The 144,179-nt window shown below is 42.0% G+C and overlaps 3 protein-coding genes across 21 annotated transcripts in view; 2 read left to right on the top strand and 1 right to left on the bottom strand.

The window, feature by feature from the left end:
* Window positions 1-46,727, top strand: part of LOC125771103 (myosin-IIIb-like) — a 59,878-nt gene extending 13,151 nt beyond the window's left edge. Inside the window, exons 2-14 of one of the 3 annotated variants that reach the window (XM_049441365.1) lie at window positions 9,490-9,690; window positions 31,758-31,914; window positions 34,159-34,314; window positions 38,697-40,498; window positions 40,563-40,707; window positions 40,785-40,935; window positions 41,010-41,577; window positions 41,644-41,809; window positions 41,881-42,115; window positions 42,196-42,871; window positions 42,961-43,047; window positions 43,444-43,614; window positions 44,294-46,727. In XM_049441365.1, the coding sequence (XP_049297322.1) occupies window positions 31,762-31,914; window positions 34,159-34,314; window positions 38,697-40,498; window positions 40,563-40,707; window positions 40,785-40,935; window positions 41,010-41,577; window positions 41,644-41,809; window positions 41,881-42,115; window positions 42,196-42,871; window positions 42,961-43,047; window positions 43,444-43,614; window positions 44,294-45,641 (5,658 nt within the window). In that variant the 5' untranslated portion in view covers window positions 9,490-9,690; window positions 31,758-31,761 and the 3' untranslated portion in view covers window positions 45,642-46,727. Of the gene's footprint in view, window positions 1-9,489; window positions 9,691-19,816; window positions 21,268-31,757; window positions 31,915-34,158; window positions 34,315-38,696; window positions 40,499-40,562; window positions 40,708-40,784; window positions 40,936-41,009; window positions 41,578-41,643; window positions 41,810-41,880; window positions 42,116-42,195; window positions 42,872-42,960; window positions 43,048-43,443; window positions 43,615-44,293 lie in introns of those variants that run through there. The other 2 variants (XM_049441363.1, XM_049441364.1) reach the window with 2 other exon arrangements.
* A 2,610-nt stretch (window positions 46,728-49,337) lies between these two features.
* On the top strand, window positions 49,338-127,448 carry LOC125770310 (alpha-catulin). 17 transcript variants are annotated; one of them, XR_007419163.1, is made up of 16 exons: window positions 59,306-59,667; window positions 63,662-64,116; window positions 96,671-96,866; window positions 105,054-105,244; window positions 105,329-105,434; window positions 108,187-108,290; window positions 108,410-108,556; window positions 109,096-109,500; window positions 109,592-110,023; window positions 110,101-110,388; window positions 110,470-110,636; window positions 111,466-111,826; window positions 112,964-113,074; window positions 117,600-117,644; window positions 117,728-117,848; window positions 120,005-120,119. XR_007419163.1 is itself a non-coding variant. In XM_049439731.1 (15 exons), the coding sequence occupies exons 2-15, from the start codon at window positions 89,188-89,190 to the stop codon at window positions 120,128-120,130; spliced, it is 2,709 nt and encodes a 902-aa protein (XP_049295688.1). In that variant the 5' UTR covers window positions 49,338-50,727; window positions 89,002-89,187; the 3' UTR covers window positions 120,131-127,448. The 17 variants fall into 17 exon arrangements, 13 of the variants coding, with proteins under 13 accessions (XP_049295688.1, XP_049295686.1, XP_049295687.1 ...); XM_049439731.1 differs by lacking the exons at window positions 59,306-59,667; window positions 63,662-64,116; window positions 117,728-117,848 and adding exons at window positions 49,338-50,727; window positions 89,002-89,217 and having other exon boundaries at window positions 120,005-127,448; XR_007419164.1 differs by lacking the exons at window positions 117,600-117,644; window positions 117,728-117,848 and adding an exon at window positions 114,845-115,371 and having other exon boundaries at window positions 120,005-120,116.
* LOC125770312 (probable isoaspartyl peptidase/L-asparaginase GA20639) lies at window positions 90,150-92,591 on the bottom strand. Its single transcript, XM_049439733.1, has 2 exons — window positions 92,234-92,591; window positions 90,150-92,171 (listed from the first exon to the last, which is right to left on the bottom strand). Exons 1-2 carry the CDS (start codon window positions 92,285-92,287, stop codon window positions 91,179-91,181), a joined length of 1,047 nt encoding a protein of 348 aa, XP_049295690.1. The 5' UTR covers window positions 92,288-92,591; the 3' UTR covers window positions 90,150-91,178.
* Window positions 127,449-144,179: the final 16,731 nt, after the last annotated feature.

Here is a 144,179-nt window from a genome sequence, read left to right as displayed (position 1 = left end):
GAAGATAACTGTTTCTTCATTAAATTGTATACTTAGTAATAAATAATTGTCAACAGAAGTAGATGAAAATAAAAGCAAGGAGATTATCTTTAAGAGTTTAAATTCTAATACATGCTTTTAATATCCATTTTGAAAAACAAAAGTGGCCGATGAGGGGTGGCATCAAGGAACACTTCCTGATACCCTACGCAGTGGACGAGTTTCCCTGGAGGTCCTGCTAATTTGTAGAAGTCGTGGCTCATGGTAACCAGTTTTAAAGTTGATGTTTTTGGCTGTAAGAGAGGTTAAAGAAGATGATCCATATTTAGGATTCCAACGCTGAGGTAAATCACTTTTGTAGAAGAACATTTAGTGCAAAAAGATCTGACAAGAGATGGTACATCATGCGTATAAAAGGAAGATCAAGTTGTGGAGAGATTAGACGTTCTCCGAAAAAAGGGGTTTTTGGAGAACGAAAATGTTCTTGGCCTTTTTAGACATATAAATTTGTCTTTTAATTCTTGGGAATTCCTTCGAAAGAAGCAACTTTATCGAAATATATTATCCAAAAGTTTAACCTTTTAATTGTGATGAAGTCTTGCCTGGTAATTTGAAGAACACTTTGGTGGTTTGGATGAAGATTTCGAAGACACTGGTTCATAATTACTACATTTTAAAACCCGTAGCCTAAAACCTTGAGAATAAATTATCCGGCATTATCTGCAATGAAATTGAAGTTTTATAACTCTTTATCTTAAAAATATAATTCTGAAACCTTGATTCTTGTTCAGTATTCTTGACATTTATAAAAGTGTCACTAATAGTAAAGGTCATATTTATTTACTTTTCTTTCTCTCTCTTGACTTCGATTCATGCAGTGTCAGCAAAACGATTTAATTTCCAGCTGATGATACTGTTCCTGAAATTTGATGCGCGATTCAAACAAGGGTCTCGGTATCTGCATCAAATGACTGCTTGAATATTCTACCATCATATTATGCACGAAAGGAAGGATGCATCAGACGCTTTGAGTCAATAAAAAGAATCCAAGTTTTTGCTCTCGCTCGACTAAGTTTCTTCTAGTGACGTACTATTTGCATAAGGAGAGGCAGAGAAAATAGTTCTTTTGCGGCAAATAGTTTAAAGTTCCATTTCGGTTTGGCCGGGTGTGTGTGCCATTCACTGCAGCAAAAGGAAAGAATGGGGTAGAATTTCACCACCAAAATGCTGCACCAACGAAATTTTCTATTGATATTCGAACGCCCTTTAACGAGCGAACGGCAAGGAACATTGGTGTACTTGTGCACAATCAAGATATGTGCATACTGTATGACGCATGGTGATATGAATTGAAGATGTTTTCCCCCATTAAGAAGGGAACCAGTTGCATTTGCCAACGAGGCGATGAAAACGAAGAAGTTTTACATTGGCGCAAACACTATGTGTTGTGTGTACGCGAAGGTTTGATAAGATGGGTGGAACTGGAATAGCGGAGGAGGTAAGTTGGTCGAATTTCGTTCAAGTGAGACGACAAACAATCTGATATGGTAGCTTCACGTTCGGACGATGCCACACGGCACTCGGCAATCGATCATGGCCGTGGTTGAAGTGGATCGTCGTTTCGCGAGAATGATATTTGACATGCAAATAACTTAACACTGTTTCTCATTGAGGGAAGCTGTTCTACGCGGTGCTTCCGGTGTGAACATTTCGGTGTGGTTTAATATTTGCATACGGAGCATATTGAAATGTGTCCCTTCTAGAGTGCCTCTTTGCAATGTGTTACATAGTGTTACATGCATGAGTGTTTGGATTGCAGCTTGTTGAACGTATTTGGTATTTCAAATTTAATGTTTTTTAGCAAGTATTTCATACCATTTTGGGCAATGTTTTTGCAGGTGAGTTTTACTTCGAATTGCACGTCTTGGGGTCGCTTTGTTATTTTTATTGAAAAGATAATAATCTTGAAAATGAACTAGGTTAAGCTTTTTTTTGGCCAAATCAACCCAACGCGATCATTACGAAACATTAGCTTTAGCGGAGAGGGTGCTGGGTGCTGTCGATTATATCAACTTTGGCAACAAAATTTAAACTGCATCACTGGTACTTTTGGGGCAAGTGGTGGCACCATTTGCGAAAAGTAAACCCGCTTGCGGACATGTGCGATGTTTTTCAATTTCCTGGATGAGCCGAGCCGGTTGAGTAACGCCTCCCCGTGTCGCGGTCCAGCCTTCGTCGAGGGTGGCATGTTTGGGGTTTGAACCATTTTTGAGCCGGGTGCAAAAATACACGAACCCCTGCCAGAGGCTACCCGTTGGTGTAGTTTGCGTGAAAGTTGTTTGTGACTTTTCTAGCATCACAGCCTGCGTCAAATCAGTGCACCTAAATCTGTACGGTTAGCCCGCTCGTTTGCGATTGCATGGTTGCCCCGGTAAGGTGTGCGACCCACTGTTTGCAAAGTAAACTAGGTCTCCGGGTGCCCGAAAAAACCGGTACATTTTAGCTGACCATAGTTGAGGGTATGTTGTTTTTTTGTTGTTGTTGTTGAAAGCCCACAAACGAAAGAAATGGTACCGAAAAGATCTTTGCGAAGGAAATGCCATTACACGCAGGCATTACATTTTCGGGCAGGTTGCCTTAGTTTTTGGTCATTTTGTGGATGGGTGTAATGTATATGCTCCAATGCTTAGCTAATGGGATTCAATTTTCACACATTTATGCCCGGTACGCTTGCCGGTAAGAAAGCCGGGCCCGTGACAAAAATGGCAGGTGTTCCGTCCTCCATTAGTATCGTTTAGATTAATGATAACAAATAGGAACCATGTACGGTGCGTAGATGAAAAATGCTTGTTTTCCAATGGGCATTACGGTTTTTGTGAAAATTTTTGGTGCTCCGTGCGGTATGCTAAGGTTTCTAAGTGAATATTCATGCGAAGTGCGTCATTGCATGAAAGCAGTAAATGAAATTGATAACCATGTACAGCTAGTTTAGTTTTCTAAAAGTGATAAAAGCAAACATATTAATTTTTAGCACAGACTTTGTATGTTGCATACATGAAAATGATATTTTTTTAAATGCAAAAACTGTTTTTTTGTGTACTATAGATGTGTTTCGATGAGTTTTAAATTGATTCTAACTTTAAAAGAATATAATCTGATTTAATGGAATATTGGTGGAATTGATGGAAGAGATTCCAATACCTAGATTATGATTAAAATTACTTTATTCAATGAGTTCTGCATATATTAAGCGGAAAAGGACAGGCCAGAAGAATAGCATATGCGGTCAATGACACGCACAGTGCGAATTCAAATCTCGGCTTGATTTTCGGACTTCCTTCAAACAAAGGAAGACTACGACAATTCATCTCGTCCTTGAGTTAAGCGTCGTTTGAGGTTCCTCAAACCTTACGCATTTTTAATGAAAGAACTACAGTTATAACCAATAATATTAAATTAATTCCAGAAATTGCTTTAAAAGACATCATTAACTGATAATTATGTACAATTTTGCAGATATTGAGGATGTTGCATTAGACGACAAAGCCACACACAAGTAATCTGCAAAACATAAAACTTGTACTAAATTGGTCTTTTTAGCAATGAGACACATTGCTCCTTTCTCATTTTTATTTGGTCGATTAATTATTCGGTAAGCTCAGACATATACAAATTATTGGTTTTTTGTAATACTTCTGAGCGGAATGTTACGAGAGTGTCTTGACAATTGTTGTAATCATTGTTATACAATCTGCAATATAGAGACCTACGAAAGATAAAAATATGAATAAATATTCGGTTTCAATAATTGTGAGCTCGCTAATTTCCCTGGGGCTTTTTTCTAAACGCTTAGTTTAAGCAGTTTTTGTTCCGACTTCGGGCTATGGTTAATTCAAATTGCACATAACCAGTTATTAGGTAAGGCTAACCAAACCCGGTGACAGTTTGTAGAGTTGTATAGAAAGATAAAAAATAATCATAATTTACAGTAAACTAAACATTTTATTGAGCATGCCATTCGTTCGAAACCAAAAAAAAACTTTGTTCAATCCTTTTGATCTTAATATTTGCTGACGTGATAATTAATTAGCGCACAAAATGGAAGTGCGAGCAAATTGAAACCATTGGTCGGCAACATTGGAATTGTCCAATTACTGGACGATTCCGTTAGCGAACGCAGTCGACCTTGACGCCAAACTTTTGTCCATTTAGGAACTGAACCGGGACACACCGTAAGTGATAACCAAAAAACAATATTTCCTATCCATTTTTTGCTGTTATTTTCTATAGAAAATATATCTTTTTCATCCTCATCCGTGAAGTTACACGGATCTATCGGGTCAACGTCACCGCGCGTTGCAGTAACGGAAGCGGCAGCTCCGTTATCGGATAGCCATCTTTCCCGAAATATGCGTAGAAAGTGACCGTACGCGGTCGTGCGCGCCTCATTTACTGCGATGGCGATGATGATGTCGCGCGCGGTTTTGTGATGGGTATGTTTTTTTCTCGTTTTAAATTTATTCAACCTCCCTTTGGATGACGTGCCGTTTTGTTGTTGCGGCTTGGTGGTCGTTGCCGGAGCTAAGTGTCACTTTCACGACGCTCGATGCTACGAAGAAGCGGAGAAAATTTAAATAAGACAATCAGATTCGACAAATGATCCATCCGGGTGCATGCTACGATCATCCCCACCGGTTGATTATGCACTGATGGGGTGTTTTTGCGTTTGCATATTCCCGCTCCCGAGTGCGAATGGAAAGCCCAAAATTCAATTCCAAGATCGATCGGTGTCGCTTGAGGGCAGAATCTAATGGCACATCTCGGTTTAGGGGGTAGGAGGGGGTGGGGTGGAGGTTTTTTTTGCACCAACGGGGAAATGATTTCATTTCAAATCACACTCGTCGATTAGTTATGGAAGGATGCACCGGTGAAATTTGTTCGACTTCGAGGAAGTTGGGCACCGGAACCAGGGTGTGCCCCGCCAGGTTGGCCATTGCAAGGAGCAGTGCATGCATGTAGCGTCACAATTGAATGCGTCGCGACACACAGGTGAATATCGACACATCAGCACTGTCCCCTGCGCGTAGTTCCTGGAATCGGTGAGATGGAAAGTTTTTCCTCGGTACCGTTTTCTCCATACCAATAGCCCACAGCCCGCCCTAGAGGCGGTTGGTGTGATTGATTTTGCATACCATTTCACTCGGTAAACATTCTTCCGATACATTCCCTTCTTCACCGAAAACGGGTGTTTCCTACCCCAGCCAGCGGTAGAGAATTGTGCCCGGCTTGACAACTCAACCGGCGCGGCATGCAATCGATTGGATGACTTTCGGTTTAAATGCAATTTTGCAACGATTGCAGTCTGGCGGGCTGGTGGAAGCCTTTTTTTCCTCCCCGCCATTCTCACACTCATCCAAGTCCTTCATCGGTGTAGTGAGCTTCCTCGAGTGGTGTGAAGAATTTCCGCCCATCGCCCAGGAAATTGGGAAACATTTTCTGCAGTGCAGTAAATTTCGTCGCATTTTCGGTCGCTTAAATCACTCTGGTGGAAGCCGTTCCGGGCTGGGATGATGTGCGGGCGGGTGCCAAATTTATGTGTTTATTGAAATGCGTTTATCGAAACGGGCGAGGTGTGAAATGGGTTATAGATTTCATGGAGCGGGTCTTTATTTATTGTCGTATAGTTTATGTGCTCCAAAATTGAAGACCGTATTGTAGAATGAAGCCACTACAATTATGAGGAATGAACATGGTCACCAATGCATCGGTAATAAATAATTTCTACCTTCGTTTTTTATGACAAGTGGGGATGTTTCTTTTAGAAATGTGGTATTACGGTTCACTACAATTAACAAAATATCTTAATACAGAAATTTACATATGCGTTAAAATCACAAAAAATAGTATTTGTTATTCATCATCTTAATTGCCTGGCTTAATATCCACACTTTTTTTTTGTCGACATCAGTAGAATTGGATCGCTAGTACAATACAAACGTGACCGATCGTCACTGGTTAGGATTCGTTGTTCAAAAGTTTGGGTGTTAAAGTTTGCTTATAATCTTTACTGGTCCAATACCTAACACCTATAGTCTGAATTCTCTACGAGTCTTCTTCTTTTTGGCTTGCTCAGGATCGAGCACGTCGCGAAATCATGGCCAGATCTCCAATTAGTTTCAAGAAAACTCCAGGAAACCTGCATCCAAGGTTGCATCCGATCTTCGAGAGGTTCGACTCCATCTGATCCAGTCAACGAGCTCGCTGTGCTCCTCCACGTATCGTGGGGCATGAGTCCAGCATCCTCATCACATGCCCCAGCCATCGTATTCTTGCTGCTTTGACGGCGGTCAGGATATCTGCACCGCCAAACAGCTTAGCTAGCTCGTAGTTTATACTCCTTCTCCATACCCGCAGAGGACTCCCGGACGTATCGGTGTTGTTGAAGTCTTCTGGATACGAGTCCACGAGTCGGAATTCTTCCTAATATATACCTTCGAGCACCTTGAATGAGAGTCCAAATTACTGACGTATATTCAATAATTGAACATAAACAAATGTATAATGATGATAAACCCAGAAGATCTTGAAATATTCAGCTGGATCTTAAATGAAGCTGAGATCTTGGAAACTTTGGTAATAGTAGTAGTGTCTTTGTGATAGATTTGCATCAAATAGAATTTTATGATTTTGCACTCCTTGAGAACGAGACAGAATGGCGTCAAACTCAAACTATTCGAAACAAAGAAAACGTTTATCATTTTTCGAATAGATTGCATAAACGCCCAGTTTATGGTTTATTTATGCGTAAAGAAAATCTAGATTTAACTAGCATTTACATTTCCCAAAAATAGGTTAGCCATGTGAAACCACATTTCTACACAATAAATTGTACCGCCCAACCACACGGTATGTAAAGCAAGGTAGTGAAGTAAGTCAGTAGCAAATATCATTCGTTTCGTGCATTCGGTCAATTCGGTAGAAATTAATTGAAGGATGAACACGAATGCAGTTCGCATATGGACGAACGGAGCTTCACTAGAGCCCAGGGTAGGTCTCTCACAACCAAAATACCCCCGCGAACGGCTTCATCACACTTCCTATCCCACGGTAACGAGACCCGGCCACGCGTACCTTGCCGGGTTGCAATTTGCAAATTTGCATAATTCATTTATGTAAATCATCGGCCCGCATGGGAGTCCGCCGGCAGCGAAAGCGCAGTCAAATCTCGGCGAGTTTTTGCTCATCGATTTCACTACGAGTGGTCGCGCGGCCGGGAGAAGTTGTAGGTAAAAGTGGAAGGAACGGGAGGATTACTTCTCGTGTTTCCCTGGTGGGTTCGACCCGCGACTACCGGTGCGAGCGGCCTAGTAAGTGCCGAAGTTTGGCCAGTTTCAAGCTGAAAGCTTAATGCAGATTCGCGAAGCAAAAAATAATAATCAAACCGCGTCCCACGTAGTTTGTCTGCGGAAAGATGCAACGCTGGGATGTTGTTTTTGCGGGCGATGGATGCACAATGGCACAGAAACTGATAAATATTGGTTCGCAGAGAAAGGTAGCGAAATTTTGGTTTCCCGTGCAGCTTAACTTTTCATTTCACGCTGGGTATTTGTTTTAGCGGATATACATTTCACCTTCACCTTCTTGATGCTTTTGTTTGCAATTAAAGTTTTTTGTTTTTTTTTCGGGGTGAGAGATCTGTTGGGATATTGTTTTGGATGGAGATTAAATATGGTATGAAATTTAAGAGGAACGATTTGTTTGATGGATAGGAGTTGAATTTCCTAGGGAAAACATGCGTTTTTATCATAACTTAATGAGGATTATAAATATGTATCAATGCCTAAAAGAAAACAAGTTTTTACAAGGTAAAGATTATATCAACGTTGGTAAAGTTTCTTTTTCAAAATAAAACAAAATTCCAACAGTACAAAACTGTCAGTTTGTTCATCTTGTTGCACAAACAGTGCTACCGTCCATCGATCAATCAAGTGTGATGCGTGCCTGGGAATTCCCTCACGTCTTCCCAAGTGGACAAGCTATCACTGTCACTGGACGTTCCGATGCCGTGCCCACCATCAATTGGTTCCAGTCAATTCTTCCGGACATCCGAATGGTGCGCAAAGAGCTACAGATCATTTTCGGACGTCCGGACAGTGATTGATGTTTTCTAGGAGGTGATAGAGCCGCCTGTGATCTTCTTTCCCTAAGGCTTTGCTACATTGTTTTTACTTCTATCTCTCCTAAACTCTGGTGGAATGTCGGCAAGAGGTGATGGCATTCGTCAACATTTAAGACGGTAAATAATGATTGGAAGATGAAGGGTCACGTTTTACGACCATCGCTACCGTCACCGTTGATTGGATTGTTGTGGTTCCAGCGTGCAACAATTTTTATTATTGTTACTGCAAATGGAATGGAATTTGGAGTCTGTTGATGTGTTGGCGTTTTGGTACTTAAATGCATGAGAATTGGATATAAACGTTGAAGAATTGGTCGAGTGTCGGAAGTCCGACCAGTAGAATTATTGACTTCTATTCAATGCTGCATTTATAATTGTCGCCGTTTTTCTTCTACCCGAGATGGTCCCATTTCTCACGGATCTGATCGTTCAGGGTTTCTCTCATCAACAATAACTCAACACTTGCAAGCGGAACGATTGTCAAAAATTATCCTCAATGACAGGCGTATTCACTTGTCCATAAAAAGCAGGAATCCAATCGGCCATTATGGCAGGGCGTGGCACTTCCGCAACAGTGACGAAATCGGATAAAATTAAGCCTAATGTCGAAGTTTTCTTTTAATGTCCGGAGAATGACGGAACGGTTGTGTGCTTAAGTGAAAGAAAGTTTCAACCAAATCCAAGGCCAACAGACGCGGACAGCCGACATTACCGACCGGCGGCCGTGACATTGATGAGGGGGAAAAAGTGAGTCAAATTCGCTACCAAAAATTGGGGAAACATATTTTATTCATTGAGCGGTTCAGCGGCCATAGTAAAATTTCCCAGCGGCGTACCGTTTCCATTTGTCTCGCTAAATGTTCAAACGTTTTGTTCGTTTCGCATTGTTCGAGCGTTGTTTCGAACTGCCCCTCGGGGGGGGAGCGGTCATTTATTTTTTGGCCCGTTGGTCACGAAGACGAAGTTTAGGGTTTACTGCTGAGTTTTGATAATTTGACGTTCACCGGTATGGGCGTTTAAGTCACAGTTGGCAAGTTCATGCGGTCCAGTTTGTTTTGTTGCCGTGGAGCCTGATGCATTTTATCTCAACCGAGTTTGTCGTGAGGCCCGAAAAACATTCGTACAGTTCGGTGGCCAGCCAGCAGTTTTCAGTTCAGCTGGGAAAGCGCTGACATTGATTCCGCTCGCCGGTCTCGGTCTATGTTTGTTTCGTTTTGTGTTAAATTAGCTCATTACGGTCAGAGATTCGTTACCGTGTGGTGCGGTTTCGGTTGCGAGTTATTCAAGCGCATTCACTAACTGTCATTGTTGCTTGTTTTCCTGTTTTCCAGCACGTCCGTGCTGTCGCAGAGCTCCGGTAGTATGAGTCGCTCGTGTGTAGCATCGGGAATTGACACCGAAGTGACCTTGTACTGCGGACGAGAGAACGACAACGCTGGTAGTAGGTGGCGATAAAGAGGAGTCAACATTGGAGGAGAAGTAGCAGCATAAACAAAAACCTTTTGACGTTTTCAACGACGTCATTTTGGAAGGTAAGTGAGTTCTTTTCTATTTGATCATTTAAATTCTTTTGTAATCTCGATCGTTCCATGGGTGGTCTATGGTTTTGTGCCTCAGTTTTTGGTCTAATGCACCGAAGTTAGTGGTTTGAATCTCATCTGGAAGGATCCACTTAGACGAGATAGTTTAAGTATATAGCTGTGGACGTTTAGAGTGTTTTCTGGAGGCATAAGACGTATGCAAAGCGAATGTAGCTCCAGAATTCGGAACACAATTCTTGATGTGGAGAGATGTGCAAGGGCAATAACCTCAGACGAACGTGCGCGCTCCACACAGCATGTGCCTTTCCGTTGCGAAAGTCTCCCCAATACAATTGATCAAACAGATTTCTCTTCGGTTTTACCTTGCACCGCATGAAAATTGCTTTACCCAGTCAATGTTTACTGTTTTGAAACATTACTTTTATATAGAGTTAAACATATGATCGTGCCTAATGATGTGCATTGGATTGGCGGGTTTCCGTATCGACGTGTATAGCAAGCATTAATCAACTCAAAAATTGGGGAAAAAGAAGACTAAGCCTTTCGAAGCGTCGGGAAGTATATACACGAAGATCTAGTAGAAGAGAAACACAAACTAACAACTCGGTTGTGTAGCCGAACTGCCGGTATCATTACCGAACGACAGCTTGTTTTGGCCCTGGTGGGAAAGCGTGTTCTAGCGGCTAGAAATCATGCAAATGATTGCGATTCTGAAACTGTACATTACCGGCGCAACGCTATGCAGATGCGATCTTGGTAACTACTTGGGTTTCGCTGGTATGCCGGTGGAAAGTCATAAGCGGTAGAACTCCAGCACTCGAAAGCAGTGTTATGGCAATTAGGCAGATGAGGTGCTAACTTCCCACCTAGACACATGGGCGGGAGCACACTTACATGTTGCGGTGCCGTAGGCCGCACTGTATAACGGACCCCGTACACGGTAACATGGTTCTTCGGTGGTTCTGTAGATAGCGTTCGTTACTGCGCTAACTCGATTAAAATCTCGTGCGCTTTTACACGCAAGATTTACCCGACCTGCCAGACGGTATGTTCTTTATACCGTGCTACGGTAATGGCTTACTTCTTCCATTTCGCTCAGAGTTCAGTGACATTAACTGGAGTGCAAATTTTGAGAACGATTTCGTAGCTTGGCCAGAATCTCTAGCCAGAGTGGAGTAACGATAAGGAAGCAATTAAAAATTGGGAAGGATAACTTAACGGCTCTCAAACTTCCGAAGAAAAATGGTAGTGAGTTGTGACTTTTGGACTTGGACGATCTCACCAGAGGGCCATGGTGCCGGCTCTTGCCACCGGTACTTCTTTGCGGTGCGATGTAAAACCTGACCGTTAGTGATGGCTTACTCGCTGCCCGCCAACCGTAACGTTGAAGAAATAACAAAACAAAACAACAAAAAAGCACCGCATCACTGTATCGCTGAGTTGGCTTTCTAGGTTATGGTTAGCTTCGGCTTCCGAATACCTTGGTTGCGGACATGTAAAAAAAAACAAAGGGCTACCCGATGATGGATGCTTAGAAAACCCGACAACGACGGGACGGGATTGCGTTAGTGCGTGCGTCAGCAAAACACAGAACGCTTTACTGGAACAATTATCACTTACCGCCGTTGAAGATCGGAGAACTGGCTGCATCTTCAGCTGCATTACGTGTGAGATGCGGGCTTGTCTGTACGCTCAGTACGGGCTTGTTACTCGAAACGTTTTTGCGTTTTTAATAGTCATTTGCAAACTTCTTTTTTTGCCTCTGCACCGTCCCACGTTGGAAGGAAGCCAACGTACGCCTAACGCATGCACGGTGTGGGCACGGAAGCGTACGAAACCGATGCGTACGAAATTGGCCCAATTATTTGCGTCCGATTGCGTACGGGTAAGATATTCATCTTATTAACACCGATACTCTGTAGCGTCTACCGTTTTGCTGAGTTGCTGAAGATCTTCAAGATCTTCAAAATCTTATAGCTGACCTTCTTCTACGATCATTTCAATGGGCGTGTGTGTGTGTCTGTGAGCAAACGCTTTGAGTGTGGAGCTGGTTAAAGAGCGTAGAAATTCATCACAACACTGCATCTTTCATCGCACACCCCAAAAAAAACCCACACGGGGCTTTGACCACGAAGGGCTTGACCATGGGAGAGAAAGTTCCCTACCCTGAGCTGAGTCAGTACGGGCGGTGATGAGTGTGGTTCGTCGCTGCTTTCGTAGTGAGATTTCCCTGTCGGAGGTTTCGCTTCCTAGCGGCTTTCTAGCACCTCCGTACCCTTGTCGACAGCTGGAGCCCCTGTCTGTCAACTGTACAGTTTTAGCGTCTCCGTGACCCTTCGATGGAATAATTAATCCAAAGTCTATTAACTGGGTTTGTTATTGTGGCTGGTACCTTTTGCGAGACCCGTAGGTTGGCTTTCACCCAACCTGGCTTTCGTGCTGTGTAGTACGTGCACGGGTAAGGGTGTTCGTTGCAATATAATAGTTTTTGCAATGATCTACCTTGATGTTGCACCTGTTCTAAGAAGGTGCTAGAGGGTAGGCACACATCAGTAGATATGAATTATTTTAATTCAACATGTTTTCACTCTAATACGTTAGGTAAATCAAGTGAATGAGCTTGATAGCTTGTTTAATTATGCAATATTGTTTAACAGACCCCAAACTTCTCCTTTTGTATATGAAGAAGCTCCTCTGCACATGCCGCTTTGAAATGTTGTCACGTAATTGATGTAAACGTAAAATATATTACTTTCGGCACTGTAAGGTTGGTAATTCATTCTGTACGTGACTTATGACCGAACGTGCCCCAATATTAAGTTTTATGACAAAATGAAACTGCTTTGTAATGCGTTAGAACAGAAATAAATACACTTTTCGTGCCCATTCCTCGAGAAGCAAAAACAAAGAAAGAAGAAAATAATCTCGCCTGGCGTCACAGTCAGCTGATAACGTTTCATGTTTCTTGCAATGCACAGAAAAAGGTGTGAATCGGCTGACGCGATGAGAAACTTATCTTACACCGCACATTTTCTCCAGAGCAATATATTTTAGTCCACGAATGGGTTCACACTTTCGTTTTTTGAAATTAAATTTGAAAATGATAAACTATCGCACGGACGTAGATGTAGATTAATGATTTAAATTTCCTATCACAAACGACGGAAGGTTTAAATTTCACCCAAAAAACCCCGTGTGATGGGGTCGGAAAAAGTTGCCTATAGCGGGGGTTTCGTGACGGAGGTACCGAATGGATGGGAAATGGAATCATTTTCATAACGAAACGGTTGCGTAAAGATCAATCGACGGTCATCAAATTAAACAAATAATTTCGGCAAAACCGTCGTGCCATCGTTTGATGCTTACGGCGGGGGTTTTGCTCTCGTTTTTTTTCCACGGCCCATAGTGAATGTGATGGATGTGAGGAAAAACGCCTAGACAGAATTAATAAATGTAACGCTCGCTTCTCACCGTTTTGTGCCGGATATTTCATGGCAAATCGTTCGATTTCGACACCTTAATGATGATGAAAAATGGCAAACGAAATGAAGATGAGCAAACCCGGGGTGCGGTGGAGAGAAGGAAGATAATTAGTTATTTTTTGGTTATAAAATCTTTTCTATGTATTTTGCTTCAAATGTTGTTGTTTTTGTCAACAGTAAAAAAATATCATTAAGCATTTTTTGTATACTTCCACATTTAGCTAAAAACTTTAATCAATCAAAGTCATTGTCCGCTATGAAAAGAAAATGCAATACTTGTTTTAATTACTATATCAATCAAGCAAAATCAGTTCAATATGTATGCACTACGGAGTACACGATCGAATAGAAGCATTTAAGTATTATTTGAACTATTTACAATCGCCAGCGACGATGCCTTCGGTTGTTCGACTCATCACAGTCCATTATCGTTTGGGCCGTGTCCTGACCAACCGTTGAAATGGGCTACCTTCAACGCACTTAATCGATCAATCAATTACAAAGTACCGGTAAAAATGTTGCACCCCACCCCCGTACATCGTTGCACCGGTGTGGAAAAATCGAGTCAGCAGTGCGGTTGGCAGTGAGCTCATGCCGTGTTTGATTGCAGCTGAGTTGCATCGATTCACCCGCGAGGAACAATTAATTAACGAAATATAATTTCTCTTTTTCCTACTGACCAGTTTTGTTGTTGCTGTGCGTATATTGCATTTTAATTAAAAGTTTTTTTTTGTCGAGTGGTCGTTAGTATGCACCAATATAAAAAAGCCCAAAAACCAACACCAATTGACGTCAATGTCGTATCGCAACTTTTGCATACGATAAACTCTCCATCCAATCAATTTGTGCCGGCGTGTGGAAAGATTTCGGCACGGAAAAGTGTTTGCACTTTTGTACCGGCAACGATTTCGTGGAGGTATGTGGGAAGTGCCACCGAGACCGAATGCTTACATCAACGAGGTCACTGATAGGGAAATTGAAAGCAAAGCATTGGAGAATTGACCAGATAGTGGAATAGTAGCAAAAAACCAAAAAAAACCTTCAACAATGTTCCGTGCCGTGGATGAATGCAGTGTAAATATGCGAATGTTTTGTTTCCTTTTTTTCCTTGTTTCTTGTTGCAATTGTAAAAACGGCAAACATGATAAATCGTTGGCGTACTCGTGAAACAATTTCAGGCATCTTTTAGCTGTGTAATCAATTGGGCACCGAGTGGCATCGATCGGCCACCGGGAAAGCGGGAACAATTTTGAACGAAAGTTTAAAAGCTCTCAGTAGGAAGCAAAAGTGACCCCATCGAACGGGTGGTATGCGAAAATTGATTGATTAACCTTAATTGCTCATGGTTAGAGGTATGGAGCACTCACTTTGGAAGTGTAACAAGTGGGCGGACAAGTGAAGAAGAACATTGTGGAAATAGGAAATAATTAATAAGCAGGCTAACAAGCTTGGATGTACTTTTGTTTTCCATCGTAAGGCTCGAATTGTCTTTCATATGTAGGCAATCTAAGATTGAAAATATCATTCCATTTCTGGAGAAGGATCAGAGAGTCGAGAAGTCACACAAAAGTGTTACTTTGGACGAAAGTGGCTTACAGCAGACATGGCTTCAAGAGGTCAGTAGAATTGAAAGATGATCATCAAGGGGAAACTGATCTCATTGCTCTCTAGGAGTTCTGAACCAATCAATACCATCCAGAAGTTTTAGCTTAAATTTGTTGGTGAACAAAATCATTTCGACGTAGCATGACGTCTTGATCATCATGGATGATGAGATCTAATATACAGTGAATATCAATGACAGTTCTGACGTCCGTCAATATTATATCTTGCTTTAAAGAACCAATTGTTAACGACTCCCATATCAAGTTTCTAAAGAACCAAAGATCCAAAGATGTCTTCCAGATATTTCCGCCCTCATTAGGGTGTATCATGTACAGAACTATGTGATCTTTTGCTCTTCCTGTTGTAGTCTAAGATTACTAGAGAACAAGAATTGATTTCCATTATTACTTTCCCATGATCTTCACCAATTTTTTGAGGAAAAGCTCAAACGGAAGATCTTCTCCAATGATTTCGAGACCTCTTCAAAGGCACAGACGATCGCAAAGGGCACGAACAATTACTAATTTTACTAATTTTCGGGCTAGTTTACATTAGAACTGCCAAGCGTTTTAGGGGTTTTTTGTTGGAGGTTACTTATTTCGACAATTTCTACGATTTTGAAGAGCTGGATTATATTTAAATGTTTCTTGGAGATCGTACTATAGAATAGATATGTAAAATCATACACCAACTATATTCTACTGTGTTTAATCCAAAATAATAATGTGATGAAAATGAGTCAAAATGTCTTGCCGGTACTTTTAGTATTGAAATAAGACTAAAACACTGGAGGGCTAAACAAACGTAGAATTCAAGGGAGATTAATTTTATTCTTTAATTTATATCTTATCTGTAACAATACCTTTGTGTTACAAACACGAGCAGCTGTATTTAATTAAAGAAAAAATGAAAAAGTACTGTTCTTTAAGATTAGAAAAACAATCTTGTAAAAAACAATGGAGCCGCTTCGTCTGGCGGCTTCATCGTGGACCACAAATGATGAACAGTGATTCATTTGAATGGGAGATTGACGTACAAATCCTTTCCTTCCATTATAATAAACCAAGAAAGAATGATAAGAAAATGGAAGAGGCAAAGAAAATAATCCAAATAAAATATGATACCCATTTTCTCACCAGCATAATCAGCAATGCTTTCCCTTGGTTAATTTTGTCAAAATTTCAATCATATCATTCCCTCGTTCCGGCTACACCGATAGGTTTTTTTTTTGTTTGGTGAAGCGAACCTACGAATCCCATACGAGTGTAGCTGCTAAAAACCTGATTTGTATTATTTTCCACCCAGAAAAACGTAGACATATCCTAAGCTTAAAAGCCAACCATATCGTTTGCATTTGAGTCGATGTTTATATACATTTTTTTTGGTTGCTTCGTTTGGGAAATCCAAAGCGAAAGCGAAATAAAACGATTTCGGGACAGAGACATAATTATAATACCATTAGGTGGGCTAATTTTCACAAATTACTCCATCAATCTCGCCGCGGCAGGTTTACACCGGCTGAACCGAAGATGAGGGCTTTGTGCTGTGATAGCCGTTTTGCAGATCAGTGTAAAATAATAAATGGACGGCCATTGGCCATGCCAAAATATGCTACTTTCGGTGCCGGGTTTTATTACTGTGTGTGATTCCATTCTTTTGAGATTGGATTGTTGAGGAAAGTTTAAGGTGTTCTTTTTTTTTTTGGGGGGGTTTGCACGTTATTGCACGCTAACGATTGTATGGAGATAATGGTGGAAAGAATGTTAGACATGAATTTGGCTTGTGGTTCGAAATAAAAGATGATTCATTAATTAGAAGAGCAACATCAAAAGATGATATCCAGACGTAAAAAAATAACTGTATGCAGTTTTAATATATGTATGAGCCTACGAAAAAGGCGGTACTGATGGAACACTGCTTACTGTGGCCCCAATATACGTGAACAATGATTCAAAATTTGCGCACTGCTAATCAATCATCTTAGGGGCCCTAAGAAAAATGAACCAAATACATCCTTCTGATTGATTATAAACAACGGTAATCGACATGTATGCATAGCGATTAGAAACTGATTACGACACTCTGGCAGATTTGAGCCGAACACCACCGTGCAGATAACGAACGTTCGCCGATCGATGAATCGATGGTGTGATAAAGTCTTCAATAGGCTCAATTGGCAATTCGATAAGGGTTTTCGGACGCGTTGTGGAAGCAAGCCAATAAACAATAGTAATTTAGTAACGGTTGCAGTGGTCTGTGTGAATGTCTTAAAAGGTGCCGCAGCTGATGACGTACGGTACGCGGTTTAGATTGAGTTAATACATCTAATGGCGGGCTTTCTTCCCACCTGTGGGATGAGCCACAATCGAAGGCAATAGCAATAGTCGGTCTCCGTTACCTTCCGCTTAGGGCGAGCTAAAAGGGTACGGTCCAATTCACGTACGCGTTGATGATGGGCACGTTATAAATCCAACTGACGGTCCATCATTCGGAAGGGCCGAAAGGTGTTGATGCTACAGGGCAGTTTTTGGTGGTACGTATTTTCCTACTCACCCTCCGGACACCGTTACCAGGGGTGCGAAGGGGTTGCATTTGACGTGTACTGACCGCAATGCGCATCGCCATTTGTGATCGCATTGGAAGCTGATAACGAGCGAAAGAGGCAGGAAGAAAAAAGCCTGCACAAATGTACAGTTTCAAAGTTGAAGTTATTTTTATTTTATTCCTGCTTTACGAGCCACAGCTACCGTTGTAGAAGCTGAGAAAAGGAAGCAAAAAAACACAACCAACGCATGATCTGTAACAAGTTTGCTTTACCGTAAGACGGCCAATTCTTTTACGGAGGGTTTTTTGTGTGTGTTTTTTTTTCTCTCTCTCTCTGTTATTTTATCCTCTGTCAGGTTAAATAATAATAATAATAATAATCTCATCAGCACCTCCGATTCAGGGCGATCAACGCTAATCAGTGCGTGGTTTTGGGTTTTCATTGGATTTTTTTTATTGATTTTTTTTTATTTCTGCTACACAAATGCATGTGAGTATTCACGGATGGAGAGAATCAAATCATGGTTAAGGTTACAATGTTGGGTGGAATTTCAAGCATGAGAAGAAGGTGTCGAATAGTCAGTGAATATGTTGAGGTGTGTATTGGTTAAGAACTTAATAAGTGTGTTTCAATTGTTATTATTATACTTTTTTTAAATTATAGCAATTTTATAGCAGCATTTTGATACATAGTTTTGTTGTAGAAAATAATTGCAACCATTCTAATTATAATTTTTTGCTTTTAAAATAATAATAATGGTTGCTATAATTTTTACTATAATAGCTTCTTCCTTGAAATTTTAATTTTCAAAATGGTGTTGCTATAAAAAGTATATTTTCATAGAATGGAAACCCTTCTGTTGGGGTTGTTATCTTTAATCACCCGGGCAATATACTACCACATACAAACTAGAGAATTACTATTGTTTTAATATGTGTCATCATTGTAGAGCAATTAAATTTCCAACATTATCGTACGTATCGACGTACAACGTACGCGGTATACCCCGTATCTGGTCGAATGACAAGAAAATCAACCTTCGCACATGATAGCGAACAGTTGCGTTCAATAGGCAATCGAGAGGATAGGAAATTCGATAGCATTCGGCGTCCCGGGCACGGTCGGTTCCGGGTTTTGTTTTTGCAGGGGAGGTTTTTGGGCAGAAGTGTACGGTGTGTGTGTGTGGATGCCCCATGCTCCAGTGACGATGTACGAGGCACCGAGCTCGAATGCTATCGGCTGTTAGCTTAAAGTCACAACGAGGTCACTCCGATGAGTCAGTTCAAGTGCGTTGAAGTGCATGCACGAGGTCCGGTTCCGTCGTTTGCGGTGCGAAGTAGTAGCGAAGATTCGGAAGGGCCTAATGTGAAATACATACGGGAGGATTCGTTCCGGCCGCTAGTGCATGAACAGTTGATGTGATTTTTATGAAAATTAAGCGTGTGCGTTAAGCTTTTCCAGTTTGCCGTTTTGTGCATGGGACGCGTTGAAGTGGGATAGGCTGTACGGAGACCCTCCCCCATTAGGGACATGGCAGTTGGGTGTTGGAATTGTATTGTGTACCACTGGTGTGAAAGTTAAATGTGATGATTTTGGAATAAATTTAACCTCCGTCTAATCCGGCAAACAATTTCTATTTAACCCTTATTGTGAGCCTTTTCTTTTCGGTGTGCCGGAATGCAGTTGAAATCATCGATATAAGCCGTAGGCTGTTAGTTTACTCCCTTGAAAATGACGGTTGAGCTATCATTCTGCTTATCACGCCATAGCAAATCGAAAGGAGGAGAGAAAGAAAAAAAGAGAAATAATTCCCGCTTGTGATAAGCGCCTGAATTGCCATTCACCAGTTAGCAAAAAATAATAACACACTTTTTTGCCAATAGATGTAGTGCGTGTGTGTATGTGTGTGTGTGGAGATGTATAAACGCAAAGATAGTACGTGATCGACAAGAGGCATATTTTATTAGCCATTTTCAACACCCTCAATGTGCCGGCAGGCTAGTAATTGTTTATTTTTCGCGACGTGAAGCTAGCCATCAAACGTGTGAAATTAAACCGAGCAAAAAAAAAAAGGAAAAATAGTACCATATTGTATCAGGTCTCTTCACCTCTGGGCCGTCTCTGAAGTGGTCCGATTTTCTAATGCTTCACGTGTAAGCAGGCGTTAATATGCAAACACAACAAACCCCGGTTCCTCCAACTCTTTGCGCTAGTGTTCATGCTAAACCGTGTACGTGATGGAACGTTTAAAAATGAGTTTGATTAATTGCTGATTAGTGCTTAAAATTAAATTAGCTTCACCGGAGGTGGTTTTTCGGATTGAATGTTTATACTTTAGCTCCCACCGAGGTAGCTTCGAATGCATAAAATGCACCGTGTTGGTGCGAGAAAAAAAAGATCGCTAACATAAAATGTTTAACACGTTGCAGTGTGTATCACATACTGTGCATGTTTGTCTGCTTTTTCAGCAGCCGACATTGTTTTTTCTCTTCTAAGTTATTTGTTAAATTACTCAATCTTTTTGCAAACCTTAAGCATACCGAGCAGGTGTGTAAGTTTACGCGACACGCCATCTCGCATTATGCATTTATTTAATTTACGAAAAAAATAACGCCATCAACATACGCGTGACCATATGAATGAAGGGAAAACACACGCACGCGTTACGCGTGTCTACGTAAGTTCACCAAAGTTTCGTTCGACCTGTTCCCCCCACAGAACGCTAACGCGCGGGGTTGTGCACTTAACCGGCTGACGAGCTGTCCAGCTTTTAACTTTCCGTTCTAATAATCACGAAACGCCGCATGACGACACGCGGCGAAAGGAAGCGAGCAAGAGAACGGGGTTTACTTTAAATGCAGTTTTTATGTAGAAATAACACACGCCAGCTGTTTAACAGGCCCGTACGCAACACATTGGCAGGTTGATTAGCATATTTTCACTTTTGATCACATAGAATTATGCTCACTTGTCAGGGACATAACGGTGGTGCAATCAATGCATTTGTGGTGGAGGTTTTGGTTTTTGTTTTTGCCTCTCGCCTGCAGTCCATAAACGGTCAGGTGTGAAGGTGAATATTAAAGAGCGTGTGGTGTATTTGCTAAATGTTGCGTTGAATTCTAAATGCTTGACACTTAAAAAAAATTGCACAATAGGGTTCATGGGAGGTTAGTAAGCTCGGATAGGGCTAGTACCTTCTTTGGTTTAAATGCTTGAGAAAGAAGAATGAATTTGATTTAAAGCATTACGATATTTGTGATGCATTAGATAACTTTCCTTTCACTTCATCAATCAAATTAATCATTTCCGTAGAAATACGATTTTTCAAATATTGACATTTGATATTCGGACCGGTTAATCTAACATGCCAATCAAAGATATTCGGTTTCCAGCTGTCAAGCGAGAAAAAACCCCAACTTAAGCCCTTTTTATTGATTAGAAGGTTCACGTTTATCTTTCCATAATCGACCCTTTCTACATGGGAATGCAACGAAACTTCCAATTAATAATGCATAATGAATGAAATCCCGAAATTCAAACAAAAAAAACCCAATCCCTGGATCTATTTAGTGAAAGCATTAGCAGTGAAATGAAAGTTTAACACTGGACCGTTAGCCTAAGACTGGAACATTGAAAAGTGATTGCGTAGAGAAAACGTCCCTTTTTTGACAGGAAACCAGTAAAGTGTGCAAGATTTTGTTTTAGTGGTTTGAATTTTTGTTTTTCGTGTTTGGTTTCTGGTGAAGATTGCATATCGAACGTTGCGTTGGCTTTTAACCGCAATAAGGGTGCATAAACCTTGCCTGGGCATTCCATGAGTGGCAATGGGACGAACGTTCGTGGAAGGCGTGATCGTTCCAACAACGTGCACAAATCAACCGGCGGAGACCCGCTGCGGATAATTCAAAACAAGCTGGAAATGTCACCCCGCAATTGGTAAGTGGTCTAGAAGGGTTGTTTTTGCTTTTCCAGAAAAAAATATTGAACAGGTCGATGGAACCTACTTTTACCTTTTCCTAAGCAGGATTTCAATAAGAGTTCCATTACGTGTACGCTGTCAACCATCGGGACCATGGTTTATCTTGTCGAAAAATAAGTGGAAAAACGAGATGTTTGCTGGGTGGATTATAAAGATATTCCGTACGCCGTGTCAATATCTTCGATGTACGCATATTAGAGACAAACGATCGTCAAACGTGCATGCTTGTTGAAGGAAATGTTTCACTCCAAGAGTGATTCAAGAAATATGATATGAACTTTCATTCTTCATCTCTGATGCACATTTTAGCTTCAAGGAAATTCATCCACTTGTAGACAAAACAGCATACAAACAGCGTAAGTCACATGGTTCACAAATGTGTTTTGTCTGCCTTCCTTTCGCAGAAGAAACACTTCCTATAAATCATCGTCCGTGTCATCGCCCGTTTGTATTTGCATATCTAACGAATATAAGCTTCCGTACCGATCGCCAAGTGCTGCGGAACGCGATTTTAAACCGTCTGCCGTACAAAGTTCGACCCCCACGGGAGCGCAGCAACATGAAAGATTACTTTTTATCGCGTGATTGCGAGTCATTCTTTCTGCGCCCGGTTTTCTCCCTGTAGTCGGCCCTGCCCCCTTATACGGAGCACGAGTGAGTGTGACAATTGGGCTGTACCGCTGTACGCCATCGCACGCCATCTTAACCTTCCGGATCTTCGCACAGTTTCGAAAGTGTTGTTTAGATCCACATAAGGAAGCTTCCGGTTGAGAACGAAGCGCCTCCTCGCCCCGCTGTATTGAGCAGACTGGGCGACAATTGTGCTGGCACACAAACGGCTCCGACTCTACGTATGGTGGCGGTGGCGTTGAATGAATTCAATAGAATAATCGGATCTTGGAGTTTTCGTCGAGTTAACTGGAAGTTGAAGTGCCGGGTGACCCTTTTCGAGTTCTTGGCGGTTTTTGATTAATGTTCCCGCACGGAGCGGTTGATTAGCGGTGTTGGTGAGTCTTATGGCTGTAGTAGGTTGTGAACTGGATATATTTATTTCATGTTCTGAATGTAGCGGAAGTACCTTTCTTGTAGGTAGATCAAAATCATCCAATTTGTATTCTTCCGTCGGGTGAGTGGCGAAACATTGTATTATTAGTTTTCTTCAACATATTAGACGAGTTGCGTGTCATGTACTTTTTACGGTAACCGTTTTAAAAGCATGTCCCGCACAAGTTGCTTACAAATGCTTGCGTAGTGAGGTGTCTGTTAAATTGTATTTTTAATCTAATGTGCTCACAATAACATCCATTTTGGAAATATAATATTTCTGATTTCCATTCTATTTTTATTCATCGAATACGAGTGACGAAGCATCGAAGTTCAGTCAATTGAAGTCTATTCATTTCTTTCAAACTTCCCTCCGGAAGAGGGCTAACATTAAAGAAGGTATGATTTGCTCCCATCAAAGCGTACCAACCTTCCGCTTCAGTTGCAGCCAATTATTGGAATGTGTTAATGATACGTGACGGTCACAATAATTATGGTAATGTTTATCTTTTCTCCCCCCCCCGCCCCTCCCCCTCTCTAGCCCTCAGGAATTCCACCCATGTCTGTTAACCCGACTGGAGCAATGTTGGAAAGATACGCATCGTATTTATTCAGCCTGATGGTACCTCGACGATGTACGCTCATCACATCTCTTGCAAGAGCTGCAACCATGAGTACGGCGAGGACCGCCGCACTCGTAAAGACAGCTTGCCTTTCAATCCGGCCAGCCAGAGAGAACTTCGTCAACATGAAGTAATGGCATTGTATTCTGATGCTGACTCGAGCTAATTTACACCTCGTTTAGCGTTGTGGATGTAAAGTTGGCCACCCATTCAAGGGTGTTGTAGGGCGTTAAGTAGCTGCAATCAAGCTTCAGGGTTTTCTTCGCACCCTCGCCACACTGATAACCATCTTGTTCTGGCCCTATCTTCATCATTAGCTTAGCAAATGCTGCGTGGCAATGTTTCTTTTCGGGTGACGCACAGGCGAAACCGAGAGGGCTTGGGGTTCGGATGGTTTGGTCTACAGTTTTGCAGATTGTAGGCAAATTTGTTGTACCCTTATTGCACCATCGCGATATTGTGTGTTTGCGTAACTGCGTATGAAGCGACACGCATGACTTTAAGCATCTGCCTGGATAGTGTTGATTTATGGGTCATTCGTAATGTAGTTATCATAATTGGACACTTGTTCTTGGCGAAGTGGGAATTGTGTGGAATAGACGAATAGACGGTTGGTAGATGTGATGAAGACGCTTTAAAATCTTACAACCATCAGTCGAGAAAATAATCATGAAAATCTTGGAAGTCATTTGAAAGTCATCATCATTCTCCACACCGCCAGCACATTCTGTTTGTTGCTGAATCGAGTGAAAAGATTTCATTTCAGTAATATGCATGAATTATAATAATTTCACACGTTCCTGTTTTGCAAATATTATGCTCACAAAATTACAGGGCGCTACTGTGTGGCCCGGATTTGCAATAAAAGCAAAACCACGCGGCAAGAGGTTAAGAAATACGGTACATAAATGTACAATACAACGAGTGAATTTTCACTCCCAATCGCCCGTTTGTATTCTATGCATTGGAAGCTGTAATTTTGCACGTTTGCACTGTGATTATCCCAGTTTTTGAGGATGCTCCATTTGAGCTTCATTCTTGAGATTGAGTTCTAAAACCTAACTCTTTGGCAAACGCCAACTTGCCGCTCTCGTGCGTTTAGCCCCGAGTGAACCTGTGGGGGAAATGATGTTTCGGTTTGCTGATTGCAATGTTTGGAATAATAGCAGTGATTACGAAATCAGTGAAATGAAGCTGACCCGGCGGGTGGATGATGAAGAAGGCACCGGGTCATACGGACGTACGCAGCAAAGCCTACGGGCTTATGAAATGATGGCGGTCGCAAAACAAATGAAACCCGGTGCACGATTTCGAGAACAGTCTGGCGGCAGAAGAGTTGTCCGCCTGACAGTATCGAATTCTCATTAGATAGAGATCAGGTTTTCTGATGAGGTTTGTTGGGTAAGTTTTGTTTGTGTGTGCGCTCTTGCTATCGTCTCAAAGACTCTTGGAAGTAGAGGTCACTGATCCACGAGGAAGTCTACGGCTTTTTACTGTAGAAGCCGTAAATCTTGACTTTAATGGTACGGTGTGCTTATCAGCACGCGCAGTCATCGAATTGCTGGAGGGGGAAAACTATCTCGTTCGGCTTCGTTATGTAAGCCTTAAATTGGGTAGAATTTCTCGTTACGAACATTCATACAGACTGTGCTCCATTTTGGGAAGAGAAACAGCGATATTGGAAATTATGGAATGGAATTATGGAAATTGATACGATTTGGAATCGCGGTTTGCAGCTGATATCTAACAGCTGGCCAACGTTACCACGCAATAATCCGAAGGTAAGTTCTTGGAAGAGATTTTTAATTTTGCAAATATTGGAAAATTCTTGCAGCATTCTCGGAGTGGAAACTGCAATCTTCAATTTACTGAGCTGAAACTTTTTAATTGCCCTATTAAGCGAATAGCGAATGTGTTCGTACAATTTCTCCTCAATTTAGACGATCAAGCTGTGAAGTAGTTGATAATGAACCTCTCCAAGTACTGTGATGATGAGCGCTGGTGAAAGGTGGTGTTGCTAAATAAACAGTTTTCGGATATTTAGTTTGATCCATTCAAAACAACACAACACGCTTCTAATTAAGCTCCAGAAGCACATGGGTAGTAATCGGTTTCCTATACACACTGTTCACATCCGGCCAGGGAGAGGTACCTCGCCAAAAAATACCCACCACGGTATGGATGCGGTTGCGGATGCCTATTTCGTTCAATTAATTAATCGTTTGTTTTACGAAAAATACACTCATCCTAAGCCGAAAAGGCGTGCCGAGTCCCGAGGCGCTAATACGTATTTTCTTTACCGTTTCGCTTGCTGTTTTTGGGCAGATTTGGGCTCATTAGCGTAACGGGGCCGTATTGCTTACGGGCCCGAGGGCCAGAGTTGCCAGGTGAACCGGGTGGATCGCTATCGACAGCAGGCAGGCTGCTGAACTGTTGTGTAATAGCTTCCCCGCTATAGAGATGTATCTCGCCGAAGCATTAATAATCACACCTCATGCGCGTAACGCACGCAAATGCAAACTGCAAGGTGTGTGTTTTTTTGGAAGTTGGAGTTTTGAGGGAGGGATATATTACGCTATCGGTGTGATGTTAATCCCGTCTCCAGCGTAGGTTCCTCCGGACATTGATGGTGCAAGCAGCGATGAGGAAGTTGTCCTTTTTTCTACATTGTTTTGTCTTTTTTTATGGACGTCTTCGTTTAGCTGGTGAGCCAAAGAAAAAAAAAGACCGGACATCTTATGCTCTCGGGACCATAAACCACCTCCACTGCGTGTTTTTTTGTTAATGCGGGGTGTATGGCGTCATCTATTAATGATGTTAAGAGTCGGGAGTTGTGTGCGGATTGGCGCGAAGATTTGAGGGAAGCTGTTAAACTTTTTTGACTGCCAACGATTATCTAACCTTTTGCCGTTTGGGGGCAGAAGCCCTACAGTACGATGTTTTGGGGGCATTAGTGTATTTTTTTGTTTTTATTTTATGAAAAAGTTGCTGAACTTGCGACCGGTAATGCAGGTAATGGTAATAGGATGTGCCGTGGGAAATACTTTATAACTTTTGTTTTACGGGTGCTTTCGTTTTCACCGCTGGGACGTTAAATTCATTGGCAGTGATGTTACGGTAGAGGAAGTTTTTGGAACACATTTAGAATGAACATAACCACCTGTGGAGCGGTACGGTGTCGTCTGAAGCAGACTCCAATAAATACCACACCACACCGGTGTCACAAACGCATTCCCATGAATTCGCACTTCGCATGTAATAAGTCGTGAGTTTAACATTCCAGCGCTTAATGTATTCATGGAACGTGGATTGGAACTCACGGCAAAGCGAGGCGTTGCGCGGTACGGCTGAAGAGTCAAAGTTGAATAAGCGTACAATCAGCAGCTCTTCACGACCAGTTTTGACGCAATTGAGTTTTGCATCGTTCGTGTTTAGTGTTGCTGTTCCACGGGATTAATGGGTCTCGATGACAGCTTAAATTGTGCTGGACTCACTTTTCCGTGCACACATTTTGCCATTAGGCCATTGTGCCGGGTTTGAAGTTTTAGCGCAAAAGGGGAATTTGTTCCACGCTGTGATTCTATTGTGAGAAAATTGTATTTTTTTCTTCTTTTTTTTTGGTGCGCTATAAAAGCGTAACTATAATGACAACAATGTTACATCCCAAACGAATTGTTCCATTGAGCATCGATTTAGTCATCGTGCGGAAAAGGGTACAAACAAGCCCGTAAGAATCGATTACGTGTTGTGTAGGCTCTTTTGTGATGAATAAAAAAAAACATTCCAATTTATGAAGTAGTTGGTCATTCGCAGTACAAAATGCTGACCAATTATTGATTCCAGTCAGCACCAGATATCGGATGTACGATGTGCGTTTTATCGCATATTTATCGGTAGGGCAAAAAACATGACATGAAAAAATCAATTCATTGATTTAATTGTCCAACGAAGGGAAAACAGTGGAGGTTACCAGTTGGCAGTGAAAATGGGTTGAAACCCACCCCACGGGGTGGAGAAAAGCTTTACGGGGGTGCATGTTTTAAGACGGGATAACCTTTTGCCTGTTGGACGTCCGATACTGGTCCGGTACTAATTCCACGTGACAGCGATAGGGATATTTAAATTTGTCCCTGGCTTTTTGTTTGCAGGCGTATTTCCACCACAAAGGTAAACGGGTGGACGGTAAATCGTTGTCCGGAAATTGTGGCTCGTGTACGCCTAGAGGGTAATAAATTTTACGTACTAATTACGACGATGGTGTCGATAGCATCGATGCTTTACCATTGCTGATAGGGAAAACGGTGCCACGTGAGCGTTTGCTCAATCCTACACATCCTGCATTGATAGTGTATTTGGGTGATTAAATATTAGAATTATTGATAGCACACAACGAAGGGTGGCGACAGGCAATGGGTGGAAAAAGTACATCAAAATTGAATTTCCTTGATTGTAATGTTGGATTAGATGCGGAAATCAATGGCACCGTGTGTATTGGTGAGGGCGTATCGATGAGATCCTTGCCACAGATAATGCTGTTTTTAATTACCGGATTCAATACCAGAAACAGAACTCGTATTTGATACGGGTTAATCTGGCATTTGCGTGGGTTATACATCGGCGCACGTAGACTGTACATATCTGCATTATCGTGGAATGTGGAGACAATAAATGGGACGCCTAGAGCAATTAATGATAATCAATTGCTGTGAAGTTCGCGAGATTATAACACGCTCAGATGAAGATACAAACAAAGACATCAGGTACAATAAAGAGACACAAACCCATTATGTCATTAGATTTAGGTTGAAGTTGCTTAGCTTTAATAATTTCTCAGATGAGTAGCATTGTGTTTGCTTTACACTCAATCAATTTCAACCTCACAGGTAGACTGCAGAAAAGGCAATAAGAAACAATAATAAACTTTTCGAGAAAAAAATGCAATTTCAAGTAAGATCTTATATCGTAAAAACACTTCAAAGAAATTTCTCTACCTTCGAAGCAGCGCCTGGGCGCGACTAATGCACTCCACAAAACGATTCATTGTTGGTCCGATAACATTTCCAAAACAATTATCATTTGTGTGCAATGCTTGAGTTTCGTCTGCATATGCAAGTGCGTTGTCTTTATTAAGTTGTTTCGCGTAGTATCGATGAACGCATTGCCGCCGGTCCGATCAGTTGTCCGATATCACTGACGATGGGTATGTGCGCGAATGCTCATTTAACTGCTCTGCTGAACCGAATAAGTGGTACGAGCTTTCTTTACAGAATGCAGTCGTCAGTTCAGACAGGTCGTCATGTGGGGTATGTAAGAAAACAATTTCATATACATATTTCAATAAACATCTCAGCCGAGACTAATACATTTTTTTTGCATACACGTGTTCAAAGTAATGAAGTTGGGTTAAGCTTTTTATTTTATTTCAACTCACTAGCACGTAGCATAATTTCTATACAAAGGCCAACCGTGTGTGCCCTCTGTGCCGATGAACTAGAAACCTATTTATTTCCAACCATCCAGCGTGCCACCCAGTCTGGAATAAGGGGAAAGTGAATGTTGGGAACCTGCTGGTTTGCTAAAAAAAACGTATTTTTTTGTGTTGGTATTGCGTTTCCAGCATTTCCTCGCATAATTACTGAATGGAGGTTAAAAACCATCCAACATACAATGGATTCCACTTCACCAGTTGGTTTCGTCGACAAAAAACAGTGTAAGGTTTCGTGCGTCAAGAGCGAGCAAAATTAACAGGCAAACTGATGCCGGTTCAGTACATCAGCGTGTCGAGCTCGGTTTAGTAGAGTGACTGGGCATTCAAGTGGAACGTTCTACCCTGTCCCCCAGGGGTACCGCCACTGAGTCTCTCCATTCTTTCTGGATGGCCAAATGTGAAGTTACGGTTTCGCTTTTCGTTGGTATGGAAAACAAAAGTGTACCTTTTTTTTCACGAGGCGAGGTATTTAGTTAGATTTCCACGCACTTTTTGTTCTGGGCAGGTGGAACAGTGTCGCTAGTAGGGCTATGGATATACTGGTTGAACCATTTAGAGTATGATGTAGTAGAGGAACGTTGAGAAATTCAATTGTTTTGTAATTGTAAGTTGTAATTTTTTATTGTTTATCATTAATGTTATTAAATTACTATAATGTTACTTTAATTTAAAAATATTTTTGAGGACTATTGACGACGAAGACTTTTTATAGTTTACTATGGTCGAGTCCTGCCTCATACTTTTCTTACTGAACTAATTGTTAAGTTTTTCAGAATTGAATAATGAAAGCACCAATCACTCTTTGGTGCAGAGTGTATATTCCTTCATAGGACTATAACCAAGGTTTTATCTATATATCTTAGAACAAGAATCTTAGAGAAATAATTTTAGAAAGCGTTTTGGACGATTCTTCCATGGTCCTATTTATTTTATTGTTCAATTTATTGATTTTTATTGTTAACTGATTAACTCATTCATCAAGGACTAGGTCTCTCAATTTATGTAGCAATTTGAATTCTTAGATTTTATGTAGGCAATACTAGCCGGATGACTTCAACTTTGCGATAAGTAAATTATAAATTTTGCCGGAGTCTGATCGGTCTGAATGTCGGAATGACTCCGACCGAAGTGACTCCTGTTGAATCTGGTCAAGTCCGATTAACTCCGAACGAGCCCATCGGATTCATCTGAACCCATTCGTACTCATCCGGAATCGATCGTACCCATTTGGACTCATCCGGACTCGATCGAACTAGGAGTCGACCGGACTCGACCGGACTCGCCGGAGTCAATTTTGATTTGTAGTTGGAGTCGGAACCGATTTTTCATACGCGTGAATCCACGATTCCACTACGGATTACACATCACTACTTCAATTGATTAAATATATGAAAAAATAGTATAAAATTGTCTTATGACTTATGTTTTTTCACCATTCCCGTATGTAGTTGTAGATGTTTTGCAATCTGTATCTAAATTACGTTTGCTGTCTTTTGCGTCTGTTGTGCCTCTTTTGCACTCGCACAGCAGCATTTCCAATAAAAATATGTTGGGTATGTTTGCCACAGACGTACATATCTAATTCACTAAATATGTTCATTTAGTGGGTGGAATTGTGAGATGAGGAAAAACGGCTCCACCTTACATTTGCCAGCCTGTCGGTGGTGAGTGTGGTGAGAGAAATCAAGTCAAATAAATTGTTTCTATTATCTCGTTATGTAGATTTTATGCGCCGTCACTTACGCTACCGTATGATGCGTTTTCTGGTGCTCGCTGCATTGACGTAGCGTTCGTGAACGTTTAGCGCGGAATACGGCGGGGTCTTTTGTAAATGGTGGCTGCAGGAGGAGAGCCTTCTTTCTCACGCCCACAACCTCCAAACGGTTTTTTGATGCGGGATGCGAAAGCAGATATGTTTTGTAGATATAGACTGCCAGCTGCCAGCACACTGCGTATGGAAAAAAAAACCTTAACCACTTATGCGCGCGATACCTATTATGCTCACTCATTTTGAGCTCATTTTCGCTTGCTCCATGTGGTATCGCTCGTGTTGTGCGTTATTTTGCTTTGATAATATGATTTTTTTTGTCTGCGCGTGTGGCCGTGTGTGTGTGTGTGCAACAAGTGCCTGGTAGAAAGTGGAACCACTCGGTGGAAGTATTTGCATAATGCAGCAACAGTATGATGCTTACCGGAGACACACTTTGAAAACCTCATTTCCCCGATATGTCCCCGAAGGGAGTAAAATCTAATAGAATTCGTTGCCGCGGGATAGAAGGTTTCCAGGGTTCGAGCTCGTTCCGTTGGAGAGGAAATTTTTAAGTTAGTAGAATTATAGCGTTCGAAGCTGATAGAAATATGCAATCAACCGGTCTGGTGTGGCAAGTGTGTTCCACCGAGTGCTCCACATAAAAGTTGATCCGCTTGATGTTAGTCGACCGTTTTCGGTGAAAACCGATTCATCCGGATGCTAGCGAGCTTTTGCAACAGCTTAACTCGGCGGCGCTGCAGATTAATTAATGTTAACTAGTTTTGATGCTGAAAGTGGTCGAACGTGCCGTTAAATGATGCAATTTTTGGATATGTTTTGGTTGTCTTTTTTCCGTCAAAGGAAATGATTTATGTGGTAATGAATTTTAATTAAAAAATTAAAACTATATTGATTGTTATACAAAATTCTTGTTAAATAATTGAAAAGGATTTATTTATTATTTTTTACTGATTAAATTAAAAAGTTTTCATGTGATTTAAATTTGTATTTTCGATGATTCAAAATTATTTTGTTAGGACTATAAAGTTATATTTGGCTTGTTGGAGCATTTTTAAATAAAAAGACTAGTTTGAATTTCGGAACAAGTATTGGTAGTATGGACCTATCGCCGAACGATACACACTGCAATGAGGTAAAAGAACATGTGCTATGTTAACATGGACTTAAAGGTACACACACAGATAGGGAATCGCGGTTGATCCTATTAGATTACACCCTGTCTAGAAGCGGCATGGTATGCAAACGCAAGTCACAAAAAGAAGCAGCTAACCATAGCATCGTGCACGGTCTCGTGCAGCCCGAGTCGACACTTGCCCCAGCGCATATGTGTCCCTCGACAGCTTAAGCCGTTTATCCTTCCGACCCATGCAGGCCGGCAGGGACCGTTTCCTACGGCAGCACCTTGCTACGATTCTCGTCGTATCGTCAAAACAATTGTCAGAACTAGTGCGAAGTCGGACGTGAACAGTTGAACAGCTTTGCTAACGCGTACATTCGCTTCTTGGCTTTCTTCAAAAACAGGAATATGGCATACAATGGACTGTCACAGCATGTGGAATTCAGCAGATTGCCGAGCCCGAACGAGCGGTTCGAGCTGCTGGACCTGATCGGCGAAGGTACCTACGGTGAGGTCTACAGTGCGAAGGACAAACACACCGGACGCAAGTATGCGGTCAAGGTAAGTTATCAATGCAGCAAAAGTGGCAGTGATTACCAAAGTTTTCCATAAAAGCAATGTGTGAGACAGATGAACAACAAGAAAAATCTTTCGTTAATACATACTGGTGTCATCAAACCGTTAAATTGTAAATTGCGAAAGTTTAGTTAAAAAAGTTTAATGGTGTGTCACGACAAACCTTAACCGGTGTCGACTGTAATTACGACCTCCATTAATATACGGTGCTCAGTAATGCTCAGCTAATGACCAAACGGACGTAACACTTGCGATTACGCGATTGGTTGTGGATGGGTTTTTCTGTATTAAATCCGCTCGACCCTTTGCTTTGAACTAACAAAAAAACCTACTAAAGTTATTGTTTTTTTTTCTGCTATCCACCCTGCACAAGATTATCTTGGCCTTGCAAAGCGCTGTGTTAAAGTGTTTGTCCGTGTTATTGATCTGCACGTCTTCTCATAGGATCGCTTTGACGTAATTATACACATCCGACACTAGTCTAGTGTTTTTCCACGTACAATTCCACCAAACTTCCGCAGATCCAGTGTTTCACCCGCGTGGAAGGTCTTAGGCCCTTTTTTTCCTCCCCTCCTTTGTTGTGTTGCATGTTGCAGACCTACCTCGGAAGAGAGGTAGTCGCACTGGGAACATTGCCATTACATGATGTTAAGACCATACGGGTGAGACTTTTGCATACAGGGTTCCGATTGCTGCCGGTGTAAAATTGTTGTGTGAACGAGAAACGGAAAGCAATCAACAGTCGTCGATCATTCCCAGGTTTTGCTGCAAATGGGGGAGTTCGGAAGAGTTCCGGCCACCCTTCGCCTAACAATGGCCACTTGGGGATGGAGCACATCTTACGCTGTTTTTCTTTCCATTTTTCGTTTGTACAACTTTAAACATACGCACCATGCGTACGTTTAAACAGTTGTACCATGGCATGTTACATTCTGCGTGCTTTCAGTACAGCCTTTTATCTGTTTTTGGTTGCTTTGCTTTTTCCACACCGTTACATGTTTGCCAACAGCCACTAATCGGCACATCGGAAGTGTTTGATGGACGAGCGGGATTAGACGTGAAATCGAGATTTTATGTCGATTATGTGAGACGGTTCATCGTCTTTCGTGCATGGGATCGGATATTGTTGTTTAGTTTGGGCAAATAAAAATCAGTTTTTTTTTTATGCTATGTATTCTTGGGGCCGTGTTGGGGCCTTCGAACGACAGGGGAGCACGTTTTGGGAAGCCTTAGAAGCGCGTTCGTTGCGAATTGGTTCGGTGTAGAAATTGATTTTTCACCTGTGACGAGTTCAACATGTGACCGTCGTTGATGCGTTTAAGCTTTGAACACATGTGAAGCACGTTGTCAATATGACACACTTGCAAAATGTTATACACTATGTAACTAATATTTGGTGAATCTGCTTCACATATGATAAAAAAGAATTAGGCTCTACAATTTCTGAATATTCACAAATCTCTGAAGATCAATGAAAGTTTGAGAATTATGAATCTCCAAAGAATCATGAATCTCTAAATGATGAAGATCTGCAGATTCGGCTCATCTTCAAAGATTCATAAATCTTTTGGGAGTCAATTCTTCTTCTCCTGATCTCATCTCGATTCTTCGCAAAAAATATATTGGGTAGATATGACTATTATGAGCACGTTTGAAACATTTTCTCTTAATTTAAATTAACTGAGCTATCATATTTTTTTCAGAAATTGTGAAAGTTCTCTCTACCTTCCACATATCATATGCTCAAAACTGTTGCTCCATTTCTTACATTGTTAGAAGCTAGTTCCGATGAAGCATAGTTTCTATAAGGCAACTTCCCACTAGCAAGTTGTGCGGACCTTGGCAAGGCCAGCCAGCCAAATTTTCGGAAAGGTTCAATTAGATCCAATCTTCTCATCATCACCATCAGTATTACTATGATTATACTCTCTCGCCGGCGCCGAAGTGCTGGCGGAAGGACGGGCGCCCATGATCAATGCTTTTTTGCGTTAGGCTGTGTTGAAAGAAAAAAAAAGCTGTAAAAGGGTGATTTTACCGTTGTATTTTCTCAGCTACACCCGGTCGGTTAGCTTAATTTTCATTTCTACCATGCGTAAAACCGGTTTCACTAAATTATTTACACGGTTTCGAGTTTTGGAGGCACGATTGTTGGATGAGAGATTTGATCGTTGAGCTGGTTTTTTCATTATTATTAATCTTTAATCTGTTCCATTCTTTCTCGCTACACAGATCTTGGAAAGCATCGCCGATAATATCGAAGAGATCGAGGAGGAGTATCTGGTGCTGCGCGATCTCTCGAAGCATCCCAACATTCCCGACTTTGCCGGGCTGTTCCTGAAGCGTGGCACTACGGTCGAAGATGACCAGCTGTGGTTCGTGCTGGAGGTAAGCGGATAAACACGATTTCCCATAAAGTCACCCAACAGTCGCGTGAACGTGCCACAAGTGTTGTAGCGAGCTTTGGTTTCGGCTGTGTGCTTAGCAAAGCGCAACAGGGTGTCCGTATTGGGATCAGTAGAGTGTTGTCACTGTACTACTGGGGGCCGTGACCGAGAAATTGTTGCCCCGCCACCCTCCTCGGGTGGAGGGCCAAAATGAGAGAAAATTATGATGTTTGGATGCTAATGTGGGGTCTGCGGGGTGGGTAAAAGTACGTCTACGGGTGGATGAAAGTCGTCATCCAAAGGCACGAACGTGGGGGAAAGGAAAAAGAAGATGATCGGAAAAAGAAAGGGTGGGGTTGAAAAGAGAAGGGTAAGTGGTGGTTTGAAGAGTGCCAGCCTGAGTGTGGAGGTCCAAACGGTTGTTGGGTGCCGCATGCGAAGAACCAACTCGCTCGGTGACCATGAACTTCCGCTGGCGGTTGTTTTGGGTGTACGGTGCGTAGATCGGAAGTGTCGGATATTATTCATCAGGTGGTTAAAGATTTCATTACAACCGTCAAGAAGATGTCGGACATAAGAGATCGGGCTCGGTGGTGAAGTTGTGAGGATGCCCAGGGAAAGCGATGTATTTTCGGCCCAAAAGTAAACATTTACACCAAAAGGAAGAAAAAAAACCCCACGAAAGACTTGGGCTTGTACTGTGAAGGAAAAGCGAAAATGGAAACATGAAGCACATAGGGTGTAGAGAGGGAGAGAGCGAAGACGCTAGTAAGCGTTTTGGGCCTTTGATAGTGTGGTCGAGATAAGGCGGGGCTAGGAAAATTATTATGCATCTCGGCCGAATGGGTGAACATGTTTTTGTGCGGTGTTCCGTTTTGCTTGTTCCGTGCGACGGTTCGAGAAATAATAATAACAAATGGAAGATAAAAAATAAAAACACAAGGCACGGATATTCGGCAGACGAGCATGGTTCAGTCAGGTTCAGCCGGTCAGTCGACGGTGGGCGATTCTGCGTGGTGGATGGGACTTAACCGTATGGGAGTGTGTGTGTGTGTGTAGAGGACCGTGTCCGTTGGTGACTTGTCGCAGCAACGTGCAGCACGGTAGTGCACAGTAGTGAATAGCTAGTGACACATTCCCGATTAAGTTTTGCCATTATTTACGACCATCGAAAAAGGGGTGTGCAACGGAATTGCCACCCGCACGAGAGGGAACAATTTGGTTTTGTGACACAGACTACACGGACGATGATTGTGATTGTGATAATAATACGGAAGGTACAGGATGACACTATGGGACGTGAGAAAAAGACTTGCGAACGGTTTGATTCGATGGCGAAGGAAGGACGGACTGATACAACGGTGGGTGTCATTTAGCAGTGAATTTGTTTCGAATATTTTTGATCAATTGGAGGTTGAGCAGTATCTAAATTAGACACTTATTTTAGGACAACCTTCAATTGAAGTAAGAAAAGCGCGAGTTTTAACTTTGAGGGCACTGATGAGGCGTAGACGTTAGTATCGTAAACAGACATTGCCATAAATAGCGCCATAATATTGTCCAGTTGTAAAAGATGAACGTTGACTTTCTTCACGGCAAAAGTGAAGACATCGGATAAGATTTATAGCTAACCTGATGGTACAAAAGCAGCAAAAGACAAAGCAACAGTAGTGATGTTCCCTTACAGTACAAAACAAGGTCAAGTTCCGCTAAGGGAAAATCAGTGTAAAACAAACTCACAGTTATCGTTTATAGCATCCAGTCTTTTAGCAAGTTTTATTTTTTCGGGAACTCGTAAACGTTTCACTTTCCTTACTTTTGTGGTAAAGATAATCATCGTGCCAACTACCAAACTGCCGGCCCGTGAGTGTGGCTGACGCACTTTTTTTTGTGCAACCTTGAAAAAATTTCAATTCCCGACCCGAAACATACCGCTGGAGCATAGACACCAACATTCACACTATGTTTTGGGCAAAACTTTTTGTCCAAAAAGGTGGCTGCCTAGGGCAAATCGAAAACTAAGATCGAAAGCTCGTTCGGCTCGAGTACTTTCGTTTTTTGTTTTCGGGCATTTGACGTCGCCATTGATGTTGGGCACTTTTTGGCTTGAAGTTATCTTGCGCACCTCATCTGCCCGGCGTTTTCACCGTCTTTCGTTCGGCACGGCGTGGAAAGAAAGTTCAAATTAAAGCAACACTTTGGTCGGTTCGCTTTTGGTTGATCGGGGGATATTGCAGCTACCTTGACGTTTCGTGCATTGAGGTTCACCGTTTTTACCCTTCATCTTGAAGATTTTACTGTGTTGGACCGGGACCGAGTGTGCCTCGGGCATTGATGATACGTGCGAAATCTAGAGACGCTTATTTATTTTTGCATTATGCCGTATTTAGCCAACATGGTTCCTCGTACCTTCGTTGAGGTTTCCTAATTCTTCCAGTTTCGAACGCTATTACGCTATCAGGGCTCATGCTGAAGACGTAGACGAGTGATTTGTTTCGATCGATTATAAATCCCATAAAGACAGCCTTTTTTTTTTTGGACATCGGCACAAGCCTAAAGGATGGTGCGTATGAAACAGTTGGACAACATGGTGGAATACGGAATGGTAAGAGATAAATCGAAGATGGCGTATAAAAATGAAACTGATATCCGCCTGCGAGAAAGGAGGTTGCCAATAAAAGATTGAAGCAAGAAAAAAAAACGCAACAACTACCCACCCCGTAGGCCGGTCGTGTTTGAAAGTGGAAGTGACAAGGCATTTTTTGGAACTGGTCTTTCTATTTAAAGTCGGTGTGTTCTTTTAATTGGCTGGTTGGAAAAAAAAATGGGACAAACGCTGTGACACGAAAAGTTCAATGCACTCACCTGCTGGGAGTACATCTGTCCACCACATGAATGGTCTTATTTTTGGTCGAAATGTTATTTTTAAGCTTGATCGCTTTCACCCAATGCACCCATTAAGCTGGTTTTGATGGCTTTAAATATGGGGTCCAAAAACATTGAACGATTGAAAGAGATAAACACACAAAAGGTGTTTTTGGGATGACTCTCCGCTCCGAATCCTAACGAATCGTTTGTAGTTTTAAGCAATTCATTTTCATATTAACGGTATCTTGCTTTCTCGCGTTGTCCCAAGATATGTTTTTGGGGTGAAATTTCTTTACATATTAATATGTACTACTATCTACTGGGGTAGTTTCACTGCACGCGTGGTACTGATAACGACTTTAAATCGGTTAAATTGTTGCTACCAAACATGTGTAAACATACTTTCCCAGTTTTCCGTTAAAGTGTTTAAATAAGTCACATTAATTTGCACACAAGTTCCAAATTTTCTACATCGTCTCTCGATTAAATGCCGGTATTTTTGGTGAGCAACCCCATTCGGAAAGGATGTGCCAAAGGAAAGGTGGGCAAATTTTACGGGTTTCAATTACGGCGAATTGGAGCGATACAAGGCTTGATGTCAGGGAAGCAACGAACCGATCATGCCACCGCCCCCGGTAGCGTTTATTTGCTTGTTGACATAACTTATTGCATACCTACCGCCGCGATGATTGTTGAGGTACAGTCCGATCTGATTGTAGATCCGAATCGCGTCGAGCCGTATGACGTGCCGCGGACAAGATAGTATGCAATAAATTTCCTACCCTTTCTCACGCATTGTCACGAACTCTTGGGTATTGTGCCGGTTTTTGGTGAGGATTTGGTCGCTAGAGGACAACTGCACACTTGCTGAAGGTGCGGTTGGGACGGTAGTCACTAAACAAACACCTCTGCTGCAAAAAGGCACAAAGTGGATATGATGAACGTTCGCATAACAGTCTTATATGGTCCATTATCTTCCTTTGCTTGCTCCCTTTTTCCTACACCGATCTCGATTGCATCAGTAAAACGTACAGCGATGGAAGCTTTCTGGATCTCCATGCCCGGACGGCCCGGGGGCTCGGTTGACTTCAAATCGATGACCTGCAATAGTTCACTGTTTCGGTTTTGTTCGTGGGATTTCCTATCGCAAACAACCAGAACCACTATTGTATGAAAATTAAAATGACCGGATCGAAGTAATAATGACATTATTATACCATTTCGTTTGGAACTGCTTGGCGAAGAAATGCACCGTACATTTTCCCCAATTTCGCATGAATGACCGTTGCGCAACTTGTGGCGGTTTTTGGGAAGTTTTGGGAAGGGAAGCGGTCTGAAAATGTAGCACCCGGTAGCGTGACGTGCATCGTATTAAATCTTGTCCAGTAGAGCGATGTCGAACAATGGAAGGGATTGCAAAACTAATTTTCCGCTTGGGCTCCTTCCTCATAAGCATTGGAGTACTATTTATCTGACAGTTTTCCGTTTTCCTTTGGTTTGTTCGAATTCTTTCAGCTATGCACAGGAGGTTCCGTGACGGATCTGGTTCAAGGTCTGCGCAGTCGTGGATCACGCCTCTCCAACAACCAGATCGCGTATATACTGCGGGAAACGGTGCAGGCGCTAGTGTTTCTGCACGAAAACCACTGCATGCATCGGGACATTAAGGGCCACAACATACTGCTGACGGAGACGGGCCACGTGAAGTTGGTAGACTTTGGTGTGAGTTCACATCTTGCTGCTACCATGGCCCGGCGTAACACGAGCGTCGGCACACCGTACTGGATGGCACCGGAGGTGATCGCTTGCGAACAGCAGCTAGACCAATCGTACGATTCCCGGTGTGATGTGTGGTCGGTTGGAATTACAGCGATAGAGCTGGCGGAAGGTGATCCACCACTTTGCGAGCTTCATCCCATGCGGGCTCTGTTCCAGATCCCTCGTAACCCACCACCGAAGCTATCCCATCCGGAACAGTACTCGTCGATGCTGTCCGACTTTATCTCGGAGTGTCTCGTGAAGGATCTTGAGCAGCGTCCATTCTCGAAGGAATTGGTTACGCATCCGTTCCTGAAGAGCGTCGGTCCGTATGTGGATCAAATACGGCAAGATCTTCGATCGGAGATCGCTCGCCAACGGGAGGATGGTCGAGCACCGAGTCAAGCGATAGCTACCACAAAGTACGGTAAACTGAAGTCGGACCGCAAATCCAAGCCACAGAAGATGTATATGGACGATCTGGCGGCGTTGGACGTACTGACGGAGGATGCAATTGTAGAGCAGCTGCAAAAGCGCTACGAAACGAATCAGATCTACACCTATATAGGAGATATACTGATCGCCGTTAATCCATTCAGTCAGGTTGGCCTATATACGACACAGCATCAGCGCAAGTATACTGGACAAGCGCGATCGGACAATCCACCTCACATCTTCGCTATAGCGGATGCCGCACATCAAGCGTTAGTGCATCAGCGCCAAAACCAAGCGATCGTGATATCGGGCGAGAGTGGTTCCGGTAAGACGGAGAGCGCTAACTTGCTGCTCAAGCAACTGGTTTACCTTGGCAAGGCGGTCACGAAGAACTTGGAGGAACGTATCCTGCAGGTTAACCCAATTATGGAAGCATTCGGCAATGCACGGACTGGCATCAATGCGAACAGTTCCCGTTTCGGCAAATATCTGGAACTGACAATGGCCCGAAGTGGCAAGGTGAACGGTGCGCGCATCTTCGTCTATCTGCTGGAGCAAAGCCGTGTCGTTAAGCAGGCCGAAGGAGAGGGTAACTTTCATGTGTTTTACTACATGTACGATGGTTTGCAGGCGGAGGGAAGGTTGGAGGAGTATTATCTGCATCCCTCGTACCGGAAGACACATCGATATCTGCAGGAGACGGCAACACTGCCGAAAACGAACGTAGATCGATGGAAGCAACTGTTGGCTAGTTTCCGTGTGTTGGGCTTTAAGGACGATGAGGTGGATATGGTGAACCGTGTGTTGGCCGCTATATTGAACCTTGGTGATATCGAGTTTGGTGAGATGGATTCCAACGATAATACGGACAGCCGAGCCCGTGTTATCGATGTGGCTCCGATGCACCGTGTGTCGAAGTTGCTTGGCGTTGATTCGGCCGACCTGCTGGAAGCACTCTCCTCCAACTCGGTCGTCACTCGGGGTGAAACGATCACACGACACAACAACGTGGCGGAAGCTTGTACCGCCCGTGACGCTATGGCGAAGGGACTGTACGGCCGATTGTTTGATTGGATGGTCAATCAGATTAATCTGCTGCTAGTGCACAACAGAAATAGCAACAGGTAGGTAGAAAACCCTTTTGACTATCTGTAAAGTATCTGTAATAATGTTGATTTGTTTCCACAGCCCGGAACAGTTAGCAATTGGATTGTTGGATATTTTTGGGTTCGAAAACTTCAGCAAGAATTCCTTCGAGCAACTGTGCATTAATATTGCCAACGAACAGATACAGTACTACTTCAATCAACACATTTTTACCTGGGAGCAACAGGTAAGTTTCATAGTTAACTCGTTATCAATCAAACGCTTGGAGCTTTTACTGTAATGGATAAATATTTGGAACTTCAGGAATATATGGCAGAGGGTATACCGGTGGATTTGGTGGAGTTTGCCGATAATCGTCCCGTGCTGGATATGCTGTTGAGTCGACCTTTGGGGTTGCTGGCACTACTTGACGAGGAGTCACGTTTTCCGCGCTCAACGGATCGATCATTGATTGGTAAGTTGATCATCGCTTAACACTATTCCTCTCAAAACTTGCCAATGCTCTAAGTATGTGTATTTTTCCGATAGAAAAATTCCACAACAACGTGAAGTCAAAGTTCTACCAGCGTCCCAAATCCGATGCAGTCTGCTTTGCCATTCACCACTTTGCCGGCCGAGTGGTGTATCAAGCGGACGGCTTCCTGGAGAAGAATCGCAACTTCCTTCCGGCCGAGATCATTCAGCTGATACGGCAAAGCCAGTACGACATGATACGCTTCCTGTTTCAGTGTCCCATCACGAAGACGGGCAACTTGTACTCGGCCATTCAAGATACCGGTTCGCGCCAGAACGTGCCGAGCTTCATCAAGGTGGACACGAAGGAGAAATTCAACTCACGCGGACTAGCATCACAGTCGCGGGCCCAGCAAACGGTAGCCACCTATTTCCGGTACTCGTTGATGGATCTGTTGCAGAAGATGGTTACCGGTACGCCACAGTTTATACGCTGTATCAAACCGAACGAACAGAAAGCTGCCAAGTCGTTCGATGCGGCAAAGGTGTTAAAGCAGCTCCGATATACGGGCGTGCTGGAGACGATTCGCATTCGACAGCATGGATTCAGTCATCGGTTTACATTTGCTGACTTCTTGCGAAAGTAAGAGATTAGTAGGGAATGGTTAGCTTAGGAAGGTGATAATCGTTTTGTATATCTTTTTTGCAGGTACTGCTTCCTGGCGTACAGTTTCGAGGAACGTGTCGTATCGAACCGGGAGTCCTGTCGCTTGCTGTTAGTGCGCCTAAAGATGGACGGATGGGCGCTTGGCAAGTCGAAGGTGTTCCTCAAGTACTATCACGTGGAATATCTATCAAAGCTGTACGAGGAACATGTACGTTTAGGGGTGTTTGACATGATTCGTTTTGGGGAAACGTTTAATTGGACCATTCTTCTCGATCGTAGGTACGAAAGATAATTTTGGTGCAAGCATGCGTAAGACGTTGGCTAGCCAAGGCACAGTACAAGCGAGAGAAACAGCGCGTTGCCTTGAGTGCAGTCACGTTGCAGAAGCACGTCCGTGGATGGTTAACGCGACGACGTATGCGAATACTGAAGGAGAAACAGGAACGAGAGCGCGAACGTTTGGAACAGGAACGGCTCGAAAAGGAACGTTTGGCCAAGGAGAAAAAGAACAATGGTATTTATTCGTGATATTTGCTAAACCTTAGGTGAGCATCCGTATTGTACTAATCGGTTCTACTTTTTCCCCCATCGCAGAACAAAACAAGGCCAAACAGGCACTGGCGAAGGCGAAACTAATACATCAGCTATCGAACCACCAGCTGGAGGCGAAACACATCCACGACAAGCGCAGCGTGGACATGAACAACAAGGAAAACGAGCGGGCCGCCATCGTCATTCAGAGCTATTATCGCGGGTACACCATCCGGAAGATGCGCATGACGCCGGAAATCGAAGCGAAAACCAAATACATACTCGGTATCGCGAAGAACCGCGTGGAGGCGCAGCGGATGATGCAGAAGGAGGGCTTCACGAAGGAGGATGCAGCGCGCATCATTCAGCGCTACTACCGTACCCAGAAGAGCAAACACAGCAGCAACAATCGGGATGCGATGGCGGCGGCATCCCGGAAGGGACCGGCACCGCAACCACAGCCGAAACCGCTCACGACCAAGGACCAGCAGATGGATCTGATCGCGTTCTCGCAGAACGTGCACATGCTCAACCAGGAGGTGCACAAGAATCTGCGCGTGAACAAGGCGGGCGTACCGCTGGAGGCGATCGAGAAGCTGCCGAACGATTACCGACGGCCACCTGGGTTCGTGCTAGTGCCGGGACTGCTTGGTACCGTACCGGGCGGTGACTGCGCGAAGTACAGCTCGCTCCGAAGCATGGACTGTGACCACGAGATGACAAAGGAACTAATACAAAGGTAATGTCCGTCATCGGTACCGGCCGCATGATAGAACTCAACACTCTCTTTCATGTACTCTTCTTGTGCAATGCTGCCAAAAAACACAGAAGTCCACCGCCCGCAGCAGACTTTGACGACATCTCCCCGTGGGATATGCCGTTCTACGAGGTGGAACGCAACCTGCGCTCGCAAAGGTTGTTGCATATGTTTCTAATGCTTCTGCTAGCGTTTTCGTTGTGCAGTTGGTTTATGATCTGGATGTACGGCTGATGGGAAGAATGCAAGGGAATTGAGAGAAAGAGTGAAAGAGTGAAAGGGAATCTCTGTGAGTGTGCCGAAAGTTGTTGTTTTTGTTTTGAGTTTGTTGCTCACTAAATGGCGTAGCTTGGGCGTAGCTGTGTGATGTCGCATAAGTAGAAAGCCAACGTTCTGCCTGTTTTTTTTGTTGGTTACCCTTTTTAGCACATTAGTTCCGAATCGAATGCGAGTTAAACCCCGTTGTAGTGTTCTCCAAGTTACTCATCCGTTATTGTCCCAATTGTTGTTGGATCTTATTTCTAATGGAAATCTTTGAAAACTTCCAATTTTAGGCAGCGAAATATGCAGCAAACGCCACAGCGCATTGACATCAATCGGAACGACATCCTTGGTGACCGCAAGATGGAGCTAGGCGATCGTAAACAGCAGCTCTCCAGCAACTGGCACCAGGCATTCCAGGTGACGGAAGGCACGCCGCAGGATAAGTTCAAGGGTCTTGCAAGGTAAATATTCTTTCGAAGTTTTTGGGCGCAAGATTCCAATGGTATGGTACTAATGAGTTGGTTAACGAGTATTGAATTAACCTCGGTCTCTATTTCCTCTACAACCATGCTGCATCAAACATGCTCCAGGGCCCAACTGGGATTGATGAGCAAGATTGCCCAGTTCGATAGAAACAATAACAACTAGTGATAAGAACACATACCTACCTGAAGTTTCTGCACGATTACTAATCTTTTCTAACCGTTTGTTTCCTATGACTAACCTTCTAATGCCGTTTTCCCGCCAAAGTCCTCTAAAGAACAAGCGCGCACTAGCGATTAATGGTGATGTGCACGAGTCTGCCTTCGTCCCGAAGAATCGATCTTTCCTTTATAGTAAATAGATGCTGATGGAAAGGGTTCTTACAGGTAATACAGGTGTAAGGAAGCTTTTTTAGCTATAAAAGTTTATATTTGTTTTATCTCATTAAAACATTCATTAATTGATGGCTTAAATCGATGTTGTCTGTAAATTGAGTTGAGCTTTTAATCGTTTCCTAACTAACCATTTCATCACTAATATATTGCTTTTGTTTTACCTACACGTGTGACGTTAATATAAATTCCCCATGTGGAATTCAATTAAATTGTTTAATTAAACTAAATATTTCCGTGTCTTCGTTCTTCAATTTCAAACCAGATCTCCACAAAATCAAAACGAACCGGCCCATATTCGTAGCATTCCAGCGTTCAGCTATCTCAATCCGAACAATCAACAGATTCTACGCTATTCACCAAACCAGCAGCGCGACTCATCGGGCGAACCGACCAATCCACCCCATCCGAGCCCGGTTCGCCAGTCGCCTGTCGAGCCGGCACGTGAAGCATCCACGCCACCCTCCCGACTCGGGCTGCTCGGTCTCGGTGGTGGTGGTGCCGGTAAGAAAGCGGCCAAAGCTGAGATGAAGGCACGCGAGAAGGAAAACAAGGAGCGTAAAAAGCGCGAAAAGAAGGCCAAGAAAGAGAAGGAAAAGGCCGCCGCTAATGGGGTTACATCGTCATCCACCTCGTCGTCCGCCGGATCCGCCCTGTCGAGCGGTATTTCTTCGGGCGAGAAACAGCGTAAGGAACCGGCCGGAAGGAAGAAGCGTTCCGATCAATTGGCGAAAGATGCCCAACCGGTAGTAAGTCGGTTTGCTGGTGTGGATGACCAATCGCTGCACGAGTATCACCAGCAACAGCAGCAACAACACCAGCAACAACACCAGCAACAAGTACCTCAAAAACGTTTGATTGAGCATCACGAGTATCAGAACATTTCGGAAGAAACGAAAATCGATAGTAAGAGTCCGGTGATGCGAATGTTCGGTGACACGAACTTTCTCGTGAATCATCGGCGGAAGGCGGCAGAGCAGAAGCAGCAACAACTGGCACAGCTGCAGCAGGTCCAGCAATATCAAAAGCAGCAGCTACAGCAGCAACAGAAAGCTCGTCAGCAACAGCAACAACAACAACAACAACATCATCAACATTTGCCACAAAACGGCGAACGAACCGGTTGGCGTCAGTCGGAACTGAACTGTGGTCAGGGTGTTTGCGAGCTGCTGAACGGTGTGTACCGGTTCAGCCCGCACGTTACCTCGTTCGCCCAGATGGATTCCAAGAGTGCAAGCAGCCTGTCGGACGACCGGTCCACGCTGGATAAGGATTACCAAAACTTCAATGTTTCCAAGTACCTGAACATCGACGTCAAAGGGCCGCTCCATCATCAGCGCGAGCGGGCACGGGACGGTGGTGTCCACGAGCGGGACGTTAGCTCCAACAGTTCCAGCCTGAGCACGGGCAGCAGCGGTATGAATTCGCTCAATTCGTTCGATTCCGTCGAGCAGGCTATCATCTTCCAGAAGGATCGTAACGCCGACTCGTACCTCGGTCCGTTCAACTTCCGCCAGCTGCTGCGACCGACGCAGGGCCCGACGGAATCACTCCGCAAGCGAAAGGGCATCAATCCACCGTCACCACCGCCACCGCAGCGGGGCAAAAGTTAAGCAAAGCTGGGCAGCGTGCCCAGCCTCTGTCCCGTTTCCGTCCGATCACGTAGTTGACCGCCGTGTCGTAGCGGATTGCCTACATGTTAGCTGCCTTCGTTTATGGGAAGCGTAAGTGAAATGCAAACGTACCAAAGAAACACGAGCCAGCCCCATCGGAGGATTGAGCCTTTTTTGCCCGGGTGCCGGTAAGATTCCGGACTTCCGGCTTGCCTCGTTACTTTATACGGTAGTTAAGCAAAAGCCCTAGAAGGAGTTAGAAGCTTGGTGCGCTTGGAAGCGAACAGTTTCACTATCGATTTGTGGTTACACCGACATGGAAAGCAATTTCTCGGCGGTCTAGCTGATGCGTACACTTTTACCATAGTTTAAAGACGTAAATTCTTCTACGAATATTGTGGAACAATTCCGTGAAGGGAAAGCGAAGCAAAGGAATTCCACGTTCCACGAAAAGCAACAGTTTCTTCACGCGAGTTTCCCTTGTAGTAAAGGTAATTTATTTATCGCACGTTACCCACACCTTATCTGTTCCCGTTAGCCCACTTTGTTCGTGTGTAAAATAATCCACCAAACGGGAGAAAAAAGGCAAACGTAAAATTACATTTACGAATAAGCAATTTCGATGAAGTTGGAGCAAATGCAGTGACAAAATGGCGCGAACTGGAACCTTGCATCGAAGGAACGAGCGACAAAGAAAAGACAAATAAAAAGAAAACATGGAAATCGTTTCACTCAATTGAGTAATGTGGCGTGGCCCGACACGTGGTTGAACTTGGTTAAGTTAGCAGATAGCCGATAACAGTACAATTCAATGAGGTAGAAAGAAGATAAATTTTCGGACGATGAAGAAAACAAAACGGACGAAGAAAGTGACGTTGAAAACTAGTAAAAAGTTTAATGGTTCGATAAAATTTATAATGATATCTGCACGAATCGTTTGCCTTTTTTTTGGTGGTAATAAGCATGAATTCAGTTTGATGAATTTCGTTACGGGGTTTAAACGGTTTGAACTGTTTAGCGTTTAAGATATATTAGGCGATTAGGTTTGGTTTTGAAAATAAAGGCAATATTACCAATTGTTGTAAAGATTTGTTGTGTTGTGTTGTGGCTAATCTACTTATTGGGACTTAAGCTATAACTTAAATTATTAAAATTAAATTAAATTTAAATTATTTTTTTTTGTACAATATTGAGAGTACACTAAAATCATCATCATTTTGGAAAGAAATATCGGAACACGAAATAAAACCTTTTAATTTCGTTTTGGATGAAACCTAGACAAAAGCAGAAAAATCAAACCAAGTTGAAGAAGAGTTTCTTATATATCTTATATTATAATAATAAAACAATGGATTTTTCAGGAAAAAATGGTAGAAGGAAACATGTTTATCTTTGTATGATAAAGGAAAACTCGGAAAATATTTTTTTATATTGTAAAACTTTACATTTTTAAGCATTATATAAAAATATTAACAAACATTTTTCGGAACAGATTTATACTGACCGCACATGGATCAAAACAATTGTTGTGTCCGTTCAATAAATTGTGACAATGCTGATTGCAGAGTTCCATATAAACGGGATAATGGAAAAAACGGATGCAGTTCCACATTAGCCTTCCCATCATGCGTGTTTGAAGGTTTCAAACTTTCTCGCCTCACTAACGCAACAACATGTTTTCTAATGCGCATGGAAAGAAAATAAGGGGGTTTGGGATGCATTTGATGCTTTTACAGTGTCTGCGTCCTGAGAAATGGGTAAAGTCTGCCCATCCACCACATCGCAGTGTTGGCCCGGCACGGGGATAATTTATTGTACACGAATGTAAAATTTATGACTGTTGCTATTGTGCATAATTAATGGTCCGTCCGTCATACTTTTGCTAGCCGCGCACTGAGCTTGTTCGATGGTCGTTACCATGAAACGTGCGATCCGACCGGAGTTGTGGTGTTTGAGAAAGGCCTGGTAGGAAATGAGAAAAGCGCACGTACCATCATGCTCCTGGCAAAACGGGGGGCGCGATAGTGTATCGGGTAAAAGTTTCCATCCATCCACGGGTATCGACGTTGCGCAGCGATGCATCGGAGAGTGTGAATCCTTATAATCCCTAGCTGGTCGCGTTCAACCAAGCGAATGCTTTCACGAACATCACGCGAACGGACAACACCGCACGGACGCCGATGGTGGTAAGGTTCGGAGTGTTTCGAAAATCCCTGCTTTGCATGCGATAACTTTTTCCATCCGCTTGATGGGCACTTCCGCGTTACGCTTGAGTCAACTAATTAGCTTGCGTTCCATTAACCGATTCTTGGGGCACACTCGGGCAAACGGATTGCTCGCCGCAGCTGATTGTATGGCGCTGAGAAGGCGATTTTGATATAGTGCTGTATGTAGTTTAATGGGAGATTAGCGTATTGCTGGTGTTGACTTAATTTTTCCAAGCTATTAAACAGAAATCTGCAAAGCAATTAAGCTATCAGAAACAAATTCCGGTCTGCAATGTATCTAACTTACTCGAATGTTAAAATATTAAAACCAAATTGTTAAGCTTTTAACAACTTTGTGTAGAATCAGTTTTTATTAGGTATTTTCACCCTAAATTTGTTTTGTCTTTTTCCAAATTATTACGAAAACATTTTTTCATTTCATCAAAAGTTCAAAGGAATATGTTTCATATGTTTCATGTTGGTTGGGTACAATTCCCTTTTTCCGAACCGTGGAAGGGCATAGGATCAATCACAATGTAAACTACCAATCAAACAATTGTTTTGAACTGTTTTGAACCAGGCTGCTCCATGATGATGAAAATTTTTTTTTTAAATTTTTATGTTTCTGTGTCATGAATCATTGCATCTTCGCGAAAATATTAGGCGTTTTACTTCTGATTTGCAGCAGAAATTTATTACGACTGTAGTTCAATATACTACTTAACATATTGTAATGGTTTAAACATGAACAGTTACGGTCTTACGGTGTAACCATTCATTTGATTTGTAAAGTACCAGGCTGCTCCATTATGTTTTAGAAGTTGAGATAAGAATAAAATTCTTTAATACAATTAAGGCAAACATGGAATGCTTCAATGAAACGAAAATAAGAAGAATGATGAAGCAAACTGGATCAAAGAGTGGAAAGAATCAAGAAAAATCAAAGATACTCCTTGACGGTATAATAATAAATTTAATTTGTAAAGTACCAGGCTGCTCCATTATGTTTTAAAAATTGAGACAAGAAAAAAATCTTTTCGTATCATTAATACAAAAATCGAATGCTTCAATGAAATGAAAATAAGAAGAGTTAGAAACCAAACTGGATAAAAGAGTGGAAAGAATCAAGGAAAATGAATGATACTCCTGGACGGTATAATGATTAAATTGATTTGTAAAGTACCAGGCTGCTCCATTATGTTTTAAAAATTGAGATAAGAAAAAATCTTTTCATATTACTAATGAAAAAACGAATGCTTTAATGAAATGAAAATAAGAAGAAACAGAAAGCAAAATATCATGCATCGTTTTCCATTCTTTCAGTCAATGAGCGTTCGAGTAAACTTCACTACTCTCTTTGCATGGTTTTCTCTCCACTGTTCGTTATGTTTGCATGTTGGAGCGTTGATACTCTCGTGCGATCACGATGTTTTGTTGAGTGAAAGAGCGAATTTAACAGGCATGTGAGAGAATTTTCCGAACCGATCGTCAACCGTTTCAGTCACGATCGGGCCGATCTAGACGCCAGTTTGAGTGCGTTGCGTGTAGCGAGCAGAAGTAGTGAACGTCCTTGCCGGTCAGTGCACGGTAAAGATCACTCGCTGACGGATCGTACTGTCATTCAAATATGCGTCGGTGTGCGTGTGCTAGTGACTGAGCCGGAAAACGTTCCCGTTCGCGCAGAAGAATAGTGAGTTACGTTTTGACAGATTACCGCGACGAGTGTCTGCACAAATGTGTTAAATTATCAATAGTTTTCGTGTTGAGTTTATGGAAAAAATACGATTCAGTTTAGTCCCGCATCCTTAAAGAGTATTATCTAATAATGAAGAGGGATTTCCCAATATAGTTATGGCATTATGAGTCACGGCGCTTAGTTGATGTGCATCGAATACTTCAGATAAACTTCAAAACGAGAAGCAAATCGAGTGTGAAACACCGTCAGACATCATTTGGTCATTGATTTGTCTCGATGCAAAACAGTGTGCGTGATCGAGCGTTCCGTTCCGCTAGTGCGTGCGTGTATGTGTTAAGCCGTCCTTTTGACAGGCCTGAGAAAACAACGGGAGCGTTCTAACGAAGCGGATTTATGGCAACCAATCTGTTCGCCGACGAGACGATCCGTTTCTTCGACGGTAGTTGTTGTGGGAAAAGTGGTGCCGGTTGGTGCGGGGTAAGTTTTCAGATTCGTTTCGTAAGCAGCGAATTATTTCCGACAGCAGTGCGGCAAAAATGAGATATTTCTGATGGTGATAAAACCGCGCGTGTTGAAAATCTTTAAATCTGAAGATCACATCCCTTATGTGCGTGTGTGTTTGTGAGTGATTGTGCATTGCTTGGAAGAAAGAAGAATAGTGATGTTGGCAGTGATGGCAGCGTGTCAGTGGTTGGTGAATATACTCGAAAAATTGAATCTGTTTGAGTGACAGCGGTAAAGAGGCAGCCGAAGAAAAGTATCATTGTGTGTTGTTTGCTTCGATGAGCGACCGGTTTAATGCAGCAAAAGAATTAATTTTATCCTGCCACAAAAGTAACCTTTAAGTGATCAAGTAATGTTTTGGTCGAGCGTTGATGGAGTGTTAATTGTTTGAAAAAAAAGTCATCAGAAAGAGCAAATAAATATGTTTTGTTTGAAAGTGAAAAGTGATCAAACATATTGCTAAAAGTCACAGTTGCCAATAATCCGTGAAGCGATAAGTCATATGGTACAAGTGTTTGTTCGGAAAAAAGGAAGCAAAGAAATGGCATTATCTCGCACCATGTTAGATGCCAGTGGGTATAATGCGGTCAGTGGTGGTGGCAGTACATCAACTAATGAGTTTATGCTTGATATAAAAATTAAATCAGTCGAAAAAACGCTCGTGCCGTTAATGAAGCAGGTAAGAGATAGAAGTAAATAAATTTTTTGGGGGAAAAATAAGAAAAAAATTAAGAGTTGCAAAATGGTGGAATTTTTATCACAGGGGATTTTTTTGAAATCAAGAATACGTTCGATACACAGCCAAATAATAAAATAACGGACCATTCAGTCAGTGGCTTACTATCGGGGAATGGATTGTCGTGCTTAACTGCCTATAGAGTAGCGTTCTGGTTCCTGTCCCTTAAAACCGAGCCTGCCAACCATTTTCATTTAGGTCGGTCAAACAGAAACACATAAACACCATCACCGATGCTCGCTGAAAAATCAACAAGAACCGTTTGGCGACGACGGAGAGCATCCGGCGCAGTTGGAGAAGGGCATCAGGCCGACCAGCTTCGCTAGGAGGAAAGTTTTATAAATAAATAACAATCAAGATAGCAATGAATTCTGTTACACTCCGCAACACTCTCCAACATGGCACATGTGGTTGGCTTTTTTTTTGTTTTTGGCACGGTACAACACGATGCTGCACCAATGTGATCGTGAAGCAAAAAAAACCTTCCTTTAATTTACACGAATAGAAATTATTACTACAGGGAAAAAATATGGAAGAATCATTCCAACATTTGTAAAAAAAAACAGCAACAACAACACCGGTAGGAAATAAAACATGATGTACAGGCGCATCTGGTGTAAAATACAATCAGACACTAGAAAAATGCGTGCGTGAGTCGCGCAACAACAAACAACACAAAAAAAGGTATTTGAAGAAGTTCATATACTGGCGCCAATTCAGAACCTCTTAGAACCGTACCGTCCCCGGGTACGGGTGTAACAAAACCGGTGGTGCAAAAGCCGTGCGTCTCGGCGTGCGAGTGTAGCATGCTCAAATCGAGACGCGACATGCGATCGTGACACAGACACAGACACAACAGCACAAAGTCGCATTAGAACGACGGGCGGGCCTGAGCAAACAGCTCCGTGCGACGAGAGCACGCGCGCATCGTTTTGCGACACGTTGGGAGTGTGTGTCTGACTAAAGTTAGACTCGCCAGTCGGGCGTCCCGCGGCGGGCAGACAATAATTATTAAAAGCGAAAAGTTTATTTATAGTAAAAAGTCCACAGCCCCCGTACACCAAGACGTGCGGCCGGATTGCGCAAAAAAAAGAAGGAAAGGAATGGAACGGGTGTTGTGAGCGACACGGTTATGCGACCTGGGAGGGAGAATTTCTGCAAAAGCCGATAAGGTGAAGAGAAGGGGATGTAAAGGTAAGGGAATGGACGGTAGGGAGGAGTGGCAACACAAAAAAAATGGTGTGAAGTTTCCGCTTTGTGTGGCGATAAACAATCGTCGAACTGTCAGGCTGATGATAAAACGATCGTTTGCAGCTGATTGCAGTCCATCGCTACCGGTGTGGTGGCATCTGGCCAAGGAAACGGTTATTATTTTCCACGTTCCGGCAGCAACTTTTCCGGTACAAGAATGTGTACATATTGGAATGGAGTTTTTTTTTATTTTTTTTCTTTGGGTGTCCTATTTTCATCCGATAAACTATTTGTGCCACGTAATGTGAGGTTTGTGAACTTTGGCTTTTAAGGTTATTAACATGGTGTAGTTTTTCTGTTGGTTTTTCTCAGCCCGATACTGCATGGATCAGTAGAAATCAATATGGGAAAGTGAATAAGAAATAATTGACACTAATTGAATTGTTTTTGCTACCCGAACCAGAAAGGTTAAATAAATGAGTTTTAAGAACAAAGAAGAAAAATAAACGAATCAGGAGAAAGTGTAATGACTTTCCCACCGCTTTCATACCAGAAGCAAATAATTGTACTATCAATAAACACTTCCAATTTCGGAGAGTTTCGGCAAAGTGCACGGGAGCGTATAAGAATAGAATTTTTGATCTGGCATATGTTTTATTTTATGCCGGCCGTTGTGCGACGTGGTGCGCCACGTTTCGTGGCCCAAAAGCTAAAAGCCGTCGTCCGTCAACGCAACTAGCCGATGGGCGATGAATAATGGCATCGGCGAGTGTCGCCAATCCGTCACGTTTTGGGACAATATTCCGTTTCGGAGGTACGCACCCTTGCACTCTTTGCCGAGATTTATGACGCTACTGTCCAATTAGCGCGAGACACACAGCCTCGCTCGGAGCACGCTGATTTACTTGCGATGCATGATGGATGTAATCAATCTGTACCAACACGATCAAAATGCTTTGTTTTAAGGTACATCAAACAAATAGGCTGTTAACGGTAGGGTTTTTGCTTCGTGGTTGCACAATACCTTTGACAGGGTTTTTTGGGGAGTTTTTCAAACCTGCAAATGAAAAGCAACTCAACATTTGTCCCTCTCGACAAGAAACACCCAGATACCGAACCGAAGATTTTTTAATCCATGCCGCGTCTGGGTATGTTGTTTGTTGCTGTTAAAGATTTTCACCGTTTCCCGGTCGCTGCGTTGAAACAACACTGTCAGTGACTTTTCACCATTCGCAGCGTAGATGCTGGGCTGGGTAAGCAAATTTGGCAGTCAAAATATTTGTCTTCCATCAGTATGTTGTCAATACGATTGATTGGATTTTGTTGGCATGCGACAGTGCGCGAAGCCGTCTGGGAATGTATGATGCTTTCCATGAAATTGAAATGCGAACAGCCAGAAGGACTTTGGAACAGTATTTATAGTCGGTAGTCGACATTATGTTATAACGTTGAAAGGAAATTAATTTTTGATTTTTTTTACTTCTGCTTAAGAAAACTCACTGAAGAACCTTTTTTTAAAGTAAGACTTCTTTAAGTGTATATAACGAAATGAGGACAAAGACATAAAAATATCTCGCGTAGGGAAAGCTCCATGAACGTAAGCTTTCCATTGATAAGAGCAATTTATGTATTACCACACCACTACAGATGTATAGACGGGCAGACATATGCCATCCAGTCTATGCCATCCTTCCGAGAAACTGTCAAATGGAGATGAATACAAGTTTAGTATGATACATGGAAACACCTGCAGAGAGACAACCCCAAAAAGTTGTCTCCACCGACAAAGAGAGTGAGTGAGAATTAATGATGGGAACATTAAGGAGGACTTTTGGTCAAAAAAGAGAACAACTCGCGAAAAGAGCACTTTGTAGGCGCTGTAAGACAGTTTCCATTTTCTCGCAAACTGTTGCACCCGGACTAGGCCTGCCAATGCCCACGGATGATTCAACCGGACCGGACGGATTGGGATGTGTTCGTGATGACATCGTTGACATCTTGTAACAAACACGTTTACAAGATTCTTGCGCTTCTGGGAGTATATGAAAGCTTTCACTGTACCAGTAGAAGGAAAAGGCCGGAAAATTGAGTATATTTTTAAGAAATCTGGAGCTAGAAATAAGCTAATGATGTAAAAAAAACCGACTGTCAAAATAGAATACACGGTGCGTTCCTGTAGTGGTGATCGAATTGGGATCGTGTCTTTAAGTTTGCTCGGTTGAGATTAATAGCCGAAGGTACTTTTCCAACAGAAAACGTCTCGCTTAGTGAAAGAGGGTATTTGAGATTTCATCTCCAGACTTACCACGTCGCGCGCTTAATTTTCGAGCAAAAGTCTAATCAGACTTTTTGGCAAAGGGAAAACGTTAAGCTCGCTTTTGGCAGCCAAAAACTCTAACTCGATTACCGTGCGTCATGTGTCTCCTGCCATCCAGCTACCAGCAAGTTAGTTTTTGGGTGAAGAATTGGAATTGCATGACACGGACCAGTGAATGATACGATTGCGATAATGATGATGAACCGTGAGCGAAGGCAATCGAAATTGTGGTGTGAAGAAGTAAAGCAAAAGGGAAACGGGGGGAGCGAAAAAGGGATTTTATGGCATTCTGCCATGCTAAGCTGATGAGATTGTAAGATTTGTGTTGGGAAAGTTTTGGAGCGTAAGGTTTGCTGGTAATAGCAACTCCTCCGCTGTTGCTTTGCCGGTCGAAAACCGGTCCAATACGGTTTGTGGTTTCGCTCCGTAAATGAGCTTACCTGTTAATGCTGAAAAGTTTGTTTTTAATGAAATCGGTAAGGAATTTAATTGGGGGAAAGGTTTAAAGGCAATGTGGAAGCTTTGCTTTTGTAGCAAATGTTGTGTCAAGGAACAAAAAAACACGCGCACACATGCTTGACGGTTGGGATGGCAATTAGGAATTAAGATTATATTTAGGGAATGCGATTCAATTACGGAACGATCCTTTCGAATGGGTCCTAGGAATATTATAATGATTTTCTTTCCAATTGTTGACGTTTGTTTGGATGAAGCCGTAAAGAAATGTTGTTATATTTAATATCATATACTTAAGATATTTGTATTATTTAGCTTTAAATGTTGCTCATTTATATCTCTGAGGTTCCTTGGTCTTTTTAATGTCTATTTTGAGGGAATATATTTCTAATAAATACCTTTTCTTTATTTCCATTTCCATTACTGTTGCTGTTCTTCTATATCCTCATCACAAGAACGTCTATTCAAGAATATAGTTATACCCAATTTTAATTATTGAACCGGTTTTGCTAAATAGGCTTGAAAAGGGTGGCTTAGCCGACACAAATGGCATCGCAATTGCAAAACTAGAATTTCTAATTACAAATCCACTCCAGATGGTTCGTATCGTCAGCCTGAATAAACTCATAAAACGCAAACCCATCGAACGGTGCCGGTACCATTCAACGACCAATCGCAACGTGGTGTTCGTTTAAACAACCCCAAAAACTTTGTGCGCATTTCCGTGGTACAATTGGCCACCGTGGGTGGAGTAGAATCGTCGACAGCAGGGCAGTGATTTTCGAGATGCACGCACGATTCGTGACGGGAGTAATATTATGACTCCGCTGCGACTTTCCATCCTAAGGGGAGGTCTATCGCGTTTCGACCCGATTCACAATCGTGCCGATCCCGGGTTCCATTTTTATGATTCAGCATAATGGCAAACATGCAAATGGCAGCGTTGGCCGAATGGCGAAAGCAGGAAGTACCATCGGTCGCATTATCCTGTGGTCTCAAGTGGGCAATAAAAATCGCGAATTTGTTTAAGCGATGGTTCTGGCCGCCCAAGAAGCGTACGGCATTTACTACCATCGTTTTGGTGAGCGATGGCGTTTTTTTTTGCTGGTGATGAAAGGGAGTTATTCTATGTAAGGTGGGGAACATTTCGTTTGATTGATTTACCGGTACGAGTTGAGCTTCCATGTGCATCAACAATGAAGTTTGATGCCATTTTTTGTGTTGGTAAAGGTAACCGATTGGGAAAAAGGGACTTTTTTTTCTCGTATACCACTTTAACGGTCCCCGGGTTTGTGGTAATGTTAAGCGGTATGTTAAGAGGGTGTGTCGTGAGAAGGACAGGGCAACGTGTTGCATCGCATGCTACATGCTACCAGACTTCGGGTCTTGGAGGTTTTTGGTGAAGGAAAATTTGCCTTCCGGCTACCGTGGGACGTCAAATCAACACACTGGGTATACACGGTAGATCGCGTATCACGTATCGCGTTACTTAGACGAGGGACTAGGGTTGTTTTTATTTCTACCACCCTTCTCTCAAACCTTCCCTACCTCACCTTCTCTTCTTTGTACACAATTTTTTTTTCTGGTACCACTATTTGACTTGCGGGAGTTGTCGGGTTAAGGTAAGGTTCTAGAGCTACCAGGACTCGAGGAACATTGGATATCGACGAATGAACTTCGAAGTTCTTTGCTTGCTCAGTTAAAGGTGAGAACGAGCGTTCTGCGGTGTGTTTTCGTTGCTTTCATTCCACTGATCGATTGCGCCGCCCTGTACTAATGGGGAACCCGCTCTTTACCACTATTTCCGAGGCACTCACCTCAGTTACCTCACCAGTCTTCACCAGGTCCAGGTTTGGTAAAGGTAATGAACTGTGGGTTAATGGACTGGAAGAATGTACGAGTGGTGCAAGGAATGGTTGGAAATGAAACAATATTTGCGTTTTGCGGACGAAACCCACACTGGACAGGAATGTGTTTGGACGGTACGCCGTGGCTGTGGGGAGGACTGTGTGTGAAACTTGTTGCGAGTACATGTTAGAATGCTAGCGTTTTACTGGGGAGTTAGTAGCGTGTTTAATTGTGTGTGTAGAATTGAAAATATGTCTATATTTGTTGTGTTTATAGTGTTCATTTGTATATAAATGTAGCTCTGGTAAATTATAGCTAGTTTATAGTACAAAGTACAAGCGAATCAGAAATAAAGGTTATAATGCAATCATATTGGAATGAAAAAATAGTTTTATTTTTGATAAAAATATTTTTTCAAAATGGCGCATAAAAAGCATTACATTCGAATAAGAAGGTCGACTCCATAACATTAAAGTATAAACGATAAAAGACCTGGATTAGATGTTTGAGGATATTCGAGATCTTCGAGTTCTTCGTCCGATGTAGTACATCTGTATACTTTAAACGTTTTTTAATACTATAAAAAATAGTAATTTAGCACGTTTAGCCGTTAAGTACTGAACTTCAATTTTTCCTGATAATAGCTCAACTTCTTCTCAAGTGAAAAAAAATCCTAAAAGAAATAAAAGAAAAGCTGCAACCAGTCAATTTCTATTTGTCACGCTGTGCTAGATTTTCGATTTCCCCACTCTCTCCAAATTCCCCAAAGTTGTTGGGTTGTCCCCCAAAAAGAAGGAGCACAAATGGTACACTATTTAGCAGCATGCGCTAGATTGAAGCTTTCGTTTTAACCTTGCACCGTAGTGGTGGTGCTTTGCTGCTGTTGATGTTTTGTCTTTTCCTTTTACTTGCTCCCGTCTCGGAAAGCATCGCTCAAACAGCGTAACGATGAAATTGACCGTGAGACGGAACTCTCGCAAACCGAAGATGCATTGTCTGCTTGTCAGCAAACAAAACCCCGTAATAGGAACAACGAAAAAATACCCCATCGTACATATATCTTGTCCAACGGACACACGAAATAAAAATGGAAAGGGTTTTTGCTGAAAGTCGTAAAATGTTCGTCCGGTTTTGCAATTGTGGTTACAATTGCAAGTTTTCGGGTAGATGAATTTCCAAGTTTTTGTCCCTCGATTTTTTTTCATCGTCCTGCTGCAATAACATTCCCGGCTGATGACGTGGGCAAGGGACCGTCTACGTCACCGATGCATTGGCGCACTGTGCAGTGTTGATAGTGGTTTATTTTTATGCTCCATTCAGAATGCTTGTGCATTTCGCATATGGAGCTTCTCAGGTCTGCAACTGTGTGTAGGTGTGCGTGAGTCTCGGAAGGTGTGCTGAGCGAAAGCATGTTGCGAAAGGTTTTTGTCGGATAGGATGAGTCTCGCTTTTTTATTGTTGTATGTGCTACCGATGAAACGAACCGAAACACGAGCAGGGGATGAGCAAAAAGGGGGGAAAACAGGCATCGAAAAACGGAAACGGAAATCCTTGTTGTGCGTGTGAAAGGATGAAATTCCTGGGGAAACGATTGAAGCGACATGCGCACGGATTGTTGTGTTATCCTGTACACATCACAACAAATCATTGAATCGGTCGGATTCCACTCACGGAACATCACCCACACTAGCGTCGGTCGCTCACGGAATGGGGTGGCCTTACCTCGCTGGTGAAGAGAAAAAGGTTCACGATCAAGGTTTGCTTGGTCCTTTCGCAGGGTTTCGGCTGAATGCTCTTGCTCTCCCGCGCGCATACCAGACGGCGAGAGAAGCTAATGGACAAGGTTTGAAGCTCAGGATACGCTCAGGATTTCCCAACACTAGCAGCACTCTAGCTGTGTGGATGTGCTAGGGCGCACATTCACTACCACAGCTTTCGCTGCAGTCTAAAATTAGTTTCCGACCTCGTGGGATGATTGTTCTATACCTTTTACAAAAAAAAAAAAACTAGCATCCTTATCACTTCGAAACCCATGGACCTGATGGGTTGGTGTGCGTGCGATGTCTACTGTTGGTGGTGCGTTCAAGTAGAATTAGACGTCTGTCCGTGTGAGAGATTTGTAGGCACGGTTCGTTTTGATGATAAGTCGATTTGCTGGAAATGTCCTTAGTGTGGACGAGTTTAATTTTAGAACACTCACCATCCTGGGCCCATGCACCGGTGGGTGATTCTTAATTTTATTCCTATTTGAAAAAGGAATTTAGGATGCGAATTTTATCGAAAGATTTTAATTTATATTTAAGGAAGATAAATGTAAAATAAATGAAATGGTATAAAATTATGATAATTTCAAATATCTTCCTTAATAATTATTTTATTTAGATTGAAGTGTTTTTAGCCATATTAATTTTAATTTGAAGATCAGGTTTTTCTCAACCTCAATATTTTTGTTTAAAATTCGAATTAAATTTTTTTAACAAATACAAATGTTGACAAAATTTTGACCACTTTGCGGCAACGATTTTTCCATTGCCTTAGAATACAGCCACAAGCAACCGATGAGTTCCACATTGCCCACGCGGCTGTTCGCGGGAAACTTTGACAATGCACGCAATCGTACACAGTCCACATGAATGTGGGTGCGATGTAGAGATTTTCCCTCGCAACGGGTTTTCCCGTTTTCCCAGAAGCGCTTGCCTCGGTGTGCGTGCGGTGTGTGCTTTTTCGTGAGTGGCTGTGTTGCTGCTGGTATTTGCTGCGGGATATTGGTGGGTCGCATCGCCGTGCTCAGCCTTAGTTGCATATCGTCTTCCGTTCGCATCGCTTGCAAAACAAAAAAACTAGAAACTAACTCGTGTCATGATAACCGCGTACATTCGCTATCAGCAAACCTCACTAGGCACTTGGTAGAGGTTGGAGCACTTGGTGCGTGTGTGTGGGGGGTGTTAGTGCGCTTGGAAGTTGCAGAAAAGTGCAGTGTGAAGATTTGGTGCAACCCCAGAAAACGAGCTACATCGATACGGCCGTATCGGTACAGCTAGTGCTTGGTCTGCAGCATTAACTCCAAGCCAGTAAGTGTTGTGGTGTTCTGGTTTTAAGCAATCGCGCTGTCGTCGCTGTTCCTCACAGCGACCTGTGATGACAGGAAAATTGCCGTCCAGCAGGGCTTTTGTGGGTGGAAAAGCCTTGTACTCGTGGTCGCGCTTTGCAGAACGTACGTCACGTCTGTTGTGTGTTGTCAGATCACGTGAAGTTGAACACTCGAGCACATTCTCACCGTGTTCACGCTCACAGCGGACTTTGCTCTCAGCCTTCGCCTTGAGTCCATGGCATGGTTTATGGACGAGGCCTCTCGGCGTAATCAAAAATGGTGCGGAAAGGGCAGGACGAGAAGGCAAGCACCCATATACATATATATGTGTAAAAAAAGCAACACCAAACCAGGCCAAAGAAACACCGCCCCGATACAAGTGGTTATTGTGAGCCGTGCGTGCTGTTGCGCGTGGTGGATTCGGGCGCGAATCGTAATGGTGTTGTGCGTCTTTGCGTGATATTAAACGTAAAAAGGAAGCCGTACACTGGATGCAAGAAATCGTATTGATACTGGTGATAAGGCCTAATGGAATATGTCTTCTGTTTTGGAATAATATACTTGGTCGAAAAGTCCCCCAAAAATCCGTTTCTCCATATGTTTTGTGCGTTCGTGAAGGGTGTACTTGTGCAAAAAGCCGGTGTTTTTGGGTAGTAAAAAAGGGTGATTATGTTTAAGTGATTCTAAGCGTACGATAAAGAGTAACAATCCCGTGAAAAAATCATTACAAATTATTGGAAGAAAGTCGCATTTGATAGAATTCAACAAAGTGTTAAAATAATTAAAAGAATAATATTGAAAGGATAATGCTATTACTAAACCCAGGGTATGGAGTAGAAAGAAAGTAATAAAATAAGTGAATGAAATTACATTCCATAAAAACGTAAATAATTGAATTAATAAATTTCTAAAACATAAATTCACCATAAGGCACTACCAGCTTTCCGTGCTGACATGCTGCCACTTGTACACGGCACCTTTTTTGTATGTGACACTTTCCCCGTGTTCCCAAAGGGGAGATTTTCCTTTTTCGTTACAACCGTCGTTTTTTTTACTCCGGTTGATTAATCAGTAGAAGAAAGCCTCTTGTTTCTGTGGCTTTTCTTTTGTGGTGAATTTTCACCAATACAGGCACAGGTTTTGGGAATGTCCCGATCCATCATCATCATCATCATCAACCATCGTGCAGGTGTATTGGTTGAACGTGTTTGGTAGTATAATTTTATCCATTCTTCTTATTTTGGGGGCACTGTGGAGGATTGTTTTTTTTTGTTGTGGGTGGGATGTTTAGTGAAGTGTTGTTTTTTATATATTTTCTGTGGTGGTGTGTGTTTGTTATTTTCAATGTTTTATTGCTGGATTTGCTCGCAGTGGACAGTGTGGTTATTGGCAGTGATTCAAAAACAGTTCAGGTAGGCCCTGAAAAGCTTCAGGGAATCGTGACGAAAGAATAGAAGAAGAAATACACTGATAGGTGATGTATTTGAGAAAAAAATGAGAAGAATGGAAAACACCGATTGATGATAGGATAACTTACAGAGAACATTACTTCCTACAAAACGTTTTTTGTTTGCTGTACATAAAGGTGTTTGGAAACATAGCTTTAACGGGGTTTAGGTAGTGTACGTTTTGTAAAGTCGCGAATGTATTGCGGTTGGGCATGTTTGTGTATTGCCGGTTCTTAAATGTACTTGAAAAGGAACGGGGCAACATAAGCAGGTCGATACATAAATAATCGATGGAAGCTGATCGGAGTTGTACGGTAGCAGTAGCATGGCCGATAACGAGCCGAAGATTAATGCCCTTTAAATTGACGAAACGAAGGCGATAGAATGGGTCAAAGTTGTTGGCCAAAGAAGGGAACCAAGAATAGGAGTAATAATAGTAAATAAGAAAGCGAGAAAGGCAATCCCCCGAAAAAATAGGCGAACGTAAACCATAAATCCGATACAATTTCACAAGGCCTAAGGTTCGTCCGCTGAGCAATGGAGGAAGGAAAAAAAGTAGTAGCACACACAGGAGTACCGCTTGGGCATGGCAGTTGGCTGGGAGTTTTAGCGCAAGTGATGTAAAATAAATTGCCCTAATGATGAATGCCGAATCGGAAGCAGTCGACGGGAGGGTTTTCCTTCGCTGGGTTCGGCAAATTGTGATCCACCATGTCGGATGTCATTGCGGGAATAGAGGCACAATTTGATCAATCGGATACCATCTCGGGAGATGGCGGTTAATGTGTCGTAGCGGGACCGTTTTATTTTTTCTGTCACAAGCTGTGGAAACTGGTTTCGATTAGGATGTGATTCATAAAATTGTCCCACCGCTTACGCTAAACGATGAATCTATGAATGAAAATGGAATTGGTTACATTTAAACACAATTGCTGTATGGAGAGAGCAATTCGTTTCAATTGTTTTTGTATGCTTTCTGCAAAGTTTTATGTTTTATGCCAAGGTTTTTGGAAGAAATTGTGTAAGAGATGAGTATATCTTATGTGGAAAATTTTCGATAATATGACATTAGTGTCTTATTTAGATTAAATTAACACGGGCAAATATTTTTTATCGTTTTAATCATAACTTCCACTAGTTTTTAAAATTGCCTTTTTGCTGCTAGTTACCATACAAATAGACAAGTCAAATAAGATTGAGGTTTTCAGAAGTTTTTCCTAATAAAAGCTTCGGTTAGCAGGTTAGCATCCCAGTGAGACAAATTTTTTATCCTTAAAACTCTTTTAATTTACTGGCTAAATGAAAATTAAACTATTTCACTGGACGTACAGCAGGGCAAGAATAAATATTGAAAAAACTATCTTGAAGCCATTTTCCAATCATTAAAATCATAATAAACACTTATTGCCCGGATGCAATTTCGGGTGCCATGGAGCTCAGTAGCAAATGAAACAGCTTGACGAAGAAAACTACTCGAATGTCTGAATTATGTTTCCTAAATTTTTTGGGGTGATGGTATCAAAGTTTTGATAAAAGTTTGCTTCCAAATTTGGTGTGTAATTTTCATGACTTTTTTCAAGGAATTACTACGATGCGATCATTGTACAGAACAGCAGATCAATGACACAACCTGGTATCAATTTGTTCGATTGTTCGACAAATACAATCTTAAGATTTCTAACTTCAAGTATTATATATCCCAACATAATGAACTTTTCCTTTCTAACATGTGTTAGGCAGAGGGATTGTTTGCAATCTTATTCTCACCGAAACGTTTTGAATCATGATTGTAGATGTTTGAACAAAAAAAGCTTCAACGATCTCAACAAAGCAAAAGTGTTTATCTCGTATTTCAAACATAAACTTTCCACCTCCGTAGTTTGAGCCGTTGCGAAAGTTTTCCATTGGACAACGTTGGAACCCTCCGGGAAACCAATGTCGAGGGTTTCGGTCCCGCACTTGTCGCGTCAGTCAAGTAGTGAAGAATAGGAAAAGTGCATTGATCGTGAAGAGCGAGCAAAAGCAGAGAAAGTTTACCCTTTTAAGACGATAAAGCAGGTGACAGGACGGAAGTTATGTTGAATAGTAGGAGAGACAAAAAAAAACACACAAGCGAAACTCTTAAAAACTCGCCCGGACGGAGTTGTACAGCAAACGCCAATGTATGCAATCTCTGGGGAAGTTCGTTTTTCGTGCCGTCGCAAAGTTCAGCACAGCAGTGACGGTTTGTAGCGTTTGCCACATTGATTTCATTGTGAGATTGCTGGTTTCTGGGTGGTAAATGTGTTTCAGGTGTTTCGTTGAGGTTTTTTTTTTGTTTTGTGTGCGTATGTATGCAGGTGAAGTTGCCACATTATCCTGTATCCCGCTGTACGGCGTTACGATGGTTGATTTCTACTGGGGAATAAACTCCTTCCAAGACAGGGCGTTAGTGCGTTAGTAAAGGTATTTTTCTAGTGTGTTTTTATCTCCGTGCATGCGTGTATCCTTAAGTGTACCTTAACGTTTCGTTATTCCTTCCATCAGCGGGTGGAAATCGAATTTCGGAAGCGCGTCTGAAGAAAAAATAGAAAAGTAAGCAAGAAAAAAAAGAAAGGTGATCCAACGAAAAGCGAGTGAAAATGAACGATAAGAGCTACTTCGAGCGTAGTGCAAGCGTGAGTGCCAGTGATGATATCGGTCGACGGATTGCTGCTGCTGCGGGTGGTGGTAGTTCTGGTACCACCTTGGATAGGGCCAAAGCAAGTGCGAGCAGTGGTGGGCTGGGTGTGGCGTCGAAAATTGGAGAAAGCCGCCGCAAAAGTGCTTCCTTTGATGTGGACCGTAACCGAGGACCGGAACCGATGGCCTCGGCGACCACTTCCGGTGCCGCTGGTGGTGGGTCGAGCAGGGGCGGCGGTACCGGCGCAAGTGGAAGTGACACAGGCATCCGAAGGCGAAGCAGCAGCAACAGTTCCGTACACAGGAGATCGCAATCAAAAGTGTGTATTGGCCGTGGCGAAGATGGGGTCTAGCCTTTAATCTAGCTAGCGTGCACACCGTACACGCGCGTGTGTGTTTGTGTTGGTGTCAATGTGTATGTGTGCTTGTGCGTGTTTGTGTGCGTGTGTGTATGCTTGTCGGCTTATTCTACACGCGCATTGCCTTACTATTGAATCTATTGGGAGAATTATCGGGTTGTACACCACCAAAAGAGAGGGGGAAAAAAGAAAAGCTTCCACATGTAATATTCACCTGCACCTGCAGCTCGAATTGTTCCAATGCTTCCAAGAGTAGGAAAACCAGGAATGGTGCGAGCAAGTAAAATGCCTGTACAGCTCCTTTTCGCTTTCGTGTATCGCTTCATTTCCAGCTCGGCGCACTCTAAAGACACGGTGAAAATCACAGAACCGCACTGCAGGACCCTTCTCTTCTAACCAGACACTTAAAATCCGCATCGCTCACTTAAAGCTCCACCTGCCAAGCTTCTCGGCAAGCCGCCCGGGGGGGCGACTGTTTTCGCATAGCGCATATCTTATTTTGTATCGTTTCAAAACTGTACCACCTGACACACTGATTGCACATGAAAGCAGGAACTCGGAATCCAACTGTGACTCGACTTCGTTGTGACTATTTTTTCGTTTGTTCTACCGCGACGGACGGAAGGAGCAACTCTTTCACTAGCATTTCTACCTTTCCAGCAACGCGTGAAGTGTATTCCTACTAGAAGCGCTACACCGTTGTTTAGGGTGTACCAGTTGGTAATCTGGTTTCAGCCGTGACTTCACTGGAAGCGAATGAAAGCTAAATGAAACACTCACGCCCAGTCCTTGGGGCTATTTACACTGCCAAGTGTTTCTTCTTATTGCGCGTTTGAACAATGTACGAATGAAAAATGTTCCTCCTTACCGGGAGGCACGCAGGCAAAGAAAAACATAACTGACGGTGTAGCATTACTGTACACGGTTGCAGATAAAAGGGAAAATAGATTTTATTTGCAAAACAGCAAGTTATTCTTAGAGAATGTTTTGTAAATAACATTTTTTGTGAAGTCATCAGATTGTTCTTATAATTGTATGTTGAAGTTGTTTCTCTCTTTAGTTGATCCTCTTTAGTTGCTTAAACCTATGCGTTAAAAGATTTAAAAGAAATCCTTCTTTATATAGTTGACAATTTCTGGAAGATATTTTGAGACTCTAATTCCAAATTCTCAAGGAACATTGGCTTTTTGGTAGTCGTCAAACGTAATGTGATTACAAGGAAGTTCATTTCCTTGGAGCAGGACATAAAGAATCTATCTACGTCAGCAATTTTCATATGAGTCTCGTAATCCATTCAAAACCGGGACTCCATTCTTCTTTGGAAGACACTTTTTCATCAGCAACTTCAACCGTAATTTCTGGGCGCCAACTACTGATCGGTTGAAGTTTACATTTAATTGCCGCAATAATATCTAATCTAAATACTTCAAAGTAACTTTCAGCTCCCGGAAGTCAATTTTAAGCTCGAAAGGCCAGGATGTTCACCTTAAGCTCTTTATGAACTTTGAGGTTATGTCTGTAGTCGGAAATAAGGATCTAGGATTTTCTTCAATACTTCAATACTTATGAAGGTCCAGATCGACTACATCCTGAGAAGACATAGTGCATGAAGATTTAAAATTACAACATTCTGGAGTGGAGTTGAGTGAGTTGAGGAGCTTGAATGTTTCCGTTGTGACTTTTCAACTGAAAATGGCAAGAAATTCATAAGAAAAAATCGCTAAAATTAATTCATTCGGTTTTAAAGGTAACATTACTTTTTGTAACAGTTTTATTAAATGCTATTTTGTATTCTGTCCTTCATATATGCATACTTAATTAAATCAAAATGTGAAAATGGTAATAAAAGAAAGCTCTCTTTCACCATTTCCGACACGGCTATGGAACAAACTTTTCTACTGTGGCCAATGGTTCCCACAGGAGTGTGTACTCACAGTTGCAAGATTAAGGATAATTATACAGAATATGCTCACATAGTTGTAATTACCGACGTTTGGCTGAAGATGATCACCACCACTGTCGGAACCGGTGGAAACCATGAAGCCACACTTCCACATCATCATCCGTTGATGTTCACCGACAGTGTGGTCGGTTCTGGCCGTGCTACGTCCTCAGCGTCAGCCGTCAGCATCAGCATGAGGAGTAATTAAGAACATGCCAATAATGTGCAACGACGTAACGAGCAAACGTGGCGAAGTCGTACGAATTTCACTTGCGCCCACTAAACCCGAAACAGCCAGAAACGTGTTTGGTTCCTCACACATCCACACTTTTCCGTTGCCATTTTCTTCGCACTCGTTTCCTGCCCCGTTGCCGACGGAAGGTAACGGTCGTTCTGGGAGTCTTCCGCTTCCGCTCGGCGGTTTCACGGCCATTGCGAATTGTGGCGCGTTTCACGTATGGCGCGTACGGTTCTTTAGCGCTGAATGGTGAAGATTTTAGCGCGCGCAAAAGGCACCTTTTAATGGTGGTTAGTTTTGGCCTTCTTAGCCACAACCGACGTATCGGTCGTCGCCGTTTGCCAGGTAGCGCGCTTTAATTGAATTTATGCTTCAAACGTGTACGGTTTATTAAGCGCAACGTGATATTCATTACCGTGAGCATAATAGTGGCCATCGATCGATATTATTACGCACACACGGAGGGGGGGGAGATGTGGCAGAAATCGCGATGTTTAGCTTGGGTTTGTGTGAATAAGAATTGGGGAAAACAGAACACTGCCACGTGCAAGGTGCTAAAGAGCTTAATGATAGTTACGACATTTATTTCTGTCGGTGCTCAATGGACGCAAATGAATCGCCGTGTGGGTATTATTGTTATTGCACGATTCTAAGAACCCTTCTGCAAGTCACATTAGCCACACTAATAACCGAGAAAGAGAGGGAGAGAAAGAGAAACAATGTGTAGAAGATTCTCATTTCAAAAACAAATCAAAACAGAGTGACTTGTTGAAAGATGATAAAATAAGAAAGAAAAAAAAAAATTACCAAAAAGTAAAAATGCTCTTTTTTGTGCATCTCATTGATTTGAAATGTTCCGGTGCTTAAGCGAAGCTGTGTTGATTCTTTCGATTCTGCTCGGCCTCTGTGACGAAGCGATAGGGCAGAACGCTTTTGGCTCAAGGAATTTAATTCATCATTCACGGTAGAATAATTCGATGATTGATGATGGAAAGTCGGATGGGCGGGCGTTTGAACAATTTCACATCGAAGGCGTGCCTTTTGCATCGTTTTTGCGATTGATAACAAAAAAAAACAGATTGAATACTTAAAGCTATTGCATTGTGTAAATCATTGACAATGTTCTACTGACAGAGATTTATTTAAGCTATTTGTAAAATAACTCGATTCTTATTTATGAATAAATTTTCTTATTGCGTAGTGTGATGTGATTAGCTTAAAGAAGAAAAAAAATCCATTTTGAAAATTTTAAAAATACAAAAAAAATTATCCAACTCAACCTAAGTCGTGGAATAAATAGCGTTCCATAAAGGTCTTGGATAATGTCAATAACGTGTTCCCATTGATATTTCTGTACCGTACATCCTTGTACAGCACTAGCAAAAGAAAAGAACATACCACTCGATGCCACTGCAGGCATGAACAATTAACGAGCATAATGTTGCGGTCTCGTGTCACCGGCTTGTACCTCTTAATGTCAAACAAACGCTTGCTCTTGTTGCTGCCACGCGTTTCGCGGCGTACTTGTCCGGCGTACGTTATAAAGACAAGCCGAACAAGCTTGGTTGTGGCTGGTGTAGGCTGGCGTAAGAAGAAAATTTATTTAAAAAAAAGAATACAGCGGAACCTACTACCAGTGGAGCGGTTCAGTGCCGCTGGCAGAATAATGCGTGCGTGCATGTTCGTGATAGGAAGCGCTTCCGTCCGTGTCGCATCAACAAAACTTCGGCACGGTGACCTTCGGGGTTTCCGTAAGGTCCGCTGAGCCGTTTGCTTAACTGCTATTCCCGGGCTCCGGTCAGGAGTCAATATTGACTGTAGTGATATAACGATTGCAGGGCACCGGTTTATGTGAGCATATTTTTCATCCTGCCAGGCGCAGCCCAAAAACCGCATTGAAGCCGATCGCACACATGGCGTTGCAGTGAGACGGGGAACTAAACAATACCCGACAGCAGCAGGGAATGGGACTATCACTGGCATAGGGAACTTCTTCCAAGAAAAGCAGCAAAATGGGAAGCTTTCGTGCTGTATGGGCAAAGCTAACGGTGCACTGAAGGGGAGTGGACGACGGTATTCTTTTGTTCACTTTTCACATCGAACAAAACGCTGGTGTCTTTAGCTTTGCTTGCAGCTACTCTGCTGCTGTCGTCGCAGCCATCATCGAGACCACCACCATCATTATTATTTGCTTTTGCCGTTTCACCAGATTCCCCACCGGGTGATGCTTTCTCCCCCAAAGGGAGGGAAAATGAAGCCGCATGGCGTCACGGCACAGGCACGGTCGGTGGCGATTTCGGGGAAATCCCACAACATCATACTACCCCGCAGGTCTATTTATGATTAAGAAATAATATCAAATGAATAAGATATAATCTACGAGCCATCGTGGATATGGGGAGGCAGCAGCTAGTATGAACGAGCACCGAAAGGGAAAGAGAGACACAGAGAGAGAGTCTTATGAATAGTTGATAAATTTTTCCGAAAATCGCACCACCTCCCGCGATGATGCGATGCCGGCCGAGGGACGATTCTCCAATTCTTTCTTTCAACCGCCCCAAAACAATTCCCCAACAAAACAGTTGAGGCATAAAGCAGTGGGAATGCTTTGGACTCATGATTTTTTTTCCTATCTACCATCTTGTTAGTACAGGTTTGAGTTCGTTGATTTGGATAATGATGGTGAGTAAATCAAAACCCCCCAACTGATACTGAGTACCATTTTGCTTGGGATGGCCGCGGAAGGGCCGTGCGAGGCGTCCGGAATGTTGCGTGTCGATTTCACCTGATACAAGCCAAGAACGAGATTCGTGCTGTGAAGTGTGAGGTAAATGTTGTGCTTGAACTGGCAATCGACGCATTCGGGTATTTGTTTGTTGGGTGTACACTTTCGGAAAGTGTTTTAGCGATGAGTAAACATGACGTGTCTTTATGATAAACAAATCGAATGGAATATTTGGGAGGCGACACATGACAGACGCCACTTAGCAACATTTTGGTAATATTAATAGTATGAAAAAGTTTCATCTTAAGGATTTAAAAAGGGATGTTTTGATTTGTAATAAACGTGCTGAGAGAAGATTGTTTTTTTTTTTGGACTTAATTTTTAGTAATGTCATTGAATAATCACTGCATAAAGGAAGGGCATTTTGCCTTTGTTAAAGCATTGTGACCTTGTTATACAATGCTGTTGATTTCAAGCTTACAACATTGCTTGATTCGATAACATCACACCTTAGCTTCGCATTGGCCTTGAAACGGCGATGGTGATAAACAAGAAGAACGAAGAACGAACCTTTTCCCGTGTCGACAGACAAAATGGCATCCGTGGCTAACGATGAAACCGCAACAGATGGAATGGATATCTCGATTTATCGTATCGTCGTGGGTGTGTAGCGATGAAAGCAACATAAAAGGACACCAGATGAAGGTTGGTGTGGATTCTTTTCTTCCATCGCCTAGGTACCTTTCGCTGGGTGCAGATTTGCTATGGGGCTGTTGCGTTACACCATTGTGCCGGTTGTGATCGCGAACGGACCATGCTTTCATTACCGTTGTTAGCAATGGCACAGAGCATAGCCGGTAAGACGAATTTCGCATTCCATGATCGGCTCGGAATCGTTCCGGAATGCGGCTAAGGTTACGTGGAACCAGCTGTTGTTGGTTGTAACGCTTATGCCGGGGTCGGTTATCTTTGCAATAATCATCACCGTCTCGAAGCTCCTTTGAATACTAATCGTAGCCGGGCGACCGTTTGCCCGGTTTGGTGTAATCCTAATCCTCAATGCGAAATTCTCCATCCAATTTTACGTGAAACACCTGGCGTCTCCATTTATGCGTGAAACACCTGGCGCCTCCATCGGTGTCTCTGATGTACCAGGCGGCTCCATTGCATTTTGACGCAAAGCAGTTTACCCAGTCGCAGTTACCTTTTTACGTAATATTTACAAATAGAATCCAATTAGTTTGGCTTAAGAATCGAAATAGTGGTAAATGTGGTTTGTGCCAGTTGTGTGACAATGAAAGGCTTGGTTTGGTTTAGTGGTTTTAAGTAATCCCGTTTGGTACTTGATTTTGCTTTCACCACGTAAGAATAATGAGCTAGGGGAAATGAATTGTTACACAATTTTGTTAGAAATCGAAGCTCATTAGCGGGCTAACAATTTTTAAGGTAAGAGAGGCCTTTCAAACTCACTATTAAAGTTTTCTCATACTCTTTCAGAATAGTCGATGGCGTATCATCGCTAGTAAAGATATCATATTAATGTATCCTGACATAAGCTGATTAGCAAAGGGCACACGTGTATGCCGCATTGAATGAACCAATAAACTACTGTCTTAAAGGAAATAAATTAACGACGTAGTATAAGATTTGCATAACTACGACATTTATGGTCGTTAAGCTGGTGGGTTGGTGATCAGTCATGGCACCGTTTTGCAGCAGAAAGATTAATTTAATAATGACCAGAAAATACGAACAGGAAAGAAGAAAAGAAAAATGAATCACAATTGAATTAATGGAAATAATATAACAAAAATTGTATGCTTTGCTTAGATCTTTGGGATTTTTCTGACTGTTTTGGTTAGAGTATCTTGAAGAAAGACAACTTTATAATACACTCTGAACAGTGACAACGGAAACCGTATCAATTTCTGCAATTTGAATATAAACTGCGATTGTGGGTATGAACGATATAAGCATTATTCTGTTCAAGCAAAAAAAAACTCTTGCACCATCATTAGGACGAAGATAATTTGGATTTAATGGCGTAAAAAAAAGCTATCGCGCACTCATAATCGATTAGTCACGCTTTTCATCAATGATCATTTCATGTTTCCTTGTTCTTTTTTGTTGCCTTCATTTGTAAACAGAAGAAAAGCAAACAACAAAAAACACAACGGCCTGCATGGTATCTTTTTCGATAATCAAAATCAACTTAGTTTTCTTCCAATTTTTTCGTACGTTTTAAATAATGCTTTTTTTTTTTTTTTTTTTAACAACGATGGGGGTTTATTGAGCTTCAAATTACAGTAATGATGTTATTACTAATTGTAACCCAGCCCTCATCTCGCTCCCATTCCTTCACCCGCGAGGGTGGACGTTGGAATGGGTTTTCAATGGCCCTAGACCCTATCGTCCGTACCGAAAGGAACCTATCTTTTTATTATTTTTTTTTTTGCATTTAAACGCAATCCCATTTTTTTTATAAACAAAACAAAAATACGGAAACGCAAATTTCCACTAATGGGATTCAACTGCCCCGTGGGCCGACGGTGGTTTACAGCCTTTACTTTAGCGAGAGGAAGTTTCTGTCTCCATTGCGGCTGCTGCTTCAGCCGCAGAGAGACCTCCATTGAGCACCACAGCACCACCGTCTTCGTCACCGTTTCCGGCCTCTGGTGTTGTGCGTCCGCTCACGTGACCCGATGATCCCTCCAGATCGTTGGACAGGTGCGGGGGATTGGCACCGTTGCGTCGTCTCTCCCTCCAGCGCGCGGAACGCTCGCGGCTTGCTGCCCGACGTGCAGCAGTCGTAGGTGATGGGGGTGGTGAAGGTGGCCGCCCACTTCGCTGTTGTGCTCTCGCTCGCTGGAGACGCCTTGCTCCATTCCATCGGTCGTTCCGGGCCCGTTGGACTGCGTCTGGATCGGACCGGTCAGCAGCATGCGAGGAATTGCCTTGCGAGGCCAGCATATTTCTCTCAGCGTTCCAGCAACTTTGAAGCTCATTCGTTATACGGGCAGCAGCCTCGCATATCCGGCTCCACCGTTCAGGGCTCTGGAGCAGACAGGACTGAATGTTGTCAGGCGTGACTGCGTCAGGCATTCCGTCACCCAGCAGTTCACCACGGACAGCAGCAAACCGTGGACAGTCGAACATAACATGCTCCGCTGTCTCGTCAATGCCAGGACACCATGAGCATTCCGGGGACGACCTGAAGCCCATGTCACACAGGTAGGCACGGAAAAATCCGTGACCAGACAATACCTGCGACAATTGGAACGTCACGTCTCCATGCTTCCTAGAATGCCAAGCCCTCACATCCGGTAAGACTCGGTGCGTCCAGCGAGTGTTCCGGCTGGCCTCGTCGCTAGCAGCGTCCACGTCCCACTTCTGTTGCCAGAGCTGGTATGTCTGATCACGCTCCGATCGTCGCACCTCATTGCTTGTTTCGGTGCGGTTCTCCTGGTGCAGTCGATGATAGACTCGACTATCCTCCTCTATCAACAAGCAGATGGGAAGGAGACCGGCCAACAACACTGCCGTCTCCCCTCTTGTTGTTCTGAAGGCCCTGCTAACACGAATCGCCGTTTTCCGCTGTACTCGACAAACAAGCCTGCGGCATTGTTGTCTTTCCAAGCCTTCCGACCATACTGGAGCCCCATAGCGAAGGATAGAGTCCGCTACGGCCGCCAGCAGCCGGGCTCGCGACGATCTCGGTCCGCTATGGTTGGGCAAGAGACGCGTTACAGCCTCTGCGACCTTCATGGCCTTCTCCGCAACCTGCTGGACATGCGGCAGCCAAGAGAGACGCTCATGCAACCGCACTCCAAGATAGCGAATGGAGCTCGAGGATCGCACAACCACCCCGCCGACACTGATGCTAATTGTTGGTGGACGCTTGAGGCTGGAGATCAGCATCATCTCCGTCTTCTCCGGTGCCAATGAAAGACGGTGCCGGGACAGCCAGTCATTGACGGATCCAACTGCAACCTCTGCCGCAGCTGCTGCCGCCTGTGGTGTCAACTCTGGCACCAGAACAATTAGGTCGTCGGCATACGCGATCACCTCGGCCGCAATCGGCAGCGGTACACTGAGAACCCCATCGTAGAGCACATTCCACAGAGTGGGACCCAAAATAGATCCCTGTGGAACTCCCGCGCTAATGTGCTTCTCGACAGGGCCCTCGCTGGTCTCGATGACCAACCGCCTATCCTCGAAGTAACTACGCAAAATCCTACGCAGCGCTGGCGGCACACCCTTATTACGCAATGCATCGGCGATGGACTGCCAAGGCGCGGAGTTAAATGCATTGCGTATATCCAAGGCCACCACCACCAGGCAGCGGTTGTCATGCAGGTTGGTGCGATGGAAAGACATGGCCTTCTTGCCAGCCTCGACCACCCGTTGTATCGCGTTAATGGTGGATCTCCCGCGTCGAAAGCCGTACTGCTCCCCCGAAAGCTGCGGTGCATGCGGCTCTTCTAGGTACGCGTTCAGCCGGTTGAGGATCAGGCGTTCCAAAACCTTGCCGAGTGCATCCAGCATACACAACGGCCGGTATGAGGAACTTTCCCCAGGAGGTTTGCCAGGCTTTGGCAGCAGTACCAGGCGCTGCCTCTTCCATTGCGACGGGAACACGCCGCGGTCGAGGCAGTCCTGGTATAAGCGGCAGAAAATCTCCGGGTACTCACTGATCGCCGTTTTCACCGCTGCGTTCGGAATCCCGTCTAATCCCGGGGCCTTCCGATTGGCCATGTTTCCAGCGACATCCAGCAGCTCGGTGATGGTGACGGGTGTAATTGTCAGCTGTCCCTCGCCGCTGACCTCCGAGTCATCCGGCCAGTCAGCAGGCTGATGAGTCGGAAATAAATCACTGACAATGCGCTCCAACTCCACCCGGTCGGTCTCTGGCGGTGTGTAGCCACCGCGAAGCCGAGACATGACGACGCGGTAGCCCGTCCCAAACTCATTCTCCTCCGCAAGTCGAACTAGCTGCTCGAACTGTGCCCGCTTACTGGTCCGAATGGCCTTCTCCATAGTCCGCTTCGCAATACGGTGCTGTTCTGCTGCAAGGCTGCGCTCCTGCAGATCCACCGTTTCTCGCATCCGGACAAGTGCGACCGCGCACTCCTCCCGCATACGTGTCAGCTCTGGAGTCCACCAAAATAGGTCACGATGGGGGTCACGGTGCGACGTAGTGACCCGCGCCATCGTTTCATCGCATGCCTCCAACATAGCATCGACCATTCCCTCATGGCAGACCGCACGCTGCGAGAATCCTGCCGCCGTAAGAGCGACCCGGAATGCCTCAGCTGTAAACTGGGTGGTCTTCCACCTCCGACCAGCATGATGTGAAGACGACCCTTGCTGCTGACGACCACGCTTCTGCTGTTGCCGATGATCTCTCTGCTGCTGCGGGGTTGGCGGGCCGACGGTGAAGAGAATGTATCTGTGATCGGATGCCGAGTAGAACCGCATCGATGTGTCGCAAGCCACAGCCCACGTGTCCGGACGCGCAATGGATGTGGAAGCAAACGACACATCCACGATACTGGGAAGGGCGACACTGTTCCCGACAAACGTTGGAGTGGAGCCCTGGTTTAGCACTCGGAGCCCCAGCTGCTGGATGGTGCTAAACAGCTTTTCCCCGCGCCTGTTGTTTCTCGCACTTCCCCATTCCTCGTGCGCAGCGTTGAAATCGCCTGCAACTACTACTTGAGGGTGGGAGTAGGCTTCCAATTCCACAGCCTCTAAGAATCTGTTGAATTCGTCCGAAGATAGGCGTGGGGGAGCGTAACAGCTCACAAATACTATTCCCCCGATCCGAGCAGCCACCATCCCTGGCGTTGGACTGTTCCACACCCGCTGGATGGGATTGATCCCGGTGGCTACTACCGCAACTATTCCCGATGAGTCTGTCACCCAATTCCCGTTGTTGTCTGGTGGACGGTATATCTCCGACAACAGCAACACGTCCACTTTCTCCGTGCGAGCCGTTTGCAATGCAAAGTCTTGAGCGACACGTCCACCGCCCAGGTTGGCCTGCAAGACCCGCAGAGGCTGCATTACACATGGCACTGCACCGACGACTGAACACTACAGCTGGGATGACCGATGATGTGGGGTCCCTTGCAAATAATGCAGCTAATATCTGCTTTGCAGGTCTTAGCTTGGTGCCCCGCAACTCCCCAACGCAAACAAAGCCCTTGACGGTCCACCAGACTTCGACAGTCTCGAGCAAAGTGCCCCATCTCGAGGCAACGAAGACAACGTTGTTGCCCGATTGGACGCTTTGGCAGTTCACGAACACTGCTAACACAATGGCAGAGCATCAACTTCTGTCCATAGAGCGTCTGCGCCTTGGCCAACGGGAGACGAACACGAGCACGTTTTGTGCCATCATTCAGCTCCCACATATCGACGAGAGTAATTCCGGAGTCCTGTCCGAGCTTGGCCTCAATCGCCTTCTTGATATCCTCTTCGGTAGCAAGAACATCCACGTGTGTAATCAAAATCTCTCCCATCTCAGTCACTACTCGGGTCACTCCTTCCTCTCCAAGTACTTCTTGGATGCGATGAGCCAACTCCGCACTATTTGCCGACCGTTTGATGGGCACACGGAGATGGCCAAGTCCAGTGCGGCGACCCATCCCGATGTCCGCGCGAGCATCCTCCAGCTCCGAAGAAGTTCGAAGCTTTAGGTAGACCTGCGTCCAGGTTACCCCATCTGCCGGAGCAATGTCTATGCGGTCGACACGAACCACTCGCCGTTTCGACCGGTGTTGCTGCTGTTGTTGCTCACGTTGCCGTTGCTGTGCCATGGGTGGCTGACGCTTTTGTTGCTGCTGAAGCTGCTGTCGCTCTTGCGGTTGGGACCGGTGACGCTGCTGCTGAAGCTGCTGATGGTACTGCTGCTGCTGCTGCTGCTGCTGCTGCTGCTGTCCCTGCTGTCGTGACTGCTGCTGATGTGCCCCACGATGTCTACCGTCTTGAACCGCCATGTTTCCCGCCCGGTTGCGAGACTTACGGCTCACCACTTCCGCATAGGTTGTTCTACCCTCGTCCTCTGCCAGCACGGCATAATAACCCGTGTCGGGCCGATATTGCTGCTGTGGAAACGACGAATCCAATTGCTGACAATTGGTGTCTGCATTTCCCCCCAGCATCCGGGCCAGCAACTCATTCATGGCATCCCGATCCCTGCGGCTCTCGTCGCGCAGGCGGTTTGCCTCATCCCGTGCAGCTGCCTCACGCAGTGCACTCTGCTCCTGTTGGCTACGCAGCAATTCGCGTAGCTGAGTCAACTCCGCCGTGAGCTGTTCGTTCTGCTTGCGTGATTCCTCCAAGAGCGCCTTCATATCGTTCATCGAAACACGTAGTTCCGCCATCGACGATCCGGGACTACTAACAACCGTTCGTGATTTCGCCAAGGAACACTTTTCTACCGTCGGCTTTGGGACGGTAGATGGGCGAGTCGAGCGGGTGCTTCTCTGATCCATCATAAAATCACCGGAATTTTGTTACACGTGTTCCACACAGGTGGCGCTGACGTCTACTTCGCGGTGCGTGTCTCGGCTACAAGAACTGCAATAAGGGTTACGAACGCGCACACATTCACGCACCGATCCACCCTTGGTCTTATTTTCGCACGTTCTTTTCTGGTGTAAAACACGACCTAAAACACAATCTCTTGCACTGATTCGAAGGAGCACCGTCCACTGAACAATTGTACTAACTTTCAGCCTCTTTAGTGCGGAATTAGTCCTTTTTTCCGTCGCTTTTATCTCCCCATACAAAATGTATGGGAGAGTTTCCTTCACTAATAAAAGCACTTAAAGTGTTCGTTTTTACGCGGTTTTCACCAGTATTGTCAAGAATACGCCCAAAACTTGAGATTATAACTGTATTCAATACGTTTTCCAGAATTCTACACACAGTTTTTAGCTTAAATCGGAGCGCGCACCAAGAAGTGCGTGCTGACGCTTATCCTGGACACAAACCTCTCGTTTTAAATAATGCTTGTAATGTGCTATGGTCGGTTACTTTTCGGTGGAGTTATAAAAAGATTTCCATGGATAAAGGAAGCCACCACAAGCAGTAAGGATGATTGTGATGAAATTCAAATTTGACTGTAATTTGTAATGTAACGGCTTGCTTATGGTGGAAGATTTGCTCGATGTGATCTGTGAAATGGCGAATCTATTCGCAGAAAGTTTACGAGTGGAATTTATGGTGAAACAAGAAACAATTTTTGAAGTACTTTGTTGATGACTTGCGCTTTTTCTTGGGAAGGTTTATTTTGCTTAGGTATGCAGGGTACAATTTACAGTTAAAGTGAATAGCTGATGAATTGTTTTAACCAACCAATCCAAAAAATATGCAAAATTGCTAATTTGAAAATTCTTGTTAAATAAAAAATAATTGAAATTGGAAAATGAATGATTTTTATTAATTCATTCCCCATTAGTGATGTGAACTACAATCTTTATAACAATATCTTTATATTGTAGATAATATCATTAACACGTCTTAGGCATGCATGAGCTACTTATGAAACTTAACACAAATTAGATGTTTTAACATGAAGCTAGATTTTTTAATTAACATTGCGTTTTTACGCTTTAAAACGTTCAGAGTGATTAAAATGTACTCTCTTTTTACAACTTTTTTTATTTAAGTTAGCTTTCTTTCTTCCTCTTTCCTTCTTTAGCGTAATGTTTAACTTCGCTAAAATAAAAATGGCCGGTAGCAAGTCTTCGTCCTTCCTACGATAAGAATATCGATGTGCTCTCATCTGGTGCAAACATAGAAATGTGAAAATCGAAACAAAAAAAACTATAGTCAAATACAAAATGAAAGAAAAGTCCCGATGAATAGCAACCAGTTCACAGGAACATCGTACTGGTGTTCGGTGCAAAGACGGATGCTTTTGACAAGAAGCACTTTCGCTCTACAGTACAAAGGCAGCCTTAGTTTTGCCTTGGCAATGTTTCCGGCCAGCACGAACAGAATCAGAAAGACAGACAAAGAAGCTTTTTTTAAGGAGGGGAGGGATTATGTTTTCCACTGCGAAACAAATACGATGAAGTACTGGGTGTGTGCGATAGAGGGAAAGATACTGAAATTGGCATTGTTATGCAGCAGTCTGCTGTATATGTTGTACCAAAGGACCTAATTTGGGTTCAAGGAGGCAAAAAAACGGGAATGAGTGAACGGAGATAATGTGTGTTTCATTAATTGAATTTCGGAGTTTCCACGATGTAAAGTGTGTCAGTGAGTGGGGAAAAAAAGAATTAATGACAGAAAAGGGAATTTGTTCCGAAACACATAGCATCTTTTGAAGTTAAGAAAGACATCGAAAGTGTGTGAATTATATAGAATGTAAGAATCTAATACTTTTTCTAGACGAGCTTATCAAATATTTCAAAATTCACCGCCATCAATGTACTGTTTGAAATGTAAATTAATTTTCCGAACGCTAGTGAATAAATTTACACCACTTTACTGTCAAAGACTGACAGATTTTATCTTAATCATCTCATCTTGCTGTCATTGGTTTATTTTTATTAAAAGTATAAAGGGGAAGCTAGCAGAAACAGGATAAGTGTCAGAGGATCTTAATTAGTATTGAATGTAGCTTCTGGTGGAATTTTGTGATGGAATTTGTAGGTAGATTCAATAGAAGCAAGCTTCCGGGTGGATCAGAATGTATAGCGATGTTTAAAATATTTCTCCATTCGTACAAACTGGATTGTTTGCAAGGGAAGCATGAAGACAATCATTATGTTTTGCACACAACGACCAAAACAGCCGCAGATAATGAGATGTGCTTTTTATTTGTATATAATCAATAAATACCGTTCCATTATGGTACTTGTTTTAAAATGCAGTCGATAGAAATTGAATTAAAGTCGTATAGCTTAGATCTTCGGTGGCATTTGCAGTTCCGAATTGGTACAGGCGCCAAATTTGCCAATGCTTGAATCAAGTTTTGCTAAATCTGGGATTTATTGAATGCATTACGGATTGGTGGAAATAAATAGAGAATCAAATCGAATAAATGTCAGATCATCGTTTGGATATGGAATTGAATTATCTAAATGAATTCAAACCTTGTAAAAATGTGTATCGGGTGGCATTGATAGGAACGTGTTTTTTGAAAATGGTTTCCAAGAAATTCCTAGCGCTTCAGGCATAAAACTATGTCCCACAGCTAGCACTGAGTTTTCGTTTGTCTTTCACCACTAACCTTCCGGTGAAAGGTGACTTGGTGCGCTTGGTTTTGTGAAGGTCTTTTCATATTCCATGCTCATAGCAAAAAGTTTGCTTCTGACAGCACTCGCATGCAAAACGAAAGTCGGACAAGATAAATCCATTCAACTCCATGCGAGCTTATGCTAGTTTCGATGGCTTTGAACTTGAAACATAAGGACAAGGTTAGGTGAACCTTGCCCGAGTATAGTTTAAAACGAGATGCAAATTTGAAAAGGAAATTAAAATGGTCGATGTTTGTTCGAATTGATTGACACGCAATATGATTTGCGTGAAATAACTAACGAAGAATAAAGCTTTTTATATCGTGTGAAATTAAAATAGAATTCGGTTTTTGACAGAAGAATATTGAAAATAAATTAGTTTCACAAAATTATAAGGCTGATTTATTATTTTAAAAATATTTTTAAAAAATATTTCAAAACAGATATTCGTTCTTCAAGCCACTACAAGTTCACCATTGTCTTCAAAATGGCGACTTACCTTGGTTGATTTTTTTTAAATAAAACAAGTTAATGTTCACCACTTAAAGAGAGCTGAAGAAATCCATCAAAAGTTGCTCGCTCAACCTTTCGCCCATCCGCAGCAAGACAAAACCTGTTGAGCTGTAAAGTTTAGTCGATAAAAAGTTCGTCACAGTCGTCGTCGTCTTCGTCGTCTTCGTTTGATAATCCATTGCTTCCGTTTCCATTAAAGTCCAAAATTACAACGCGCGCTGAGTCGAGTGTCTCTTTTTCGCAAACATGATGGTAGCAAACATGAAAGTATTAACCATTTATCCGTTTAGCAAATTGGCAAATCTTTGCGTTTGCTCTTGGGAAAACTAGCACGCTCACCGGCACGATCCTGTGTCGTTCGCCAACTAGATAACGAACAGAAATATGGAACGCAACAGGCTGAAACGGGGGGAGGTCAATAGTGACAAGTGAGGCATCCGTACCATGGGTTTGGTGGAGCTAGAAATACGAAAGTGACACGTATCTTCCAGAGATTTAACCCATTGCTTGACACGTACGGTGTTTGTTCAGTGGTTGGCAACAGTCCGGATGCAGCAAGTGCGGAAGATCGGAGCGTTTGCTTTTCTTTTTGCTAAATATTTGTTCAATATCTGGATTGGAAGGAGCAACAGTTTGAGTTGCTTATTTCTTTACATAGTTTACGTATAATGCACTGTTTTTATTAAACCTTAATGTACCTAAACAAAAAGTATCTCTTTTAAATTCTTTACCATTTAAACTCAAACTAAATCGAGAAGGATAAAAAATATTTTGCGAGTGTTATCGCTCGTGTATTCATGATGCAAAATTTTCAGAAAAAAATACTCTGGTTATGTTATTTTTATGACATGTATAAGCAACGCTATACGCCTCGTTGATTGATCTCAAATATTGAACCAGAGCGTGTATGCTGATTGCTACCGAATAGACGAGCTGACTCAGCAACGGTTAATCCAATCATGTCCGTCCCCGGGCAAAGCATTACATTGACAGGCGTGCATGCTGGATGGTCACGCAGCCGGCACAATATATGGACTCCATCAAAGTCCACTCCAACCGAATGTTTATTACGTCTGTCGCCAAGTGTTTTTCGGTATCGAAATCTTACACCGTAGCGTGCCATCCATACGGTAGTGTGGAAAGCAAAATTTGGTTGAATGTTTTGTGATCAAAAGAAAAATGGACGTGTCGTAAAAAACTGCTGGTTATAGCGCTCGTCCCAAAAAAATAAAAACACATGCGACTAGACACCCGTACGCTTTAACCGTACTTTAGTTTCGTTCATCCATTCTACCGATCACGTTTCGATGGTGATGCTGAATGCATAATGTTCGACAAATGTGATGTATCGTGCGTCATGTGATGGAACTTCGTAATCTTTTTTTTTTTTTGGAGCTGAAGATTAGGCTGACACGTACGTGGTGCAGCTCGGGAATAACACACCACGCCGACTGTCTCAAACGCTCGCGTGGTAAATTGTCGGATTGATGGTGACATTGTAAACGAGATGAAGATCGTACGTGATCAGGTTTTGTGCTCACGAAAGGCCTATGGTTAATAATTAAGCTTTAGGTAAAATGTTTGAACATTTGATGGAGTGTAGCGTCGAAAGGCACGTAAAGATATTGGCCATTAATTTGATAATCTAAGGAATCCCAAGCTATAAAGGCTATAAAATTCAGGTTTCAAAATTGTTTATGGAAAGGAATCTTTTGCTTAATTTTGTGGGTTTGGCGTTTTGTAGAAGATTTGATTAATTACTACTCAATCTGTTGTTGAGATTAAAAAACAATTTCGCATCTTGTGGAAACTGAGCTTCATGAAACTTGTAGTGATTTATCAATATTCGTTTATGAGAAAAAATATGTACTTTTCATCATTTGCCAAGCTGATATAACATTATTTATTTATTAGTTTGGTACATATCTGTGATTCTAAACAGTTCCTCAAATCTAGGTCAAAAATATTTGTTTTCTTTGTTGAGCATAGAGTCGGGTGTTGAGCCATTATTATTTTTTTCAGATAAGAGAGATCATACATTTTATTGAAAGTCTTTGAAACTGGTGTTTTTGAGGTCCTTAACTCTAAAGTTAAGACGACTTTGAGATATTCCCATCTTGTGGGCGATGTTGTGGAGATATTCAACTTACCTTTTTATTTCCATGTCTAACAGTTATGTAATTATTCTAAATATTGGAATAACAAACACAGACAAACGATGTGTGTGTGTTGAGGAATGTTTGTCAATACACATCCTACACAAAAGAAAAATTCTGAACAAGACATTACGTCATTCGATGTTTGTTGTCTGTACGGGAAATTAAACAGGAAACAGGTTATGCACATGTTTGTACTAACGAGCAAACCATCATGATAGATGTGATAGTTTATGTTGAACATTGAATTCTCATTTTTCCTACCATCTGGTAGCATACGTAGAATACGAACGAGGGCAGGAATGGTTTTGTAAGGTATTTTCAGTTCAACATTTTGGTGCAACCTCTTCGTCGTACCAGGCAGCTGTAAAACATTTAAATCATGTATTCTTGTAACATGTTTGCGTGTGGTTTATCTTTGCGCCTTAACTTCCAGCATGCACAAAACGGGGGCAGTATGATTTTGTTGCCAGTCTATTTGCTGCTTCATCACCTCATCAGAGAACATCCCATCAGCCTACACATTACATTGCACGCCCTGAATACACAATTTTGGAGGGGCCAAAAATCAACAATTAAATCGTCTCTGCAGGGTGTTTTCTGCAGCTGGGTGAGGTGCGGGAAAATGCAGTAAATCCTTTGGCACCAGCTGTCTAGCTGTTCTCGGTAGTCTGGTGTAACTGCAAAGGAAGCTAGCCAAAAGCATTTTACTGCAAAACACCCTGTTAGAGCGAACATAAAAACTTAGTTTTAGGGTTATAAACCAAGCGGGTCGTATTTTCTAGCTGCAAGGAAGTATGAAAGGAAGTTGCAATTTCTTGACGTTTGCAGCAGTATTCTCGGGTGTCTGCACCAGCGGAAACGCAGTAACGTGGGAAACTATTGGCTAGCATCACCTCCTAATGTAAAAGGGTCTCACGTACGGCATGTGGCAATGAACATGGTAGCAAATTTTCAAAAAGGGTATTCTGTGCTATTTCATTAAATTTACGTCAAGAATGTAGACGGCGATAAAAATGGTCGGTTCAGCGATACCTTGTACGCTCAGGCATTCAAAGAACGTTTGGAAAAGGGATACAAAGAATTTTAAATTAAACCTAATGAGCTAAACATTAGCATGGTGTCCAGATCTTTAGCAAAAGATCTGTCTCTGTTTTTTTAGTTAAACAAATAACTGTTGAGTCTGATGGTAATCATACGTCCAGCTAAGGAACAAGTAAAGATTATATAAGAATATTGCGGTTTTTAAGACACATCTTGAGTACATATTTCTCATCATACTTCTTATCGATTAAGTGAATCTCGAGCTAGTATTAGAGAGTCTTTCTATTGGATTTGTGCTTTCTATCCAAGGAATTTCCCTGCCTATCGTGCCAACTCAGCACTCAGGCAAATAAAATTGCACCCATCAGAAGGCAATGCTGTGTATCTGTAACTTATTTCCTTAAGACTTTTACCACTGTTTGTTGTTCTGAGAGAGAGAGAGAAATTGCGTAACGAACTCGCCAGCACGTTCCAGTTATAGTTTTTTTGCCAAGCTTCCCGTTGATACAAAACGTTGACAGTTTATCTTATTCCGGAGATGGAGGTATCTAATTCGTATGTCATCTAATTTTTCCTTCATTTTCTGCTCTCTTGAAGACGCGTTTGCAGTGTCCGTACCGTAACCGTGACACTGAGAAGGAAGTTCCGGGCGAATGAATAAAACAAAAAAAAAAAAGAAAGAGGAAGGCAAATAAAACCATCGCCTCCCGGGTGGATTCTGGTCGGAAAAACTGGACGCAAAGAATATAAAATCCAGCTGGACCCACATCATTGAGACGGCCCAAAAAAAAAACAATAAAAAAAAGTCGAATGGAGGGAAAAGTGAAAGGGCTCTCTGGTACAGCCTCCGCCGACACGTGGTGTAACACGTGATGCTGTGGACCCTCGAGGACCTTGAATTATTAAAGCTCACGTCTGGTCCCGGGCGGTGTCTTGTGCCGCAGCCCGATGCTGTCATGCTCAGTTATGCTTTTGCCGTGACCGGGGCTGGGTTTCTGGGAGTTTTTTTTTGTTTGCTGTTGCATTGTTACATGCGCTCCGACTGTGTCCCGACAGCTGTAAGCTGCTTTGCATTCCATTCCCGTTTCGTAACGCACTGTCAACGGTGCGAAAACGGAATCATCCTTCTGGCAGGGAAGCTGGGACAGGGACAAAAGCGAATAGCAAACGAATCGAGGAAACAATTCTATCTCCTGAGTAAGCGTGAGAACTTAACAGCGACTGGAAGGGGACGAAAAAATCTTGCTAATATATCTGGAGCGCAACAGGAAAGGGCGCCCACGTCCGGGTCCGGGTTTGAATTCCCGTCACCGGCCAGGACAGGCGGGGGTATGTGCAATGTTCCGGGGGCGGGATAAATTCTGCCCCCAGACACTGGCGCCACAGTCGCGCCATTCGTCCTTGCTGTCGTCATTCCAACCTGCTGGTGTAACGTTTTGTTTGTTTCCTTACTACCGGGGTTTGGACGGTATACGTTTTTTGTTTCGCTTGTGCTAGTAAAGGCGGTACCCATCTGTGCACCAACAAGGCTATGTATGCACAGAGGAAATGTATTCTTGAGAAGAAAAAAAACGAAACATGACAATGTGAATGTTGCGCGCCCTAAGCAAAGAAAAAATGTACGAAAGGAAATCAAATTCTTTTTTTTCGCAAATGTTTTACGTTGAAGTTGCGTTGCGGCAGGCTTTTTGTTATGTGTTCTCCAACAATCACCCAACTGTATCTAACGAACAAGGAATTGCGGGCCGGCAAATGGGCGGGTCACTGTTTATTCACTTACAGAATTTACGCACGCAGAAAAGTTCTAACGACACCGACATCGTTCAAACTGTGCCGCTGTGTGTGAAAGTTTCGCTAGTGTCCGAAAGCATAAGCATGGCGCAAGCGAGCATAAATCGCACCCCCGTCCAGTAAAAAAAAACAGCGGCAGCAGCCCGGAAAGTGTCCGGTAACGGGTGGCCGAATGTGCGATGAAATTGCTGATGTGCTGCTGTGTTGGTGTGTAACGAGATCGAAAGCCCTCCCTCGATGTGTTTTTGTGGGGGGGATATGTACGATGAAGGAAGGATTAGTGCCTTAAGATTGTTTTTTATTGATCTGACCTTACTACACTTATGCTGTCGTATGAACATAGTGTTTTTTTCCAGTGAGCTATATCCAAAGAGAGAGAAAAAACTCGTTGATTTTGTTAAGCGTTAAAAGATACAGTGTCTACAGTGAGTGAAAAGATTTAGTTTTTATAGCAAAACTTGTCTCAAAAGATGAATCAACGTTGTTGAAAATAAAGATGTCACTGATGTTCTCATGATAGTATGATGATGAAGCTGTATACACTAAGCAAGATGAAGAAATTTCGTCATTGAATTATTATTTATTATTTGTCACTGTCATACAAATTAATAAGAAGGTTATGATATTCTTCATACAAGAAAAATTCGCTGTAAGATTAATTTAAAAGGAAAATTAAAACATATATCATGCAACCCTCGGATTTTTTTAACTAAAAACAAGCTAACACGTTTTATACCGTTTTTGAATTGTAATGGAGAAGGTTGCTACCAAGGTTGTTAGATTCTTTTCAAGTTGAAGTGAAATATTTCGATATTAAAGTAGATACATAACTTGACTAAAAAAATTCATAGGTTGGAAATAACTTTATGCAAAAACTCATTAAAAACTATTTAAAAAAACTTATACTAGTTTGTGAATGTAAAGATTGGAGATAATCGTATTGGTTTGTCCCTGGAGTAGAGTGTGGCGGCCCGTAACGGTTGTGCTGCTAATTACATCGAGATCATGTTCGATCACATCATCATTGAACACTCATCAGGCGATCGTTAAAATTTACGACTCCTTTGGTTGGATGTGCCGTTTTTGCGAAATTAGCCCTTGGGTAATTTCTGCTTCAGTAGCGATAGCTAGCTATTTCTTGCTTCACCATCTGGGGGAATGAAACTTCATTTAACAAGCGCTTCAACCTCATTGACAGCGCTTTGATTGTACGCATCGGATGTCGGAGCGTAGAGGATTGAAATGGCAACACACACACACACACAAAGTAAAAGGGAAAATCGAATGCCTTGGGCATTTGTTAATCCTCCAGCTTTGCGTGTGATCTTGTGTGACAGTACGGAAAGACGTATTGGACTCGTCGCACTAGCCGAGTTTTACTTGGGTAAACTTTTATCTTGAACACCACAGGATTCAGCTTGTTGCAAAGCATCCAAGTGGTTAATCAAACGAGATAATAAAACTGCTGGGCGTCTGAAGTTGCGCGTAAAGAAGCCGCACCAGCAATTGCTGGGCCTTGGAAAGCAGTGAACGAGAAGAGTGAGTTGAAGTCGTTATCACAAAACCTTCACTGAGCCGTTGGTTGATATACACGCAAAAACGGACGACACGATGAGAGAAGTAAAGTAACTGAAATCAAACGTCTCCCATGGAAATGGTGTCCGTACGCAACCCGATAACGGCCAACGTAACGGGGCGAAGGAAATTGATCGAAAAATAACACTTTGCATTCGGCGCAAGGCGAAATAATGAATGGGGGACAGTAGGGTGAGGTTGAAGCAAAAGCTGGCTTACTGGTGGAATTTACTTACTGCTCGGTGGAATTTAACCAGCCAAAAAAAAAGGAAACTAATTTATCACAAGTCTACCATCTTGGGACACACTTCACAAGCAAACAGTCGTGTCGAGAAGGATGCGAACTGGATACCACGGTTCGACGGCAAAGTGTACAACAGTGAAGAGAAAATTATTTTAAAGAAAAGTTGTCCTATTATCTCGTTGGGGGGGAATCTTTCCCTACCAGCTCGGCGTCCTTTTTAACAGGTACAGGATTTGTTTTCTTTTGGTGTGTCTCTTTTCTTTTAAAATGTTTACCAAACTATCAACAGGACCTACGGGTCTAGCCCACCTGCAGTGACGCTTGGCCGTAGCTTACCCTGCCAGTGTGTCTGCAAACTGTTATTGTTCTCTTTACCATCTTCCAGCAAAAATCTCCAGCACCATTAACGGTAATCGCTTTGGTGGGAGTTGTGAAAATGTATTTTTAATGAATTCGAAAAGCTCAGGAAATGCTCGGGAGAATGATAGAAAGGAAAGAATACTGTTACCGGTATTGAGTTCTTTGCACCGAACACTCCGAAGCCGTATTGTGTGACGTGTGCCTGTGACTAGCGTGCGGAATAAGATGAGAAATTGCAAGACCGGCGACAGAGATTGGAGTTTGTTTGAGTTCTTTTGAGAAGTGTTTTTTTTGTTGGGGTTCTGCCTCTTAGAAATTCCCGGTAGAAATTGACAGCACTCGGCAAAGGTAATCTTTTGCTGGAGTCGCCGTATTGATGGAGTCACCGAAGGCTGAATTGCTCGGTCTTGCCAAAGCAGGATTACGATGTAACGATGCGTGACTGGTTTCGTTGTGCGACTGGTGGATGGGCGATATAGCGACTATTACCAAATGGAAGAATTTGTGATGAACTTTTCCATTAACTAGCAACAACGGGGAAGTACGTTTGAGTGAGCCCTGGCGAGGTAACGAATTGAAATCAGCACAGAATCAATTCATCATCAACTGCGTTGAGAAACGAGCAGCCAGCGGGGAATAATTTCGATGAAGCGTGTATTAGCATTTGGTGTAACGGGGAAGAATAAAAAAGAATATGAATAGACCGTGAAACTGTATCGTTTGATCGTGTTTGGTAGAATTTTATGAATGCCAGAAATATTTATTCTTGAAATTTCGTGCAAAGAATAAGGAGCGGTATTGAATTGCGAGCACTGATTCGTATAAGCTGGTATCATTTACAGTTGAGAAGGTAAAAAATGTACTTAAAATTAAAACTGATAAAGCTTACATTTGATTCTTATATTACATCAACCAAATAAATAAATGAAAAATTAAGATTTATTTTTGTCAAGATTTATATTTTCCCCTGTAACCACATCATCGCACCCGGTGAAACAAAGCACCAGGAGCATAATTATACGTAAAGAATTAGAGTGCGAGTTGGATCGCCCAATACTCCACACCTTTTCTGCAGTAGACAAGTACGCGAAAGAAACAAAGCAAAATCCTTAATGGAAACTAGGCATATTGCAACCTTGCCTCTACCGCCTTACCTTCTGATCTTCTGGCACCTTTTACTGGCACAATAGCATTGAGATTAAGGAAATGCATAAAGCCACCCGTTTTGCAAAAGCCAAATGGATGTTGGTGTAAAGGCTTTTAGTCGTTTTCTATTTCGAAACGCTTTAATCCTATGCTTTGCTGGAAGGAAGAAAAAACAGCAACACAGAGGAGACGGAAACGATTGTAAGTACAAAGTTAATGTGCAGCAAACTGGAGCCAACGAGTGTAAGTTCATTTTGCCGATTCGTGGTCTTGAAAGGTGTATTGTGTTGTATGTTTTTTTGTTGTTGCTTCCTCTGCGAAATGGAAGAATAATTTCTAAAGCTGGCTGGAGCGTTTTTGGGAACATCAGCCGAATACAAAATATTGGCCTTTCTTTAAGTGTGCTGCTACACAATGAGGGCAATTGTGCTTGTTTTGTGTGTGTGAGTGGATTGCGAAAGATTTATTTTAATAGCTTTTATTTAAGACTTTTCAAAGCGATGGCTTCCATTAAAAATGTTCACATAAGTAAGAAGAATATAATAATGGTGTTGAAATAAATTAACTTGAATCCTGAAAATAAACAAAAAAACTTTGCAATATTGTGAAGTAAATATCAAGTGTAACACACTGAAAACTAAGAAACAATCTGAAGTGTAACGCTTGTAAAAATAACATTTAGAAGAAAAATCTTTTTAAAATTATAAAACAACATCACATGTAAAAACAGTGAATTGGTCTTCATATCAAGTGCTTTTATAATGAAGTGTTTCTATCCTCCGTTAAAATTTTCTCTATTCTGATACCATCTTGGGCATCTAAAAAAAGTTTGTGTTTTTTTTGTTGCCTCGACCAGGATAATTGTGCAAATGAATGAAAAAGAAAAGTGAACCATAGAGGAGAACACATACGTACACGCGGTCCGAACAGTATACAGCTTGCTTTACGTTCCTCTAACATTGGCACAGGAAACGGAGACGCGGTACTGCCCAATGTCTCCGGCATCCTAGCTTTCGCACTACCAACGCTTCGATAGCATACCATGGCAGCTACTTACGGTTGTCCAGGGCAGGTAATATAAAACAAACAACAAGAAACAGGCATGAATTGGTTTAAATAAGTTGCATGTGTTTATGTGTATTTCCTTTTGTAATTATTGCATGAAATTCTCGTACTTATTTTGCTTCTAATGTTTGAAATAAGTTTTAGTTCAATAATAATCTTCTGAAGACATTATAAGATTTATTAATCCAATGAGTATACTATTAGTATCTAGATTTAGTTGAGTTTCAAGATCATCTTGATTGCTGGTAGCATGCCTTTACTCCTTATCCTTTGAAAAAAAGCCATCAACAGGCAAACAGCAAGGACATCGGAAGAACATAAGCTGAACGCTAGTCCACCATTAGATGGACACGGATAGCGACTCTTCACCACTTGATATGTGAAGCATACAGTGATGTATCTGTGGAAAATTTATCGACTTTTAGCGGCTCACCTGGGAAGGAGGCGATTTCGAAAGTGGTCGTGCATTTTGCCACCTCGGTAAAGCTTTTCAGGGGACGTCCCATAGGACGGAAATCTACCTTCTGCTGCTGCTGGACCACATCCCTTACCTTAGGAGTGTCGGTTTCTGTAGCACAGCTTTATGCGAGATTTATGGACGCCATTTTAGTCTCGAGCCAAGCGCCGTTCCGATGTTTGACGCCCACCCGTAGCGGACTGGTGAAAACGCACACGGGTTGATGTTTGCGGTCTGCGGGACAGGTTGATAAATGCTGTTACCAAAAAGCAGCTTACATTCCACCTACCTGGTGACGAGCAAGCGGTGACGAGGTGTTCCGTCTAATCGGTACACACCTCCGTATGTTTAGTTTTTTGGTAAGCAACTATCACGGCACTCGTCAGGATCGGTCCGTCCAGCGGATTCTATGTACCTAATTGGAATTTTTCCGGTTCCATTTGTTACAGAAACGCACAAGAAGTTGTGTTTTTGTTTCGTGCGTGTTTTGCTATTAGTTTTCTGATTGTGATCGTTTTGCCCAAGAGAATAATAATTCCTCGGCAATAAAATAATGAATCGCTGTATCTGTATGTAACGCAATATATCTTTCTCACTGGCCGCGGGGAAACAAAAACCAGAAGAAGACGTTGTTGTATTTGCTTTTCGGATAATATTGATGATCGTATCATCAGTGTGAAAGGTTAGAACGATTTATGATGATTCATTTCCTCCTGGGATCAGTTATTATCCTACGCGATAAGAGTGATTTGATATAACTTCGATATGAGAAACGAATTTAATTTTAATCCTTCTCATACCTTTCATTCCTTCAAAGATGCCATAAGAAAGTAATATCTATTTTTTATAATTCTTTCCTTACTTTAATGCGCTTTAGAGCAGAATTTAATTTAATAAAATCCCCACTTTAAATCAGCGTGCAAATAAAAGCCGCATTGTGTGTTGTGAAAGATTTGCTTTACGGTCGTTTCCTTGGTGCTGTGAGGAAAGATTTTTTGTTTTCGCTCCCTTCTCAGTCAGTTGTTGTAATGCGAACGGGAAAGATAAATGGCGCTTAATCTTGATAAAATTAACGGTCATCTTATTTCAGCATTAGCTTTTCGCCTCATTATTTTGAGTTTAAGAAGGTTCTGGATGGGCAGGGGAAAGACACAGAAAAAAAACGAAGCGAGAAACCAAAGACGCTAAATCCGCTTTTTTATCTGTTCCGTTGCGATCAGCGGGGACTGTTTGCGAATGCTAATGTTATGATGGATAATTGAAATGCATATTTCCGAGCAAAGAGGAAGGGGGGAACTTGAGATAGATTAATAAAGGCATGAAAGAAGAATGGAATGATGTAGGAAGTGATTAAAAGATAGCGTCTTTTACATAAGCTTTGTGTTTTATTCTTTTTTTAAAGTATCATTTCTTTATTAAACTTTTTGCGAACAATGTAATGTAGGAAGAAACTTTGTCACAATAGCACATTTTTATCATGTTTTTTGTTTTGTTTTGGGGGATATTTTTTATCAGTGTCCACCTTCCATCTCGAAATCGTGATCTTCCACAAAAGAAATGAATTGGCTGTCAGTTGCAGGCAGTATGTTAAAATCTTCCTTACTAATACCGTAGGCAATTGTATCGCCCCTTTGATAAGCCCACGACATATGCTGCGAGCTGTGTGCTACCACCACATTGCCCTCACTATCGACACCCACCAACCCGGCCGTACCGCCCAACGATGCACTCATCGCATCGAGCAGCTCATCAGCGACCGGTTGTATCGCGCGCCCAGTTAGCTCAGCGGTTCGCAGCACATCGTACGCAATGCATACCTTCATGATGATATCTCCATCGCCCGTCAGTGACACACCGCCCAATCTGTTATCGGCGTACGTCCCGGAGCCAATGATAGGTGTGTCTCCGACGCGTCCGACTCGCTTACCCGTTACACCGCCCGTTGATGTCGCTGCCGCAATGTTACCGTTAGCGTCGATTGCCACTGCACCAACCGTGCCACCCTCACCCGATCGGTAACTCTGATCGGAAGCTTTCCAATCATCAAGCACATCCTTAGCGTACTGGGTGACCAGCTGACCCGGAGGGTCCAAAAATGCAAAGCCTCGATCGAGCGCGAATGAGCGCAGTCCTTCGCCGATGAGAAAATTGTGCCCCGAATGTTCCATGACGGCACGAGCTAATGTGATTGGATGTAGCAGATCGCGTACACCACTTAAGCTTCCTATCGCTTTGCTTGCACCGTCCATAATGCTGGCATCCATCTCGACGTCACCCTCGACGTTGAGTACCGAACCGTAGCCGGCGTTAAAGAAGCGATCCGCCTCCATAATACGGACCGCTTGCTCAACCGCTTCCAGCACCGATCCATTGCGAGCGAGCACTTGGTATCCAACTTTAGCCGCTAGTTGGACACCACGCAGCTTGCCGGGTACGCGATCGTCGGAAACAGTTCCCGCACCACCGTGTACGATGAGAACTGGTTCTACGGCGCACAAAGAGTGCTGAAATGAAATGAAGAGTAGTTCAATTTCTCGATTTTGTTGACGAGTTTGTGTACACTTACCTGAATGTTTATCAACAATCCAGCTAGAAACAACAGTTTCCAAGAGGAATTCATTTCGATTGAACGAAGCACGAGTGGTTCGGAAGCAGTAAGAGACAATCCCTTCGATTGTACGTCCTATCAGTGGAAGACACTGTACCAGAATAAAGCCATGATTACAAACAGCAAGAGTAGCTCAGCGAGAGAAAATCTTGTTTACAGCGATGGTCTGATAACCAGTACAAGTCACTCACACCTATCTAGCGCATTGTTTCCGATCTCGCTATGGCTTTTGTTGTCACGCGCTTTACTATGCGTGTGTTGTACGACAATTGAGAGCGTTGCAACAGTGTTTGATGTAAAGCAGGGGTTTTCGGTTGTAAGTATGTATTTATGTACATTGAAGAAAATAATTTTTGGAACAAAAATGAAAATTGAATGAGAAGCTATCAATAGTCAGTAGTTTAAAATTTTGAAAGATTTTGATAGAAAGTGCTTTATCAGTGGGTTTATTTTATATAACGAATGCCAAAGCAAAACAGATCCGTGGGATAAAAGTCTCATAACAAAAAATTACTTGACGCTAAAGATGGATTTGTTTGCATCGTTCCCATTCACCACGTTCGTCTAAAGCTCCGAATGTGTTGTACATTCTTAGGGAAAGGAATAATAAAAAGCTTTATTCTCTTGATCCCTCATTTGAATATTCGCTCTGCTTGCTACGTGTAGGACGAAATACAGTGTAGTGAAAAAAAAAATAACCTTTTTGAAAAAAGCAAAAATGAATACTCTTATGTTTTTTTTTTGCTTTGTACATTCATTCTTCATAATAAATAAAAAAAATATATACTTGCTGAAAACCGTAACAAAAAAAAAACGGTGCGAAAAGTTTCGTACAAATTGACGTCAGAAGAAAGCTCATTTAAAGATATTTTTATTTGCATTAAAAGTTGACCATCGCAAAAAGGTGCCAGCACATGCCGGAACTGATGGTGAGGAAATAGAAATTTGTGAAACTAAAAAAAGGGTTTTCTAACTTCCTTTTCTCTTTTTCTATAAATTGCGTTGGTGTTGAAATGTACGGTAGAAAACGTTTTTTGGGAATTGAAAATTTAAGCTCAAGAAAAAATTCAAAGCAAGGGTATTCGCACAGAGAGAAGATAAAATTAAATCTACAAGCATGCAAATGAAACACGTCTTAGGTGGTTGTTGCAATGGAAACATAATAAATGTTACTTGTTTCCTATCCAGTATATGAGCCACTGTTACAGAGCACACGCGTAACACGATGCGACGTAAACTGTAGCAATAATTTTCCCTTGTTCTGCGTGAAGTTTCGTGATTAATATTCACCGACAGTAGACGGCTGGATAAGAAATTGAAGACGTCAAAGTTTAAATCAACCGCAACACACGCAGCCCTAGCAAAGTTCAATTTGAAACTTTCGCTCATCATCAAAGGCCGGGAAGGAACAAAAAAAATCTTCCATGTCTAACGTAAGAAAAGTCTCGTTTTGGCGCTCAACTCACTCTGTCCCTTTGAGCGTTTGGGTTCGAAAACAGTTTGGAAAAGTGAGCAAGTTCCCATTTGCAGCAACAGACGTTAAGGCATCAGACTAACGCAACATGATTCGATTTGAGCGAATTCGCCGAAAAGATGAACGGATCACAAATTTGTATGGAAATTTGTTACCGGATAACGTCGAGGAATGCCGCTTCAATCACTTATGGGAGGATCCACTTTACGGGTGGGATGTTTAAATTTTCCAACGCTTCAAAATGGCGTTTTTTTGGGGCGATGTAAGAAAGGAAAGTGATTTATAGAACATGAAGCTGGCGCCTTTTGCTGTCTCTCTCTCTCACTCTCCTACGAGTGAAATCCTTATTTAGCAATAATGTTGAATTACTCTCCATTATGCTTAGGGTATTTGGCAGCTTAGCTCAAACGCAAAAAGTGCTGACACGGGTGAATCATACCGGTGAATCATTGCTGACGCGTGAATGTTACACAATGTTTCATCCCTTCACCCGAACCACCATAAACGGGGTTTTGCAGCACAAAAGTTTCAGATTGAACGATTTTCATGCTGTCCATCCAGTTTTGGTGGAAGTTTCAAAAACAGCGGTCCACGGAATTTTTATGGATGTTTAGCTCATAAAAATCTGCTGTCAATTTTCCAGCAGCCAGTTTAGTGTGCTTTGTTCGAAATTGATTTACTGTCGACTTCTTGGATGAATTCTTTTACCCGATGCTAGGGTGCTAGGGTGGAAAAAGAAGCGATTGACTATCATTAACAACATAGTAAAACTTCGCATTAAAAACCTGCGGCGCTGAGATGGGTTTGCTTTACGATTGAATCGATCGGTGCCGTGTGTTTTTGGGGTGAGGCAAGAATCGTTTCATAAGATGGCAATGGGGCGCGTATGCACAAAGGTCGTGTATCTGCAAATATTTTAAGACACAAATCGTAGTCGTTGCCCAGGAACACGAGCATTTATTTGCGGTTGATTCAAATCTGATTTCGAATATTGTAAGTCCTTCGAAAAATATTTCCTTTCCTGCTTGGAATACTCTTCCAGAATTCGATGAAACAGTGTAAAGGTACGAATCCTCTCTTCCCAACGAATTGACGCAATCGCAATCCAATACCATTGCTTTTCTTGTGTCGTAACGATTGGTTGTATTGACTGAAGGTATCGTGGAAGGTACATAAGAAAGAATAATAATTCCCAGTCTACGAGCGGGACTCCCGGCAAAACTCGAGTCCATAAATAATGCACTCGTAAAGAAGGTTTCTTGCGCGTTCGATCCCGCCTTGTACAAATGAATCGGGAAACCATTCGGTCGCAAGCCGCACACCATGTGTCTCACATCAAAGAAGGTGGTATTTGGAAAACTTATTCCCATGATTATTTTGCCCCCGATTTCATTTTTCCATTACGTAAATGTTGGTTTGCTGTAAAATGTAAATAAAAATCATAGCACCTTATAATAATTTATTTAACGTACGTTACGTGAGGTCGTTATTATGTTCCACATTGTACAGTAGCTTCTCACATTGTTCACATATTTTAGTACTGGCTTTCACACATATTTCACTATAAAAAGAATTCTTGAAAATATATCAAATAACATGCATCCCTCGAATAAATAAAACCAATCCATTCAGAACTGGGTCATCAATTGTATTACAAAAGAGTTTTATGGAACATTTTGATCTGGCTCACTATCGGCAAACCGTACCATCTAATTTGCAAATGCAATTAAATCTGCACACGTAGGTCTAGTTCACGGTGGAAATTTAAACTCACGCTTGAAGAAAATGTCAATTTCTGCTAGTTGCTGCCGGTTTCAGCTTCATGGCCATTTGAGCTTGAAATTGCATATGCCCTAGTTTATGGATGGTGGAATAGTTTTGTGCTCCAGAAAACGTTTAATCTTGTTATTTCATGTTTGTCATGATTTGAAATTGATCTTTTGATAAAGTTTTTTTGTGTTTATTAAAGTTTTAAATTTTATTGTTTTTAATGGATAATCAAATAGGTATAAATACAAATCTTTTCACCAAAGATATAAAAGAATTTCATTCTTATATTTATAGTTTTTATTAATAATCAATTTCGTAACATAATTTTATGTATATTTTCCGACTTTAATTATATTAAGATTTACCAATTTATCATCAACAAGAGGAATGTTTATCGCAAGACCTTGATTGTTATTCAACTTTTTCTCTATGATCCACTTACTGCTGTTGTTTTGCAGTGTCTCATGTGTTATTCTATCAGTTTTATTCCATACATTAGAGCTCACACAAATCTAAAAAATTTCTTCTCACAAATCGATTTTTTCCCAAGAAGATGCAGGATATTGAGTCTATTACCACCGCAGTAACGTTTATGGCAATATGCCAGGAACAGTATCGTCATATTGGGAATTTTTCCAACCGTTTTAGCCATAGTCAATACAAAGCTTTTTTTTGGGTTCGGCTGATATCAGTCTTCTGGAGTATATGTAGAAATACACATTCTCTAGATTACGATATATTATACTACTATTTTTAATAGAGATTTATTGTAGCTATAATTGAACCATTAGATTGAATTATACATTACCTAAATTAGTTAGTACATTACCACTTAGTTACAACAATTTATAGATTACTTAAGTTACAGACTTTTCTGTAAGTTTTATTTAAATTTAATGCTCTGAATATTGAGAGGATTTTGCTCTACTAAAGTACTCAGCGGTGTTTCATTACATATTATTGTGTACGGTAGCGATTAGTAGTAGCAAATTGATCAACACATTATCGTAAAATGCAGTAAATGTAAGCTTGTTGTACTATTCATATTTACGTATGAACCGAGTGCACGTATTGGGGAGGAGGATGTTTAATATTACACAGCCCAATCTACAGCTGCATTAAATACGTTCGTTCGGTTTTCTTTCCACCAGATCTCAACCCTAGTGCAGCATCGTTCGGAGCAGCAGCATCACACATCGGAGCAGAAAATGCGCGCCATTGGACGTGTCGGCCAGGCTGTGAACCTGGCCGTGGAGCGTTTCGTAACGGTTGGCGAGACAATCGCAGATGACAATCCCGAGATTAAGCAGGACATGTACGACGCCTGCAAGGAGGCACGAGCAGCCGGTAAGTTTAAGGACGTTTCCGTGCCGGTGGAATGTTGAAGAAACATCGTGCATTTCGTACAGGGACGGTCATTCATGTGAACCTCCCGGTAACCTTTATCGTCGTATTGGTATGTGCGTAAAATAGCTTTGGTTAGTGCACACTCGAGCGAGTGTTGTCTTCATTTACCGACCATGGAATATGTTAGCCCCTGGTGCTGGGATGGAACTTTTCCCACCAGATCGACAAGCTACATACCAATTTGAGGAATATTGCCGTTTTAATGACATTGTTACACTTTAGTGGTACCCAAATTATCCTACTCATATATTTGGAAGACATGGAAATGGACCTTGTGTAGGAATGTAGTTATGGAGTACACCCACCGAAACCCGAGGCAGTGGTTTGATTACAGGTGGTTTTGACCACCACGAAGGTTGAGCACAGGCTGGACGTAGTACATGCTGCTGCTTGTTTAGTGAGCGTAGCCTCGATTGTGTTGATTAGGTGATTTTGAGGTTATGCGGTTCTATAACCTGCTGCTGAACACCCAGTACCATGCAACCATGGGGGCCGTTCACCATTGATCAGGTCCTAAATTATGAAACCGAACACACCGGCTGGTTGCGGGTGTAAATGCGACAATCACTGACATCGGATGACGTTGCAGTAGAGTGCATCGCGTGCAAAGGCAAAATTATGTGGTTCAACTTCGTTCGAGCTCCAAAACGATGGTAAAATCAATACCAATTTGCCACCGCGTCGTTTACAGTTTAACGAAATTGTGAAACGATTTTCGTGAATGTTTTGAAAGTCATGCAATGTCTAATTTTTTGATTGCGTGTTATTCGTTCGTATTCTTTAGGATAAAAAAAATAAATTTGTGATTTATATTAACTAGATTAGTAATTTTGATCTAGAAACGAGCTGTAACAAAGGAGGACAAAACGAATTGAACCAATTCTTAAGTAGAGAGAGTTGTAGTGCTTGTTTGATAAACAATAAACGAGTTTGTCTAGTACTTCAGAGTGTGCCTGCTCTTGTTCTTGTGAGTTGTTCGGGACCACCATTATACCACCTGCATCTCAATGGGGTATCCGGCATCATTATCACAAAAAAGTTCCAACCTATCGCAGACACGTACCGAAGGGGTAAGAGGTTTCATCCGTTTGGATCTCGTTGGACAAAATCAATACGACATTTATCTCAAGTCATACGGCGATGGTCTCGGCACACCAGGCGGCGTGATTGATAGTGTCGGTGAGCTGGTGGCGTATTATTTATGAGTTTACCCTTGATGCGCCGCCCGTTGGTAAGCGTGAACCTAGCAACAGCCCGATGTCACCAGCAGGGGTGGGCAGCTGGGGCAGAAGAGGCAGGGTTGCGATATTGTTGATGGTTTTTATATCATGGGGCTGAGGTCAAGCGGATGCCAGCGTAAAGGCATCAATCTATGTCAGGTCAAACTAGCTGGCTGGGTGTTGGATAAGTTTCCTTACCGTGACAACTTTCCACTTTGAACGTTTTCGAAGTGAACGTTTTTTTTGAAGCCATGATTGAGAGTATGAAGTTTACTTTTATCAAAGTGAAGCTGTAGCACACTTTATGCTTTTGCTGCTGCTTTGATGGAGTTAATATGTGCACTGCATTATAATGACTAGCGACGTTCAAAGTGCGCACGTAGGCAAACATTGTTATAGTTTGTTAGTTGAAATTGAGTTGAGAAGTTAAAGTGAGTAAAGTTACTTTACACAATTATTCGAATGTCATATTTCCTAGTGGCGTAAATAACCATGCGCCTCCATTGATTAAAACAAAATTCATTTTGTTTGATGATATATTAAAAAAGCATAATATTTCCGAGTTCATTGAGTCTAATACTTCATTTTCAGTTAAAAAATTGCGTTAAATGCTGTTTGAGATCATTTTTTTTCTGCTTGTATAAATAACCATGCGCCTCCATTGATTACATCAAACATCATTTTTCTCATGCTATATTGAAAATGAACTTTATTTCCGCTGTTATTATATGTTATATGTTATCTAGATACTTTATTTTAAGTTAAAAAATTATGTTAAATAGTTTTCAAGATATTTACATCCGATAACATAAATAACCATGCGTCTCCATCACCTTTAACAATAAGAAAATATTCGATTTAAAAGGTATTTTATTTTCTTTCTAACTAGAAAAACTTAAGAAGTAGAAAACTAATCCAATTGATTATTCTTCGAACGGTAATAAAGAATTAATATTATTAGCAATAATATGCTGGCAGCATCTGCGAGACAATGATTGTTGGTGGTTAAAGGCTAAAATGCAGCAGGAACATGGTTTGAATTTAAAGTAGTTCTATTTGTTCAGCTCGAACGTTTTTCACCATCCGTTTGATATGGAATCCTTGCCGCAGCCCGTACCTGCAGCGACAGTGCGAACAAAAGCGCATCCGATCGAAACTATGTGCAACGGTGGTGGTGGCGGCAGCAAGAACAGAAAAAAAACCATCTATCTCATCCGGTACGGAGCTGAACGACGTGATGGAATAAGTGCGAGAAACTTTTAATTGACGGAAGAAAAAGCCCAAGCAAACGAACATCCTGTGCTGTGCCTGGTGCAACCGTCTGGCCATGGTTGTGCTGCGTGCTGCCATACGACAGCCAAGGAAACGGATCTAGGCCGGTGGTTGACCGAGAGTGTTCGGCTTGCAAAACGGGCTAGAAAGAAAGTGTCATGAAAGCCCGGAGGAACATTAAAAGCCTTTTCAAAGCACTACGGAAACTGAACGGTTTCCCCGTTGTCCCGCGCTGTGTGGCGTGAGGAGCGTTGGTTTTCCCCTGGCAGGGTGTTCTTCCTGTCTGCAAAAAACCGCGACGAGAATAGACAAACTGAGACCTTTAATTTTAATTGCCATCCTATCCAATTTTATCGCACAACAATCGGGGCCCCGGTTCGGATGGAAGATCTCGCTGGTACGGCTCGACAATGGAGAGTTTTGTTTCATCAGGTCCGCAAATCCTTCGGCGTGTGTCAGCGTTACGGCACTTGAGCTTTCGAGAGATTGGTTCGTTATGTTACGGCACACGGTTGGCTGACCCAGTTCCCGTGCCCGGGCGTGTATGTTTCCTTCTTTAATTTCCATTCGATCAGCATTCGTTTGCAAAATATCTGCCATCGAACGGACGGCAAGCTTCAGTTTCACAACATGTTTTCGGTTCTCATTTCCGATCGTTTCATTTGAAGAGGGGGCTTTTCGAATGAAGGGAATGGGATATAATTGCCGACATTGTTTAGTTTCTATTGAAGTGCACAGAATTCAAAACAAGAGCGTGGGTATTTGAAATGTGGTCCCTTTTTCGAATGATCCTATCTCGTCATAATACAGTGGATTGTCGTTAGTGTCACGACCGAGTGATTTGAGGCAAAATTTAATGAAACACTTTGTTTGTGAGTTAATTAATGAACTATAAAGCAAGAATTCAAAATGGTGATTGTGTTAAGACCGTAAGTTGCCAATTAAATTAAAAACAATAAAAAAGGTGACAAACAAAGGTTATTTAAAAAATTTAAATAGGAATTTTGTAAAAGAAAAATATTTTCAAAATTACTATCAAACTCACCATTAATCATTTAATAAACTTATTAATAATTAATTTTACCCACCTTTAACCCTCAGTAGTTTAAATAAACTACAAGTGACGGTTTGTGTTCCCTTCAAAATTGTACTTTTGTTGGAAGCAATCATCACACTACCCGCGCAGGATAAATAATGAATGGTATTTGATGAGAAATATCTCGTGCACACGGTACCGAACGGAAACGGACTCATATTTATCAAAGCCACTGAAACGAAATTGGAAACGAACGTAGAACAAATGATGGAACCATTGCACCATGGTGGTATCATCTGGCGATTATGGCCTTGACGTGGACATATGTATGTATGTGAACGAACGGAACTTTTCATCTCCCCCTTTCCCCTTGCATATGGAGCTGGTGTGAGAAGCATACAGCAACACAGAAAAAAATGGAATTCTGCTCCAAAAAGGGCTAGCCAACAATGGCCATTTTGTTGCCCAATCGGTAGAGTCACATGCTTCATTGTTGTGGGAAGCTCAATTACTCCCGTGCTGTGTGTGGGCGCGAAATGGAACGAAGAAAGAAAACACCGGTGGAAAACTCCAGCTGACGTAAAATCCCATACTAATTGAAGCCTTAAATCACTTCACCGGCCAAAGCCTGACGAGCGCCACCAGCCGTGTGTATGTGTTTCACTTCTTTCGTGTAAAATTCCATTTCTTCCCAGCGCTTTCCCGCTGGTCGCCGTCATACGTATGATACGCAATAACGCGCATTCCTTGATCGTATGATCGGAAAGTAGCAACGCGATTGGGCAGGCGAACACCGGAGAAGGAAAAACACCGGTTGGCATTCTCTCGACAGCTAGCAAAAGCAAAGCGGTAGCCAGAATTTTATAGGTTTCGCATTATCATGTTATCGTGTTTATGGGCGGGATCGTAAAATTGGCTTGTTTAACGCCATGCTGAAGCAAAAACCCAGCCATGTTTTGCCGCTTGTCGACAAACGGGACATGCGGCACCATCGCGGGAAACGGTGTTCCGTGCTGCGAAGTGTTGATTTTCTTTCCGTTTTGCGCTATCCTGTGTAGTGTTTCGAGCGAGAGGAAACATTTTACTACATTTCACAGTCTTATCAGTAGCGCCAGTGCTCAGGGAATCGTTAAAGTGAAACTAAGGTATGCAATACGCAAAATAGCGGTAATAGAGGATGGAAACATGGATATAAAGTAAACTTTCTCACCTTTCGCTGCAATTGAAATCTTTGTAAGGGTCTAGGGGTTTTCGTTCAATGGATTGGAGTGTGCAAAAGTGTGATGGGAAAATTGTTTTACTTTCTCTGAAGCAACAGTAACGGTTGGGGACTGCACAAGCGACAGGTTGATTGAGGATTGATATCGGAAATTCGACTCCACATTGTACTACACCTAGGTTGATATATCAGACCAAAATTATTTATATTCTACCCTAAAAACGAAGACAGAAAATGGTCACTTAGTGTTTATAAATAAGATATGAAGTAAAATTTGTTTAACAAATTTAATTTTAAACTGATTTCGAAACGTAAAAGAAATACAGATGAATCGACATCCCATCAAGCGGCCTTGTGCTCTCTGATGTATTATATAGATTAAATTTACGTCTTTGATGGATTGGCCATAGAATGACCATTTTAGCCTCAAAATTTTTGGAAAATATACTTTACCTCTTAGACCATCTTTTGGCTATAGAAGAGTGCCAAGGGAAAGATAGTCTTCGGCAATTTCTAATTAGCTCATATTCTCCAATGATTTCTTGGTATGCTAAAGCAAAGCTAAGTCAGTTCAAAAGGTCACTTACAGGCATTCCAACTTCGAATATAAATTCTAGTCATCTAGTTTCGGTCAACTAGTGAGTGAGTGAGTAGTGAGTCTTACCATCATATTCTCCAAGGTGGCAATCACTGCTCAGATGTGGCAGACCTTGACTAACACTTTTCAATAAGAATAAATATTATATTTAGGAGTACCTACAACAATTGGGTGTTTCCTCGGAATTGTCAGGGCATCGAGCAAATCTTCTTGATTGTGAACTTTAACCGTCTCATCATTCTTGAGAAGAATGAGGACATTTAAATGTCAGCACGGTGGTCACGAACTGTATCTTGACGGAAAACTTCTTTGCTTCAGGCTGAAGTGCGCATTGCGAATACATTTTCAAACCGCATTTTCTGATTGTTTTCTTTGTGGCCATTTCAAATTACCAGAAATATATTATCCAATTTAGAAAGCGACTAAGCAGAAACATAGCTTGATTTATTTTCGCAACGAAAAAAAATCATGTTTTGTTGAATACGTAAGATCCTTTTGTCGAGTTTGTTTGTTTCTCCTTGTCAGACTGTATTCCATAATAGTTGAGTGCTTTGACTGAAACTGTTTTAAATCACCAAAAACCTGGAAAACCTCAGAAAACATTGACCTGACAGAGCTGCATCGCTACAGCACTGTAGCACCGGTCACAAACACTGCAGTGGATAACTGCACCGACACCGTACCGGCAACCCCCGGGTATACAATCCACAGCAAGTCGTGACAGTGAAAGTAGAAACGCAAAATCGCCCATGTTTGTTCCGGTGGTTAGTCCGCAAACCGGAAACCGCAGCAATGAATTCAAACACTCGCGTCAACCACCCACTGTGTCCGAATGCTCATACTTCCCAGCGATCATGATCACGAGCAGTGCGGCGGCACGATGAAATATGCAAACTTTTCAAATAGTCCAATCAAAAAACTTTTCTTTGCTGTTTACTTTGCCTGGGTGGCGTACCAGTGTGCAGTGTGCTGGAGCGTTTTCAATGATGTTTGAAATTAGATTTTACGCTGTATAATGCCGGGTGGATGGGGCGTTTTTTTTTTTGGTTGGTGCACAAGGTGCAATCGGATACTGTGCTGGTCGGCAAATACTGTGCTGTGGTGTGCTGTGTAAAGCTTGAAGTGATAGTCGGTAGTGCAATTTAATTGAATGCCCTTTTCTCGAGCTCTTGGTTGCTTTTTGAGCAATTTGAATGTCCAATATTTGTGTATGCTGTTAAGAATAATGTTTAAGGATACTCATTACGTCAATTTTAAGGGTAAATTTTCTTACTTTAAACACAATTTTTTTGATTATTTTTCTTTTCTAATGATTACGAAGAAATGCAAGAAGTTTCTCAACCATGATGACGCTGCAAGCACTCGATCATCTCGAGAAATTACTTGCAGACAAAACAATCATTGCGTTTCGTTATTCGTTTGGCCAGAACTGGTTACAAACGTGTAGAATCTCGTTTGTTCGGACGTCGCAAATTTTATGCTCCGTTTAACATCAGCTGAGCTGTGAAAATCGGCACGCACTGCGCCGTGAAAAGTACACTCAACTAATGGCGTACAGTGTCGCTAACGGGTGTCGCCCCTCGATACCCTGGGCCGGACCATCATCAACGGCAAGTCGAGAGCTGAAGTAGATGACTTGTAAGGGTTTGTTTTACGCTCACTTTGACCCCCGGTACAGTTGGCCACACAGTGTGCCCGAGCGTCGAGAGTTATATTTTGGTGTAAAGTTTACGACATGGCCCGTAACGCTACGAGCCGTTCGTTACAGTGCCGCTATCAACAGTGTCATTTCCAAGTGGTGCTGCAGCGCTGAAGGGGACACTGTTGCGGTGAAAGGAGCCCAGCAGCTAGACGAGTTTCTCCGACCGGCAGGCACGGTGACTCCACTTTACGACAGCGCACAGGCATGCAAGAATGACAATTGAATTATGGATAACTGAATCGGATGGGTCATTGTAGTGACGAGGTTATGATTATGGTTATTTTCGTCGGTACCTTCGCCGGCATGTTGGGTAGGGTCACTGCCGTCACGAGTACTCATACGGTTGGTGCATAAAACCACGATTAGTGAGTAGAACAAATCTAGGCACTTACACATTTTTACATCTTTTTTAAAGCACCATCATGAAAAAGGAAATGGCTGCACCATAAAGTGTGAAGGAAAGAATGGAAAACATGTAAAGAGTGGGCCTGAAGTGGGCCTGAAATGAACATTTTAATTCGGATTGGAATGCTTCTATGACAGCAAATAATAATGAACTTCAGCTTCATATATTTTCGCCATGAAAGAACTACAAGAGCGTAAACAACCACAACCGAATCAGATTAACTCAAACATTCGGAGAGCAAAAAAAAAAAATAAATCAAGAAACAAAGAGAAATAAATTGACTGTGTGTTATTGGTTCGAGACAGTAATGAAATGCATTTTATCATGAATTTAAATAAGAAAATCAGCAACCTCACAGTCCCGAGTAGAAGTAGGAGCGAAATAAAATCTTTCCGACAAGCAATAACTGGAAAGTACTTTGGAATTTATGAATCTGTTGTCTCGGCGAAGCTTGCCATAAAGACAAGCCTTGTTTTATTTATTTACGATGAAAGCATTTTCATTGGTCGAAAGCGAACGGAGGGAGTCAGAAATTGCAAATAAATTGTGCATAGCGAATACTTGAATTTATCTCCTGAAAGCCATCTTCCAATACAGTTGTAATGTATTGAAGTTGTAAATAATTTTACTAACGAACTGATTGCTTCTTTTCCCCATTTTTTTTTCATTTGCAGGCTCATCGATAGAGCGCTTATGTGATATAGCGGCAACAGATCCGACGGTCGGATACTCGCCGAGGCCAAATCCGATCGACGATAGAGGACCGATGATACGCGCCGCCCGGACGCTGCTCAGTTCGGTGACGCGTGTCCTGCTGTTGGCGGACATTGTGGTCGTGAAGCAGTTATTATTAGCCAAAGACAGGGTAACGCACATCCGCCAAATAGGTTTTGTGATGCAAAATCTGCGTTTTGTTTACTATCTTTTGTTTCTCTCCTCCCCCTAACAGGTAGCTAGAACTTTAGGTAGATTAGAATCAGTGGCCAATTTTACAGAATTCGTGAAGGCGTTCTCGGTGTTCGGTGCAGAGATGGTCGAGTTGGCGCATGTTACAGGTGAGTTTATTGGGAAGAGATACGTTCAAAACAACAGGCTTTTTTTAATAATGTTCCAAAATGTTCTAAAACAAACGCCCAAAAAAACCGAAAAAACACATACCATTAAGAGGCATGGAATTGTTACACTCTGTTCCGATTCCTCTGTTCCATACATTCCTACCAAGAATGCGCACCTCGAATGGGCTTCTCGTGTTAGGCTCAAATATTTCTTCACTTATTTTTAAGGAAGTATTTTTCCTTTTTTTGCTTCCATTTTCTACTGCTAACATCCAACGCTCAGTTGGAACGGAAGTAGAGGAAGAAATTGACCGATGGGCTATTTATAAGAAAATTGTTTTAATTTTACGGCTCACTAGACTCGTCAGCTGGCACGATGAACCGACTGCAACGGTTGGAGGGAGTTGGAAAACCTTCTAATGCGAGCAACCGAATCGAAATGCACCGGAAACGTCTGTTTCCGGCTTTTCAGCTGTAGCCCCGGGGTCACGGTAAATGGTGAAGAATGTAAATCGTTGTTTGATTCGGACGTGCTTTCTTCCATTTCGTGCCATTCCGCTTTTTGTTCCGGGTTCATCTAACCGAACACTTTGGCTCGACACATTTTGTTCGTTTTTCTTTTTTTGGTTGCTTTTTATTCGGTCCTTAATCCGGAAGTTTGGTCCGTAGAGTAATGGTTTCTGATGGCGTTCGTAGGGAAATTGCACCAATAACTCTTTGCCTCGTTAGTCAAGCGGAGAAAAGAATAGTGGAGTTATAAATGAGCTTTTCTTTCCTTTAATGCGCAAACAATCAACTGTATTTTTTGCGTGTGTGTATAAAGTTTATGTTTTAGTCGTAAAAAGAGACTAATTTTAGATTGCTTTTAGTTGAGTGTGAAGCAATTCAACTTACCTAATTCAAATCGTAAGAACACTAAGAATGATTTACTTTACAAGTCATCCAATATATTTCCCTTACTGTCGTATGTTTAACGATGTTTTATGAGCTTCTTGGGACCGAGTGATTCTAAAATACACGAATTTCATGAACATGTGTTCTTCGCTGTGTCGTGCTTCACCGGAAAGGGTTGGTGGTTTCTTACGTCACCTGATATATCTGTCCTTGGAGACCTTTGGACAGAAATGACTTCATTTGTCTATGTTCGTGGCTGCTGCTACGTCTTTTACGATGGCCTTCCGGGCAAGACGTTCAGCGTTTTCTTACACACACACACGCTTGCCAAGGGCAGCACGATAAAGCCACACCACACCACATTGAGCCAGAATTATAATAAAGAAATGCTTCGGCATTAAGGGATGACTAACTGCGTGGCATAAAAACACGAACCCATCAAAACCCGTTTTGTTAGCAGCAGCCTTATCCGTCCAATTTACGTACGAGATACCAGGAACCGGAGAAAGCATCATATGGGAATGCTAGCATAAAGTTCGGATTCATGCTGATAAATGGTTTCGTTGTGGGAATGGGGTGAGATCTTCCCTTGTGGAAGAGCGATACGTTTGTGAGATCGTTTTTAAATGATTGGATTCAATAGCGGAAACAGTGCGGAGAGGGGTTTTTTATTATATCTAATTGGAAGCAGATGTGACTTTGGGCAAGGAGTCAGCAATATATCAAGGATGACCATTAATATGAGCGATTTAATTTTACAGCTGGTTTTTATCTCATAAAACAGCTAGGATACTTAATACAGAGATAACTTTGTACAACCGCAACACAATTACGCACCAAACCCGGGAACATACAAAGAGCTTTTAAAACCTCATAAATTTGCATTTAAATTACATAATTCAAAATGTAAAACTTTTAAATGCATTGATAAAAGGGGAAAAAAGAAAGTAGCAACAATTTTCCTGGTAATAAAAGCGCTGACATCCTTTCGTGTGCTTTCCTTCCAATAAATTGCTGCGAGGTGATAGACATAGAGAGCGAGGGAGCGTGAGAGAAAGCTCCCTTTGAAAAGATGAAGGAAGAAGTTTAATCGGCTTATCCCTTCGAGCTCTAATCTCGTCGTTGGTTCTCATAACTGTCACTCAACCTTTACCCTGTCTGGCAATGGGTCCGGTGCTGGAAAATGTGTCCCCTTTTTGTGGGGCTAGAAGAGCTTTTAGATTAAAATAAATCCTCGCGCTGTATAAGGTGTGTGTGCTGGTCAAGGAGATGGGAGGAGTGGCAAAGAGTTTAGGACCGAACCGTAACCACACGAACCCCTCGGCATAGAAACGTGTGAGAATTTATGATTCCTGGTGTAATAACTTGACACGGTATGCGGTCAACGACATTATGTGTCGTGCCGATGGTTGTGGAAAAAGTGAAGGGTTGGCTGTCGGGATTGAAGATTGGTTAGGTTATGAAGGATGTGGTATTTGCACTTGCCGTTCCACCCTTTTCCAACCCCAAGTGAGCATCCCGCCACCGAGTGGTTATATCGCTCTTAACCTGTTCATAATTGCAAACCATAAATTGAATGTGGGAAAGATTTAATGGGATTAATTAAATTAATCGCTGTTGTGTTTGTCAGGTAGGGAAAAAACCACCCCCCGGTGAGGGAAACTTTGACTGAAGGACGTTCTTCTTGCGCATAGAAATTGTGCTCCAGTGCAACCAACAATGTGATAAGCTTTTTTTTTTATTTTGTCCCGATAAACTTACGTTTCGGAAGCCTCAAAGAAGCGTCATTCCTGTTGGTTGATTTTTCGTACCAATGCAACACGGTTGATAGATTTTCATTCATTGTTTCCCACGCCAGGAAATCGACAGAATGACTTGAAGGACGAACGAAGACGAGCCCAGATGTCGTCCGCCCGGCAAGTTCTCGAACGCTCGACAATGATGTTGCTCACATCATCGAAGGTAAGCTCAGCTGGCAGAAACTAACCTGCCCGCTTCTATACCCGGCCCCAGACTGGAGGCTGTGGTCTACTAATGGTAGTGACATCGTACTGATATCGACCGGTCCGTAACGTTTGCAGACATGTCTACGACATCCAGAATGTGCCCACTCGAAGGAAAACCGTGATACGGTGTTTTGCCAGATGCGACGAGCGATGGACTTGATACACTACGTTGTGAAGGACGGCATCCTGGAATCCGCATCGGACCGGAACGCATTAAGGCAGGTTAGTGTGTGGCCCTCGGGAAAAACGGTGGTGCGAACGGTCTGTTCAAGTGTGTACGGAGATGCTTCTTTGATGCCGGATGATAACAGGCATGATAGGAAATTGTCAACGCATCAAGTGCCTTTTTGTGAGACATTTTATACCTACTTTTGTTGATGTGTTATTTACCGTACTGAAGATTAAGAGAGATTTAGATTTTGTCAAAATTAAATACAGATTCAAAAACTGTAGAGCTACTGTAATAAATTGAGCAACAGATAAAGGTTTTTTTGGGGGAACATCTGAGGTGACTTTTGTTAATTCTTGAATATAATTCCCGCATTCAAATTTGCTTTTCTTTATGGAAGAATATACATCAAAATAAATCATTTTGTTTGGGATGTTTTTTTTGTCGTATCACGATAGTCCACAAAAGCCCAAAAGCTTGTGGCTGAACATAGAAAATGGAAGTTTATCGCATTAGGAAGCAAATGTAATGTAATCCAAACGTTAAAGGAAAATAAATTGCATTTCCCTTTCTGCCGTTCATCATTTGCCAGGTACCGGAGTGGGATTCCGAGCGTGCGACGGCATTTACTTGCCTGCGGCACTTTTCCCGCCTGATAGAGATATCCCGTCCGAGCTATGATCGCAATGCCGGTCCCGGTGTGCCCGGTGGTGTTGCTAGCAATGTAGCTCCACCGAGCGTCAAGGACCGTACGCCGACGATGGGACCACCGTTACTATCGAAGGAGTGCATCTCACCGACGCAGGTGCGCGACAAGGAGACGGGCATTGCCGAGCATCGGCGCGAGCGGGACCTAATGCGGCGGAACAGCGAGCGGGACCGGGAGCGGGAACGGGAGCGTGAGCGGGACCGTGACCGTGATAGAAATTCCATTGGCCATTCCAGAGAGTATAGTACTAGGGAGCGCGAATTTCCCAAATATGACAATAAGGCGGATGTAAGTATGCGGCACACAAGATGGTCGTGCGAAGATAGTGATAGATTACAATCTTCCCTGCCACAATTTGCCATTTGTTTGTCATCCGCAGCTAGGAATTTCGATATTCTCGACGGATACGCGTGAGCAGCTGCTCGCCGCCCTGGACAAGGTGTGTGAGAAGACGCAAGACTTTACCGATTCGGCCTACACGAGCCACGAACATCGCGAGAACATACTGCTGCTGTGCGACCGGGCAAAGCTGGAGCTGAACCAGCTGATGCGAATCGCGGTCAGTATGGAGCAGTACCCGAACTCGTCCTTCGACATCGATGGTGCCATCGAGAGTGTGCTGGCGGCGGCCCAGGACCTTACGACCCAGCTCACACTGACGGCGCAGGACCAATCGGCGGAGCTGTCGCACATCATCAAATCCGGCATCGACATTGCCAACTCGCTCAGGAACATTGCCTTAAACCAGGAACTCGACCGGCTGCAGGAGTGCGCCGACCGGTTCCATGAGCATATCGATCACGTGCTGGAGGTAGGGTGCGATGGCAAAAGGAACTCCTAGTTTGGTGATGCTAATCGAACTTCTTTTTGTCCTCTCGATATACGCAGGTGTGCAAACTGCTGCGCCAGATAGCTTTAACCGAAACACTTCAAGTACAAGCCAAGTTTACCGAAATTAATGTTAGAATCTACGGACCACAGGTGATAACGGCCGCCCGGGCCCTGACCTCGCACCCACAGAGCAAGATCGCCAAGGAGAACTTGGAAGTGTTCGTCGACATGTGGCAGTGGCTGTCGACGGACGTCACCACGATCACCAAGGAGGTGATCGATTTGGCGCAAACGTCAACGAAGGCGGACAAAACCACCGAATACCTAAGTCTTCCGCGGCCGGGTGTAAGCGAACCGCATTCCACCGTTGCTCGTGTAGCTCGCGTATTCTTCCTCTAATGAAATTCCAAACCGTTCTAATTACAGAAACACGGTACGACGTCGAAACCGTTAAAACCGACACGGCTGGATTCGGAAGAGCAGGAGAAAATTGCCAAAACCGGACTGGAGATGAAGATGGTTACGAACGAGATGGACGCCGAGACTGACAAGTGGAATGGCGCATCCGAGGAAAATAATGACATCGTGAAAAGGTAGGAACGGTTCAACGAACCGTATGCATTAATAATAATGGACTGATGTCGAATGGCGATGAGGTTTAAAAAGTTTACTTAATTGAGCAAATATTCCTTAAATCGTTGAAATTACTGGAGTAAATGGTACGCGCTACGGTTGTGCAAAAAGGATCTGTTGATAGCATCTTTGGGACATTGAATGATTTGAAAGTTTTATGGTAAAACCTTTATCTTGACACAGCCAGATTTTTTTTTGTACCAATTTTCTTAAGTTGCTCAATAACTGCTTCAAAGTGGCCTTTCGTCTAAGTCCATCTTTTTTTAGTATTTTTGGTTTGGTTCACTGATTGCTTCGAACTCCTGAAGGGATGAGAATGAGATCTCTTTCAAGATATCACTAATGATAGATCCATTATATCCGACGAATACAACGTGCCTCAATATTTAAAACGATTTGGCTACAGTTTGGAGCTGCCAGTACGAACAATACTTTGATTGAAATTACTGTTTTCGTAGTGGCTTTAACAAATTAACTGATAACGCTATCAAATTGTGTCTGTAGGATAGGATAGCTACAGTAGACGATAGATGCTAGTTGTACCTTTAGGTGAGAGGGATATTACAAGATGATAAACAGCTTAAATCAGTCCATTTATTAATGTACACGATGTTCGTTTACTTTGGAAGATTTGATTGTCTGTGGTTCAATTTGTTAAGTTAAAGTTAAAAAAAGTACATCCAATATTCGACCTAACACACGTTCCAAGATCTTATTAACCCTTTGTACCTAATCCACCCTCTATCATTGATATCGTTCTCATTCGTTTACTATTTCACCCATCACCAGGGCAAAGAACATGTCCGCGATGGCGTTCTCCATGTACCAGTTCACCAAGGGCGAAGGTACGCTCCGTACGACGCAAGATCTGTTCACGCAGGCAGAATACTTTGCCGAGGAGGCGAACCGTCTGTACAAGGTGGTGCGCCAGTTCTCCTACCAGGTACCGGCCGGACCGCCGAAGAAGGAACTGCTCGAGCATCTCGATAAGGTGCCGACGTACGTGCAGACGCTACAGTTCACGGTAAAGGACCCGACCGTCGGTAAGGCGGCCACCTTCGTCAAAGTCGACCACGTCATACAGGAGACGAAGAATCTCATGAATGTGATATCAAAGGTTGTTTCCACCTGCTTCGTGTGCGCGGATCGGGTAAGTGACACCAAAGTGATTGGGGGGAGGAAGGGTGGGAGTGGGAATTGTGGGAGTGTGGGAAGAAAAAGGGGGAGGGGAGGGACAGTTTTTCCTTCATCCCTTTTCTCGTTTGTCTGTTTTGCTTTTATCTTGTCGCGTAAACGGAAGGGTGGTCGGGAAAGTAATTTTCCGATGAAAATTTTTCCAACCTCCTTTCGCGAAAAAAGAGACACACACATAAAGAGCATTAAGGGTAAAAAAACCTGCTCATCGGGGTAAAAATCAAAGGATGCTATCCAGCTGCTGATCAAACCACAGCAAAGAAAAAAAATAAGGACGTGAAATAGAACCAAAGAACGACGACGGGAAAAAGCTGTGCAGCTCTGTGTGTGTGTGCGTTGAACAGCGCAACCAGCTCGAACGAACCATGTGGTTTCATTTGCATAATTTAATTACTATTCATTATTTAATCATCCGCCGTTCCGTTCCGTTCACGTTCGATGTGTAACTATTTTTCGTTGCTTTCCTTTTCTTTTTTCCACCCCTTGTGTATCTGATATGGTTATCGAACTACCTTTATTGGGGGTGGTTCGCATTTAGTTTTGTGGTATTTATTTTTCATTTTCGTCCTCTTAGTGTATGTGCTTTTTTGTTTGTTTGGTTCCAATTTTTCCCGTTTTGCGTTGTAATTGCGTTCTGACCCTTTCTACAGGGACGGTTAATTAATTAACTAGAAGTGCAAAGAGGACGTTGGATGCATATTTTAATAAATGCAAACGGAAAGCGCTCGATGTCGTTTTAATTCAATCACTACCCATTGCTGCTATTGAGCTCGGTGTTTCCGTGTGAAGGAGCACCGTACTGTTGGATAGCAAAGCGGATCAAATGCAGTGCCCGCAGGGGGTGGCACATAAAGTGTGGAACTTTACGATTAACCGATATTTCCCGGGAAGTGGGAGATTGTAACATGTTTTATCGCTGGGCTCTCTAATTAGCTAATCAACCGCTCTGGCACACTGGCCTGTTGTAATCACTGTCGTTGGCATTGTTCTGTTTCTTTTTTCTCTTCTTCTTCCATTTCATTGTTTTTTTTCTTTTGTTTTGTTCATCGCGACACACAAACACGCACACCCATCATGGTGCACCACGGTTTAGATCTTCGAGCTGACGGGCGTCCCGTTCGACAATCGGCTCATAAATGTACCGACCGTGTCGAGCGTCTCGATCGAACCGTCCACCACTAGCACGAAGTCCGCCAAAGACAAGGTAACGCACCTGCCGCAGCAAACGTCGATTCCGCTCATCCGCTTTCCGCGGAACAGGGGACGACTGATGCTGTCCAAGTATCGCTAGCCGCGTCTCTAGCATACCATTGTGAGCGCTCTCAAACAAAAAAACTAAACCTCCAACCTATCGAAACCTGTACGGTCGAAGCCTATTTAAAGCAAAAAAAAACCAGCACACTGCCAAGATATAACCTGCCAAAAAACCAGTGCAGAGGGAGACCCTTTGACTCCTCTGCAAAAGCCCGAGGACGCTCTGCCGCCCCATCTCTCCTAGCCGTATGATTACATCCCGCCACAGGTTCACGTCTTGCCTTTTTTGCTCATTCTATTACTATCTGCTGCGCGCGTTTGTATGTGTGCGTGTCGTTGCTGTCTGTCCGTAATGTTGCCAATCGTTCATCGTCGTTCATCTTTGCTGGAGTGTCCATGCTGTGGATTGGATATCAGCTCACATTCTAATCAACATTGTACTTGACATGGCACCCGGTTCTTCGGGTGCAACTTCTTCAATAGCAAGCTAGACATCCCCCCAAATGCATCCCTGTTCATCTCGTCACATTACAGAAGGGTGTATACGGTGTGGGAAAAATCGAAGGCACTCCTCAGTACCGTTTGGTGTTATCGTAGTATTTTCTCTAATGAAAACTATCGTGTGCAGTTTATGCAGTCGTTCTTGACTCGTTGCAGTCGATACCGTGTTGGATTGGTTACCACGAACACAGACGTACACCAGACACTGAATCTTACTCCTTCGTCTATTTCCCAAAGTCACTTTCCTTGTAGAAACCATCCCGTTTTCGTTGACCCTGTTGTATTGGAACTGGATTTTATGCACCTTTCGTATGTTCGCTTGTGTCGCTAAGAAACCAACCGATTCTACTAATACGAGACTCTCCCATCCACGGGTGAAGCAAAGGAAAACTATTTATCACAAACGTCGTGGAAATGGATATCAACCCCCCCGAACTAAATGCTACTTAGTGACGCAGAACTAATTCTGGAACTGTTTTGCTAGATTTGGCACCGCAAACAGCTGGGCTGTGGTTTTGTTGTAGAAAGTGAAATAGAACGTTCGTGTTTGTTTTCCTATGAGTTAGAAGTTTGTAACAACTGAAACATTCACAAGCATTGATAATACTGCGATCCGTGGGAAGGGGAATGTGTTGTTGCGCGTTGTGTGTGATTATTATTTTCGACTTTTCAGCACTCCAAACTTTGCCCTCACACGCTTGAGTGCACCGTTTTGCTGCAAGTAGTTAAACAAGTATTTAATTTTAATTATATGCCTTTCTTCTTTTCCTCTCTTCTTCAACCTTTGGCTCCCTTCACAAATGTTCCCCCGCTCCTTGGCACCGTTAAAAATGGGCTTTACGATTTGTTCCTGCTCGTGGTTTGGCGCTTCTGCACTTTCCAAACTTCAACTCTGAAACTGCGCTCGAAATGCACTCCAAAAAAAACCCCTCTGGCACTGGATTCTGCTGTTGTCTACAAATACTTACATACGCACACCCACACACACACACAAACACACAAAAACACTGGTGCACGAAAAACAAAACACCAACTGCAACTGCACTGATGGTTTTGATAATGCAACTTTTATCAAACTTGGACGAAAAATGTGTCACGAACGGATGTGCACCGATACGGTTATCCCTGTTTCGTTGGTTGGCTTTTATTGGGCCAACCATTTCTACTGGCAACCATCGCGATGGAAAACGGCGATAAAACACCCAAAACTGATGCACAGTACGCGTTGCGATTACCTCAGCAAGTGCCCTTTAAGACGAAGTAATGCGTGTCAGCGGTACGCATAACACGCTTCCAACATTCCCAGGCAACAGCAAATTCGGCAAAAAACGAATGCTGAATAATCCGTCCGCAGCTGGAAGAATAGCTGGTTGAATTGTATATAAAAAAGCAACACAAATATTACAGTGGCGTATGACAAACGAAGAGACTCTTCAGGAACGCATCTGACGCAATGACGCACGAATGATTGGAAAGTGCAATGAAAGCACACAGGTCCTTCAATTACGGTCCATTTACGAAACTCTGCTCACTGAGCATTACTGAGCGAATGGAAAAAGCAATGAAGTTTTCCCGCCGGAAAACGTATCACAGTGGTTGCACCTGCGAGGCAAAGGAATAGAAATTTCGTCGAAACGCTAATCACTACCAAGTACCCGCACGAAACTCTGGCAGACGGCAAATCTACAGGTGGAAAACCCCAACCCAACGTGTAACGGAAATGGAAATGCTAGGAAGAAAGTTAACGTAAGCCGATTTGACGGGGTGCTGTTTTTGTTGTGTATTTTTGCTTCCAACCCTTGGTTTTGGGTTCATTCGCTTGCATGTGCACTTGCACCGATTCGAATCGATTGGTGCCTAACTTTGTTTGTGCTACACCACCGTAAGGGTCGCACAAAAACGCTGAAGCCTGCCGGTCGTTTCGCTATAAATAATACACACATGTGCAGCGAAAGCGCAAGGATGTGAAGGTGGGTGTCCCATGTTTCTTGCGGGAACCTGTTTGAATGCTTTCGCGGAAAAAGCGAAGCGCGAGCTTAATCGCATGACAAAACAATTCACGGTAGCATGTCGGTTTGCGGGGTGTGCAGTAAATGTGGACTAATAAGATTGCTATAACTCACTTAAGGCTCGGCTGCAGTCGACTTACAATTACCAATCGCGGAAGAAACGTGCTGTAGCACGGGTAAAGTATTGTCACCAAGCACACAAGTAGACTGATAACAAATGGCCTAATCTAAGCTTATAAGGGAAAGGAATGGTTATTTCGAATAGCATTGTAGAAAGCTAATTCAAGGAAGTGTAGTGAAAGAATGACGGAACTTACTAACTTACTTATCCTATTTACTGCAACCTAAGAACCTTAAGAAAATATAATTGAAATACAAGCTTACTTTACTCTCCTAAAATAGCTTTAGGATTTATGTTATAAATCAATACATATCATGTTTTAATCAAACATATCGAACTATTTTTGCGATTCAAAGCTATAGGATTAATCCAATTTTCAAAGATTTTTTCCTGTGGAAAGATTTATGGAATTGAATTAAAAAAGAGTTATTTCATTTTCTATAGTGGTTTTGCGTTACATTTAGTCTGCATTTAGATCTTTGGAAAATGGAAGATCAGGAAGCGATCAGATATTGGATCTGAGCAGTTATCACATAAGCGTCAATACAAAAATTCTGGTTTATAACTCACTTGTGTTATGCGCTAAAATTGGACAACGATATTCAACAACGAATTCTTCTCCATTTTCTTCAGGGATATAAAACTGGCAGAATTAGAACAAAAAACAGATAAATCGGGGAATTCTTATAGTTTTGAAGAGAAATGCAAAATTATCTACAATTGCACAAAAATACTAAAATATATTCGTAAATATATTCAATGCATTCAAGATCTGGAATTTTTAATTATTTAATGCTTAAGATCTTTAGATATGTTTAAGATTTTAATGTCCAGTTAGAGTTCTAGAGAAAGACAGAGATTAGATCCCCAATATTTAACGTACTCAAGAAAAGTAAGGACTTAGAGCAATTTAATAGGAATACTAGAATAAGTTATAAGTAAAGCGTAAGCTTGACGATCCTATTTAAACACAAGTTTTCATTAAAGGCACAGTAGCGGAAAGGCACAATCGATGATGTGGTACGGCGTAATGTGTTGAGAGAAACAGGTAACCAACAATTCGAACTCCGTAGCACATTGTACTGTAGGTGAAAACATAGACGCATTACGTTACAATCACCTCCGACACAGTTGATTCGTTTTAGTATTGAAAACCTTCCATAGGACTAGCAGCATTAGCCCGCGTAAGAGTAAAGCGATTCGCAACCCATTGGACAGTGGTTGCCGTGTTTAGACGAGTCTAATGTACCGGTCTGGACATATTTCCTTCCAGAATATGTCTGCCATCGCACGGTTGAAATACAGGCATGCGGCTGCAAACAATTTGCTGTGATTGTTGTTGTTAAGCTGTTTGTATAACGTTTTCTTTCTGTTGCTTTAAATAACACCTGCTGCCACCCATGTGTGCGAGTGTGCATTCTCGTGCCTAACCGACCCACATTACGATCACGCTGGTACGCTCTCATGGCTTGTCGTGATCACAGAACTCGTACCATATTGGAATCATCTGCTAGCTTCATCCGTCTCATCGCATCGCAATTGAATGGTTGTAAGAGTTGACCGTCTATGTCGAACATAAGTGCTCAAGTGCTAGGACTCTACTGTGCAAGTAATAATCACTTCAATAGTTCCTATTGACATTCGCCACAAACATATCTTTACTCGTTTGCATCATGTGGTCCCTGGCCCCCCAAAAATCGTAGGACAATCGGCTGGCTAACACACTGTATTTCGATACTAACCACGAATCCTCTCGTTGCTGCGGCGCATCTTTGTTTGATTCGTTTGTTGTTCGGTTGTTGTGCATTCCGTCTACTCGGTGCTGTTGTGTCCATCTGGGACAGCAACTCGGAGCAATGAAGGGCCAGCAGACCTGTGAGTATAAACGGGTAAGAACAGCGCTAATCACGTTCTCAGCCAAACCACCGTACAAAATTTGAATATAGACTCATATCTATTCGCATGCATTCAGCCTAAACGTCAGTACGGAGAAGTGTATGTCTAAGAGTCAAGTGCGACGTCGTTCGTTAGTTTGAGTTGTGTAATGCGGTGGCATAAGTAGACAGAAGGTGTGATCACCGTGTGCGGCAGAGGTGCGATTACGACGAATCGGGTTGAATCCCGGGGGGTTACAAAATGGGAGCGAAACATTAGAGTAATGCATTCGGCAGTGATTAGCGAAAACCACTTCACACAAGCACAAGAACTTAATCCATATTGGGCAGTACACCCAACAATGCTCAACATATGCGCACCGTGCTCGAGCAGCAATTAACCAGCAAGCTAAGACATTAAATGGCACCTTATCGGGGATAAGTGAATTGGGCTAACCAATTTACAAAAAAAAAAGCTTACGAGTGGAACCTCCTCACACGGTAGTTGGGACTACATTCAACTTCTATTAACATTCGCTGGACACATTCATGTTCTATTGCTAAAATTGAGAAAATGTCGACGAATCCTAAACTTCCCCCTAATGCTTGCCCTATATGTCTTGTGAATCCGTTGAAATCGTCGATATGGATGGAAGTGTAAATGTTGTCTTTTATGTACTACGCTAGAATCATTCGCATTGTAATTGCAAGCAGCATTTCATATGTTACTTGCATAACTTCGTCTAATGAGGTGCGAATTATTGAAGTGTCCTTGAGTAAATTGTTTCTATCTGTTTTCTTTCTTCTTTCTTCTATTCTACAACGTACCTGCTTTTGTTTCTCTGTTTCTCTTAGGAGAAGCATCCATTTCTGTTATCTTATATTAAATACAGTAACGATTTGTATGGCTTCTGGAAAAATCCTTTTAACCATCCCAGTACGATGTAGGATGAAATGAAACTGTCTCGTCTAATAAATGATGAAAGCCATACAAATCCCCTCGAGATTTCCGTGAATCCAATCAAGCAACCTTAAAATCCATACCCTTGACCGCACACCGATACGTTCGCACATTTGCCGTCGTCTGTTACTTGCCCTGCGGGGTTCGGCAAATTTGTCCACCATGCGTCTGAGAAGGACCATTGATCCACTGTTGGATTTTTAAATCTCGATCACGTTTCGGGTCTTCGGGATTTTCATGCTTCTGCACTAGAGTTTTGTTTCCAGTATCTCACGTTGCATCTTTCAACTTCTTTCTTTTTTTTTGGCTTTTTTTTCGGTACAAAAACACAGAAAAATAACACCGTTGCTCGTCGTCGGTCGTACGATTTCGATGGTATACGTAAATCGATGTGGTAGCTACAACCAACCATTTGCCGAAGTGGATGCACTTTTTTCAGGGTTTTGCTGAAGAGCAAAGAAAACGCTGTAAGGAAAACTGAAATGCTTCATTCGAAACGTTCTGCAGCACAAGTGTTGGGCTGCATTGAAAGTGCAGCCGGGTTACAAACATTTTGGTTTCACCTTAACGGGTTTTGAAACCGATCTAGATTGTTCCTTTTTTTCGGTAAAGTCTCAAGGATGGTCCCAATAATGGAATTGTGTCGAATGGGCTTGTTTGATTTTGAGTGTGTATTTGAATTCCATTGTGTCTGAAAACGCGGTTAATGATTTTTTTTGAGTAATTGTTTTTTTTTTATTTATTTACTTAATTGAATATTAAGTTTTTACAAGTAAAGAAAAAAAACTTTCCAGCAAGGAAAAAGCAATGGGAAATTACTTTAAGAATCTTTTGATAATAACTCGGTTTTTTTCTCAAATAAAACAAACATTTAAACATCATGAAACATTACTCATAAACGTCTTAGAACGTAATTTTCGCTTTTTCTTGATTTTGTTTTGCTTTTCTTTGATTAATGAAATAGTTTTGTTTTTGTTTTGCTTTGTATTTTGCTCCTCGTTACATACGAAGCCTGATTTCATGTTTTTGTTTACGTTTTGTTGTTACTAATATTTTAAGTCAGTGTTGAGAATTTTATATATTTTAAACTTATTTACTATTAGTTTAGTATCTATTTTGTGTACTTATTCACTTTAGAAAAGCACTTGTTTGATTTGTGTATTTATTGATTTGTTTGTTTCAGTACGGTAGTTTCTGTTTGTTGTGTTTGTTTGTTTTTGTTTAGTGGTATTATCGCTTTTCTGTTTTGTTATTGCTTAGGGTTTGACTAATGGAATGCAAATGTGTTTCAACATTGAAATAAACGTTGTTGCTAATATGTTACTTTCATTCTTTCCATCTTTCTTTCATACCACAAACACAACACACACACGCACGTTGTATGATCATCACACATACAAAAAACGCAAAACAGTATAAACTAGATTTCAGCGGACTGGCTGGCCGAGCGGCAGCCGGTGGATCACGGGACGATGACGGTGCTTCGGGACTGCAGGGCGATAGCAAGGGCTCAACGACCAGCACCGAGGCGAGCATGTGACAGTACGGGATGGCCCGCCGGGGCGTTAAAGGTGACGCCCGGCGGACCCGAGTCTCTTTCCTACTCTTTTAGAATAAGCATTAAACATTGCATATGTCCATATTTATCGAATTTATATATGTTTGATGGTTCTCGTAGCCGAGAAGCAGCGACGAACACATACTAGAGACGGGCAGTGCCGTGCAGCCAAATGAAGCCAATCCACCAGCCATTACTGTTTGTTAATATATGTGTATATGAAATCATAAATATTGAAATATGAATGTTTAGTGAACCAGGAATCCAAAACCAACCAACATAACAACAAAAAAAACAAAATCAAAATCAAAATCTTAGAATAATCGTGCGCCTCACGGCGTTTCGATTGTGAGAAATTCTAACGTCTCGTAAAGAAACTCTAGATGAAGGGAGAGAGAGAGAGAGAGAAAGAAAAAGCTTTTTCCACTAACTACATCAATTAGCTTCATACAACAGTTTTTCCAGTTCCAAACCAATCCGGTCGCATTCTCACTAGTAAGCTTTCCTTCCTCAAACTTCACTCTTAGGCACTTCTCTCGTGACTAGGTTACAACTATACACAAAATGGCTTTTCGGCTTTAGACAGGCAGGGCTTTGGGGCAGGCTTTAACAAAAAAAAAGAACAAGGTAGCAAAGTATCGAAATCGATCTGCCTTCGTCGCATTCGTCGTTTCCCAAATTTCGATACGCAAAAGTTTGCGGCAAAGCTAAACTCTCTGCGCTTCGCACATTTGCCCGCGTTCGAATCGTTGTTCTTACCGTAGCTGTACTTTCGTGGTTACTACTTCCCGTTCGTTCGAGTGTTTTCTTAGCCGACAAAGGGGACAAAGCAATCTAGCGTATTAGGCAACTAGGCTTAGACAGGATTTACTTCCCTAGTGATCCACATACCACCAAATCGATCAGTTTTTACTACTACTCTGACCCCTCTGATGTTTAGGAACAGAAACAACGAACACTAGTCGTATTAATTAGGGCAACTGCTCGCCTCCCAAAACAAAAAAAAGCAAACCAAACCGGTATGGATGTGTTCAACATACAGCCAAATGCGTATGCGTATAGGACCGAAAGGGCACTGCTCACGGCTAATGCGGTAAAAAAAAACATGCAGCAATATTTAACACGTATCGCAAAATAATTTATGTTTCGTGTATTTATTATTACACAGATTAGGTTAATGTATTTAAAGTAAGCAAAAACCGAAAGGAATCGGTTCGGATGGTGTTCGTGCTAAGGTAATAGTTTAACGATTACATCGAGTGAATTATTCTTAAGTTACGCTGTACAGCTTCTTAAAAGATATCGAACTTCGTAATATTAAAATTAGATTTATAAATGATAATTATTGCCGTAGATAAGCCGACATGTTGGAGTTGTAATAAATTGGTCAATGGTTTCCATTCTTTTTATGTTCTTTTTATTTCTATTCTGTACTAGCGTGCTTATTCGGGTGCTCGCGTGCAAGAAAGATAATGCTTGTTGATAGACGCTTAACTTAATCTTTCTTATTCTTATCTGGCACTGCTTGCGAAAAAACAAAAACCTTCCCGCGGCAAAAAACCAATAACGAGAGAATGCTTCTAACACAGTATCGCGCAACAGCTACACCTAAAGGGTGATAATTACCCAAGACTCTGCAGATGTAAAAAAAAAATCTTCAATAATTCAACTCTGATGACAGCTGAGAGCATTAGGAACTTTACGCAAATTTCATTGTTCCTGAAAAACTAAAAAAAAATTAGACATTAAAGTATGCTCCACCGAATCTATGCCATGTGCGTAATAGTATCAAATTTAAAATTTCGTTTGTGGAAAATGTTCTGGTAGTTAAGGTTCGTTAATACCCTAAGTATTTCTATTGAAGAGACTTACACAATGTCACACCTCAATCGGGTGAAGTTAACAATGTCAAAATTCAGTCAAGTGGGATCATGATCCCCGATCCCCCTGTCAGTAATCAAAATGTCAACCAGAAAGAAAACGTAGACCATGCACACATGGTCAAGGATGCTTTGATGAAGTGTTTGGGAGCCGTTCGGATGGAGATGCTCGACTTGCCAAATGTTTACCATCGTTCCCGTTCTTCGTGTGTGTGTGTGTAAACTCTTTCCTATATGTCTTTCTCTTTCTCTCTCTCTCTCTCTCTCTCCAAACACCAAAATGTCCTGCCGCTGGGTGGGTTTTTTTTGATCCAGTCGAAGACTCCATCCGAACGTGCGCTTCCAAACGCATCAAAGTGTGAAGTGAAGCATACTTTGATGTCACACTATCGTTCCCCGAAAATCGAAGACATCTCCCACCCACCAACCCCCACGTGTGTGTGTTTAAGTGTGAGAATGGGAAAAGAACGAAAGCTGCATCGAAAGCGAATGTAAACCGATCGTAAGCTTCCGTACTTTTCTACACTCCAGAAGGTAGAGAAGGTGCTGCCAAACAGTGCTAAAGAACCTTCCGTTCTTTACGGTTCTTGTTCAAGTGGCCAAGTAAACACACCCGAGCGTTGAACATTGAAATTTGATAGCATTGAAGGATCTATGGAAGGAGAGACTCGAAGCACACACCCCGCACACAGGACAGGATGATTGTTTCCTGAGTGTGTGTCAATGTATGCTGTGAGAAGAATGGAATTTTTTGGGTGAAAAATCTGGTGAAAAAATACCGACCAGAGGAAAACAAAGAAATTAAACACATGAAGAAATGTTTTACACGTGTCAATGTGTTGTCAAGAAATGTCGTGAGGTTAAAAAAAACAGGCAAGAAAACAGAAATATTAAAACGAAAAGAAAGATCAATACATCAAGCGTTTAGAAACGTAATGATACAATTTAATTGTTGAGAAACCATTTCGTTTAACAATTTCGTTTCGTTTGTAGCTAGGGATAGTATTGAAGTAGCGACAAGTGATCATTTCACCCTTTCAGGGGAGAAAAATTTAGTGTGTAAGCAGTTACTTTGACAAAGATTATCAGCACGAAACGGTACCGGACCGTGGTTCGTATTAAAGTTTTCGAAATGCAAAACAAAACAAAAAAATGCAAACCGATGCAAAATTAGAAGTAGATAGTGTTTAGCAAATGGATAGAAATACCCCCCCAACGGACTCCGATGCAAACATTCGTTGTGATCTCCTCCAGAAGAATTTATGAAAAGTTTAATATGTACGTGGTGCACGTGTAACGTGATTGATGATGTTTTCGTTGTGGTTCAGTTTTTGTGTCCTTTTTTTTTGAATACGCATCATTAAAATAAGCTAGATAGGGCATGCGAAATGATGAAATTAAATACAAAACAAATAAATACCTAACTGTTTGTTTTTGTAACACGAATGATAGGATTTTTCTTTTACTTTCAACTGCATTTGTAAAATCGAAGGCACGACAAAGGGCACGGAGAAAGGTATCGAACATGATAACATTGCTTAGTGTGTGGAGGTTGGATAGAACAAAACAAAACAAAACCCAAGCATACAACAAACCACAACCAAATATGTATGAATTCTGCGTGGTTAGAATAGTTATTACCCTTGTAAAGAGAATATATTTAGCGGCGAGACGGCGTTAATGTGAACGAATACTCAAACAACAGCAACGGTTTAATCACAATGGCAAAACGTCTTGTAATACAGCGGCGAAGGTTCAAGTATGATGATCTCCCGGAAGTTAATGAGTGTGCGTGTATGTGTGTGTGATTGTAATACTATTCACAAACTAATTCGACCGTTATACGATCAAAACTTATTCATAGAATTTAAAGTAAAGAAAGATGCAAAAAAAAAACAAACCAAAAAACAAAATCCTTCAAGTGTTGTGAACAACAGATTATATTCAAATCATAGACATTGCAATACTTTAGCGACTTTAGGCGAGCCAGAGAGTTACGTATGTATACATATATGGTATTTGGTTAAGGAGTGAAGAATAAAAAAAAAACAGAAGTGCGAAAGCAGCAAACTCATTTATACAAATCACTAGTGTCATCAACTTTTATAGATTGGATGAATTCAGGAATACCTATAATCGATGTTGTGTGTAAGCGTTAGTATAGAAACAAATGAAATTGCATATGAAAAAAGCATAAGAGTATAATGGGTATAGATTCGTACAGAAGTAATAAGTAAGTAAACAATCAGGATGTGTTCGAAAATGGTTAAATATATTCATTTTTTCTTTGGAAAAATAATTTCTAAAAACCTACGGGTTGAAAAAAGTTAACTATTTTGAGAAGGTCATATGCTTATGTCTACGACATTGATAATGAGATGATTTACAGTGCGTAACGTTAGTATAAGACCACGAGTTTTATTGAGAACAAAAGAAAAGATAGAAGAGATTAAAACATGCTAATTTACAAGGAAATAAACGATGTAATATTATTATTTTTAGTTTTTCATTCCAATTTTGTCACAAATAACATTATGTTTTTTAATTAACAAAATAAAATTGTATGATTTTAATAAATATTCTTTTTTATTCATTATATTCGTTATATTCATTACTTAAAAGTTCTTTTTAATGTTTCATACATTATTTTATACTTATTCACGCCATGCAATTATACTTTGTACAACATTGTTTTTGCCTTCAATTTTTTCTTTGATTTTCAAAAAATCAAATGGCCCTTTAGTTATGATATTAGCAAATTGTATCAGCTATTGCACACCAGTTTAATAAAAACCAAACATTTGTTTACGATGGAACATTTCAGGGTAGAATAGTATCGGTATAAAAAAGCGCATTGTCGATCGTGATCAACGAGATGCGAAAAAATAGCTTACAAAACATGGAATCAACAAATAGGAATCATTCCTTTCAACGTATAATTTCTGGCTTTGGTATCTATCATCTAACGAATTAAAGAAAAAAAACTATATTTCCCTTTCCCCCAGAAGCACTATTCCGCTATTTACAGCAATATCGGAATCAGAAATATCGCAACAAGAAAAAAAAAACCTAAAACAACCCAAACAACATGCAACATGCTACAAAACGAGAAACAATAATTACCATCTAGAGATGTCATTTAGTGAAAAATATACTCATTTATTGCTATTTGTTTCCCAAAGCAGACAGATAAAAAAACACAAGCTATAACGATCGGATAGGATGAAATAATATACTGAGCTTTTGTGGATACACTGTCCCTAAGGAAGAATGTAATGGAATGCAAGAAGTAGACAGCAATTACCCACCAACTAATGAGTAAGATACGTCGTAACGAAATACCAAGAAGGTGACAAAGTTTGGAATAGTGTAAGAAACTTTTATAAAGTTTCGGTAGCCATATTGTTTTTGTGTAAGCTTTTCGTTCGCCAAACGTATTGTCGTAACTATCAAACCATATCGTGTGTGAAGCAATTCAATTTCTTGCGTAAATTAAAACACAAAAAGCAATAGTGAAAGGTAAAGCTTAATTACGTATCTTTTTTCGGTCATAAGTGTTCTGTGGTAGGTTGTAAAACATTGGGAAGTTACCTGTGTTTGATTCTTGTTTTTACTGATAAGATTAATTCTGATTTCAAGTTGGAACATTTATTTATTAAATTGTTTCAACTCAACTGGTGACTGGATATGTTGCCCGTAAGCTGTATGACCAATTTGTCAGCTCAACGAATTGTGAATGAATTGAACAGAATCGAAACTATTCACCGGGAAAACAATCATTAATGGACGAAACCATGGGACTCCACTGTGTTTGCGGCACTGTGAAATGTGACTTAAGTATTGTATCACTCACAACAAAGCATAATTAACGAAGATGCAATATGCACCGAAGAGGAGATCCTTCGCAAATGACAGTATTTAAATAGAATAGCAACTATCAATGCAAAACAAAAAGCTACTAGAATTGCATTAGTGCATCAATAAATGATATTCAATCTTCTTCACAGTATTTCGTACATCTGACATTGGCCTGTTCTTAAGAAGTTATTCTAGAGATAGTGTTAGTGGCGATAAAAGGGAAGCAAAATCCAATTCACTTTGTAGTTTGATTGGTACTTTACTCTTAATGCAACCACTTCCTGGAGACTGTGTGTGTGTGTTTAAAGTCGGTGGACATTGGGAAAGGACTATTGGATTTTTGGCAAACGAAAGAACTACACACACAGTTTAATGTAACAATTGGTGGTTGAATAAACCAGATACACTTTTCCATGGTTGTTTCATCTAATACTATAGCGGTAGGCCTTTTTCTAGACGTCGTGCTCTTCACTACTCATTAGTGTTACGATAAGTTTCTCGTTTACTTTTCCAGTGAAAACGAACAAAAAAACATTTAGCGAGAAAACAAAACAAACCACTAAATCGAAATGCATATTTAGGCGTATTTTTGTATCCCAGATCTGCCACGATTTTTTAATAGTTCTCTAATGGTAAAAGATGGTAAACCGCAAAAAAATCAGTACTATTCCTCAAACCACGTACGTGTGGTTGATTGTGAAATAATTTGAAGCAACTAGAAAGACAAAAGGGAAAATAAGGGAAGAAATTGCAAAACTGTCAAAGGCGCTAAGGTGCGAAAGGAAGGAGAAATATCCATTATCAACGCATCGATAGAGTGACGTTTAAATTTGCTGAAACTTACGCTAAAGTGAAACTATTTAACCGAGAGCATGCAGTGGAAACCCGTTGTGAAACCATACCATAGTGGTCATAGAATGGCAAGCATTGTAAGCTGCAGTACCAAGCAAGAGGAAGTTTGCGTGTCGAAAACATAGTCAACTCGATGCATCAGAACAGGATTCAGCTGAATCGTAAGAGAGAAATGTAAAAATAGATAGACATATCATTTAAAACTTGAAAGAAAACAAAAAGAACGAATGGCGCAGGATGATACATGAATGTAACAGTACGACAACGGTCACCGACAGACAGTAAACACTGAAATTAAGGATAAGAAAATGATGAAAAACACAGTAACAATACTAGTGACATACTATTCCTATGATACATTTCTAATCAAAAAACAAAAACTATGTGCAAAAAACATCATTTGGTATCATCGAACTTGAAAAAAAGAAGGGTCAGCGTGACGAACATAAGCAGGTTATGTACGAAAACAAACCAAAATGATAAGCTATGGCGTTTATAGGAAAAACTTTAGCTGGCGCTAGGCGCAATGCAGCATCGTACGAATGGCAACAAATAGAATGGAGAAAAAAACAATGCGATAGATGATAAATGTTGTAAAAAGTCATAACTCGTAGGGCCAAGCAGAACAACCAAGTAGACAAGGGATAATAAGCCGCAAAAATGTAACTTGAAATATTATCAAATAAAAATTCTTTATTATAATTATTAAATTTCATCACTTGCTAGTTTGCTAATAGTTTTGTAGCATTCCGAAATGTTGGTTTAATTTAATATTTTTCCAAAATTTTATGAGTGATGCACCCTGTATTAGAGTGCTTGTGGGGTAAGTTGTGTACAAGTCTAACAGCATGTTGCATGCAATTGTTTCACGCAAGCGAAAACATCGCGGCGTATTATGCTGCCTGAACGGTATTCAAACGTTTACATCTTTCCGTACCTATTTCAGGGTTTTTATTAGTATTTTTTACACACAATATGACATGTTTGTAGACATATTTAGTATTATGGTAAAATAGTACGGGATAAACATTTAAATATATTCAACTTATTTGTATTACTGTAAGCACAATAAACCAAACTAAGTTAAGAGAAATCTTAAATGATTTAAAAAATAAATTTACTTTTGCAATTGGTTAATTAGTTATGTATGAAAGTAATAGTATACGTGAAAATTGATAGCTCAGCGAATCGAATCCCTACCGGAAAACCATAAACGAAACCATCGAATCCTTTCAAGGAAAACCAGAAATGGTGAGATTAGTCATAGGTCTTAAAAATAATAAAAAAACAAACAGTTTTTTCATTCTGAATAATTCCTAAAAACATCATTTTTACACATATTTAGAGTTCTTTTTGTCATTATTTTATGCTTAGTAAAACCTCTCATTTGAGCTTAATGCTTCCACAGGAACCAGTGTACGACCCAAAAAAAACCCCTTCCTATAGTTAGTGAGTGTAACCTTTCCAAAAATAATACTTACATGTTCATTTGGAGATTTGTTTGTTCCATTCCTTTTATTCTCCTATTCCTATTACAACACTTCAACTACAAACCGCTTTAATTTATGACCAGGAAACCCGAATGAACCATTTCCCTACAAACTGCAGCGCATGATAATCTACTATCAAGTTGGTCGAATCAAGCAAGTCTTGATGCTGGTGCTGCACTGCTGGTGCAGGTTTCCCCGTTCGATAATCTCGCTTGCACCATCACCGACGACGGCAGCGTTGGGTGCAGCGAGTGGGCGTCTAGCGCTGCACCAACCGTACACTAATTGTTCGTAAGCTTCAAGAACTTAGCGCAGCACGGCAGTTTTGCCCGACGGCCAGCAGCGCCAGCAGTGGAAACATTTAGCTCGGGTCTGGCATCAGGTACCGATTGTTTTGGATGATATTCAATTGTTTCGTAGGCTTTTTGGGGGGCAGAAATGGTTCGGTTTTCGAACCGGTGGTCTTCGAACCACTGCTCTCCCATTACTTTATCTATTGCGGATGGAGTTTGCTCTTTGATCGGTTGGCAGGATAATGCAGCTGCGATGTGGAATTTTGTGGAATGTACTTTCGAACTCAAACTCAAGTCGGCGTTAAATATGATTTTTTCTTGTGGTAGTTTTTTTTTAAATTGAAGGCCCTTAAAAAACATTGCCAAAACAATCTTTAACATCGCCTCAGTTAACAGATATCTTTTATCGTAGCTCGTTCCTATTACTAAACAGTGATTTCGATCGTTGTGCGTGCCGGGTCGCAAAAGGGATAGTGATGGTACAGGGGTTTATTCTACAACGCTTGGCCATTCAATGAGGCATCCATGGCAGCATAACAAGCCGGACGATTAAGTGCACGCTCCGTTAAAGTCGAAGATGATGACATCGCGGCACGAGTGATTCCGCTCGAGTGGAAACGAAAATGAAACAAGCAATAGTGAACCTTTTTTTTCTCCCCTCTTGCCTCACGATCGAGTTACTTATGGTTTCCTTTCTCTTACTGCTTACTGGTGTGGAATGTCTGCAACCTGGAGCCGATTCTTCTAGTTAAAGAACAGTTTGAAGAAGGATTTTCATGTACGGAATTTGGAATAAAAATACTGTTTACATTTACATCATTTTGTTAAACAAGAAACAATTGCTTTTGTAGTGTTGCTTTGCTATCCCTGTATTTATGCACGTGTGAGTAATAAATAAAACTAAATCGAAACACTTGCTACTGATAAATCATAATTGCATAATTTTTTAACTCGCTTCATACCCAAACACACCTGCGTCCGTTATCTCGATTGCTTTACGTCCGGAATTTCCTTCACGTAAATGGGGAACATGCTCGAAGCCAAACCAAAACGTTGTCGAATTGTTCGACATTCCCAAACCGAACATGGCTGTGTTCGTTGTTGTCTTCTAGTATTTTTCGAGTGCCGCTGTTGATGGCGGTATAATTAATTAGAAAAACGGCTTTGCGAACACAATCCGCCCTTGTACGGGCTTTTGGCGGGTGGTAAGAAAAGAAAAAAATAAACACGTGAGAAAAGAAATGTGTGTTTTTCTAATTGCCCGGCAGCACGCTTGGCTAGAGATTGATTTTGTTGCACTCCGGTCTTAATCCTGTCGCAGATCGTGTTGTTAAGCTGTGCCCGACGCTATGGTCCAAACATATTGGCCTCAGTGACATTCCATATTAAACGTTAAGACAATAAACGGATTGTTTTGTTTAAATATTTATGTTCAAAGCTAATGTATTACACGTCGACTATTTAATGCTGAAAACTCTTCATTCGAGGTGATCAAATTGAATAAAAATATCATAATTTAACATAACATTAACATTTCCAAATATTTGAAAAATTAAGAAATATTAAATATTAAATATTAAATTTAAAAAAATAATTAAAAATTAATTTTCGAAGTTAACAAAACACATTTTGAACGTTGGTAAATTGTATAAAAATATAATTCTTATCTTTTTTTAAGTTCTCCTATAATAATTGCTCATAAAAACTCGTAATCGTATGCAATTTTTGAGGTTCGTCGTTTGTCTGTCGCTCAAATCGTTTGACTGCATTACCGATCCCATTCCATTCCCATTGCACTCATTCACCCATACGTACAGCGTGTTGACACATGCGTACCGAGTGGCCAGTACGCTAAAGCGGGAAAGAAATCCTCCCGATTCGATGTAAGAGTGAAAAGTCGAAATATGTTTGGAACCTTGCCTTTAACGAGCTCCTTGTGCAGTGTATGCATTTCGCGGTCTCCTCGTTGGAATGCTTCGGGATGTGGGCTTTTTTGCATGCATGCTTAGTTACATAGGTAGTACGGGACCTTCCCTTCTACTAACCTGCCTTTAGTTAACACGATTTATCGGTATTTACAGATTTATCAGCAATTAACAGGTGGTTATGTGAGGGCGTCCGATTTAGGGATCGTGTTTGTTGTGTTGGGTGAAACTGCCGCGTTTAGTCGAACCGAAAACCCCCCGGGATTCCATGGGGTGATCCCATGTGGAGGTGTGGCTTCACTTTCGCGCGTTATGCGAAGAAAAATGGGAGTGTGTCATTTCCGTGTTTACCGTCACAAGGTTAGCGATGGTGGAAAGTGAACGCTATCTGGGTGCTGCCGATGATTTGAGCTTTTCTTCCTATGGTTAGGTTTCGCCGGGTTTTTGTTTTGCAAAGGGGAGGATATTTAATCAGCTACGAGTGCTGATAACGGTCGAACCGGGCCGATGGAAATGATATTTTGTAAAGCTTTCTCTGTACACAGCTTGACCTAGTTTGCGGCTTCACTGATCGGGGTGTTCATTTGTAACCATTGTAATCATTGTAAAAATGAAACAATTAACAAAACTTTTGGATTAAATTTTGGAAAATATTTTCATAAAAATTTTAACAATTAAATGATCAACCAGAAAGAGAAATAGGCAGCAATCAAGTTGTTGCAAACCATGTTATGATAAAGTGGACATAAATAACAAAATATCTCACTTTCATTTTGATATCACTTACAGTGTCCCAAGAAATAACGTCCCTTTCAAGTGTTCCGTCACAGGTGAAGGTTAAGTATAACACGATTCTGATCTCTCCGTTTTCCACTAAACGACAAAAAGTTGCCCAAAAACCTGTAAACATCAGTAAAGTCCATTACTCTCTAACTGCTGCCAAGAGGGTAACCCTTATTAATTTTACCTGCGTATACCATGCAATTGCCAAACAAAGTGACGCCACCCTTCACCGAGTAAACGATATTCATTTACAATGAAAAATGAGCGAGGAAGAGAAAGAGAAGGAGAGAAGCACTAGAAAACTGATACATTTAATTTGTGTGCGAGATGAACATTTTTTGCCATTTTAAATCCATTGCAACACTTGCACTTCGATGAGGTTTTCTTAAAAGCAGATGATTTATTTTATTTTGCATTTGCTGTGGTTTTGATAAGCTTGGATGGGTACTGGTACGAGTTCACCTACTTTTCCATAGCTACCAAACAAACCGAATTTGGTTCAGTTGAGCAAACGAGACGCTGCTTAGAATTGGGGAAACGTCCCTCTTTTCCTCCAAAGGAATCATACTGCTGCAGACGACCAAAAGAGCGAGTCGTGATGCATCAATCTTCCTTGTCGAAAGGGAAGGAACGTCAATCGTATCAAAAATAGACCAAAAAACCGCCGAGCGTCGCTATTGATTTTTCGATGCCGTGCAGCATGGCGCTGAAGATGGCCGCAGAGTGAAATGTCGAATTGGTCTAAGCGAAAAAAGACGAAAAAAAAACAAAGTCTAAAGAACTTGGTGCTGCTGGCACCAACCAAGCAGCTAGAAACTGAACAAAAGAGCGTTCGAAGTTCGCCAAGCGATACGGGGCCGAAGGGGAAAGTCTATCGTGCGAAAGTCTTGAGAAGCGACTCGGTCGGAAAACAGACTTATGTAACAGTTCGAAGATCAATCTTGTGCAACAGAATTAGGTCAGCGCAAAAAGCAGACGGGGAAAAGTTGCAGGAAGGTTTCGTGAGCGGATTAGACAGATTGGCGATTAGGAAGAATGGGTCTTAGTAAAAGTAATTTTTTACGCGATGCTCAGTAAATAGGACAGCTTGATCCACGAGGGCGTGCGAGAAAGAGAGAAGATATTAAAGAGAATATTTTTTGTAAGTTGCTTTTCAAGTTTTCAATCACCTCTTTCAAAACCGACTGATATTAGCTTTACGATTAATGCAATAACTTTGAATAATTAATGTCAGTTCCCGCAGCGACAATCAGTCGACAGAACAGTAACAGTACAACCCAACTTCACCACGACCACCACGTTACGGGTTTCACTTTCACCCTAATTCTTGGTCGTCCGTCGGGTCGTGGTTTCGCACGGTGGAAATTTGAAATTCCTATTCCGGACAGCGGCCGGACGCCATTTGTCGCATGGAATGGATTCACGGTTTCCGCACACATTTACCGTTAACGCAACATTATGCAATGCTGCGGGGCGACCGTCGTGGGCACACCGCCAGGTCGAGATTTGCTCATTTTGATAATCGTGTTTCGTGTCGAACCCTTGGGTTAGCGCATGGGTTGACACTTGCACACGGGAGGAAGTACGAATTATGCACCATTTCCCGGTAAATGACCAGTTCGTCGTCGTTTGGTCACGCCGCTTCAACATAACAATGTAGCGTTCTTGCGTAGCGGCTCGTTATTCGGCTGTTGGGTGTGTTTTGTTAAGGTTTTTGATGTTTTTGATTTGCATTTTCATAGTTACATAAATTTGAGGCAAAGTCATAATAGTGAACTTAAGTATAGCGGACCCAAAATTAGCTTATTAAATAAAATTTTAATAAAAAATTAGTAAAATAACAATTCAATAATAGAACATTTATTTTAAATTAATACCAAGAAACAACATTTATTTTTATAAACTGGCACTAGTTTATTAAGAATAAAAAATACAGTTAGAATAAAAAAAAAAGTTCAAGTAGCACAAAGTAGAAAACTAAAATTAATTTTTTTGATTTGTTTATTTTTACGCACATTTAAAATAGTTAACCATCAGTACCAGAACACCAAAATTAGAAAAAAAGTTATTTATTATGCAGTTAAACATTTGTGCAAAAATTATTGAAACCCTAAAAAAAGAACCGTATTTTACACAAAAAAATGTAACAATTCGTATCAATTACATCAAAACTTAATAGTAAAATTAAAGTGAAACAACACTCCATATATATGCACGCGATCGACACCTGCTGGGCTTGTTAATTAATTTTCCTTTGCGTGAGCGATCGGTAGACGCGAAAGGTGTAGGAGATTAAATTCAATAATAATTAAGCATCGTTAAATCCTACCCATAGAGGATACACCGAGCGTATTAGGACTTAGGGTCGGATAGATGTCGACAAAATGTAAAATATTTGTGCACGTCTGTGTTTTTCTATGTGTGTTGATCTCCGTCTCGTACACGGACACACTTATACCAGAATGCGATTAATATCATCATTATGAAGATTATTACCATTTGGCTTCTGTGAGGGCGAGTCTCGGGTAGCCGCTGGCAAAACCTTTAGCGAGCCCCGGCATCATTCTGCGGGATTTTTCCAACCCAATAACCTAGCTACAGAGGGGTGGTACAACGGAATGCAGGGTACCGGTGCTGAACCGCAACCGATTATATAATCGGCTAATACTAAGTCGCTTACATCGTCTCCGGACCGGGCACCGAAACGGCGTACGCCACGCTCGTGGCACACGAAGAACCCTTTTGGCGGTTTGGGCATGGAATTAAAGAGCGAAATGGCGGATGGGGGGATAGAAAAAGAAAACCAAAAACTAGAGCTCGCGAAAAGAAAAGCAGCGCTTCAGAGGCCACGATCCACAACCGTCCCTACCATGCCGTAGCATTCACCTGAAAAAAAAAAGCAGATCATCGGTGGCTCGCAAAGAAAATTACGACCGGCAACATAAAATCGGGCTCAGTGTAAAGGCGGGCTCGGGTGTAAAGAGAGAGAGAGTGTGAGGAGCGGAGACGCCAACATTAATTGTTGGCGAATCTACACCACAGCGCCCCAACCCCACCGTAGCAAGGGAGGGCCCGAAACAGATATGGGAGGGCTGTAATGCTGGCCAAGTGTCGCTCGCAAAAGGCAGAAGGAAAGGAAAATGCATTCGATCAGCTGTTGCAACTGGTGGTGGTGTGGTGCTGTGTTTTTTTTAATTGGAGTAACTAAAGAAGCCGGAGGTAGGTGCCGGCTTCAAACCATGTCAAAACTAATTAGCATTTTGACCCACTTTTAAACCATCTCCTCAAGTGGTTCACCCACGAAGAAGCCACGGGGGGATTTTTTATTGTTGTTGTTGTTACGACCATTTTCCTTATGTAAACGTGCATCCTGCATTTTGGGATGCTGGGATTTTTGTGATTGATAATGATACACTTAAGTTTTTATCAGTGGTTCAAACTACCCGCAGATATCTATGGGACATAACACAAGCCTCCATTAGGCATTAGCATTAGAAGTGACTTTGTTTTCTGAAGATAATAAAGCAGTAAAAAAATATTTAAACCTTTATCCCAAAAAATACACCCCTAAATGTATTGTTATCCAAAATAAATTTAGGCAAACAGCCTTTTTTATCGTTGCTTTAAATTTATCATAATTGTTTGGATAACTTTTTGTATATTAACACTAATTTAAAATTTAAATTATAAAACAGGTCACAAACAGGAAGACCAATTATTTGCAAAAAATATATTTTTGTAGAACAAACCAATGATGGCTAACTTCCGAAGGCTTGAAATAAAGTTATTAGTTTGGGTAACATCACCTATTGGCTTTCAGGACTTGCTGCATGAACTTTGACAAGCTCTCCATCGACTGCTTCTCCTCAGGGTTGAGCACATCGGGAAGATATGGCCAGCTCTCCAATAAGTCTCCAGGAAACTCGAACTATCTCGTCGTCTGATCCAGTAAACGAGCTCGCTGTGCTCCTGTACGTCTCGTGCCGAAAGGGTCGTGAACGAGCCTTCCCTCATGGACCTTGAGTCCGACATCCTCATTACGTGCTCCAACAAATGTATTCTTCCGTTGACTACTTTCAGCCTATCTGGCATTAAGGATCGCCATCAAATGTTAGATGGAACAGACGTCCAAGCTTTAAAGAGGTCTTCTAGTGAACTGACCCGATAAGACTGGATAAAAGTCTTCATCTTTTCCAAAATATGGTTCTAGTCGTCGTTTTGTTGAAATGTGATTAAAATACACCAAAAGCCTTGTGGATAAATGAATTCTTCAAATTCTATCGGACGTTGATAAAAGAATCTGCCTTCAATATTCCGTCAGTTTTCTCGCAGTTTCTCAATTCTCCCCCTTCACATTTCTTTGTTTTCAACATAATTGATATTTTAGCTGTAAATTATTCTCCACTGTTTTTAAAGGTCTGTTATGATAGTTTTGAGGTTATTTGAAAACAGCATTTAAAACATATTCAAGTAAACATCTTTTTAAATCAAACAACTTGTTTCTCGCCTATCACTGACTGAGTGAGTGACAACCGTATGCAGAGCAAACTGATCTGGCATTTAAATCACAGCATGTACACATAAATGGAGACGTCAATATAAACGTTTTTAGCAGCGTTTCGTGTCGTGTAGTTAAGATTACGGGCGAAAGTATCGTGCGTTATATGCACCCATGACGAGGCTAGTGACTCATTCTCCTGCCAAAGAATCGATCAAAACTGATCATTTGAAAAAAAGGGATTCGAAGCATTGAGGGTGGAGCCCACCGCCTTTAGGGACAGGAAATGAAATGATTGAATGTTGATTATTGCCAGTCAATGCTGTCGTTAGCGAGAGGTTAGATAATCAAGCAGGAAACCGAAGGATTGCTTTCACGTTTGAATCGGATTAATTCTTAGAAATGGAACGTGCACCAAATAATTATTTTATTCACCGCATTGGGTGTTAAAATTATTACCAAAAGTTATTAAAAATGTGTAACCCATTTTTCTCACTCTTGCCAAATAGCCAACTACGGTATGATCTAAATCTAAAAATTTATTCGTACTCCTATAATATTATACCGTGGTCCTATTTTAGCTTTTACTGTATCTACAGCGAAAGTGGCCAGAAATAGACAAATGTCAGCATTAATTATAACTTAACAATTGATTATTAAGCCAATCAGCTGTGAACCAAATGCTACCGAATTTAGGCAGAATGTAGGTTGTCGGTTGTGGCTCGCTCTTTTTTTCCCCTTCTGCAACAGAATCGTTAAATACCAACAAATTTCAATCGTAAAGCAAGAAAAAAATTAGTTGTCTGCTTCGGGTCCAATGGGTGGGCATTCAAATTTTCATAAAATTAAATCGATATGATCGAACGAGGATAAAAAAAACGCGAGCAAAGAAAATATCTCGATCGATCGAGTTCGATCGAACCCAGGAAGATTCGATAGCACCTTCACCTTAACATCACCCACGCCCCCGTCGTTGCAACTCGTCCAGTATGAAAAACTAAAACACCAACAGCAGCGAAAGAAGCAAAGAAGCACAATGGCAACGAAAACGAAACAAACCGAAACGGAGTTAAATCAATCCAAGAGCTATTTTGGTCTCCCATTCCTGGTACGCGCAAGGCCATTTGGCCACCGGATCAGTGTGTCAGTGGGCCCCCCGCCAACCCGTCGTTTTTGCCAACCCAGGGCAGGCGTTTCGGTTCGGCGGATTGCCGTCTTCAAGCGGCTTTGCCGCGGTTCACTGCACTATAAATACCGACGGCGTACGATGCCAGCGTAACTTTCGATTTCGACACGAGAGCTTTTTCCATTCCTTCGCTTTCGTTCGCTTTTCCACCCGGCTACCCACATGCTCCTCCACCCCCTGTACTCCTTTTCCTCGCCCTAATCCTTGTTCCAGCTCGTAACCATCCCATACACTGCAATGCATCGGGCCAGCGCAAGGAACATGTGTTTGCATACCGGTCGCAACCCATGTGCTCGCGTACGATTTTTCCACCAATCAATCCATCCATTTTCTCTCCCCACGGCAAACCGCGGCTCTAATTATCCTCCATCGGTACCGCTTTGTTTAATTGCTCGTGGTGGTACCGCCAAAATGGCTTTGCCATGTAGAACGCAGAGCAACACCATTTTGCAGGGTGCATTTTGTGTTTGCAATAGCCTGGCGCTAAGAGAGGCGAACAGTGCATGGCCGCTAGGGGGATCAATCCCGCTAGCGAGCCCCCTCCGCCATAGAGCCCTGGGGAAATTCTTTTGCAACTTAATGTGTGCGATGTGATTTTTTTGCTGTGGCAGGGAAATTATGCTTTTTAGATTTGTTTTTTTTCTCTTCGATTCTGATCTATTAACTTGTTGATTACCATTTAATCATAAAAAGGTTTTATCACAACTTAGAAATCTCTTCGGTTACGATTCATCAACTTACTTTTTTTTTAATTCTATATTTTTTTGTTCTAATATTTCAAACCAAACAAACAGTTTCTTCTTTTCTCGCATACACCAATAGCTCGGCTCAATGGTTCTTTCCCACGGGAGTATTCCCCGTGCTAACACACACGAGATGCACCTCAACATCGAAACCTTTCATCGTCTTCGGGCACGTCTTGTCTATGGCCAGCCAGGCAGCACAGCCAGCCTACCTACCTACCTACCCAGCCCATGATGACTCTCGGTAATCATCCAACCGTTACAGATGGGCTGAAACCAAGCGCAAATATTGCATAATGTTTGTTTATGTTTCTCTCTCGCTTTCGGCTCAGCTGACTCGAGTTGATGGACGTGCCACACGTAAAAGTACGCATGTTGACGAGTGCAACCGAGGTCTGGGTGGAAAAGATGGAAGGGTAAGCGGGAAGTGTGTGTGGTCTAATTTTACTTTGAACTATTCTACATGTTAGACGTGAAAAGATTTTCTTGTTCACTTGAACAAATAATGTAGGAAATAAAATTAAAAATGTCTTATCTGTACATTAAGTTGAGAAAAATTTTTTTAAAGTGGTTTATAAAATAATTATTAATATTTATCGTACATTAAACTCTCAATAAACAAGTAAGAGAACACAAAAAGCTCACATCTATGCTGTCGGAAAAGAAACAACTGATTGTCGAAGTCGATCACCCTTTGTGCAGCATAAGTGGAGAGTTAGACGGTGGATTTTTTTGTTGTCATTTCTGCCTTCCACCTCCTATAACTGCACCTTATTTCTGTCTCACACCCTTACCCTCCCCCCAAAAAACGTCCAACTCCCCGAGCACAAAATGCTAGCACAAAACCGCGTAATAGTTTTTCTCTCCACACGGGAACGGGCTGAACCGAATGTCGCTCCACACTCGCGTCTTCTCGTTCGTAGAAAGTGAGAGTGAAGAGTATGGTTGCTGTCGACTAAAAACAGGGGGAATTGGGGTGGTAAGGGGATGAAAAGAGGAAAAAATCTCACCTCAGCGACAGTACCGCCCCACATTCCGCTTCCACTTCCATCACCCTTTCCCTTCACCGATCGTGATCACCATCGTGAAAAAGTAGGTCAAACTAGGTTTTTTCTTTCAACCCTCACAACACCAACAACCCCCCCACCCGCTTATTCTATGCCAGGGGGTTCGATGCTGTTTTTGTTTGATTTTCTTATGCGCTCGCTTCCTTCTCGTCTTCGTTTTATGCGGCGCACTGTTTTCTTTTCGCTCGCTCACACCTTACCACGGTGCTGTGAACCGTGATGTGTGGACTGCATTTGTGCATTTAGCACGGACACACGGACGGGGTTGCGGTGCGAGATGACGACGTGTGGACGTTAGTGTGCTGGGACGTTACTTTTTTTTTTCGTCCAGCGCTTTTGGCGTAAATGCGATAAAGATGTGTATGTTGGAAAATGGGAATCAAATTCGAAACGCTTCGAAAACGTTCTTGGCATAGTGAAACTGCTGGAAGATAAAGAATGTTAATTTCCTTTGTTAGGTTAAATCAGAAATACATTTTGGGTCTAAGTCTAAGACTTCGGTTTTGAGCTCACACATTTATAACACAATGATATCCGATCAGAAAGATCGTTTAAAAAATAAACCTTTTCTATTCTATTTCTCTGTTCTATTAGTTTTTCCCTTATGGAAGTAGGATTAAGTGGTAGAAGAGTAATGAAGTTCTGTGTTTTATGTAGAAAAACTATGTTCTAAGTTTGAATGTAATTTTAAAAAAATTGAAATACTGCAATTTGGTGGACAGCATTTTCCAAGAAGTATTTACTAAATGTAATTTCCAAACTTCATACCCTGGAGATTATCCAGGAAGTTCTCATATCCTGTGAAATAGTGTGTCGAGCAGTATATCGCCAATATCCTCTCTTCATCGGGATCTTTAATGTTTATCTCCATCGAGGCTATCCACTTGCTTTTATCAGAAAACTTCAGAATCTTATGTTGAACTAAACTTTGAACTAGCTTAAGTTAAACACAAAAAAAATATAAAAAATCGATTAGATCCCTTGCACTGATATGTGTGGATTGTTCGAATTTATATGACAAGCTACAGAACATAATGTTGGCATGCTGTTTAATAAAAAGTAAGTTGATTTCGTTTTTATGGGTCATAAAATTTTAAACCTTTTTTTTATTTCCACAGCCTCACAACACTTCAATGATAGTTTATTGGAACAGATTTTGAAGAAGTTAGTTAATTTTCTTTTGATTTAAAATATCTTTTTTCATTTTCATTCAAAACAATTCCAATTCCAACTTCTTACTAAATATTTCCTCTCTAAACATCAGCTGGAAGAATATCGATAATTTCGATTATACCAAATGGATGTCATATAAATCCAATATAAAGTATTTTGACTAATGTAACGAACGGTATAGTATCGTATCATCATTTTTTTAAAGAGATTTCTGCAGAATTCCAAATAACTACGTAATAACTCAACTGCCTTTTAATTAAAGATAAGCTTTCTTTTGTCCACACTACAAGCAAATCAAATCTTGAGACACGGGTGACAATTAAGTTCGCCTTCCTGATCAAACTGACCAGCTCTGGTTGTAAACGGTTGTTAAAACAAACAATTGATAGAAACAGGAAAACATCGTTTTATGATAAAGATAGTAAACTCAGAATGAGTTTGTTCGTTCTGAGTGCGTTTTGGAGTGTTTCTTTTTATGGCGTTTTATACACTAAAAGATGAGTGTCTAAACACTCATCAATAGGTGGCAGCATTTCATCTTCCTAGTCGAGCCATGTTTACATAACAATTAAAGCGAAGCAATAATTACTCCTACATAGTATCAACTGGATCCAACTGGAGCCACTTGTCACTTGTGGCCAGGGTTGGCGGTGCAGGTTCACCCGTAAATGCAAGCCTAGTAGCTTGATCGCTTGATCCACACGCACACGTGCTGGCATCGAAGCTTAATCAGCGCTCACATTTAAAACTCGAAAGCCCACGTCTCAAGAGTCCGCACGGAGTTGGATCGGGTTGGCGTCGCCGATGTTTACAGTTGATAGGTTATAACGTTGCCGGCAGTTTCTCGTGGTAGGCTCGTGGTTTTGGTGGATTAAAATTAGCCACAACGTCACCGGTTTCACTCCACACGCACACACACACTCCGATATCCTCAACTGAGCTCAGGTGGGTCACTGGGCAAGATCTTCCATACGTTTTGGTACGGTTATGATGCTAATAGTTGAGATGTTTAGTGCAAGTAGAGGAACGAAAAGTGTCACCGACCGTGTAGGGATATTGGGTTTGAGTCCCCCCCTGCAAAGACTGCATAATGAACGTTGTGGGTGCACGAAGAATCCAGGGAGACTTGGGTGGTGCGTTACGTAACGTAGCATAATGTGGACTGGCAGGTAATGCACCTTCTGCTCCTCCGATAGGATGATAGGTGTTTCGATGCGATGAGACAGGTGTTAAGGGGAAGGGAAGGAGTACCGGAGGGGGTGTGAAATGTAGCACCAAACTGAAGCAGTGCATACAATGGCAGGTGCTTGATTGAATTAGTATTCATTACCGGCTGGTAGTTGCAGTTTCCCAGCCATCGTGCTGGATGATTTATGGTTTGATAATGCACGGTACGCTTACGCACAGACTAAGCCCTTTTTAATGGCTCATACTTGTTAATTATAATAGACTATTGTTCATCAATGGAGTCTTCATTTACTGACTAAATCATGTTCTACTTATGTTATTTAATGTCGTAAATTTAATTGAAGAAATATATGATCTCTACCTTATGAGAAGAACAGCTGAAAAAACTGAATTTCTGGGCTACTTTTCCCCAAAGAAACAGATAAATGGTTGTAAATGGATCTACATGACAAATGGTCCAATAATAGAGCGTAAAGAATAGGTTATGTTTCTGTCCGTACCTTAATTTCTCGCAACTGTGTGTGGAACTCCCTTTTTCCATCAAACATTCGATACATTCGAACATAATTGTCCGCACCGTCAATCAATCCATCAACCGAAACCTGGGCGCCGGCACGATTTGTCACTCGAGGCCTACACCAATCAGCAAAGTACACAACGATTTTTATTGGAAAATTACAGCTACCGAGCGTACCGGAGAAAGAACTAGGCAAAGGTTGAACCAAACCGTGGAAGAAAGAAAAAAAGAAAAAGCGTGTGGCCCGTCCTTTAGCGCTGCAGTAAGTGCGTTCATGCTCACGTGGATTAGGGTCGACCGAAAGAGCAATAACGTCGCAGTGGAAAGGAGTTATATCATTTTTGGTCAAAATTGCTTGCCGGAGACACCGTGCTGACCGTCCCGTGAAGCCCGAGAACCGCTAGGGTTGGTGCTTTTCTTTACCTTAACCCTTTCCCACCCTGCCCTGCAAATGGGTGAAGGGAAAAGGGGGGATATGTGGAGTGGTAGCTGGCTCATGTAACTTATTCGCGGCCACTCGTCAAGACACCCGGGTACCGGGCGAACCGAAAACGGGTAGCCCAAGAAACAAGAAGGTAACAATCATTTTACACCGGCTATGCTCTAAATACGCCGTGAATTAGTTTCGCGCAAGTTACGCATCAGTGTTTGCGTGCGGTGAGGTGGTGAGCAACGTGAGGAAGGGGTGGGGGGAGCTGTGCGGTTCGGGCATCCATCAGGGCTGAGGAGATCAGGTGAGAAAACACCTGTGGTGCGTAGTGAGCTAGAAAATGGTGAAAGTGAACGACTCTCACTTTCATTCTCATTCACTTTTCTGTTCACCGCAGTGAGAAGCTGTATCGACAACCGTCGCGAGATGGAGTGAAAACGTTACAGTGAGGGAGAAAATACGAAAATGGAGTAAAAACTCGATTACAACGTAGCAAACAAAGTAACCAGCACTAAACCATCTCATCCCATTATGTGTGTATGTGAAGTGCGCGATTATTTAATGGATCAAGCGAGAAAGAAGAATACAGAGAGTGAGGAATGAAAAAAAGCCAACCCCATGCCATGATCGTGTGTTATTTAATACAAGCAGACTGGACAGATAGATGAAACGAAACGAAAAGAAAAAAAAACCCCACCTCACCCGGGTCCAAAAGCGATGAAATAAAAAAGGCAGAACGAGAGCGCACAAGAGAAAAACTAGCGAAATTGCGACTACGCACGGTGGAAAATGGAATGGAAAATTGCGGCCACCAGGCCACTCGCTGTGGCGCGAAGTTGTTGTGGCATTTTATGGCCCGTAAGGGGAAGGGGGTTGTTTTTTTTTGTCTCTCTACAAGGCAGAGAAAAAAATGCTCTCGCACTAGTGAATGAATGAGATCGGCCGGCTACGGTGGGTCGCAGGAAAATTAGCACCGAATGAAAGCGAAAATTCAAGCGACAAGCGAAGAAATGCCACGATCATATGGGCTGGCCAAGGGTTTTTGGGGGCGATCTAGCTGGGTATGGGTGCGTATGTGTGGCCTGGGCCGAAACGAACCCCATGTGCGCATTAATGAAGTCCATTCATTAGCTGTTATGCGATATTTGCTATTGAAAAAAGCTGATTGAACTGCATCGGTCCAAAAGTTTCCATAGAAAAAAGATACAAAATAGAAAATGTGGTCAAAAGCGTGTCGGTGTGGCGTTAATTTTACGCGGGAAAATGGCTCCGTTGCGCAATGGAGGGAAAATTTTAAATTTCGGAAATGAGGTTATAATTTTCCGATGGTGATTAAAAGAAGGTTGGTTGTTAATTTTTTTAGCCAATCGGATTGTTAGCTTCTTTTGTTTTTGAGCAAACAAAAAACCTTTTAAAATAACATAAGAAGAATTTATTAGGAATTTTTTATATCAAAAATAATTTCATTTTTAACAAATTGAATTTCAATAAAAATAAAGTTATTTAAAACTATATTTTATTATCAATAGTCACATGTAATCTGTTATACGAAACGATACAAATTGATAAAAAATGACGCTAGCTTATCGTTCCATGCATCTTAATAAACTTACAATAGGATCGCAATAAATCTTCAACCAGCCGATAGGGTAGCGTCACCGGTTCCACCTTCGATACCATAATAATCAAAATATCATCCTTTTTCATGCGACCTCCTTTAGCTAGGCGGCATGAAATTCTTCCCCCCAAAACCTTTTCTTCGTTTGGGGCCGCCGAATGGGTTAAGTTGGTTAAAATAAATTGAACCACTTCACTATGCAAATTTGGTCTCATCTGCATCTTCCACGCGACCTGCATACTTACGTTATCGTGGCTAACCGACGAAGCCTTCGAAAATTTAAACTAAGCAGTTTAGAGATCTTACGATCCACCGGCAATCTTGTGTTCACCGTTCGCGGGCGATCATCGTTCCCGCGCGATAGCATGCGACAAACAAAGAAACTCGCGCACTGCAAACACAAACCGTACGTTCGACTGTCTTATGCACATGGGTTTCGAGGGGGAAAAACAGAAGAAAAAAAACTTACCGACTATAGCGACAAAAGAAGGAGGCTGTATAGTGTCGGCCACACAGCGATACCCGTCCGA

The sequence above is a fragment of the Anopheles funestus genome, chromosome 3RL (genome assembly GCF_943734845.2).
Source record: "Anopheles funestus chromosome 3RL, idAnoFuneDA-416_04, whole genome shotgun sequence".
NCBI classification, from domain to species: Eukaryota; Metazoa; Arthropoda; class Insecta; order Diptera; family Culicidae; genus Anopheles; species Anopheles funestus.
This window is presented reverse-complemented; position numbering and strand designations above follow the sequence as displayed.

Excerpts from the sequence above, each read along its gene's own strand:
- LOC125770310 (XM_049439718.1), top strand. The coding sequence starts at position 63,757 with ATGAACGATAAGAGCTACTTCGAGCGTAGTGCAAGCGTGAGTGCCAGT. Across the intron at positions 105,435-108,186 it reads CGAGTTGGCGCATGTTACAG|GAAATCGACAGAATGACTTG; the intron begins GTGAGTTTATTG and ends TTCCCACGCCAG. Across the intron at positions 108,557-109,095 it reads ACCGGAACGCATTAAGGCAG|GTACCGGAGTGGGATTCCGA; the intron begins GTTAGTGTGTGG and ends ATCATTTGCCAG.
- LOC125770312 (XM_049439733.1), bottom strand. The coding sequence starts at position 92,287 with ATGAATTCCTCTTGGAAACTGTTGTTTCTAGCTGGATTGTTGATAAAC. Across the intron at positions 92,172-92,233 it reads GATTGTTGATAAACATTCAG|CACTCTTTGTGCGCCGTAGA; the intron begins GTAAGTGTACAC and ends ATTTCATTTCAG.